Consider the following 136,292-nt stretch of genomic DNA (forward strand, 5'->3'; position numbering starts at 1 on the left):
TTTTCCCTGTTGCACGTATCCACTTTCCTGGGGATCCTGGCTAGCAGCTCTCTGTCTCTCTCTCTCTCTCGTCTCGACCTTCATCAGGTGACAACAAACACCCTTTTTTTTCTTCCGCTACGGCTTTAGACCATCCCGCTTCTATGTAGGCCACCCGGTTAAGGTAATTTTTACTGCTTGAAGGTTGGCACGGTTGGCCATCCGAGGCCTTGGGGAACGTGGACAGCCACAGCACAACAATCGCACAACCGCAAGCTTACGGACAGATTGTTGCTTTATTTATTCGCCTCCCCGTTTTGTCCGGGAGGTTCCAGGTGATTTATTATTATTCCACGTGCGGGCGCTGAAATTCTACTCTCGGTAGCCTCAACCCAGAGCGCTACCGGTGGCTACCGTCCTTGAAGTTCCGTTTTCATTTCCCCATATTAAGAATGACCACATGATAAGGGGGCGCCACCAAGCGGCCCATGTGCAGGACGACATTATAATGGCTCCCCATGGGCGGCCGGGCCGGGATCATCTTGGTGGGCCCGATTCCAGTTTTTAGGTTATGATTAGGCGCAAGAATGGTGGACCGAGAAGTTGGACTCATTGTCTCATCGGTATCATGTGGTTGAAGTACAATAAGAAAATTGCAGCCATCGTGACGTGTGCTTTCGGGAGAATGAATTTTAAGTGCAGCACCATTGTTGGATGTTGGATCGGTCTGCATACTAATGGGCTGGGATTTTGGGGACTTATGTGGTGCTAACATTTGTTCGTTCATTATTCTTCTTCCCCAGCGAATGGCCATAATCCTCTGTCCTGTAGCACTTATCGAAACCACCCATGGACGAACGAGAGAGGCTCATTCAACCGTACTTAAAGGCCACAAACAAACATCCCATGAATGGTGAGGCGAATTGTGATAGTCCTTTCCGGGAAAGCTGCGACCGTAATCTGTCCTTTTGGAAGCACCAGGGGAAAGGCATTCTTGAGGACTGTCCTATTCTGGTCTTATTGAGATTGGATCACATTCCTCACAGTCGTGATGGCAAACAGATTAAGAAAACGCGATGGCGGGGAATAGCAATCGATCACTAATTCTTTGTGCCATATATGAATGGTGACCACGGTGGCAATTGTGACGGAGGAAGTTACCAGTGTCGAACCATTTCGCAATTATTATATTATACTCCGATTATTTTACAGTACCTACCCACCGAACAAAAACTTTGTCTAGAGGCGGCATCAGAAAATATAAAAATAGATATTTCCGGTAGCGCCTCACGCATCTGCACGTGCCTTCGCGTGAGATGCATTATGGCTAAATGTATTACGCCTCTTGTTGGCCCCAAAGTTGGCAACTTTTTCCAAGCTTGCTCAATCCAATTACCATTCCAAGGGGCACCATTTTTTGCATGTGGCACCATTATCGAAAGAGCTCCCGAAAACAAAGTCGCTAAACGAATCAACGAGTTTTTTGTACCGTCGGCAGGATAGAACCGAAATCGCGAATCGCTGTTGTTCTGGTTTTTTCGTACAGCGGGCACACACAAGATGTCCTTTCGTCCTTTGCGAACACAAAAAAATGAAGTGAAGGAAAAACGTGTCACATCGATACGGTCACCTTCAAACAGAGCAACTCCTTAAAGCTCGCGTAGGGAGTGTCTCGTTATCGCTCGTCCTCCCGATGGACGTATCTTCGTCAAAGGCGACAGATAATAAATTTATCGAATTTTTTTTTGGCCCTCCACTCGCTGTGCTCCCTGTACCATCCGTATCGTTTCGGGATAGGTTAGGATGATCCATGCTTCGTTCTTGTCTACCTGCCGATGGGAACGCGATAGGAACACTTCATTTTCACTTTCCGTTGCCGATGAAGTGCTCGCAAAGCAAGGAAATATATTTTTTAAATATGCTTTCCACTTTCCCTTTGGACTCCTCGTCAGCTACCCTCGTCAGTAGGTTGTCCGTTGAACTTGCTACGCACACCTTGGACTTTATGATGACCTTGTACACAGTTGTAGCAATGCAAAAGAGGGCAAAGCGCAGGCAATAAAAGGTGCCAGGTGAAATATTATAAAAACTCCCCAAACCCCCCTCAGAGCTCCCTATTTTTCACAAACAAGCACCCTTTTTCCAGATTCTACTTCACAAGAATTCGAGGCAGTAAAACGATTTAGAATTTAGCGTAAAAGTTCGTCATGGTTCGGTCCTCTGTCCTGTGTCATGGAAAATCGACCCGTTTTCGTATTCAACGCGGGAGAAAAGGTTTACAAAATCGTTATCTCCAATGACGACCTAGGAGCGTGCGCGTGTGTGTGTGTGTGTTTGTCGTTACGTCTTGTGCATTTCTTATCGTCTCAGATCCATTCACACTGGGCTGTGCGGATCGCAATAATTTTATTCTAGCACGCAATCGAATAGGATAATTTGACAATCGTGCGGCATGAGACCGTGGGGGTTATCGAAACGATTGAGGAAAGAATCTGAATACATCAATCATAATTTTCTGGAGGGTTTTCTCCTCGTCGAAGCTTCAAGATGATGCTACAGCATGAAGGACCAGGCGTCTCCATTTGGGACTGTTCGTATGAAACTTCTGTGCCAGGTTGTTGGAATGTTTGTTACAGCTAGAATTTTAATTTTTCTAGCATTCAATCGAGACAAAAAGTGCTTCAAGTGGGAATATGAACACCTTGAAATTGAACATTGTGTTGGCATTGATACTGAACACATGGTGTGATTATTACTCTCCAAATGATCGGCAAAAGTCTATACAACATACATTTAAGGCAATGTTTCTCTTTGGAACAAACAAGTTAAAAAGGTAGATAAACGGAAATTAAGAAAAATTATTGCAAAACAACTAAAAACTGCATTAGAAGTCATGAAGAGCCTAATCATATTTTAACAAATCGTTAAAATAATTAAATTGAGATAGATTAAACCAAAGTTTTTCAACTCTTTTGGCTTGCGAAAAACAGACTTTTTTCTCTAATGCCTTTTTTTCTGTTAATAAAAGGTATGAAAAAGAGGGGCGCCGGGTTACACACGGCAGAACCGGGGTTCAAGTCTCATCTGGGCCGCTCCCCCATACTGAGGACTGACTATCCATCTATGCGTTACCATTAAACCTATTAGGCCAGAAATGGTAGGCATGACCAAAGAGGTCATTAGGCCAAGAAAGAAGAAAAAGATGTGTGAAAATACATTCGCGATTATCCAGCTCTTAGGTTGATCAAATCGTCCTCAAAGTTAGGAAAATGTTCATGCTCAAGGTTTCCGGATCGAGGCACTTTATATATAACGTTTTCGCGAAATTTTCCCCTTACACAACATCCAAATAATGGGAATTTGATTTGAACAAATAATTTAGCATTTTAATTTATATGCGTATACATCAAATATCCGGTCAATTCCTTTCCTTATATTGCTATTTATTACCTTTGCCGTATTGTCTATCCAACAATCTTCCCCTTTTAACGGCAAATCGAGCGGCAATCATTCTTGAGCTCAATTATTGCCATTAAGCACACCTTCACATCTTCCCACCCTCTCATCGTTCAGGTGTCGCCGGTCCATAAAGCCGCTGCCACATGTTGCTTCCCAAAACGCCAGAACATGCCGACACTGTGTTGATCGCGAAAGGCACAAAGAAGATAAATACGTATTTATGTACATCTAATTCTATCAAACGCTTCCTCTTCTTCACACATCTCGCCTGCCTTGATTGCGTGAACCCTGGGTTGGGTGGTGTGTTATCGTCATCGGTAGCTTCTCGACAGTGTGTAGAAGACACACACACACACACCCTCAACAACTCGACTGGGAAAAACAAAAGCAAATGTTCTTCGACCTCTTCGGGTTCGGTACGGTCGTCGACGACGCGAGTGGATGGAGATCCTTCCAAGAATTTCCATTCCCTCCGCGTATCGGATGGCAACGTTTCGCAGGCATCGCTGAGTCTTGGGTACCAAGGATGGGAAGATTGTGGCAGGGCGGGGGAGGGGGGGGGGAGAAATCCTTTAAGGAACCGTTTATAATAACATTACACGCAGATTTACGCATCTACAAAGGAAGAACCAATATCTCCCGGGTGGCCCACACACACGACCCATGAAGGTGTGAAACACCATTAATACACACACACACAGTAAAAAAATGTGAATGTGCCAGAATACTTTTTGGGGAGTGGGTGCCAGTTTTTCCACCTTCTTCGATATTTGTTCGGATCCGATAAACCTAATACAGCCAATGGGGAATAATGCTGGGGAACAAATAAAAGAAAAAAAAAGAACCTTAAAACACTCCACATTTGGGAGGATAGACGAAATACGAACATGAAGAGGCGATGGATTCAAAGAGCGACCGAGGACTGCCTGTTCGTGTGGGATGGCGCTATAAGCTTATTCTCCGTGGGAAGAATTCGCTAGAAAACGACACTGGTCCAAGACACAACAAGGCGCACAGCACAAGCTTCTACTCGGCACACCGTTTTTCTTACCCCGTTTTTCTCCAAACGTTGCTCGCACCATTCATCACCAAAGTACCATAACGAAGGCAAAAGGAAAATATGGTCCCCGTTTGCACCGAACACCGCACAACAGGCACGGAGCATGAGGCAGCGGGACGATTTATCAGGATTTTCGTCAGTTCAACGCGTCAACGAATTTGTTATTCCATTCGTTGGTTTTTTTTGTTTGTCTCGTTCGCTCATTCAAACCGTTTCCATGATGGTGTGTGTGTGTTCCGATGTCACCAACCCGTTACATCGTTTTTTTTGCCCTCCCAAAGTAATAACTTCAGACAAGGATGTTTGCGGCCGCACTTTGCGCTAACATGTTTCTTTTGCATTGGACTCGAGTGGCACTTTTGAACAGGCTCGTCCTACTCCATCTCGGCAAATCATCTGTTATCTGTTTTGGCATGGCATTCCACACCACCGGGAGCGGCTGGAACGCTTCAGTTTCAAACCCTCTCGTGTACCCGACCGGTGGTCTGCGGACGACATAAGGACACCGCACGTTCGCGTGAGCTCCTTTTCATCCAACCGTCTCGCCTTTTTGCAAGGATGTTTGCGTTTGACTCTGTTGCGTTTGATGACATTTCGCGACGACGACGAGTGTCTCGCGCTGTTGATGCCTCGGCGGAAGAAATAGCGGAAAGATATTTATGTTAATCAAATTTGACATACCGATTTCCGGGAAGTAACCACCACGCACTTCCACCACCGTACGCAATCCCGCATGGCAAAAGGGGGGGGGGGGGACACTGACGTTCTTTCCAAAATACTAAATGGGGAGGGGAGGTGATTTTAGTTTGCCCAAGTTGTCGCAAAATATACCTATCCTTCAGATTTCGCGAACCGGAACGATGGGGAAGGGTTTGTTTATGCAAGGAAAGGGCTTGTTTTTCCCCGATGAGCTTCCTGGTGCTGGTTGGAGGACTGTTAAGCTTTGACGGATTATCTGGTCCTTAAATAGTAACAACCCCGGCCGGGTGGCTTTCCTGTCGAGGTAATTATTGCTGGTATCAAAACATTTCAACGGAACAGTCAACGGACACCGGAAAGGATTTACCTCCAGCTAAATTTGAATGGCTTTGAGGTGAAGGTAAACAACTATGCTTTAAATAAAAGTTCTCTTAGAAGGAATTCTGATGCAAAGAGATGGGGGACTGGTTAAAAACAATTGTGAGAAGCTTTTTTAAGTCTCTTCATTCGATTCTGAAAACGAGAAAGTCGGTCGAGACAAATTTTAACCACTCAATAGAGTTTAACGATCCTTCAATTGCAAAAGAAACTGATAAGGAAGATTGTGGCTTTATTGTCGTGTGGCGTTATCGTAATGAAACTTTAGCGATCCGTGATAAATATCCTGGACTAGCAGAGCATAATTGTATATAGTTCGCTGTCCTAGTCTCAAGCAAAAACCAGCTTAAGGACTTTCTTCTTTCTTCTTCCTTGGCACTAAACACCTCCGGAGTCTCGACCTGCCATTTCTGGCTTTCTGTAACTTGATTTCATCCGTAGCAAGGTAGTCACAGTCCTGCGCGCGGGGAGGCGGTTTCTATGGGATTTGCTCCTGCCTTGTGAAGACCGGCGCCGTTACTGTCAATGCCTCCGGACCACCCAGCTTAAAGGTCTTCTTTAGGAAATTATCTTTATGATGGTGAGCGCGTCTTCGGTCGAGAAGACTCTAAACTGACCTCAGAAACGGCTAATACATTGCTTTGGGCGAACCCCTATCGAGGAACCTTATTCTATAGTTACGTGTCCCCGGACGGAACAGGTAGATCCTCTCTAACAGCCAAACAACAACATATGACAGTAGACACTGTTTGACACCTTTTTTTCCTAGCAGAAAACGCCTTGTACAGCGTATGAAAGCAAACAGCAGCATACATACGGTAGAAAAAGGGGCAACAATTGACAAACATTGTTATTAAAGCAGGTTTGCCACCAGACGATAAAGAGTACGGTCAGTGACCGGCGTGGAGCACCAATACACCGTATCCTTAAATGCAATAATATTTCTTCTTCCAACGATAATAGCTGAGAAGTGCATCGAGAGTAAAAAGACACACGAAAGGACAAGCCAGCCACCTACGGGCTTTAATGGTGCTGTATAATGCAATTATGCACTCCGCTCCCGAAGGTTCACCCCGAACTAACCTTACAATACAATGACCAATTTCTAACCATGAGCTGAGCTGGTTGCAGAGATTGCTTGCCCACTTCTTCCCCAAGATTATGGTTGCAACACATTCCTTCCGGTTCAAATTTTCATGTCCCACCCATAACACCGCACATCGGCGATCCTTAACGAGACGATTTGCCAGTGAATAGTGTCATAACCGTTTGCTCATAGCGACACCGTGTTAAAAACTGAAAGTAACTGTCACAAACAAAGCCGTTAAGGATTTTCCCAACCTTATCCTCTCTCTCTCTCTCTCTCTCTCTCTCTCTCTCTCTTCCTGTTCTTTTGTTCTTGTTTTTGATTTGTGGTTGTTTAGTCTGGCATTGAAGTTACCACACGTTAACAAGATCGCTTCAAACTGAAACAAATAACGAATTGTAAAAATATTAATTAGAAAGCTTTAAATGTTAAGTAAAACGTTCATTTAGGATACTGATAAACCACACTGTACACCTCTATGCTATATCGAACAAAGCAAGGAAAGAAAAGTCAATAAAGCAGTAGGCAACTAATACTAATCTTAACAGAATACAGAATTTAAAACCCAAAAAAACGACAACGATTTCTAAAGAAATACGGCCGTGGCGGCTCATTGCAGCTCAGGTTTGGTACCGTCCGAGCCCGAGGAAGCAGTCGAACGTGGAGGTGAAGGCAGAAGGGGGTGAACGCGGCGTTAATTACGGTACATTCTACATTTAGTCAAATTCGTTACATGATTCCAACATAAATGCTGTGCTGAGTAAATAATTAAATACTAAGAGCTAGAGCACCTAGTGAAATACAGCTTACTGTTGTTTGTTGAAAGGTGATATGGTTTTTTTTGTTTTCCCTACTTAATTAACCTAGTCACATAGAACAATGTGCATGAAGCATAGTTAAAACATGCTTGTAAAATTAAAGTAAAACGGTAACCCCATTTACCTACCCCACATTCCCCAAGGTAACGCAAGCTGTCCAAAACAATATGTAAATAGTGAAACAACGGTTAAGGAAGCAAATAGAGAGGAGAGAGAGAAAAAATAAAGTAAATAATAAAGTAACAATGCTAGATGGTACCAAACACACAAAATAAGTACAAATGGACACAAACACTTCGATTGCCAAATTAAGCTGCGTTGATGCGTTAATAGTAAATGTTGAACGGATAGGCATAAAACCACAAGGGACCCTCACAGGCCCGGGGCAATGGTAGTGGAATTGTAGTTCGTAACTGAATGAGTTGATTAATTTTAAGATCGTTACTTGCGTTAGAAACTTGCAACCGCCAACGCTCTGTGCCAACGCTTGAACAAAGAGTGTTAATATCCGAGAGGTTACCAACGCGTGGCAGCAGTGCTTGATGTTGTGTGCGCGCTAAAGCTACATTAAGTAATTCATTTAGGAACTAGAATTTAAGGGAAAAGAAACATCAACCAAAACTGGGGAGAAATAAACCTAGGAGGAAATCTTTCGTTTGTAAATCCACGTCCTTCCAGGAGCAGCTACCTTTTATGCGCTAAAAAACGCACTTATCGAACGGACTAAAAGTGACACCGGAAATTGGAGCATGCGTGGAAGCGTAATGTTTCATCACACACGAGTGTGAGTGCACTGAGACCACTTCCTGCACCGAATGTACTAGTGTAAAAAAAAATAAGACCATTTTCAAGAGAGCCATAAGAAATGTATTGCTAAAAACTAATTATTGCCGTACATATTTGGCCCCAGTTCTGTTAATATTATATTATTGTATATTACGCTTAATTTAGTTATAATGAAAGTAGATTAGATTCACACCCAAATGAAGGTCGGGCTAGTTCAGTAACTCAATTTTGTTCTCATTGGAACAATCTTGCTTAAACAAAACAGCAGCAAGAAACTGGTAGCTAAGAACCCAGTGGCGGAACATGACTTTGGAGGCCCCAAGAGGAATGGCAGTTGAGGCCCCTGCAATTGTAACTCGTTTGTGAGTAAGATCATTATGATTTCCCTAGCGGGCGAGGCCCTCCTTACTGACGAGATCGCGAGCGGCCCTTCCGTTCCTTGGTTGATCCGCCATTGCAAGGGCCTCAATATAGTATCTCACGGACATCTTATAAGACGTTTAGAATTATTTCATTTTTCCAAATTTTCCAACTTCAAAAATAACATAATTTGGTCAGAAGATTTTAAAAGAAATATGGCCTGGTCATAAATATTATTTTTTTCAATAGTTTTGTTGTAGAAAACTGGTCGTTTCACTGCATGAAACAGACCAACAAATGTGAAGAGGCATCATAAAAGGACGGAAGTGTAAATTGTCAGCCAAAGCTGTGCTGGGAAGTGGTCTCAGTGTGTAGTAGTAAGCTTTGTTAAAGCATTACATGTACATTAAGCTATCTGATAAGCAAGTTTGATTCGCTTTTAAATCTGCAACAACACATTGCATCGTAGCTCGTAAGCATTACAACTAGCGTAAGTAACACTAGAATGGGGAATCATGTTTTCGCTCCTTCTTCAAACAGAATAAACTCGTTTTCATCTCCAGTATATCCATCGTCCCGGCACATGTGGACCTGTGGACGCCCTGTCGCAATATCGTTTTCCACACTCACGCTTTCCCTTTCCATTCGTATCCTGCATCGATGTGTGTATGTGTGCCAAATGCATTGTAAAAGTTTAGTTACATCTCCATTCTTACATCTACCAATCCTAGTCGTGTATCTGTGAATGTTTGTAGAACGAAAACTGATCAATATGGGCCACAACCACGTAAGCAAAATTCGTAGATTTCGCCACCGTACAAGTGTGCGCTGTGAAAATAAAATCACATTCCAATGTTAAAGCTTTGTGCTGTGTTTTGGGCGTGAGATGAAAGAAATTTTAAAGGAAGAGAAAGTATTTTTTTAATGACTTTTAATGCGTTTAAGGTGAAACTCGATCGAACATTTGAACAGAATTATTCTTACCAGATCTTATCGTAGCTTTGTATTGAACACACTGATGGAAAGAGAACTTAAAATCTACCTCTTCCTCCTCCTCACTCCTCTCCTCCTTCCAACCCATCCATTTTGAAGCTAATCTTGCGGCATTCCATCGTTCGCAGATTAACGACAGCGATGCTTTGGTTTTCCGAAAACGAAGGCACACATACCAGTCGCGTCTGTTGCCCGTTAGCACCCGTCCACAGCTCCGTACTGAATTCGCCCACATTCCCGGCAAAGTATACGTGCGGACAGTCGCCGATAATGAATGGATCCTGTTGGTAGTACGGATAGCACGGCAACGTATCCGGGGCGGTCGGTACGATGTGGCTCCAGCGTAGCGTTGCTCGCAACGCTTCCAGTGCGTTCGGTATCTTGGAGTAACGCATCACATCCTGCACATTCTGCCCGGACGTTCCGACCACGTACCGATCGGCTAGCTCAAAGGCGTACGGATTGGGTACACCCTTGAACGCACTGAACTGCACCGAACGCGGAAACAGACAGTGGTGCATCGCTTGCTGCGGTAGCATGTGATTGGCCGGATCGAACTCACCTGGCATCAGGTCGACCGGGACCGATTGGGCGAGATTGTGTATCAACGAGTCGACGGATTTTACCGCACCAAGGAGAGCGTCCGTTTCGGTGGTGACCTTCGATTGTAGATGATTTTTCGGTTTCGAGCTCGCCTTCACCGAATTGCCCGCGATGATGATGCGTACGATGCTGGCCGCTTCCCAATCGTGTCCCTCGACGAGACCTTCGAGATTGCCAAAAACCCACTGTTGCAGTAGTTCCAGTGAAGGAGAAAAATCATTGGCAGCAGTCTGGAATCGCAATTGATATAAGCACGAAATATATATGTACAGTAAAAAGTGGTGTAAGTTACCTGATTTAATCCTGACATCAAAACGAGCAACGGAGAGGTTTCCAGAGGCTGTAACTCTTTTTGAGGACCTCCCTCATAGAAAATGTGATCCTCGACGAAAAACCGTCCATCGCTTTCCTCATATCCTGTGGGTGAATTTAAAATAAATATTAGAATACTATAAGAACTACTAAAGCGTGGATAAAATGGCAACCGATTGTTTCACAAACATTATTCTGCGTTAAGGTGAAATAAAAAAAATAACCCATAAAAGTTATAAACAAGTGCACTTAAAGTAATTGCAATATGTACAAACAAATGGGGTGCAAACAAGAGAATAATGCATAAGTAAATGGATAAAGCTGTGCGGGTGATTATAGCCATCGTATTTTAGTTTTATAGCCACAAAAACATGAGGAACACAGTAAAGCTAGACATCATTTCACTTACTGTCTTGGCCTTATTGGTGGCGGATAGATTCAGAGAGGGCATTTGTTTCGATTTCGATTGCATATAACAAATAGAACATGAAATTAGAGTTCGATCCATTCTTTGGTTTCCTTTTTCCTCTTCGATCGTTATTGTTTTCTCCAGAGGTTCATTGGACTACGGCATAACTTACCCATGACGGCACACACCACTCCCGTCACTATCGAGTGTACGTCTATCTTCCCGACCAGCTTGATACGCTGCAGAGCATCTTCCAGTATCAAAATATCATTATCGTTCGTGTAGTGCGAGCGGGGTGGCTGTGGAGCCAGCTGATTTTCCTCCGATATTTCCCGCAAGATGCTCGGTTTCAGTTCCTACCGATACACGAAAGCAAAGCGCTTAACTCATACCATTTTCTTCGCCCTATCATACATTCCTACCTGGTGCTTAAACAGGGTTCCAATAATAACACACTTCTGTGGACAGTCCTCACGCAGATCGGCCAGCCTTTTGATCGGCATTTCGCTGCCCCACTTGCGCTGTACGCTCGCTTCCAACAGCTTCAGCATCTCCTCCAACCGGGACGCATAGATGAAAGCGAACTGTTTGGAGAAATCTTTCTTCACGAAATGGAAACATTCCGATTTGTAGGTGTACGGCACTGTTAGTCGCTCAAGTGCGCCGTCGGCCGAAGGGTTGGAAAAGTTTGTGTCCTCGGGAAACAACATTTTTGGGGACGTGCGTTACTTCGCTAACAACGGGAGGAACTGCGCTACAAAGGAATGCAACGCGAAAATACCAAAACAAAACAATTTTGCCGCCTACTTGTTGACAGTAGCGTTGACAGCTAAACGACAGCACAGGGTGGTTATATTGCGCAAAAGCTGAAAAATACAATAAAAATGCCGTTTTAACGATTTTCGAGGATGAATACCGGTGAATAATTCAATTCTATGCCCCTTTTTCAGTCAATTAATGCTTCATAATGCAATAACACAGATATTTCGTCCCTTTGTTTTACCATTGATGACATCAGAGGAAGCGAATGCGGGTGCGTTCCCATTTTCCCCCCAGCAGTATCAAGACAGCATCCAACGGAGTAATGTCAATCTGCCGGCTGCAAACTCGTGCATCGTCCATTTTTACCACCTCGATCCGGTTGTTTAGTTCCGCTATTGCGAAAAGCATGGAAAAGCACGAAGTGGTCCCCGACGTGGTGCCGGTTGCCCCGACCGAGGTGGCCAAGGTAACGTACCCGAGCGGCGCGGTCGTCAGCGAGGGAAACGTACTCACCCCGACCCAGGTAAAGGACGTACCGAAGGTGGAGTGGAATGCAGAAAGTGGCGCCATGTACACGCTCTGCATGACCGATCCGGATGCACCGAGCCGCAAGGAACCGACGTACCGCGAATGGCATCACTGGCTGGTTGGAAACATTCCCGGAACCGACGTGTCGAAGGGTGAGACGCTGTCGGCGTACGTTGGCTCGGGACCGCCGCAGGGAACCGGTCTCCATCGTTACGTGTTTCTGGTGTACAAACAAGATGGCAAACTAACGTTCGATGAGCCCCGGCTGACGAATACCAGTGCAGACAATCGTGGCGGATTCGCCATCCGTAAGTTTGCCGAGAAGTATAAGCTGGGCAACCCGGTTGCCGGGAACCTGTATCAGGCCGAATGGGACGATTATGTGCCGCTGCTGTACAAGCAGCTGGGAGCATAAGTTGGTACTCCCGCCTGGCTAAATTGGCTTAATTGGTGAGAAGGGTAGGGCAATAGCATCACCCAATGTCGTACTGCACCGTATTGCACTTAACGTCTGTGTCGGGAAAGCAGCCCCGTTCAACGGTAGAAATTGCTAGAAGCACCGACGTCGTTGGAAAAGAAAAAAGACAAAAAGAGTAAAAATAAACACTACTGATAAACCTTCCATGCACGGTGCAAAGCCCCGAACCTGTGTCATAATAGGGAGCTCAATCAGACAAAACGTTTTCTGCTCACCTGCTAAACATGGAAAGAAATACACACCTATTTCGAATAGCGTGAATAGCTGGAATGAAGTATTTATTTGCAACGATTTTCGTTCGGTAATAGAACTCTTGTAGAAAGATGCACATTAAAAATGCATTAAACAATTCTAAGGAGAGAGAGAGAGGAAAAGGAAATACTTTTACCAGGCGCCGCTATCGCTCTTAAAGCTTCAGTCCCTGCATGGACCGTGTCAGCGTATCGATGTCCCAAATGACCAGCTGGCCATCTAGTCCGGACGTGCTGACACGCTGCACATTGCCCTTTTCCCCACTGTACACGCAAACGCTAGTGATCGCATTCTGGTGAATCGATTCCAGGTTCGTGTCGGAGTTTTCCGTGCGCAGATTGCGATCCAACGACTGGAAGATGCGCATTGCCGAAATGCCACTCTGTTCCTTCTTCGTCGATTGATCCAGCTTGGCGGCCAGCACAATCTTACCACTGTCCGCAACCGTGTAAATCAGCGGCACACAGCTATGCCCGGCCACCAGGATCGAGTGGGGCGAGATCCACTCGCAGCACAGGAACGGTAAGTACTCCGTTTTCTGCTTAATGCCCACGTTCCCCCCATTCGCCATGCCGATGTTGATCGCACTATCGTGACCCACCCAGCAGATCCGATTGCCATCGGCCGAGAAGCTTACGCTGTGCACCCAGCCACCACCGCTGCTCGAGTTTTTAAACTCGGCCAGAATCTGCCCGAGCGGTTTCTTCGGTCCCCAGGCCGTCGGTTCCGGGTGCTGCTCGATGTCCTTGATGAAGGCCGAAAATACGCGCACCTTGTAGTCGGTGGAACCAGCCACCAGCAGCATATTGTTCGGGTGCCAGTCGAGTGACGTTACCGTGGAACGGATCGGCTTTTTGATGTGCTTCGACACCCACCAATCGTTCTCGGACTCGAAGTAGCACACCGAGATCAGCCGGGCGCCCGACCCGACAGCGAACTTGTTCTCCAGCGGTGACCAACGCACGCAGGTGGCGGCACGGTTGATGCGCAGCAGCACCAGGGTAGGTTTCCACTTGCCATCGTCACCCTGCGTCCACACGTAAGCATTCCGATCGACGGCACAGGTTACGATGCGGTTGGTGTTCGGTGCCCAATCGATGCCCATCACGCGCAGATCGTGCTGATTCAGCACATCGGTCAACTTCCACTCGGACCCTTCGCGCTTGTAGATATGCACCTCGTTGTTGTTGGGCGAGATAGCAATTTCTGGGAAGGGAAGGGAGATTGCGTTAGCAAGACGAACCGTGACTAATCCAGTACCCCCCGGACAGAGTGGAACCCCAGGGGGAGTAGCGTACTTACGGGAACGATCCTTGTTCCAGGCATGGCAAGTAATGGGGTTTACCGTACCACCAAACGTATGGCGTTCAGTCATGGTTGTTAAATGTTCACTTTCCGGTTGAGATCTTACTTTAAATCACCTCCAAGGGAAGGTAACGAGGAAACGCCCAAACGCAAAACTGGCGTACCACACGGACCTGTTTGTTCTTTTCGTGGAGCCGGAGCAAAAAATGCACTTCAATGAGCACGGCGGAATTGGAGGAATCTGCACAGAGGAGGGAAAAGATGATAAAATTCGCGGACTCTGGTCCGTCTACACGAATTTTATCCGCCAAGACCGGAGGAACGAATCCGAAGGGACAATCGCTGCAAATGCTACACAAGCAAGCAAATGATTCACGGCAAAAAACGCGTATACGAATGTTTTGACAGCTCGTGCTGTGGGTGCTGTCTCAGATGCTGTCAGTTAGCAGTGCTGCCAGCTACGCCCGACCAACGACAACAATTAAATTTCTTGCAGCGCTTTTGGAACTATCAGCACTATACCATCATTGATTGTGGTTTCTACTAGCATTTGTGACCATTTTAAGCCTTCTTTTAAATCCGAACACAAAACCTTTCCATTCGCCAAAAGGATATATCCAAATGCTTCATTTGTTTATTTGTTGTTTTTTTTTTCCTTTTTTCACTGGCAATCAGCTGCCAGCAACATTGTTATTCTTTTGTTAACTGGCACTGTGCTGACAAAGCATAAACCCGTTCGGAATCATCTTCCCTGTTTACGTCCACCGTACACACATACACAGCTGTGTTGGAATTTTTATGCAATTGTCTAGTTTTTAGTTAATCTTTTCACGGTCTTATGTTTTTGGTTAATGCTCCTCCTGTTTCGACTGATAAGATTAGCCGTGGGGTGCCGGTGTATGTGCCTTCCTTTACCTGATGCACTGTTCCCTGTCGGGCGAGTGAAATCATAACGCGAGTGAACTTTGAACCTACACCACCCAAATTCAATTCATCGACATCGATTTGTGGACTGAACGGGCGTTGGACTGTGGTGTTGTGCCTTAGTAGTGTACTTGGAGACATATTTTTACGTTGAATTTACCGAAAACCGACCGACCATCATGTTACGTGTTCCGAAAACGCAATGGGTTGCCAGCTTGGCTAATGCCACCCGGAACCAGTCTACCTCGGCTCGACCAACGACCGGCGATGAGTATCAGTATCTTCAACGTTCAAAGATACCGATGCTCCATTTCCAACCTTCCCTACCGCGATTGCCCATCCCGGAGCTGGAAAAAACCTGTGCCCGCTATCTGGCCGCTCAGCAACCGTTGCTTGCACCGGATGCCTTCGAGCGCACGAAGGAAGCGGTTCAACAGTTTTCCCAAGGCGATGGACCTAAGCTGCAAGCGCTGCTGAAGGAATTCGATGCCAAAAACAAACACACCAGCTACATTTCCGAACCATGGTTCGATATGTACCTGCGGGATCGTTTGCCACTGCCACTGAACTACAATCCGCTGCTGATGATGAATCCGGACCCACGGCCACAGTACAACGAGCCGGTGTTGCGGACGACCAATCTGGTAATTAGCTCGTTACGGTTCATGAAATCGTTGCGGGCCAAAACGCTTGAGCCGGAAGTTTTCCACATGAATCCGGCCAAAAGCGATACGCAGACGTTCCGCACGGTCACTTCGCTAATGCCGTCGATCATCTCCACGTACGTGGCGTACACGTTCAAGGCATTTCCGCTCGACATGAGCCAATATCAGGGCCTCTTCGGTGGCACTCGCATTCCGGAGATTGGCAAGGATCGAATTTATCGTAACGAGTCCTCCCGCCACCTGCTGGTGCTTCGCAAAGGAAACATGTACGCAGTGGATGTGCTAGATGCGGAAGGTGAGAAGAGAAAAGTTTTGATGTCAAAGCGCGATCATATACTTAACCCGAATATGAAACTTCCTTCCAGGGAACATTGAACAACCGGCCACACTGTTTGCAAGGTTTGATCGGCTTTTCAACGACACCAAAACTCCGGCAGCCGATCCGCTAGGACTGTTGACGACCGAAAACCGTGACACGTGGGCAACGGCTCGCACACATCTTACCCAGCTGGGCAGCAACGCCAAATCACTCGAGCTGGTCGATTCGGCACTGTTCTGTCTCTGTCTGGACGAGTCGACGATCAACCCGGACAACCCCATACCTGCCATTCGTGAGTTCCTGTTCGGCGATGGTACAAACCGATGGTTCGACAAATCGTTTTCGCTGATCGTTGCAAAGGATGGGACGGCGGGCATCAATTTCGAACATTCCTGGGGTGACGGTGTTGCCGTGCTGCGCTACTTTCAGGAAATCTTCAAAGAAACCACAACGGCACCGTTCGCCCAGGTCGGACTGCAGGGAGCCGACAACCAGTCGCGGAATGCGATCGTTCCAATCGATTTTACGCTGGACGATCGTGTGCGGGGCGCAATCCGGACGGCTGAAAACAATCACAACGCGATCATCGATTCGCTCGACATGAACTACATGAAGTACGAAGGAATTAACAAGAACGTCTGCAAAAAGCAACGCATCAGCCCCGATTCGGTAATGCAGCTCGGGTTTCAGCTGGCGTACTACAAGCAGCATGGCAAGTTTGTGGCCACCTACGAGTCGTGCAGTACGGCCGCTTTCCGGCACGGCCGTACGGAAACGATGCGACCGTGTACGGTCGCGACGAAAGCGTTTTGCGAGGAAATCGAACGACGCGACGGGGTAAAGAAGAGTGCGGCCGAATTGCGCGAAATGATGAACCAATGCTCTGCCGTACACGGACAGCTAACGAAGGAAGCCGCCATGGGCCAAGGGTTCGATAGGCATCTGTTCGGGTTGAAGCACACGGCACAGAAGCATGGACTACCGCTGCCAGCCATCTACCAAGATCCGGCGTATGCGGCTCTCAATTACAACATTCTGTCGACGAGTACGCTTTCATCGCCGGCCCTGTTAGCCGGTGGGTTTGGGCCGGTCGTAAAGGATGGGTACGGAATCGGGTACAACATACAGGACGGTTATTTGGGCAGTGTCGTTACGAGCTACAAACCGCACCGGAATGGGGGCGAGTTTGTCGACTGTCTGCGGGCGGCATACGAAGACATTGGCAAAGTGCTGGCCGCCACCGCGCCAGCACCCAAAGATAAATGAAGCATGACGGAGTAGGATTAGTAGCAATTGATTGACTGATTGGCACGCTTTTTGTTAGCAAAGTGGTTATGGGAAAAGTGTAATACTTCTGCAGGAAACAAAAATAATAAAGCATATCGTGTAAATTTAATATGAAACGTAATTAAAACAATTTGCTTCCAATTTCTTTGGAGGGGTTAGTAGTAAAAAAGCTTTAAAAAGTTCTCAAAAATCTGTTTAAATTATACAAGCAAAACAATTGCTTTTCGGAATGCCAGACTGCGGCTCGCCACTTCCTATTAAATGGAACAAACGCCACAGCGGCATGTATTTTTTTAATCGTACGCAGATTAGTATATATTATACTATATATACTGTATATTCTTCTCTTTCGGTAATGATTTCATATAACAAATAGATGGATTAATTTATCACCTTCATACGCTCGTACGCTTGCTTGCTTGCTCGGTCTCGATCACAGAGTATATGTTACAACATCATTCCATGCTTTGCCTTGACTGTTCCTACTATTGCTGGACCGGCTGGACCGGACCACCACCGCTAAACATACCCTATCGTAGAGCTCGTGCCGAGGTTGTGAAATGCCAAAATGTAACATAATTTGTATGTACTCAAAAAACGCGCGGCCAAAACCTCTACCGGAAACGGAACAACAGTCAGTGCCTTAATAGTACACGCCCGAGCTCGTAACTGCTGCCCGATCGCTCGCTATCGATTTGATTTGTTTCTTGATCGTTACATGAAATCTCTCATTAACCCAACCCCCATGTATACAAAGCGATTCACTAGTGTTTAATGTGTTTTTTGTTGCTTTCTTTAGCTACTTCCCACAAACACACCGACGGCACAACCATCAAACGGTTGCATTTGAGTGTTTTTTGTTTGTTTGCTTTATTTCTAACCTTTTCTATTCACTCTTTTGTTTGTTTGCTGTTTTACTGTTGCGATTTGCTTTACTTGATACTTTACTGGTTAAATAGTGTTACCTGGCAACGTGTTATTCCCGCGCTCACACCCTGTTATATGAAAAAAATCTAGCACTCTACCTTCCGCAAATTGCTTTCAAGTGGTGAAAGGTGCGTGAATACTCGTCCTAAGCAAAGCGCAGCTAGTGGCCGCATTAGTTCAGAATTCAATTCAAGCAATGATTGTACTATTTACAAAGCACACATCACACGTCCCTCTATCGTTGCAGCAAAAGTGCCTTTACATACCTCAAACAAGTAGCCGGTCATTCCGGTGTGAGTGTGTGAGTTGCGACGGTCATGAACGTAAAATTCGGCCCTAAAATACAACAACGATTAAAATGTATGAACATAACAATATCTCAATTTTGGAAAGTGTTTTTTTTTTTGCGTGTCTAATGTGTCTTACTACCGTTCGATCTTCGTTTTCTTTGGATTCAAAAACACTGAATGGAACAATTTTTCCTAATGTTTCATCTTGGAACTCGTGTAGTTGGTGACGCTCGTAAAGATCTAACCAAAAAAAAAGGTGCACTAAGTGCGCCGTTCTATCTCTCATCTCATCACCTGACTACAATAGACGATTTTCGGTCCAGGAGGAAACGTTCTTACCGTTACCACCCATCCTACCGGAAATGGTAACCCGATGCGCCGAATAGTATGTACCCACCGGATAGAAGGCCGAAGATGAGCAAGCGGAGGAAGTGGACGTGGATTGGCGGCGTGCGAAGGAAGGAACGAACGATGTGAAACGTGGTGCTGTACTACCGCCATCATTATTGCTAGAGGTAGTGGTAATGATATTTTTAGTGCTACTACTACTACTACTACTGTTGCCTCTAGTGTTACTGCGCACCCCAACCGGGGGTCCCGCTCTAGTGCTGCCACCAATGCCGAAAGCACCTAAAACGCCACTAGTGCGCCTTTGATGCACCGGTCGACTACGCTGACGTTCCGGGGAGGACGGGAAGGAACGCAAGCCGTTCCGGTTGGCGAGTGCTATCGCACGCCAACGATGACACTGGCAGCCGGTGGTAGATGCAAGGGAGGAAGATCGCATAGCTTGCGGGTGGTACGGTGCGGCATAAGCAGGACGGTACAGCATTGCATGCGTTGGTACGTTCTGCCGCCACTGCTGGTGGTACTGTGGTTGGCGCTGTGTCCTACTGTGACTGTCGCCGTTGGTAGTTGTGTTAGCAGCAGTGGTAGCGGTACGAGAGATTGAGCCGTGCCGCCGATACTAGGTAGCTGCCATGGGTACAGTGTTGGACGCATTTGCACCGGACGCTCCGCCAGCAGTGGCACTCGAGATTCCAAATACTGGGCTGATACGCAGGAAAACTCGGCGCAATACCGTGCGCAGTTCCGGCTTCAGATCAACGCAGGTCAGATCGCACAGAAACACGTAATAGCTGCCAATGTGGGCCGCAAACTGGAAAGCGAATCAATACAGACAAACATAATTTTAAAATAGCCAGGCAGGGATTCAACAACAAAAAATCAGCTGAGGGAATTCAATTAAGATTTAACCAAGCGTCGTCCGAAGTGTCGTAAAGAGTGATCGTTTAATTACGAAAAGAAAACTCTCTTGAATATAGCACGTAAATAGATTGTAATAAAAAGAACTCACCCTAGCATCGGACATTTTCAGCAACCGCGTCATCACCAGCAGCAGCAACGATGTCCACGCATCCCGATGCGGTTCACTTGGCAGCGAGAGGAAGTAATCCAGCGCCTCCGTACACACACCGATCAGCTGCTGCTCGATGTCCTGCCAGTCCCGTCGCCGGTTCTCATCACTGTACATCTTGAACAGTATGCGCAGCACGCACGCGAGCGATTGCGTTTCCTGCTTCAACAGATTTGGCTTCAGCGAACCCTTGAACCCGGCCTTCCACAACACCGTCCGCTGGTCGTTGTTCGAGTTGAACTGTTTGGCAAACCGATGGCTCTGCAGCAAACAATCGACCAACTGCAGCAGATGCGGTGTGTTCAGATAGCTGTACATGCCCTGCTCCTCGCGCTGACACTCCTCCCCGGAAAGGGACGAAGGGTAGGACGCGGCGTGCTGATTAACGGCGCTCAGTTCGGCCGTTGCTTGGGCGAGCGTTTCCGCATCCTCCTTGCGTGAAGTCGCCGGGAAGAAAACGATATTGTCGATCGTCTGTATCAGCTCCAGCTGTACGACGCATTTAATCAGCAGGTTGGAGAACAGTACGGACGTGTTGGCGGTACCACCGGACGACAGGCTGGTAGCGCTGCCTTGCTCACCCACCGCATGAGCATCCTGCCCGTGCATTGAATGTTGCGATCCGGAGCGCTTCAGGATGCCGTGCCGTGGTACGTCGCCATTCTCGTGCACCCGGGGAACGTTCGCACCGCTGCCCACGATCGACTGTGGCAATGGATCCGGTTTCCACGTGAGCAGCTCATTCGGTAGCGTACTGTTGAAGATGTCCAGCATACACTGACACGTGTTGCTCCACGTGCCTTCGCTAAATTTGAGCCCGTTCGAGATGACCAAGTTTTCCAGACAGTTCGTTCCGGACCGTGCCAGCTGTTCATTGTTTTGCTGTACACACCAGTGAAGCTGACAGTACAGGTCCGCCAACAGCATCGGGCCAAGGATATCGAAATACTGCGTAAAGACGTCGATGATTGCGTACAGCGCGTGATTGCAGGTCGTTGTCATCCATTCGGCTTTTTCCGTTTGGTGCTCGGGTAGCTTCATGTTGTCAAAGATGCGGAACAGCACATTGAACAGATCGCGCCACCAGTTGGCCCGGAACGCATCGCCGTGCGTTTTCACGATCTCGAACAGCACGGTCAGCCCGCGCGTTCGCACGTCCAGCTTGCAGCGATTCACCACACAGGACAGGGAGAACAGCATCGGGAACCAGCCGCGCACCCACACCCGATCCTCCTCCGGTACGGACACATCGTTCTCCATGCCCGCATGCTCGGCAAACAGGTTGGGTGCGTCGTTCACACAGATCGCACACGTCCGCACGAGCCGGATCGCTTCCATGCTCGTGTCCGGGAACCGCGCGTTGCACGCAAACTCCGACAGGCACTTGACGGCGTCCTGGAACGAATCGATCATGATGTGGAACTGGCTCTGGTACAGATCGTTAATGATCTTGCGCGTCGTCTGGAACGCCAAATCCACGATACCCTCGTCATGATCGCCCGCCGCTAGGTGAAACACGGAAAAGATATTCTTCCAGCCCGATTTGATGTTGTGCGCCTGCGAGTTAACCATCTGCGCTACGCACCGCACCACCATATCGCGGATCGCGGGCGAATGGTTTTTCTTCATGATGTGCTCGAACGGTCGCAGGAAGTCTTTCTGGAACCGGAAGTTGGTAAACTCGCCCTTCTCGATAAACTTCATCGACAGCTGGCGCAGTGAGTCCAGCGCGAAGAACGCTATCTCCTCGTTCGTGTTGCAGCCGACCGCATTGAAGTGTTCGCCCAAAATCTGCCAGATGCGCGACCACTGCAACCTGATACGTCCCATGTTGTAGTACGAAATCTCCACAATCTTCTGCAGCGAAAACATCCGCGGCTGCGGGCGCGTCAACTCGTCCAGCGATACCTGACAGAGCGCCTTCACAAAGTCCACTATTGCGTCACCGTCCAGACGGATCGAGCCGGTAAAGATCCGATCGACCGCCACCACAATGCTTTGCGAGCTCGTTTCTCCGATATGTTCCTTCGCGCTTGGGTCCAGCGTGTCCCGGTGCGATGCCGGACCGGACAGGAATTCGGGCCGCACACCGGTACCGATCAGCTGCGCCAGCTCCAGGTGGGAAATGCATTTCACGATGTCCAACCAGCTCGACCCAAGATAGTTACCGTCCGTGTGTGCCACCATGATGAGCGTTTTGATCGTGTCAATGTTTTTAGCCTTCATCTCGTTAATCGGTGAGTTGGCCGTAAGCAGCGTGAATCGAGCCAACGCTTGCACGTACGCGTCACGCTCGAGGCTCATGTGAAAGATGCACGCAATACGTACCGCACACCGTATACCATCCAGACAGAGGGATGCAATTTCCGGATCGTCACAATCCTGCAGCCCGACGGAAAACGCCGCCAGAAAGGAGGTCCACGCCATCTTAAACATCGGCCGCACATGCTCGAGATGCTTTGCCGAGGTAAAGGACGCTTTCACGTGCGACACCGACTCCATCAGATTTTTGGCCGTCGTCGACAGAGCCTCCATCTCCAAGTTCCACAACAGCTTGCGCTTCTTTTCGTTCACAATGATCTGCTTGCCGGCCGGCTTGTTCGCTACGGTGTTCTTCATCTTAATCTCGTGGCCCGCTATCTCGTCGTAAATCTGCGACAGATACTCCTCCGGCAGATCCTTGTTGTCGCTGATGCCCCGGTTCATCTTGATGTACTGCTCCTTCGTCATCTTGTGCTTCACCTGCGGCGAATGCAGATCCGTCGTCAGCATTATCACGGAGAACGCCAGCACGTACACCGTGTCGGCACTGGCGAACAGCGTGTTGTTCGGATTGCAGTCACAGTAGCGCGACGCAAACTTCTCCATCAGTCGGTCAATTTTTTGCGCCTCGCCCGGCAACCGGAAACCCTCCAGAAAGTAGCGCAGCGCAGCGACAATGTCTAGCTCGGCAAAGTTCATCGCATCGATGTACGCGCACATGACCGTTTTGCTGTGCTCGTCGTTCTCCCCCAGGTAGTCTCCGATCTGCGTTTTGTCCAGCCGTTCATCCTCGTGCAGCCACCGTGCCACATCTTCCACCGGCGTACCGAGCAGTCCCCGTTCCTGCAGGAACACGATCCCCTTCTTCGGTTTCCGGTTAAACATGTCGATACCCGTCTCCATGACCTCCTTGCGTTGCTTGCGCTCTTCCAGCTCCTCGGGCAGATCGAGCACTTCCCGGTTGCCTCCCGAAGTGTTGGTGCTGCCGAGTGAATTGATGCTAACGCTCGATCCACCGTGCGATTTCATCGACATTTCGTGCACGGCATCATCCACCGGCGATCCGGCGCTCACATTCAGCGAGCTGGCCGCCTTACGTTCGACCACCGCGCCCCCGGCAACGGACGGCGGATCTCCGAGCGTGGTTTGCGAGTTCGGATTCACGTACAGATCTTTGCTCCACTCAACCATACACTTCAGGATCGACACCAAACATTCCAGCCCACGGATGCGCATCGATTTCTCCTGATTGACCGACGTGCCCAGCTCCAGCGCTTGCCGGCCTTGCCCGATTTTCGACAAATCGTTCACCAGCCGTTCGAACAAATTGGCCGCGGAAAAGTCACAATCATAGTTCACGTAAATGTCCACCACACTTTGCGCATCGGCACAGATTCGTGTCAGCGCCTGAATGACCATCCATTTGTGCTCGAACGACGAGCTGGGCGCTTCGAGAATGTTGAGGAAAATTTCCTTAAAAAACACCTCGATCTGCTTTTTGAGATGAATTTTAAAGTTCGACAGCAGCGCGACGAAGATCGAGAGCGACAGCTCGAACACCTCCGGCACGGCGCTGCCACCGTTCTTCGAGAGAGCCACGCACAGGTACTGCTTGATTGCCATGATGAACATTTCGTTCGAACGGAACACCGGTCCGGCGTTCTGCAGGATCGAGAGCAGTAGATGGAGGGACAGAATTTTCGACCGCAGCTCGTGCGACTTCGGATCCGGGTGACCTTCGGGCAGGGGTTTCATAGACAGTTTGCACAGCGCACGGAACACCAGGAAGGCATCCTTCTGCAGGATGTGAGTAAACTTGGCCGTCACGATGCTATCGTTTTCGCTCGTCACCTCCATACTTTCCTGGGACGGTACGCGTGCGATCGACGTCGAATCGGTACCACCGATCGATATGCCTCCGATGCTGGCCGTTTCGCTCGTTTCGTTCATGCTTATTGCCGGTTCGCTTGCACTCCCCGTCAGTGCGGCTCCCTCGCCGCCTGCCGCAACGCTGGAAGCCGCCTGCGCTATCACATTATCGACGATCTCCTCCACGATCGCCCGGATCTGATCGTAGTCGGGATGTTTCTCTTCGATCGATTTCGGCTGCGTCGGAGATTCATCCGTCGTAAGCCCCGCGACGGAGCTATTGTTCGGTGAGGCGCTCTGTGCCAGAGCCATGCTGTTACCGTTCCCTGCTTGCAGCGCAGCGTTTGCACTCGCAGCAGCGGCAATTGCTTCGAATGCTTGATTTTCCATGCGCGTGAAAATCACATTCAGCATCTGCGTCAGGGTAGCGCGGGCCGTCGTTTGGTTGATAAGGTTTTTGCTCGACAGATAAATGTCGTAACAGGTGCGCACACCCTGCAGCACCGTGCCTTCGTGCACCTCGACGTGCTGGGACGTGACCACCGTTAGCAACGCTTTGATGATCTGCAACTGCACCCCTTCGTCGGTCTGTGGGCCCATGAAGCAGTTGCAGATCGTGGTGACGATTCGATCGATCAGGAATTTGCCCGGATTCGACGAGTCAGGAATGTTACCGGTCAGATGGCCGTAAGCGATCAGCTTCTGCAAGCAATCGAGCGCCGTCACGACGATGCGCGGTGTACGGCTCTGGCAGGCGAGCTCGAACGGAAGGAAGTACTTTTCCGCGTTGATAATGTTGCCCGAATCGTTCTTCGGCAGCGGTAACGCGGCCGATGGTACCGGTGTTTCGCCATTGGTTTCTGTGTGTCCCGCCTGCTTCAACTCTTCCTTGATGTCCTCTAAAAGTATGGAAAGAAACAAACAAAGCATTAGAAGGGTTATTGCAATCGTAAGTTGATTGACGAAAAAACAAATCGCCGGGAAATGACCACCTTTCGCTGCAAACCCCCAGTAATCTTCTATCCGTTTGAATACATTGAGAAAGACTTCATCCATCGCTTTTTTGCCAGTGAAGGGAAAAAAGCGACGAGACCGAATCAAATCGTCGATCCGCTATCAGTGACGATTGAGTGATGACTAAAATACGGCCACTTATCATTCGAACGCGTAAATCGAGCGTAAAAAATAACGAAGCTCGTCCGTCCGTCCGTATACTTGGTAGAATGATGTGTAGGTTGCGGCCCATGTCGACACGAGGCGGCTTCCCTAGGCTTCCCTGCTGTACGGTTTGGAGAGCCTAGTGTAACCACTTCCCCCAGTTGCACAATGCGGCGGCGTACGGGGCGTTATCTGTGCTTAAATAAAACCCTTCTTCACCTGTTTGTGAAGTGTTTAACAATGTTTGTCACCTGGCACGCAGATTATGGTACGGATTCGGTTGCAGGTATTGGTAAATTTTACTACCCACAACGAGGGTTGCCATATTTTTAACAATATTGGATTTTTTTTATGCAACACAAATATATTAAATGCTCAAACTGCTGCTAATTTTTTTTGTTCTACTTGTAAATGTTCCTGCAATGGTAGTAAAATTTTACAAAAATAACTGCCACATTAACAATTGAAGAAAACGGTTTCGAGGTTGATTTCGATATCCATCATGAGGATGGTTGAACTGTTTCCGTCTAATTTTTCAAATTACAGCTGAGGAAATATTTGCTAGGCGATTGACGACCATAAATCGTCTCCTTAAACCTTAAACCCTTAAAAATAGTGTCGTTCTCCAGCAATCTAATTTTCTTAGTACCGAAGCTGCCGGAAAAGTTTTTGTCGTGCCGTGCTTAGAGTTTCGAGAGACTTGATAAACGGTCCTGCAGTGTGAAAAGCCGGCGCATGTTCCTCTAGGCAACTCTGCAAGAATTGCATATTGATACTTTAAATTAAAATTCTTATGAAAAACGGCCCATTATTAGATAACATGTTAAAACTAAGTAAAAGGATCCGTAAAATCGATATACAAAACCAATTATAACACTAAAAATGCAGTCAAATTCGATACATTGCAAAAACGCCTTAAATCATGGGAAAACTTAAAATCTGTTTCCAATCCGTTAGATTTCCTTCAAACATATGTTGGCACAAAAAACTGTGCAATGAGCATATGCTGAACTCGTTTTTGAGATTTACTAAAAAGGTATCTGTTTACTGAATGTATAAACGGTGGTTTAATTTGAATTAACTGAAAAATGTTTCTATTAAAATGCTAATTTCCGACAAACATTGTTTAGCGAAAATTTGCCAACGAATTCTACACGAATAATCAAAAACAAGTGCAAATAGCATCAAAAACGTATCGGTGAGCTTCAATACTGCAACCTAATTAGTTTAATCATCAAATCTATTCAATACGAGCAAGATCACCCCGTACGTAAGGACTGGGGAACCGAGGCGACAATTACGACCCTTGTGTTACATGGGTGCTTCGAGCCAGCCGAACGTCACCATACGCCGTGTACGTAGCCACAAAAGCATTGGTTGGCCCCTTTCAAGTGGCTTACTTAAGTGTTATTGATTTTTTCTCATTTTACACATTTGTTCCATTTTTTTCCTTTAAGGCACACTTTCTTTCAGCGTCTAGCTAGGGTACGGCGCGTACCGTTTGGACAGGGGAGAACGCACTCTTATAAGTGACCTTCGGTCACTTCGATTGCCACACAGCATCGTGAGGAACTATCCTGTCCAACGGTAAATGACCGGAAAGGAACCAATGGAAATGGGACCATCGTATTTGGGACAGTAACGTAACAAAAAAAAAACACACACACACCCCGCGACAGATAATCAATAATAAGCGCCCCAAAAGCGACCTAAAGAGCTCTTCAACCGTTTGAAACATACGTGCCCAGTAGAGGGGGACCAGCCTCTTATCAATGGTAATCGGAACGCGTGCGGAGCGAGTTAACGAGATATGAGTGGAGTTTAACAAAAAAAAAAAAAAGAAAGATTTGGAGAATATTAATCATCAGCTGGCAGAAATTGCTTACCAAGTGCCACATCGCAGGCACGCTTTAGCTGAAGATGATGCGACCGCTTGATGTCTTTATCGCTGAGGATCTTTTCGAGCGCTCGTAGGATAAACATTTCTTTCGTTTTGGTCGTTGCCGTCGTAGATGCGCCGCTATTGCTGGTGGTCGATGTACCCGTCGTCGTCGTAGACCCGCTGGTTCCTTTTGTCGTACTGCTGCTAATGCTTCCGCCGCTGCTTGTATTGCTCGTTTTTCCTACGCTGCCGGCCACAGTTTGCATAGTTTGCTCCGTTTTTTTTTTGGTTCGATTATGTCCTCGCACTCGTTGGCACCGATACTTCAATGCACCGAACGATTCAAAGTTGCATCAGCTCCAAAACCGGATGCAACTGTGCTCTTTCCTCTTGTCTTAGCTGAGCTTTCCACCAAACACTTGTGCAGGTATTGCGCTAACGGTTTATCCTTCACACAATTCCCATCAGTATTCGATGCATTTCGTGGTACTTTTTCGGATGTGAGCGTTCGTCTTAGCAAGTGGCAGGTAGCAACCGGAAACGTATCACACCGTTTGGAACCATTATTGTTGCTTGAAAGTGTTTGATTACATCGCCTTTAACTCCACCAACCGAAGGATGCCCGTACCGTTCGCACCACCAAAGCGTATCGGCACCATACGTAGCGCAAATGTTTTTTGGACGGATGTTTCGTGGCGAACGGCCCAGCTGAATAGGAAATCCGAAACCGAAAGCAGGGCTGCAATTTCGGGTACTGGGCTGCAATGGGGAATATGGGAGTGACCGAGTGCACAACTCAACACGTCTGCATGCTTTGCTGCATACGAAACTTTCACAAACTTGGTACAAACATTCCACTGTCCCGGGTCATACGCAAACGATCAACACTTAATCACAACACACTCGAGCACGCTTTTACCACGTAGCTTTTACAATAAAGTACCGGGAATCATACAATATTTTCGAGACAATTTGCCCAGTCTCGCTCGTATTCGATTACGGTGGCAATTTTTCACAAACTTTTTTCTCATTATTTTTTGATTATTTGGCACGTCATGTTGACAGTGCACGGTTTTAGTACGGAGCTGTTTGTACTAAAATCCAGCCGATGTAGTGATGGGCATGGGTTCGTTGGAAATTGAGCAAATTACATTATTTTCACTGATTTTGCTGCATTTCTCCGGTATTTGAACAATGCAGCTATTTCGCAACTAGTTTTAAACTTTTATTTACGCATTAAATCATGTCGATCGAATATAAAAAGCGATTTTCATCTGTTTTGTTTCCACAACGATTGCACAAGGTGTGTAGAGCATCATCTAGAGCAACCGTGAACGAACGTTCCGCTCCAATATTTGGCAGCACCATCATCATTTCTTTGTAAACACATCCACTCAAAAGCAGTTCGGGGAATTAATATTTTCTGCTGAAAGAAGAAACGATACAAAAGTGGGTTTGTTTTGCCGAAATGGCTACTCAAAAGGTTTCCAACGAGCCGCCGTCGTACGAGCAAGTGATAGCGGAGAATTATGCATCACAATACGGCACTGGTAAATACACATTTGTTGTGACCCGAACACCTTCGTATCAAAAACATTACTCATCCTTGCGCATTGCTTGTTTCTCTCTTGTAGCTGCTAATGGAAATACCACACAAACGCAACCATCCGCCCCCACCATCACGGCATCAGCGTCGACCGTACCGTCGGCCTCCTATCCGAGGCAGGAATACATCCAGCAACAACCAATCGCCACAGCTCACACGTATGTAACTCCCGTTGCTGGGACAGTGCCTTACTACGGGACCATGGGTGCAAACAAGGGAACAGTGCCGATCATTCCGCAGGTAACCATACAAACAGGACAGCCTGCGCGTTCGGAAATAATCAACCAACAGATCATTGTCGTAAACGGGTGCCCGGTATGCCGTATCGGTATGCTGGAAGACGACTATTCCTGTTTGGGAATATTTTGCGCCATCTTCTTCTTCCCGCTCGGCATACTGGCGTGTCTGGCATTGCGCAACCGGCGCTGCACGAACTGTGGCGTACAGTTCTGAAGCAGTTTGCCGGGGTACTGGAAACATTTCAAATCATTTATACCGACATTATACGAAAGTAATGGTACTACCAACGGTATGTGATAAATCGCTAGGAATTAGGATGGTATAATCTCGCATACGCTCGATCAGATTTGAACATAGTTTACAAAGTTTGTGTGTATTGAAAGGCGTTATTCTTGTAATCGGAATTTATTGAATTATTATTGAATGATTGAATACCAAAAATAAACAGACCATATTCTCCCAGTAAATCATCGTTTTGCTCCTTTTACGATAATCTATGTATTTAAGCAAACGGGATAGTTTTAAAGATTTTTAATGTGATGGTCCCGTATATTAACGATCCACTCAATTATCCATTATCGTTTGCTCCATGTTCTTCATTTTTCATGGCTTAATAATTACTTTGGAATAGCTTAAAGTGTGAAGAATCTGCCATTGACAATTTATTCTTATTAGACAATTTTCTGCTAAGCAAAGAAATAGCAATAGTGAGGCACAGTCCTGACCATTGGCTGTAATCGTTTTAGTATAAAAAGAATCTTCTCTCGTCTGGATAAAGTCCATAATCGGCCAACCGTCTCCCCGCAAGCAGAAACAATTATCCAGCAACGGATAAACTGAGTCAGGGTATCCAGTAATGGAAGGCAGTTCAAAACCTCTTAAAGTTGTAGAGCCAAGCTATCAAGAAACCAGAGAACAATAGCCTTTAATTTTTAGCTTCCTTACTTCCTTATGTATCCAACTATTACTCAAATTAAAGGATAAAGACAAAAAAATCATCTTAAATTCCAACTTTGAACTGAAAGCACATCCTTCAGTTCTAAGTCTAGAGAGACTGTTAAATAAAAAGATTTAATGTTGTCTGAGGCTCAAACGGAGCCCCAACTGGGCCTAGACAGCTCAACTCGACAGCTAAATTTTTTTGGAGTATACCTCCCAATAAGTAGACCTCTTCCAATCAATACCAAGCAGGCAAGACGGATGATCGTTAAGGTCCTTTCAAGAGCTGAAAGAAAGCGACCATGTACCATTATTATGTCTGTTGTATCTCTATTTTATTCGTTTCGTGTGATATTATGTTGAAAATGAACGTGACAAGTTGTTAAAAATAGGTATATATTGAAACATGCTTACACTATAGCACAAATAAGTATTCTTTAGTGAACAACATCACACCCAGTGTGGATATCGATGCTATTCCACTTGTACGGATCCACTTTACATTAACACTATCGCCCTCGCCATCTCTTACAGTGGCGCATAAGATGTATTCCTCTTTCATCCTTCCACTTCTGTTGTACGACTGAAAACAAATTCACTGGACACTGGTTGTTTGTTTCGATTCGAGTTTTTTTTTTGTCAATTTAGCTGCTAGTAACGAATGCTTTCAATAAATACATCTGTACGTGATAAAGAAGGAAAATAAGTTAAGCAAATAGGAAACAACAAGGACTGCACTCGCGCGTAGCTGCCGCATCTACAGATCCTTGCCCAATCGCTCAATCTCGTCGATGATGTAGTTCATGTCCGATTTGTCCAGGGACGAGTTTTGCAGCACCAGCCGGAAAAAGTTTGGCTTGTCGTGGATCGGCTGGTACGTGATCATCATTGACCCTTCCTTCATCATGTGCTCCTTCACCTTGGGCGCCACCTTGTGCAACCGTTCGCGGAATTCGGACGAATCGCGCGGTACACTGCGCAGCCCCGGTGGCACATACCAGAAGCACACGTTCGTGCACTCGGGATTCTCGATGACCATCTCGAAGCCAGGCCGGGCCTTAATACTGTTGGTAAAATGTTCCGCATTCTCGAACACCTTGTCGATGTGCTGCTCGAACCCGGCCGTTCCCTTGGCCCGCCACATGAACCAAAACTTGAGCACATCGGCCCGTCGGCCGCACTGGATGTGCTTGTCGCCGGTATCGTACCGTGTGTCGTAGAATTTGTCCTTCTGGAACAGGTACGTGGCATTCGTTGAGTGGCACTCGGATAGGATGTTACGGTGGCGCGTGAGCAGGGTGGAGCACTGCTGTGGAGCGGCGAGCAGCTTGTGTGGGTTCCAGGTAACCGAATCGGACCTGCGAAATGAGCCGGAAATGAATTCGAATTATTGCAAATGAAAACGCGAGCCAACTGCACGGACAATTAGCGACGAAGACGCCGTCTGTCAAAGCATTACTTCTCGCATGCGTTTGAGGTTGTTTCATCTTTTTTTTTTTGGCTTTGCTATTCAACCTAGAAGCCTTAGTAGCTGCTGCTACCTCAAAATGACCGTAGTCGCGTTACGGTTCGGTCGGTTCATCTTTTTTTTTGCTCTACCGGTGCCCAATGTGCCAATGTGCCCAGCAGATCAAGGATCTTACCATTTTCACTGTAGTGCCATTGACATTGACCTTACTGTGCAGCATGGCGCGACATAGCATGGCACGGTCTAGTACAAAGAAATAGTCAACCCAACCTAGGCCTTCCGACCGTTCACTACCGGACGGCTTAGACAGAGCCTATAGCCGGTAGATCTTTTGGGCCAATGTCGTTACGCGGACGGTGGCGTGTGTGCATACACAGGCAGGCCGCCAAAACCGGCCCCCAGTAATGCGAGTCACGGTGCGAATTATTTCCAGTTCGCCGGAAAATTGACCGTTGTGCGAATCAAGCGAAACCGGCCCCTTATGGCCGTTGGCTGTTAATCACTCTCGGACAATAATTGCATGCATTTGTATCGATGGCTTTTTTTTTGTTCCACCGATAGACAAGTGGAACGGAGCGCCTTGTGGAGGACACGGGTCAGATGGTCCGGAAATGTATGTCCAGCCACTCGAGCCAAGAATGTCTCGAATGTACGGCAAGCTGAATTTAATTCACAAGACAGCATTACAAGTCATCCGATTCGATCAACAGATCGCGCCCCCCAAGTATGAAAAAGGGAAACACCTGTTCCTGAGCGATATGAAAGTATAATAATCATGAACGTTAATCGTGTGTGATCGATCATTAGCCATGCCTGGTGGCTGGATCTCGAAAAAAAAACGAAGATAAAAAAGTGTGCCGATCGAATCGATCGCGTCACATTAAAACCAATGCAAAGGTCAGCAAAGGAGCTTGAAGCTTGTGCGGCTACCGTTGGAAAGTAAAGGCCAAAGAAACTTTTATTAGCCGCCGGTTCGCGGGCGAGCATCGGACGGATATGATGCTGCCCGCACTCGAATGCATTGTTACGGCAAGCGTACAGAATTCTGTACAAGGATGAAGGAGAGAACCTTTTTGCTCGCCGCGCAAGGTTACAGGGCATGTGTTCACTTTTGAACGGTGGCGTACGAAGCATTCCAATACGCTACACATTCATTTCCGCAACACGGAAACGCGGGTTGAAATAGACAATGAACCTGCGACTGTCCATCATCATCACCGACGAACCGGTGCCTTCGAAAGTGCTGAACCTTAAGAAGTGCGAATCGTTCTATTCTGGCCAAGTTGGTAACCGGAAACCTGTTCTGGCTCTACATGTCCTACACGAAAAAGGATAATCTGGAGTGACCAAACAAGTACCACTCACCAATCACCCAAAGCTTCAAGCACCTAGCACGCTTCCGGTTCTGGTCCCTGCACATACATAGAAGCTTACCTTTCGATTCCCTTGAGCAGGGTACGATACTTCTTGGACATCAGTGCACCACCACCCCAGGCCGCATCGACGTGCATCCAGAGGTTGTGCTTAGCGCACAGGTCGGCGATCTGCTCCAGTGGATCGAATGCACCAATGACGGTAGTGCCTGCGGTCGCCGACACCATGAACGGCAACGCTCCCTCTGCTTTGGCACGTAAAATTTCACTTTCTGCAGGGAAAAACGAGAGAAAAACCCGAATAAGGGTTGGACATTATTAGGACATTGCTTGCTGGTCGTGGTTCTGGTCCCCATTGCTCTGCTCTGCGCACGTACCCAAATGTTCGATCCGAATTTTGCCAATGCTGTCCGTCTTGATGGCGTAAACATTGTCCGAACCGATACCCATAAACGAGGCCAGCTTCTTGACGGAGTAATGGGCGTCTTCCGATGTGAAGATAACCAGTCGTGGAAGAGCATGCAATCCTTTCGTCTGTAAGGAGGGAGAAAGCGAAACATTTTCGTTGTAGCATTGAAGTCTTTTGTATCCGGTAGTAATCGCATTATAATTGACAATTGGCGATGTTAAAGCACTATCTTATCAGCTTAAGATTGCTTCGTCTGGAAGGTGGCGTCTCGGTAATGCTATAACCTCTACGTCAAGTTTACAACAGTGCATTTCAGTTTCAACCGCTTTCGTAATCTGGTTCCGCTCAATCAATTGTCAATCTAATCCAGATTGCACAATGCGCTAACACCAGCTGAGGATCGGTGCGGCGCGATCAGATCATTCAAGTGCTGAAGATCATTCAAGGCCCTGTCAATTATTATCGCCACCCCGTACTCCATCCAGCCGACCAGTGACGTGCATTGCTAGAATTCCCACCATTACTGATTAATTGCCTGCCTACCCCCGGCAAGATCACAAAAGTGTGCTTCCTTGGGTTGATCATGCTGTCGATACCTGATCGTGGCGTGCGATGTGATCAATTGATCGCAATCACAACCGTGCTGACATGGAAGTAGTAGCAGTAGTAGCAGCACCGGTGATAATTAGCCTACTAATAGCGCGGTAGTCAGTATGTCTAGAAGAAAGATGTCTAGAAGGCACTCTGTACGGAGGGGGAGTTTTAAGGCCTGAGCTCTAAGGTCTTTTTCTTCCCCGGCAGGGTAATTCCGCGGGGTAGGAATTTCCAGCCTCTAGTGAATGGGAAGCTTTAGCAACGGGGCAATATTTAATAGTGCAACTGCTTTAACAATGTTTCTAGCTTTTTGCTGATTTGTTTCCAACGCTTACCATGTAGTTATGAATGATTGTGAGAGCCTAGAAGGGAGATTCCATGGGTCAGTTCAGCGAGGTGCTTTTCCAATATCTCACCCGTAATGGTTATCCTTCAACAGAACATAACAGAAACAAATCACCTTCAACAAAGTAAGTGATCATAGCGGCACCTCGATCAATCGGCCAGGCAGCATTGCCCCCCGGCCGAATATTAAACAACCCCAAAACAAAAAATTCAAAACCCGTTTCGCTCGTTTGTTTGTAAACATATGCGATTTCGATGGTACGTGATACGCGCTCTTTTTGTTGGTCATTAATTTACGAGTCGAGGAAATCGTTCGTACAACCTGCTGAAACCAGTTCGTTCAGACGGAATTGCAAATCGGTGCCTTTGTTTTTTGTTGTTGTTGCTGTTGTTGCGTACACCGCCCCCCGGAAAAGAACGGAAGCAGAGGTCATATGGTGCATCTCAACACCGCTAGCTTTTCAATGTCATACACACCGGTTAGCAAATTGGTACCCCAGTTCACTGATCGATGGAGCTGGCGCGTGTCTCCCGCAACGGACGCGCCGAAGAATCGCGCGTGGCAGGATTTCGTTCGTGACCGGTCCGTTGTCTTGGTTGGGGTTCTGTGTTTGTTCTGCCGTCCTTTTATTTTGCGCGCCCCAAGTCTGCACCGGGCACATTCACGAGCCCGCTCGATCGTCATGTTCAGGGCCAAAGTCATCATGTTGTTGTTACGGGCCAACAGCACCTTTCCGGCCCAAGAGCAACCGAGCAAACGAGCAAAGAAGAAAAAAACATGGCGGTGTGTCATGGTGATCGACGGCCGAAAGGAAGTAACACTTCCCCTTTTTAACGGTTGATTGGGCGGGCAAGCAAGTGGTCAGTCAGCGTCTTTCACGGACGTCCCCGACCGCGGCCGAGAGGAGGCTATATAATTCAATACTGAAAAACCTTATGGCCGACCGCCGACCGATCGATGGTGGAGTGTTCTGTACTGAGCCATGTTCTGCTCCTGCCTCCCGTGGGCCGTGGATATTGCTATTTGGGGATCCATGCACGGGGAGCCTTTTTACAGCTTTTATGATCGATTCCAATTGGCTTGGCACCAATTATAGTACGGCTTCGGGCGAATGCTCTGTACGATGGGGTCTATTTATAGGGCAGCGAAGGTGTCCGTGAAGGATGGTTCTACGTTCCGATCCCTGCACATCGTTCAGTTCCTGTAGTGGATCGCATCGGATTTCCCGCATGTGTGGAACAACCACAAAAATACCCCTTTCACTTTAGCTACGGAGCAGGCTCGTAAAGTGGTCGTAAAGCGGGAATTATTTTTAAAGCATCAGCATGGTCAATTTAGTCGCGAATCAGACAGGTGGTGGCAAAAAATAGATACCCCGTGCCAATGTTGTCTACGCTGTGCAGGGATGATGCCACTCTCCGTGCAGAATCGTCACCGGGAGACATATGGTGACGCTGCCGGTAGCGTTCGATTGGAATATTCTGGGGCACATGTGCTTTCCCTTACAAGCTGTTTTCGTACTTGTGGACACGTGCGAATTTAAAAAAAAACTTTTGCTATTTACCAATAAACGTTAAGTTCTTGTGAACCAATTGGTGCAATAATTGGAGTGATTTAATTACGCCCTTCCCCTCACATATAACTCCACGGAAGGTAAAATGGTTTCTATTTGCTGTAAATTTTCCCATAGACTCACTCAAACACCCAGCACACTCCTTTCTAATGACACCTACCTTAATGTCAGGCATGAACTTGTGGCGAGCGCAGCTAATTGCGTACCCGTTGGCCATCGAACCGCCGGGCGCGAATATTCCGTCACCTTCTCCGTTGGGGTAGCCCACGATCGAACGCATCTCGCGCAGCACAACCTCCTCCATCAGCACAAACACGGGCGACACCTCGAACGTGTACACGCTTGGGTTGAGTGCATCGGTCAGCACCTGACCCGCGAATCCGTACGGATCGACGGACGAGAACAGCTGATTCATGAAGTAAGGATGGCCCGTCTTAACCGAATGCCGAATGGTGGCCCTCGTCAGCTCCAGCAACTTTTCGTGCGTATCCGGTTCGTCCTTGATCGCCAGATCGAGCGTACGCTTTAGCTCCTCCGGATCGACCCAGTTCAGCACTTTGTTCGAACGATCCGTAGCATTGAAGACGGCCGAATTGAGCACCTCCGTTAAGAACTCCGTCAGGAATTGCTGGTGCTGCTCACGGTTCGGCAGACTCGCGTACCGCTTCTCCGCTACCGCCGGTTTGCCATCGTCCCCGTGCTGCGACAGCTTGCCGCGCGCCTCTGTCGACTTCTTGGGCAGGGACGACACACTCGTAACGCGATCGGCACCGTTCACGAACAGCTGCTGCACATCTTCATCCTCCGAGACACCGGCACTGTCCGAGCCGCTGGCATAGGTGGCCGCATTATCCTCGATCACCTCCAACCCGACACTACACACACCGTTGGCAGGCATTCTGCGTGATGTTCCTGATTTTCCTGATCGTGAGATAACGAAACACTGAAGAATCAACGAATCCACCTGGCTGCTGCTGGCACACACTATTCACGAGGGGGAAGGGGCACACGGGAGATTCGGGCTCCAAAAATCACGCCAAACAGTGGTCACCTCGTGGCGATGCAGTGCTTCCTTGCTCTAGAGCTTACGGGGGAAGGCACGAAGCACTTATAGTACCGGGGTAGACCTGCACGCACTGTTTGCTGCGCAACGTTTGAAGCGAGATCAGGCTCACACTAAATTCCTTTGGCCCGTGCCACGCGCTCTTATATATGAACCAGCACACTATAGTGCAATGGCGGCGGACAGCGCACGGCCGGTTCCCCCGGGCGGATCGCCAGCCGAATGCATCGTCCGGCACCGAGAGTCCAACACGATTCGCTCCTCTCTGTATGCGCTCGATGATCGCGCTTCCATTCAAGATCAGCTCCGGCGATCGCGTTCGATTCGGTCGGTTCGCTCGTAGAATGTTCGCAAGAACGAGCGCGCGTGCTCTCGGTCTTTGTGCCTGGCACGCGCCCTACCGTGCTACCGGAACGCGTGTCGCTGTCAGTAGTTTGACGCGGTACAGCACGCCGTACCCGTGTTCACAATTCGGCGAGGTTGCCTGTGCTGACCTGCCAGAGTGCGGAAGAGGGGTGTAATTAAATGGGGAGCGCAAAAAATGAATGAATCAATCAAATATGCGTGCGGCGGTAGCAGAACAATCGATTGATAAAAACGGCCGCTAGTTTGAGGCTAAGATGTGGAGCAAAAAGTTGGTAGAGCCAAAGTCCCGGAGAATCGATTAGAACTAGTGGCAACCATACAATGTTAGCTGTAATGGTAATTACCACCATTTTCAGGGCGGTGTTTAGGTATACAAAACTAAACACTTTAAAGCTTTTCATTGTTATCTGACGTAAAATGGAAACGTTGTTGCATGTGTTGATTATGCAAGCTTTAAATTGTTCCGCTGCTTAGAATTATTGGACCAATTAGAGAGATTTTTTTTGTTTTCAAATCATGCCACCGCGCATCCATCCTCCGGCTGGCATATTATTTGGACACGTCCTTGACAAGACTATTTCCTCGATATGGAAACCGCGCGCGCTTGAGGAGTCGCGTGTGCAAAAAATTATGCTAAATGGCCGCCCTGGCCTGGTATGCACGGTTGGAGCAGAGCGGTTTATCGCTCGCTCAATACTAACCATATTGTTAACAGGTTAAGCGGAACAACAATAAAAAAGCATCATTTACGCATACTAATGCCGTTTTGCACTGCCTTGAACTTTAACACGCCCCCCACCCATTAATTGGGGGAGGTGGCTCTATGCGTGTGTGAATCGGGGGAAAAACATTATTTCCTCTTTATGGCTCAGGTACACTTTTACCTTTGATAGTGATAAAAATGGTTGAAAATTTGATTTTAGGTTTGCCCTACTGCCCCCAGAAGGTTGCGTAAGCCAGAGATCATTCAATGTACCGTCGCAAACTGTCTGTGCAACAGTGTTCACAATTGGTGCATCCTTATTTATATTGCGAATTTGCGAATTTGCGTGGCGATTAACTAATTTGCTGTGCGGAAGATTTGGTTGGCAGAAAAACAATCTGCTTTAAGCAACATTTAATCATTAAATTTAGCTATGATTGCCCGGAAACGATTAAGAGGAATGGAAATTAAAATTCATTATTCCACGATTAAGGAGCATGTGAAACGCGCACGTGAAAGGTTTTGGCAAACGGGGGTGACATGGTATCATGTGTTTATGAGGCACAACAAATCTAGAATGATCGGATGTGCTTGGCTGCCTGTGCCAATGAACTGCGATGTTTTGAAAATATTGAGTTTAATATTTTTTTTTATTCGTAATGCTTAAAGCTAAATTAAAAATAATATTACAATTCACGATGGGTTGGAGACATTTCCTTCTCCAAACCGTGAAAGGGCACCTTATCCCGGGTGAGCTCGGTTGATTGAGTTTGAATTTAATACTAAAAAAAAATAAAACATTTTGGGATACCATCAATCGTTGTGTTTTTGATTTCCTAAACAATACAATTGAAAGATTTACCCCACAGCGAGTACCCCAGAACAAGAACCTCAGTAACTAGTACACGAAGAGGCCCGAGCAACTTCACTGATACCGGATCGTGCCGTGTACCCTACCACTGGCCCTACGCTCTGTCCACACCTTTTTTCGACATCTATTCAAAATTTCCATTTTTCTTCTTTATTCGCTATTACTACTTGTATCGCAAAGCATAAAGGCGCATTAACGATGCATTATTACATTATTTCCTGCGGTAAAAGACTCGAGAAGGCCCCCCTAGAATCTTTTGTGTGCAGCACTGTGGCCTGTCATTTTTGTTGTACAGTGGGATTTCTGTATGGTCAAAACCCATTTGATGTAAACATTGTGCATTGTTCCTTAATACTGTTAATAGACAGCGAGTAGAACTTGATACAATACATTTTAACAAGTGGTTTGAGATTATATTATCCTTATGTTTCCTCCTTTGCTGAATATCAATGCCAGGTAACAAGTATTCATCGAATTACTGTTCTGTTACCGTCCGAGAACGCCGTGCATGTTTTAGGCCCGATTGTTCACCCCTAGTGCGACTGAAAACTAGTACGAAGCCCGCGTAACCCAAAATGAATGGTAGGGTTAGCGGAGAGGGGATTTTAATCAAATAATAACAATATTTTATTCGATTTTCTTCAACCAATTTTGACCACACTGAAAGCACACTGAAAGCTCACTGTGAAGCTCTCGCAACGTGTACTGCGGATTGCATACCTTTAGGCGTAAATCCTACAGCGCCTAACACATTTTGTCAGGGGGGGGCCTTCTCGAGTCTTTTACCTTTCCTGCTATTATTCAAGAAAAAAAGAAGTAGAATATGTTGTCCTTATCTGGGAAATGTTGTATGTTACATTTAAAGTAAGTAATTTTTTACAATTTGCTAAATATTCTCGCTTTTATTATTCTGTATCATATCATGACAGTACAAAAATTATTCCAAATGTTAAAGAATTCGTAAAGCCCACATTACATTCTGTTATTTATCAATATTACATGTAAACGGTACAATAATAGCTGTAACGGTCACTTATCTGACTTTTTTGAATTTGGATAGGATCAAAACATGACGTTCCCCTGTTCCGCTCCAGTAGCGGAGTAATAGTTCCGTCCCGTTTCGGACCATCACTACAAATGTTATTTTCGTAGAAAGGTGATGTGAGTGGTAACAGCTTAAGAAAACTGTTTTATTTCAGTGATATATAGGAGTGAAAACCATCAAAAACGTGTCACAAAAGAAAGATAAAGCTTCAGCCGTTCTAGTTAAGGTAATTGATAGCACTGTAATGTAAAAACCACGTTGAAAAATCGTCATATTGTACAGAGCCATAAACGTTCCCACAGTCGCCATCTTGGATTTTCACTTTTCGCATAAATCTGTACCCCATATTTAGGCAAGCGTACTAGAGCGTTCTTTTGGAAGGTTTTCGAATCATCCTCCTGGCAAACCGGATTAACTCAGGTGGCAACGTGTCGTGTAGCATCGCCGTGCCCGTGCGATGCATGTAGGTGAAACAGCCGTAAGTAGGATTATGAACTCGCAAGATCAATCATTGAGTCAGCAAGCTGCTTGGATGGCAGCTGCTCAAGCAGTCCAGCAGCAGCAGTCCGCTGCAGCTGGGGGATACCCGGGACAGTACGGGATGAATCAGCAACAGCAGCAGCAATATGCACAGTTTTACGCACTGTACCAGCAGCTGCAGTACAACAACTCCGGCGGAGGCCCCATGCAGGGCGCTATGGGATCGGGAGCTTTCGGCGCAGCAAACAGTAACAAGAGCGGTAACAATGTCGGTGGCAACATGAACAATTCTTCGTCCGGATTTGCTTCTGGTCCGATGTCCGATAACAGCAACGCGAGTGGTTTGGGAAATCCTGGCATTGGCATGACGGGCAACAACTTTTTCAGCTCTCCTCAGCAACCAAATCAGCCGCAACAGCAACAATCCGGTAACGATGCGATGGGTTTTAACAAGCAGGCACCGAGTCAGTTTGGGCCGATTCGGTTTAACATAAATAAGCATCCGCAACGGGTGAGCCCGATCGTTGCCAGTAATCCGCTCGCACAGGCCAGCCAAATACACGCGCAACAGCAACAGCAGCACATGCAGCAGCAGCAGCATCAGCAGATGATGGCTGCTTTTCAAAATCAGGCCGGTGGTGCAGGCGGCAAGAAAAAGCGCAAGAAAAACAAAAACAACGGTATGAACAACAGCAACCAGCACGGAAATGGAAATGGTGGTAATATTTTTATGAATGGTGGTGTTGTTGGTTCAACAACGACCAACATTCCCCCGTTAATGCCAGCCGGTTCGCTACCGGTTTCGCCCGGCAACGCAGCGGCCAACTTTCCTACGCCTCCGCCCGATCTAAGCAAACCACCTCCGCCGCTACCCTCTGTGCCATCGCAGATGCCCGGTGGAATCAGCCTGTTGCCGCAACCACAGGCCCCAACGCCACCGGTTGTGGGTAGCGCCAAAAAGCCCGATCCATTTCACAATCCAACCGATGATTGGCCGCAAAGCTTGAACAATTTCGTGGCGAGATGTTACGCGAAATGCAAGACAGATTTTGATAAGGATCAGATCGATATCTGCCTAAAGGGCCGCATTACGGCCGCCGCTAACAAGGGTGAATTGTGGACGAAAGACTGGGATAACGAGCCAGTGCCGAGTGTGCACAGCGAGCGCAACCAGCAGGTACTGTTGCCGAACATGAACTCCAGCGTGCTGGGTATGGCTTCCAACAAGAGTGGCAAGGGAATTGGCAGTATCACTCCATACCAGAGTCCGCTCGGGAATGTTAAGGGCGGTGGTGGCGGCCAACAGCTGCAGCCACCCTTCGGTGGCAAGAAGCAATCGCCGAACGCTGGTCTTTCTCCATCGATCGGTAACAGACTAGGCGTGAAATCGGGCAACTCTTCTTCCGCTGGCAGAAAAATGCGTCCGTCGCGTTCGCGGTCTCGTTCGCCCAGTCGGTACAGTAGCAGTGGCAGTCGTAATCGTCGCAGCCGTTCGTCTAGTGACGATTCACGTTCGCCGCGCCGTAAAAATCGTCGATCGTCGAGCAGTAGCGATAACGACAGCCGTGGCGGTGCCTACTCAAACAAATCTGCTGCCGGCAAGGGTAACAACAAGCAGCAACAGAAGCACAAAAATCAGAAAAATCAGCTAAACAACAAGCAAAATCAACGTAACAACAATAAGTCGCATGGTGGATTCTACTCCGAGCACGGCCAGATCGGTGGTGCGGTGGAGGGTGATTTAGAGCAGCTGAAAAAGCGTGCTGCTCGGTTCAACAGCCAGGGCGGCAAAAAGGTTCCACCGGTTGTTGCGTCGAACATTGTGTCACCGTTCGGTGGCGGTGGTGGTAAGAAGGATCGTCGGCAGACAATGCCAACGGCTTCTCGCATTTTCATGGACGACGCATCGGGCGACCGGTACAACAACGAGGACGATGAGGTAGATCTGTTCGATCTACATATCGTCGGTACGTGTCGCGATTTGGAAAAGAGCTTTTTGCGCTTAACGAAAGCACCGGCCCCGTCCGAGGTGCGCCCGGTGGAGGTGTTGCGCCATTCGCTGCAGAACGTCAAGAAGAGATGGGTCGAAAAACAGGACTATTTCTATGCCTGTGATCAGTTAAAATCCATCAGACAGGATTTGACGGTAAGTTGAGAGATCGCTTCGGGTTGTTTATACAGACTTGTTGATTCACGTCCGGTCTTTCGTACTCATCCACACAGGTACAAGGTATTCGGGATGCATTCACCGTGCAGGTATACGAAACACATGCCCGTATTGCGATGGAAAAGGGTGACCACGAAGAGTTCAACCAGTGCCAGACGCAACTGAAAATGCTGTACACTGATGTGGGTGGAGAAAATGCGCTCGAGTTTACCGCGTACCGAATCCTGTACTATATCTTCACCAAAAACACGCTGGGTGAGTGCAACCGCGTCGTGAAATGTTTCGGCGCCCGGAATACGTTAAGTTACTAATGCTTTTTCTTGTACCATCCATCCCATGCAGATTTGACCACCATTCTCAAGTCTTTGACGGCAGTGGATAAGGAGAGTGACATTGTAGGGTTTGCGCTCCGGCTTCGATCTGCCTGGGCATTGAGTAATTATAGCACTTTCTTCAAGCTCTATCGCGAAGCGCCATTGATGGCAGGTTATTTGATCGATTGGTTCATCGAGCGCGAACGCAAACTAGCACTCAAGTCCATTATCAAAGCGTACGTATGCAAAACACATGCGGGGTGGGATTATTGGTGGGCGTGGGTTGTTGGGAACAGGGAAGCAGGTTTTACAGGTGGTGCGGGCAGAGTTTACGACGGGTACAATTTATTTAGCCTTTGGTGGACGATCTTTCGGGACATCGCCGTGTATGCTTTTAGACTGTTGGTTGTGTTCGTGATTGTCCTGCAGAAGCGCTCTCCTTTCGAGCGTCACAGCATCCAGTGCCATCGTCGCCATCACATTTCTCGTTTTAGCATCATTTTTTCTTACTCTCTCTCACACACTCATTCAAAAGTTTTTAGCCGAATAATCCATTTAACGATTTCGATTGTGTTTAGTTACCGTCCCAATATACCGGTGGAAATGGTCAGCCAAACGCTGGCATTCGACAGCGAGGAGAAGTGTGGCGAGTGGTTAGAGTCGTTAGAAATTATCATGGCTACCGTACCAGTGCCCGCGACCAAACCGACGTCGGCGGACGGATCTGCGGAATCGAGTGCTGCTGCTACTGCTGCTGCTGGTGCTGCTGATGCGGAATGGAAAAGTGTAACAAGTGCTATGAGAAAAGTGATCGACTGCAAGCTATGCATGAACGTGCTGGCCAATTTCTAAGCTCTTTCACTATGCAAGCGGAACCAAAACATGCCTAGCGGAGATGTAGCTATGGTTGCTAAGCAACGGCCGCCTTCGGCACCATGTTGGATCGTCGTATTGCTTTGCACGAGATGTACGAGAAAATCTGTGGCTCAAGGCATGATTGCCTAGCTGCTGCTGGCCTCTTCCCCTCTGTCGTCTGTCTTCCTTCGGTGGCTCTCGCTTTGTTGGCGTCGTGTTCTATCCCTGCAAAGCGCTGCAGATCGCAGAAAGCAGAACAAAACAGAAAAGGGAGAAGAAGAAAAATTCGTTTTAGAATTTTTCTCTTTTCGATAATGCACCACCCAAATGCACATCTCTAACATGTGTTGAAAGGAAGGAAGAACATTGTTGTCGAGAATCCGTCGATCTGATTGCTCCCAAAAGCATTGTCCCCAATCTGCTTTGATTTGGACTTTTGTTCAGTGCATAATATGTGTGTAGTACAACAACAGTGCTGCGGGGGCTCGAAGTGTGAATGAACAACAATATGAAACAGTTAGTGATTGCCGTGAGAACCCGTGAATGAATGGAGCAGAAGAAGGAGTGATGCTTCGAGTGGAAAGTGATTTGCCCGTCATCGGTAGATTATGTGGTGCCTTCAATGCTACGATCATTTTCAAGCATAATAGCATTTGCAGATCTTCAGGCAACATCTCCGAGTGTCCAGTCGATTCGTTCGAACACTCCACCGGAGTGGAAAGAAGCTCAAAATCCACTATAATATGAACCGGACGAGAGCTAACCATCCGAAGCATATGGCCATCTAAATTTCACCAGCATTACATTCCGCCTAAAGCTGTCCACTCTAACGTACCTGTTCAGTTGCGCCTTGGTAAGCTGGCCGATGGGAAAATGCGCCCCGTGAGTTAAAAAGTGTGTCTTCTTAGTGAATAGTGTTTTAATCCCGAGTACGACCGTGTGCGTAAAGAAGGAACTTTTATTGTTTAATTATCTTCCGTTCGAGTTTTGAATGCCACCGTGCTGGATCTGTATAAAGCACGGAAAACAGATACACGGTGCGGTATAAGGGCGTGGATGTGCATAAGCCATGACGAAGTATGGGCTCTTTGTTGAAGCCTGCTGGAACAAGGAACTGCAAACAAAAAGTGGTGACCAACATATCGGAAACACAATTTTCGCTCGTGCGTAATCGTGCAAGAAACAAGGACCTGCAGCAGATACGTATGTGCTTGCCGCGTACTGCGAAACGAAATCACTGCCGCGTACCGAGCGCCGCAAAGCCAGGCAATATTTACAGGTTATATAGCCAATCTGCTAGTCGAAGATTTCAAAGACCCACCACCTCACCCCAATAGGAATGATCGCCAAAATAGCACATCCGAAGATCGGTACAAAAAATTGGAAACCCATTGTGTGAGGCCGAACGGAACAACATACCGGTGGGGGCGCCTGTATGTTGTCTATCCAATTGCTGGGGGAAAATGTCCTATATCCCAACAATCCATCCTGGGTGTATTCCTTGTAACCCTTATTTGTTACTCCTGTCCGGCAACTCTCGAACACATCCCGTCTGTCTCGGCATTGGTCGAGCATATCCTTTCCCAAGATTCATCCCTTCCACACAAGACGAGACGAGTTGACGTTTATGACCGTGCACTATCAGTTGAACGAAACCATCGTTGTACATCACAGGATCATCGCAGGAGCAAGAACGTAGCGAAGAAAAGAGCATACTTGCAAGTTATCGGCATTATCATCGATCGGCGGTAACATTGGCGTCGAAGAAGCACAACCACCACCACCACCACCACCAGCATCGACTCATCCTTCTACCTGTATGTTTCGTAGCAATACTGTTAGACTGTTTTATATTGCCTCCTCTAACTGCGTGCGAACCCCAGGTCTCAACTAATGGTGGCCGTGTTCGTGTTGTTGCTTTGTTGATACGTATGTGTATATATGTATACTATTTAATCTAAAGCTTACTGCTAGATAATATATTTCGCTCCTATGTAAAATGTAAGTTTGCAACCGTGCATTGCGTTGCATTCGGTAGCACCTTGCGGAGGGCAATACGAGATCGAGTTTTATCCCCCGTTTCGTTTCTCAAGATGCCGTTTTTGTTGGTGGACGTGATCCATTCCACCTCATCCAGCTGTACTTGTAAGAATTTAATTAAATAAAAATTTTGGTTCAAATAATTCCTTTCTCTTTTTACGCATATTAGGAGGAGGCGGGTTCCATGATATCACAATAGGTTTGATTGTTTGGTCAGTCCACCAGCACCCTCGTTGTGTAGAGTAATGATACATTCTCTGCGCTGCGAAATTATTACAATATCACCATCCACCATTGTAAAACGTGAACGTCGGCTAGGATTTAGATAGAGCGTAAGTTTGCATGCCATTTTTTGCCAACTATTTGTCTGTAGAACCTTAATTCTTTTGGACGACACGGGCATTTATCATGTTTATCCTGTAACGATCATTAGTTTAAGGATACAAAAGAGTCCTTCTTGCTGGAAAATAATTATACGAGCAGTATGCAAGCTGCATGAAGCGGTTGTTTATAAGCGACTCACTTATATTACTGAGAGACTCTTAATAAGCGGCGGAAGAACAGGTAGGACATAACGGCGAAGGGTTCGTAAATTATCCGTAACTATCCGAATTTCCAAGGCAGCAAATTTCACCTACCTACCGTGTAATAGGCAAGGGCGCAGAGAAAAGCATAAAGTAAGGGTGTGTGTGTGTTGAGAAGTGAGAGCTTGTTTACAAATCGTAGACGCAGTCTGTCAAATGTGGTTGCAGCAACATTGGTTTTGGTGGTCGAAAAGTGCAGCAGAGCAAAGCAAATCGCGTGCGACAATCGCGGCTTCTAAATCAATCCCGGACTGCGTTTCATCGCGCTATTGTGCTAAGAACATCTGTCCGGCCCGATAGGAAGGTTTGGTGGTAATAGATAAAAGAAATTTCATTCACAATGTCACCAGTTGGTAAAGGACTTACGACGCACCAGCAGAACGCTGCTGCTGCTGCTGATCTGTGGTAATGAGGGAAAAAGAAATAACTTCGAGCTGAAAGCTGTCAAAGTTGTTGGAGAACTGAATTTGGTAAACCCAAACTTCTGGTGCAAGACTTAGTAGGGTTCTATCGCTACTGTGCAGTGAATTGTTTGTTGTTTGGAGACAGCAATTTTTGTGTGCAACAGTAATAGTGCGACCCTCTTCTGACGGGGTAATAGAGCGGTAGATCGATGGAGCCCAACAATCGGCCGATCGCTGGCGAAGCGTACGAACGCAGCAACACCACCATCTCGACCAACACATTCCAGATCTGGGAAACGACCGTGCGGTTGGCGCAGATTCAAACGCTCATCGATAAGCTTTGTCTCGCGACCTGTCCGGACGAGGCGATGATATGCTTCCTGCAGGAAACGGACGGCCAGTCGATGCTGGACATAATATCCGACGATGAAGGTTTGTTGTTGTTGTTGATCCTTGCTCGGGCCAGTCTCTGGTGCATAAACGTTATTAACATGCTATCGTTTCCCACACACGCGCGAACACGCAGAGGAGGACGATACGGAACCACAGCTTCGCGGCAAGAGCTATCTCAAGCGCATGATACAGGATATGTACACGCGGCCCCAGATGATCGGCACGGTCAAGATGATCCTGTACCACTGTCTGACGACGATGGCCGAAAAGCTAACGCAGGACATTAAGTTCCGGTCGGAAAATGCGGAATTCTTTGACGATCTGGAGCTGGTGCTCAGCCGCATGACTGACGAGGCGGCCGAAACTACCAAGCGCGAAATCATGCAATACTTGTCGATTGCCAAGAAGCGGCTAGCCAAACGGAAGCGGGTGCGGGATCAGCAGCAACACCAGGAACAACGGCAGCAACATCAAGAACAGCAGCAGCAGCAGCAGCAGCAAGAACCTTCACCATCGTCTTCTTCCTCCTCCTCCTCCGCTTCCCCCTCGTCCTCTTCGTCGTCCACCTCACCGACACCTGAAGCCTGTATAGTGTCCCCACCTTACGGGTCCTAGGGAACCAAGGCTCAGTAGGCGGGGATAGCTGGCAGCAGCAGAGAGAAAAAAAACGGGGGAAATGGGACACAATCCGTTTGTGCTTTCCTTGCTCTGATGCACGACATTGCAGCGTGGAGCCACCGGATGTACTAGTTTAATTTTTATTTATATTTGTGCAACCGTTTTGAATGATCAGGGGGACGTGCACCGCTGCCAATCTTGCTCGTGGTTCGTGGAGTGTGTCCTCCAAATTGTGGAAGTTAATAAAATTATTATTTCGTTTACATGAATAAAATCATATGTAGGTGCATTTTAAGAATAACAGTGCGTCCACCACGCGATCCTTTTAAAACTCTCTCTTCCGAAGAAGCTTTTTGCTGGATGTTGGCTAGGTGGTACGACGGGGTACTAACAATCCCGATCATGTGAATAATCCGTTCAAAAGTTTTGCGAAAATCTTTTTATTATTGGGAGGATGTATGGAAGCATTAGCATCGTTTCGCAAGCGTATGACCGTGCTGGGTCTGTCATTCTCCCCCCAAAACAATGCGTACAATAATATCCTACAGTCTATTTCCAACGGCTGGAAGGCCATTCATATTTTCTGTGAAGAATGGAAATTAAAATTGTGAACGCTGTCTCACCGTAAGGTGCATCCGTATTGTGCATCGGCAGGAGAAAAACATGCATTTGCATCTCTTATGACAAAACATCAAATCTGTCAATACGATTAGGATGCACTGTTTGGTAGTGCGGGTGGCTGCAAGTTCCTCTACAATTAATCTTTGTTGCATTATCACCATGATAACTACCTGACCACGGAAAGACTTCGAAACGTTCGTAGATTTGTAATAACCACAGCACAGCGCTCACATTTCGTTTGGCGCTCTACGTGCAGTCGGCTATCTATGTGCAAGTTCGGTCACCGATATGGCAATAGGACGAGATACGAATCAAGTGTTCCAAGTGAAAATGATTTTTTACAAGCACCAAAGAGGCATAAGTTTTGGCCAGCTGATCCAACACATTTTTTAAAAGAGAGTGGACGGTAAAAGATGTGCAATAATTCCGTTTCTTTCTCAAACTGCTCCCGATACGCGGTGTGACAGCGATCCCATACATTTAGCGGTGCTCACTGACAGCTTCAAATTTCTATAGTGCGAAGTTCATTTCAATTGCCGCTTAGAACGTGAGGTTGAATGGGAACTCACTATGATGAGATGCTGGTGAACGTGAGTTAAATGTGGTATGCCGGGAATGGTAAAAAATCGTGGCCTGCTGCATAAGTTCTCGATCTATTGGATCTCGCACGATGTAGCATCGAATTCGGTAAAATATTAGCGCTGGCCTACCTGGAGGACTCATCAACGCTATCACTTCATTTCAAGTTCAAGGTCTAACGCGTTTTCTTTCCTCTGTCGACGTGAAAAGACTGTATGAGCTAAGTTGTCCGGCTCCGACATGGTACTTCCACGCATTCGAGGTCAAATATCCTTCTGAACCTCTTCCCCCAAGTGCGGCTAAAAGGATTTCGTCACGTTTCAACAAAGTCCATGTCTCAGCAGAGTGTGTGAACACTGGGGTTATTTCTATTTATTTAAACTCTTCTTACTCTGCTTGTTGCAGAAATCCTCAATACTTCTCACTGTCTTATTTCCTCTTCTACCATTCAAACCTCCGACCACTGGATCATCCCGGCTATTCCGGTGGGTCGCATCAATGCCATTACTTCATTTGAACCTAGGTCCTAACACGCTTCCTCTCTCCATGTCTATCTCTCTCTCTCTCTGTTGTCTTAGATTAACTACCTCTTAGGTAATGCCTGCCATTTTTGGGTTGCAAGATTTCATGATACCTCGTAGCTAGACAGTCAGTCTTCACTACTGCGGAACGGTCCGGATGGGATTTGAACCCCGGGCTGGCTGTCTGGACTGACTGAAGAATGGCATCGTTGTCGCTTCTACCACCTGGCCGCCACTCTATCCATGTGGAATGCCCCAAAAGATTCCACATAAGAATTTTTACACTCGTGTTTAACACTAGCAGGATAGACGATCGTCAGGACACGAGACATGTTTTGATCACAATGGAAATCAGGATTAGTAACGTTTACTTAAAAAAAAAAAACACATTAATAAACAATTTCTGTTTCCAGTTCTTCTCCTGTTATTTTTAAGCTCAAAAATTGTACAAAAATGCCTGAAATTTTATCTCACCACTCTATCAGAGTCTAGTTCCAATCTCGCACAATGTTCGTGTGGTGTATCGGACGCATAATTGTTAATTGGGTAGGCGCTTCATCTGGCCACGGCTTCGAAACGTCAAAGCATTCCTGGCTGTTTGTTGTCAACAAACTGGAAGAGCTTTTCGTTTCTCGGAACATTTTTAGTTTCCATAGTTTACCCCCACAATATCAATGATTTTGTAGTGATTCTTTGACCATATGCTACCGGTTAACCCTTCCTGGTACGCACGTGCATCCCGAGAACGAAATTTCATCGCGATGCTCAGCTAGGAGTTCACCAAGCACACGGCGGCGTACGAAGACAATAACAAGAAAACACCGGTACTGGCGTCTTCCGTATTCCGGGATGGAATACAACAATGCCTACAACAAACCGTAGTAAGTAAACTCGCAAGCTTCAGTTTGTAGTGAAATAGTCGCAAGATTTCGGTACTTATTTTCCGCATTAAATTATAGCTGCGGCAACATTACTCAACCCTTGCCAACTCCCGGCAGCGCTGGCTTTTTCCCGGCAAATGACACCACACCAGCGACGTTCCTTAAAGTGCCCAACCCACCGTACATCAAGCAAGAATCGGTTACGGGGGCCGGTGATTCGGTGATCCATGCCGGGACTGTAACACCGCCCGTAAACTACAGCCAGAACCAGCAGCACCAGCACCAGTATGGGGCTGACTACGGTGAATCGAACGAAGCAGAAAAGCCGCTCTTCTACCACCGGAAACCGTTCGAAATGTCGTATCTGTCGAATCCGTACATGCAGCCCCATGCGCAGCAATATCCTCAACATGCTCTTCCGCCGCATTTTCCATCGCAAACGAACCACCCTCACCACGTGTCTCATCTGCAGCAGCAACCGCAACAGCCTCTTCCAGCACCACCTCCGCTCACTGTGCCATCCGATATGCATTCCCCACAGCAGCTGGGTCCGGAGCATATGCAGCGATCGCAACATCCGGCAAACTTTCACGAGTACTACGATCACTCGGATGCTGGCTCCGCGCTGGAACCGTACGCTTACGTGCTGCAAAAGCCGACCGCCGCACCAATGCTAACCCCGGATACGTCCTCACCCCTGGTTCCTACCCCGTTTGTACCGGCCCTCGATCCACCAACAACTCGATCACCGTACGGCGCATCGGGCGAAACGCCGCAACCGATCGCCTTCAAGTGTGAGCTCTGTCCGAAAACGTTCGAAACGAGGCTGAAGCTGGAGAAGCACGGCAAAACGCATCTGGCGAACGGAGGCGCGCCGCAGCAAGACTTCAAGTGCCGTATGTGCGATAAAACGTTTCGCACGAAAAGTACGCTCATCTGCCACGAGAAGGTGCACGGCGAGAACGGGGTGGACAATAGCTTTTCGTGCGTCGAGTGTGGCAAAGTGTTTGCGACCGCCGACAAGCTGCAGGTGCACCGGCGGCTACATACGGGCGAAAAACCGTACCAGTGCAAGGTGTGCCAGAAGTACTTCAACCACCAATCGAACCTGATCGTACACCAGCGCATTCACGATAAGGTAAAGAAGGCGCTCAAATGTGCCCGGTGCAGCAAGGTGCTGGACAATGAGGAACGGTTGGCGATCCACATGCGGCTGCACACCGGCGAAAAGCCGTACAAATGCTCGTACTGCGAGAAGCGCTTCAACCACAAAAGCACGGTCAGTACGCACGAGAAGGCGGCTCACATTGCGGCCAACTCGTACAAATGCGAACGGTGCCATAAGACGTTCAATCAAAAGTGCCAGCTGCAGTACCACGAGAAGCTGCAGGAGGAGCATACGATCGCGTGCGCTCACTGCGAGAAGGTGTTTTGCTACAAGGCCAGCCACAAGGAGCACATGTTTAAGGTGCACTTTCCGCGCCCGAAAAAGGAGCAGAAGAAAGGGCAACCAACGGCGGGCGATGAACAAGAGGGCGGCGAGGGAGCGGATGGCGCAGGAGCAACCCATTCCGGTGGTGGTGGTGGCGGCACCGGGAGTGGCAATCAGGGTAGGAACAAATTCAAATGCAACGTGTGCGATCGTCGCTTTTACTACAAGCGAGCGCTCGAGGTGCATATGGGTGTGCATGACGCTTCGCTGGACGTGAATGTGCTGTACTTTTCGTGCAACTACTGTCCGGAAACGTTTACCGAGGAGGAATCGTTGCAGAAGCACGAGGCCAAACACGAGGCGGACGGGACGACCGATTTTCTGCAAAACATGAAACAGCTGGACCAGTCGGAAAACCCGGCCAATGGGCAGGTTGATGGCGGGTTTCGCTGTCCGTTGTGCTTTAAGCGGTTCGAGAATCAGCGAGCGTTGCGCGACCATCACAAAACGCACCTCTGCTCGAACGCGGACTGTGCCAAGTGCGGGCCGGCGCATAGCGACCGGTTCGAACTGGCGCACAGTACGTACGATGCGAACGATGATCTGCAGCCGACGGTGTGCAACATTTGCCACCGGCAGCTGGCAACGTTCGAGCAGTATCAGAACCACTTCCACTACCACACGTCCCGGGTGCCGTTCTACTGTTACCACTGCCGAGAAGAGTTTAACGATAAGCGGGAGCTGTACAATCACTCGAGGACGCATGTACCGCGCGAGCCGGAATCGTACACGTGCGAGGTGTGCGCGAAGGTATTTTCCACCAAGGGCAATTTCAAGCGGCATTTAAAATCTCACCAAGCGGTCCGGGCGTTCGCGTGTGACCGCTGCTCGAAGCAGTACGACTACAAGAGCGCGCTGGAGGTGCATCTGAAGCGTTCGCACGGCATTGAACTTTAGTTCACGGAGTTCGCATAGCAGAGGGGTCTAACTTTTCCCTAGCTATACGGCAAGCCGGGCAAACGGTGCCGTTCGAATTGTACAACAGCAGAGAAACAGGGGAGAGAGACATATATTTTTCAGCGGATCGATTCCTGTGTTTATTATTATAAGATCGCTAAATAAAAGAGTTCCCGCCGCTCGCGATGATGATGATGATGGGACGGACAATCTTTCAATGTGTCTTTTCGCTCTGCCCTTTGTCTCACTCTGTCCTGTGTTTGCTGTGTGTAAAACTCACCTAACAAATGCTTTAGCTAACTATGTACATTGCACGGCACTTACTATAAATAATAACCTTTCTGGGAGCTTGTAATTACTATTTACACCACGTTTGCCATGGTCCCAATGCCACACCAAACGTGTACTCGCTGACTCGCGATCCTTTAACTCTTAATATTGTTCTCCATTGCGTGTATGATCTGTTCTATGCTGCGGCCCCGTGTTTCCGGTATGAAGATCGCGTTGAAGAGGCCGGCCGAAAGGCAGACGGCACTGAACACCCACATGCAGCCATGCAGCCCGATCAGCTCGACCGCCACCGGGAAGTACTTCACCACCAGGAAGCTGATTGTCCACAGGAATGCCGTGCAGAGGGATCCTCCGAGACCACGAACCTAGTGGGCAGAAAGGAGACATTGGTTTGATTATCCGATCCCGATCCCGATAAACGTTTGTGAAAGCTTTTCCTACTACCTTCGGTGGCAGTATCTCGGACAGAATGACAAAGGTGAGTGGCAGCAGACCGACGGATGCGATGAATATGACGAACGAAAGGCTGGCCACCGGTATCCAGTTGATGGCACTCACGTCCACGTGCTGGCTCTTCAAGTAACCGTGCGTCCCCATCGTAAACAGACCGATCGCAGCGAAGAAACTCGTCGCAATGTACACGTGCTGTAGGGTTGAGACGAAGGTCGTTAGTATCCGGGTCGGTATGGAATTCCCGCGGGCCGCAGTGCGCCGGTAAATTACCTTCCGCTGGCAACGATCAACGATGATGGTCGATCCGTACGAACCGATAATCTGAATAGCGCCTACCACGATGGCGGCCATGTTGGGATCGAGATCGGATCCGGAATCGGCAAAGATTTGTGCGGTGTAGTTGATCAGCGCGAAGCAGCCGGAAAGTTGATTCAGCGACACCAACACCAGCCCGATCAGCAGCGCTTTCCGTGCGGACTGGGGTGCTGTTGGACGGCAGATTGGAGGGAGGTTAGTTGAGCTTGCTTGTCACCGGAGCAAGCTGCTGCACTAGACGTCGCTTACCAAAGTCGGCCAAAGAAATGCTGTGCTGCTCCGTACTGTCCTTCTCGCCGGACACCTGCACCAGCAGAGCGTCCATCTCCGATCGCAACATCTCCAGATGGTCCGGTGTGGACGTGTATCCTCGCAGGTACTTCAGTGAGCTTTCCGCATCCCGGACACGGTTGCTACGGATCAGATATTGTGGTGTTTCCGGGAACTGTACGAAGAGCGCAATAAACACGATCGGTAGCGAGAATAGGATGTAGGCCGTCAGGTGGTAGGACAGGTAGCTGCCCATCACGAACGACAACAGCGTGCCAATGTTGAGGAAGAGAATGAACAGCGACCCGAGCGTTCCGCGTATCCTGTGCAGCAAACGATCAAACGTTTAGAATTAGCATTCACCTTGCATCGCATCGCGACCCCGCCACCACGCGTTACCTATCCTCGGCGATCTCCGTGATGTACATGGGCACCAGTAGAAAGACGCCCGCCGCACCGAGTCCCGCCAATAGCCGCGCCACGTACAGCACCTCCACCGTGGTGCCGAACGCAACGCAACCCCAGAACCCGACCAGCGGTACGGCCGTCGCGAGCAGCGACACCTTCCGGCCAAACTTTTCCGCACTCCAGCCAAACAGGAACGTGCCACCGAAGGCACCGATGCACAGCAGGGACGCGATCCAGGTCGCCTGAATGTCCGTCACCGGGCCCTGCTCGAGCGGCGAGTCGGCCGAGATGAGCAGGGGCAGAAACGGGGACAACCACCCGATCGCCGTACCCAGCGACAGCGAGATGATGTTGGCTGCAACACACGAACAGCGATTAGCGACAGCGACGGTAAATGCATCATCGGCCGGTTAAGATAAGTCGACGTGCGCCGCGGTAAACAACTCGGCGGGTTGTACGCTAGGCGAAGAACCTTCACCGGTGTCACCATCCGAGCGATTATCAAGATACAAGTGAAGCAAGTGACGAAACGATGTTTATCTCCGCCGCTTTCATCCGTGGAAAAAAAGCATCAGCTGCATCACCCTGCCGCCCTTCTGCAGGTTAGTGACGTTTAGGGTGGTGCGAGCTAAGCCGGAGTTCCCTTCTTCCACCGGTTTGTTCGACGTTCTCTTTCCGAAGGTGGCAGTAACCTCCCCGGCACGGGATAGGAATCTAATGGTCCAATTGGTTCCAGCCCGAATCGCAGTAGCTGTGCGGTCAATCACAATCGATGTCAGCTATTGATCGAACAGCCGCCGGTGTTAAGGTCACGAATTATCACCGACGGTCGACCCACCATACCCCACCCCATGTCGTTCCGCATTCGTTTCGGGGCAGGACCGAACCTAGGCTAGCCAGTGGTGAAGTGGCGCTGTACCGCGGCGGCCTTCGATTTGATCTTCAAGATAATTCCCACTCCCACTTGGCCCTCTCGGCCGATATTGGGCCGATTGGGGTAGGATTGCTCGGTAAACAACGGTGTTTAGATTGATAGAGATAGAGGTGGTGGTTGAAGTGCGTGTTTACTATCGCATATTAGGGACTAGTACTGTACTGGCGGGGTCTAGACATAGTTTGGATAATGATGCGGCGATGATCTTAAACCATGTGTGACCATGATGTGAGCATAGGTCCCACGGGACATTAGAATATGAATTGCTAGGGTGTACAGTCTAGAGGTATCCAAAGCCTTTTGGCAATAGGATTATTGTGGGCTCTGGGCCTCGATTTAACTAAGAAGACGCAATTGATCGTCCCATGACTTCCATCAGGGAGAATACCTCAAGAGAGAAAGGTTTGTTCCGATTCGACAACTCAAGTCCTGAGTAAGGGAAGGTGAGGTCTGGATGGAATTTGAACAGTGGAGGATCAATCTGGGAGTGGATGAAGGGGCCGTTCAGGACCTTACTCACATGCGAGTCACAATTAGAGGCCCTTCAAAGACCTTGATCCGCTATCGGCGTCGCAGTCGCCTCGGCTACCGGATCGCCCCCAAAAATTTTATCGCCGGATCCTATTTAAATTTAAAAATTAGGTTTCAACAACCTGGACGGTTAGAGAAATTGTTTGAAAAACACTGCAGATACCTCTGACCGTAAAACAAACCCTATTAGGCATCGACTGACACAGTGATAGCCGGGCAACACTTGTTCGATCACTATCACACTAATGGTTCGGCCAAACGGATACTGTCTTCATACAAGCAAACTGGCCAACAGTCGCTGTTTGTTGTTTAGCCCCTCCACTCCTCCCAAATACACCTCCTCTAACTGTTGTCTCCAATTTGTCAACCAATCGAACATCAAACGGAAGCTTCTCCCACACTCCCCAACAGGCTTGTTAATAGAATTCATTCATTCATTCTACTTGTTTGCGCTGCGTTTTCTCCACTGCATGTACACTGCTGCTGCACTTTTCACCCTGCATTGTTCGTGGCTTTCTTATATCAAAAAGAGTCATTTAGATGTGTCTCAAGTGTTATCACAAATTAAATAGAAACCGGGCGCTGGTCTTTACCCGGGCGCTGGCAAAAAGATGAGCAAATAAACCTTACCGGCACACGCTTTATGCTCTGGTTTGGCGAAAAATCGGTTCCGAAAGCTCGGCAACATGGCACGCATCGTCGGACGGTCGCGAATGTTCGCGAATTTTTGCGTGTAGCTGTCCCCGGTGCCGTAACTATGTGACTTTACACTCTGACCGTCCGCAGGGGGTACACGTCAGTCTGCGTTATCTGTTATCCAGCGTGGTGGACCTGCACCAACTGCAGCAGCTTCCGAGGTGGGTGACTGACTGAACGGTTGCTAGGGTGTTTGGCCATCGTGGAAAAGAACCTGTGCCATGGAGCACCAGCAGCATGTGAGTAAACACAGTGCAGAAGAATGGTAAAGAAAGGGGGATCAGAACCTCACCACCAAACCGCACCCCCTCTCCCACCGCCAGTAACTAAACACAGAGAGTTTACAGCAAACAAAAACAAAATGGACCCCATTGTGATGCATTGGAAAATTTGTCAACCGGTGGTGGTGGTGGTGATGGTGGTACTCCTGTTGCAAGTATTGATTCAATTCCATCACCTGGCACCCGAAGGTGACGCCACTCGAGACACTCCCCCCCGAAAATAGGGGACGACCTTTCACAAGGATGTCCCTTGGCTTGGGTTTGTTTTGGCTGTGACGGGGGATGGAATTTTCCAACCGAAGAAGTAGGTTGTTGCCGTGTTGTTCCGGGGAATTGAGCTAACGAAAGTCAAACAAAACACCTCTCACAGACAGTGCAAACACAGAGTTCGTGCTTAAATCCGTACTACAACCCGGTTCTTCAAACACACCTATCGGCAGATTCATCCTCGGTCCCGGGGGGTTTAGCTCTAAAGCCGTGCGCCGGTGGTGCAGGTGATCGGTTCGGGGTTGTTTTTTTCATTGTCAGCGATACCGCGCGTGAGAGGGAGGATCGCCGATCGGACACCATTGTTGTGAGCAGATCGGGCTGCATTTTCAGGGTGTGAGAAAATGAAAAACGGTGAATGAATGAGTGCGGTGCACGTGGCGCAACTCGTGTGTCTCTCTCGCGGCTCGGCCACACACTATTATTATGGAGGTTTAACCGTCGATTGTATCGGCGCGGCTATGGGCGAGGGCCGCTTGCGAGCGACGGCGAGGTAAGGTGGCGGTGTACTTCAACATTGAACTTGGAACGCACGGTCCGAAATCGATCATCTCCACAACAACACAACACCACAAGGTATGGAAAGCAGGGCCGTCCATTCCCCACTCGCCCCCCGGCCTCCCAACCGTCACGTAAACTCAAATTTGGACCCGGCTAATGGTAAGTGGATGCAGGAATTCGAACGATAATTACCACCGATCGCCGCCAAATACAGCTTCACTATCTTCCGGTCCGGCTTTATCGTGCCGGATCCGACCGCACCAAGCTTTTCGGCCGTCATTACGCTGTGTGTGTGTGTGTGTGTGTGTCCTGGAAGCAAACGGGAAAAGTTTGGACACTGCTATTTTGCTGAAGAAACTGTCTCGTCGCACGTCGGCACTAACGTTGTTGCACTCGTTTTACGACGCCACTTCACCCCGCACGTGACTCGATTCTCACCCTACTACACCGTCGATCGCGATCACCTATCACCGTCGAAGCCGGATGGCAAGAATCACCAAGGGGCAGAGCGCGAGAAAAACTAGGCGTGCAACGGGCGTTGTGGAATGAAGCGCGCCTGGCGGTGGTCGGTTGTTGCTCGTTTGGAGGACCGACGGCGAATGCGATTTGTAGCGGCCGCGCGTCCAGGCTAGTCCATCGCGTCTACATTTGCGTGCGACCACTTCCGTCCGCAACACACCGCCGCTGCGTCGGCCGTCTCTGACTGTTTATATATGTGTGTGTGTGGAACTGTAGCAGTAACTTCCGATTGTTGGCGCTTTATTTGTCCCCGCTGCTAGTGTGGCCACCGCTATCAACACTCATCAATGCACATGTACATACAGCGCTGTGCCTTTGGGGCTGGTTCTGGAGTGTGTGTGAGCGGCAGCCGGCCGTGCTTGGCTTTCGGAAAAGGTTAAGATGAGTTAAGATTGATCTTCCCGGCGTCACACTCTCCCCTATTAGTGATCCTACGTGCACCTGCAGAAGAAAAGTGCGAAACCCGCGATAAAGGGCGAAATGTTTATCTGCCGGCTGCTGAACTCTAGCAAGAAGCTCCCATTGTCGTCCTCATCCTCGCCGGAAGGTTAAAGGGAGCCATTGACTGGGCTTAGAGAGATCTGCCCCCGTGGTGTATCACCAGAAGCCAATGGCCGTGTGTGACCATGTAGAAAGTAGCGCTTGTTTTCTCCAAGTCGAAGAAGCGCGTCACGATGTGATGCGATTGTAAGAATGAGATCTAGATTAAGGCATCTCCTCGGTCCGCGTCATCCGTCGGTCGGAAGGTATGTGACGGTGGTAGACGCTTTGATGCCCCTCACGGAAGCTGATGTGCGCAAATAAAAAATTGGGGGTTCGCATCTCAAGGACACACACACACACACACGTACCCCCCGGACTCGAAGCAATACCTTTAAGTAGTTCCCACCTCCTCTAGCGCTCCACAGTTCGTCAAGGTTATGGTGCCAAAAATCTGATCGCGCGAATCGCTGCAACCACACGCCGAAAAGGGATTGTAACTGGCCCCGGGAATGAGCGGTGGAGGCATTTTAAAACGGCGCGAATCCGCGCTTGACGAGGCGTTAGAGTAGAGGCGAGCTCTGAAAGCTCACATTCATCCATTGCTGCACGACGGTACCGAAATAGTATCCAATTATCGTATTTAGGGAGTAAAAACGCTACCGTCGTGTGCACCAAGGGTTGGGGGCCCAAGAGCGTTAGTTTTTCGACCACGATTGTGACGATTGTCGTGCGGATAGTGGAATTATGTATTGTACTTATTTAGCTGGGTTCGTAGACGGAGTTATTAATTTTAAATCACTGATTATTTGTCGAGTCGAATAGGTGCCGTGATCGAGATCGATTGTGTTGTGATGGAACACGTCCACAAAAGGCACCATTAACACCTATCAATGTGGCGGGTGTTTATGCTATAAGTACTCTATGATAAGTATACGAAAAAAAAAACCTGCTATAATTTAAACGACAGTTATATGCGGAATTTTCCTACATTGTAATTACAATCTGTTTGGCAGCTTTCCTAAATCCCAATACGAACCCACAGTTCAACTGGAATCCCTTATTAAGGTTTGCTTAAGGTATCCGGATCCGGAAAAAGAGCCACGGAACCACTTAAGTACTTGCATGCTTTTAACAGACAATTTTGTGTTTGTGCTGCGTTGTATATGCGCTATACAATTGCGCTATTGTGTTCAGGTTTTAAAACCGAAGTCTGGTTGGCCCTATCAATGATTCGCCTGTGATCGAGTTAAGCTTACTTCTGGGTATTGCTGAACCGCTGAACCACCGCTGAATCAATGGGGAAGCTCTTTTCGTGGGAAAAGGGCATACAGGGTGATTTTGATACTTTTTCCATATTTTTATGATTCTTTTGATGAAACCAAAAATAAATTGAGAGTGTCAAAGGACAGTCAGCTTAAAAAAAGATTCGACTCAGCTTGTGACGCTCTGTCAAGTTAGGAGCCGGATAATTCGCTTCAATGTTTTGTCTGTCCGATAGAATTGATCGGATGATTTTTTGATTAATTCCTCTAGAAGAGAGTATTTTATAATCAACATCATGATTTAAATATCCAAAATATAATGGTTTTATTGTAGAAATTTTGATGTAAAATTTCTTGTACCTTGTGGTACTATTTTTCCCAGCGGAAAGCAGTTTGAGGTGGATCTATACTTGAGGAGCGAATAATTGTGAGTGTATCTCTTAGTATATGTAGCTCCTTGGACGACGAGATCCCTTTGATTACGAAGCCTTTTGGTAGAAGACCCCTATGATACCGAGAACTCTTAGTAGTCCTCCAGTCGAGGAGATGTATTGGAGGGTGAAGCTTGGATCAGTATTCTTGATAGATCAGATCCCTTGGACAACGAGGTCTTTTGATAGATGCAGCTCCTAGGACGACGAGACATCTTTCACTGGTAGAAGGCTCCAGCGACTCCGAGGTCATTTGGTTGATCAAAGACCGTCGGGCAATGAGATCTTTTGGTAGACTAAAGCCTCTCATTCGAGGAGATATATTGGTATTGAAGAAATTTGTATCAGGATTCTTGGTAGAGGAGATTCCTTGAACGACGGGGCCTCTTGATCGATGCAGTTCCTTGACGGATGAAACTGTTATGACTGGTATATGGCTCCTACAACTCCGAGAACTCTTGATAGATTAAAGTCCGTTGGGCAACGTGGGTTCTTGGTACGTACGGACTTGGTACGTATTCTTCGTAGATCAGATCCTTTGAGCGATGAGGCCCCTTGATCGATATACCCCTTTGACTGGTATAAGTCCACTTTAACTCCGAGGTCTTTCGATAGATTAAACTCCGTTGGGTCTTGATATATTCAAGACTCTAGTTCTAGGAGACATCTTGGTGGATCAAATTAGAAATCAGAATTATTAGTAGATCAGATCCTTTGAGCGATGAGACCCCTCGATCGATGCAGTTCCTTGACGGATGAAACTGCTATGATTGGTAAAAGTCCCCTGAAACTCCGAGAACTGTTGATAGATTGAAGTCCGTTGGGGAACGAGATCTCTTGGTACATCGAAGACTCTAGTTCCAGGAGATATCTTGGTGGATGAAACTAGGATCAGAATTCTTAGTAAATCAGATCCTTTGAGCGATGAGACCCCTCGATCGATGCAGTTCCTTGGAGGATTAAACATCTTTGACTGGTATAAGTCCTCTAAAACTTCGAGAACTCTGGATCGATCGATAGTTAGAGGGAATATCTTGGTAAATGAAAATAGGATCAGGATTCTCGGTAGATCAGATCCTTTGGACGATGAGGCACCCCCGATCGATGCAGTTTCTTGGAGGATGAAATATTTAACTACGACTCCGACTCAATGAGGCTTAGACGACATCTTTGACTGGTATAAATCCTCTAAAACTTCGAGAACTCTGGATCGATCGATAGTTAGAGGGAATATCTTGGTAAATGAAAATAGGATCAGGATTCTCGGTAGATCAGATCCTTTGGACGATGAGGCACCCCCGATCGATGCAGTTTCTTGGAGGATGAAATATTTAACTACGACTCCGATTCAATTAGGCTTAGACGACAAGACCTCTAGTAAGACTTGACTCCTGCGAAAGAAAAATTATCCTTTGGTCGAAGAATGCCCTTGGACGAGGTGGCAAAAATCGCCTTGGTAGATAAGGTCCCTTGGATCCACGAGTTCGCTTCTTGGATAATAAGTTCCCATTCCCCTCTGTTAATACCCACCTTCCAGTGTAAATCGGTGTCAAATACTTGTTCAAAGAAGACTCAATCACAATTGAAAATTGTCACCTATCTGGGAATGTAATTGTTGTGCCACTTATAATTGCCAATTACTATTACCATCACCAGCGAGCTCCCCAAGTAGCAGTAGCAGTAGTAGTAGTAGTAGTGGCGAATCGACATCGACAAGATATAGCACCCATAAACAGGTTAGTAGGCCGTGGGTTGGTCCACGGGCCTAAAAACTATACTCCTATACTGCTTAATAGAATCGTGCACCTGCAATCGTTGGCAAGACCTCGACGCAAACCTCTAATTAGCCGCAATCGATAAAAAGAAAACCCCCAAAGCCACTCCACCTTCAACCAGTGGCGGCGCATCATCAGCGCGCGTTGACCGAGACACTGAAATTTCCAACCACCGGCGCAGCGCAAAGTCCTTCGCAGGATTTTGTCACCTAAATTGACCCCTGGCCCGGTGTATTGTATGTTGCGTGCGTTGATTGTGGCCAATGAAGGCAAGATTATCGCCGTCATTCCTTAACGTAACGAGCCGTGCTGCAAATGGCGGTATCCTTCCTCGCCGTAATTGCGCCAGAACGGGCGCGAAAAGAATGGCCAACGAAATGACGCGTTTGGGCGGTTTGTTATTGTGGCCAGTTGGCAATTTAATCAACTGGCGGGCGTTAAAGTGTACCGAATTAAAGGAAGCGTGACGTATTGAGTGCCGCGCTCGGCGGTTGTGACCGATGTAAGCGAGTGAGTACCCCTCCGGGTGCCATAATCGTGACCTTGCACCAAACCAATGCAATCACACAAACCGCTACACCACCGCGATGGCGTCGACTACGCGAGCAAGAACTCTTCCGGCATTGCGGCCAAAAACGGTGTGTCCGCCGAAGAGCGAGGACCGCTATCACCGGCACCCGATCCAGACGTACTCGAACCTAGACCTAATTGGTTATGCTTGGCTTGTTTTGTTTACGCTCTGCGCCGTCCACCATTCATGGAGATGGCAGTACCGTGTACACACCGCGATTCGGAAGTGCGTTACCGCTAGTTGTAGCAGACAGTGTACGCCGTGACAGTCGGCCTGTTGACCTTCCGGCGTGGAGCGAATCACTTTCGGTTGCTTGAACCGGTTCGCGACAACCGGTTCGGTTCGAGTGGCCGTTTCGCGCCTGATTTGCGTTTATGTTGTTTTGATTAGGCTGATTAGGTTCTTTGGGGCCGTAAGGGGGTTAATCGATAGGTGAGAGAATCGGAAGGGTGTGCTTGGAGAATATTGCTGATGTATAATTAATAACAAATCTTGCAAACGCCGTCATGTCCGACGGGTCCGAGCGTGTGATCAGCTGATGGGGCGCGCGTGCTACGGTAAATGTAGCGGAAGAAACATAACTCACTCACACGCGGGGGATATGTGCCATTTGGCCTGTGCACACTCGCCTTGCGTACTGCACTGCACGCATTGAACTTGCATTCCGGTGGCGATCGTTTCGGCTGATGCGCCACTAAGGCACGTCGCTGGGATAGAGATTGTAGGAGGGACCGAGGCTACATTTGCATGCGTCTTGATTCTTGAATTCTCCACCGTTTATCGCTTCCTGTGCGCTAACTTGCCAACTTGCTTTGTCATAATTTAAATGATGGGGCAGCCGGTGACATAAAAACTCCCACTTTTCCTCCACGGCCGGTGGTGTGTGCCATCATCACTACCATCATCCGTAGGTTAGACTACTATTTGTTTTAGTTTCTTCTCCATACGATCAGTTTGAGTTTGTGGCTGGTGTAGGAGTGTGGCAGTTTTTTTACGGTAGCAGGAAGTTTTTATGGTGTTTTAAATTTAGAGCCGAAATTGCTGCCCGTTATCAACTTAATCAAGCTGATAAATTATTACTTGAATTTGCTTGTTTCCATTTTTTTTTAGCTTTTTGAAATTTTCATTGGTTTTTGGCGAACGTTGGGGGTAGTAGGTTAAAAGTTCCACTCGATCGAGCCCCTTTTTATGTAAAAATGCTAAATCGCTCTGCTCAAGGTGTTCAAGTCACTGAATATCTACAGCTTATTGTATGGTTATTAATCCTATCAGCAGGAATACGGAAGCCTCGAGAAGGCCCCTCCCCCTTAAAAAACTTGTTAGGCACTGTAGGATTTATGCCTAAATGTATGCAATCCGCAGTTGTTAAGGCTTTCAGTGTGGTCAAAAATGGTGGAATAAAGTCGAATGAAATAATGCTTATTATTCGATTAAATCCCCCTCCCTCTATCCTGACCATTTATATTGGATTACAGGAGCTACGTCACGCTAGGAGTGACTAATCAGGCTTACAACATACACGGTGTTCCCGGACTGTAACGGAACATTGGTTCGATCGATACTTGTTAACGGGCATAGATATTCGGTGAAGGAGGAAAAATAAGATTAATAACATTTCAAATCACTTCTTACAATGTATATTATCATGCTCTACTCGCTGTCCAGTAACCGTATTAAGGAACAATGCACAATGCATATATGAAACGAGTTATGACCATGCAAAAATCCCATAGTGCTGCACACAAAAGATTCTAGGGGAAGCCTTATCGAGTCTTTTACCTTAAAATGTTTATTTTTTTTATATAAACTTTGAAGCAATTTAAAATAAAAATATATTAGCCATTTTTTCAAACGATAAAATTCTTGTAAATTTAATCATAAATAAGTATATACATACCATAACGATTTGTCCGATACGATCAATCGGAGTACGCTTTTTAATAAGTGTTTGTTGTGACTGGTTGGTAGCAATATGTTAAAATTTTCACACACACAGAGCACCACTAATTTTCATTTGTGGTGTGTTAGTTGATGTCTACAACATTTTGCGTTTAAAATTTATGTTAATACATTTGTTGTATAATTGCGGTACAATTATCATTATGTCCCACATGATCTGCGAAAACTGCCCATGGTGATAAAAGGTGTTCTACAGATTTAGCCAAGACACAAACCACTTACACCGAACTGTCCTACCGGTGAGGGCAACATGAGAACAAATTGCAACGGATGGTTAGAAAATACTATTTAAACATAATTAACTAATAAAATATTACTATTTCGGCTTGCTAAATGAACTCTGGAACGCTTTGCTCGCGTGTGTGTGTGTTCTCCTTCGGTCGACTCATATATATATATATATATATATATATATATATATATTTATATTTGTCGCTAGAATAATAGTTTTATGAATATTTTAATAGCACATATTATCCGGTTCATAATATATCTATATCATGTATGACTTAATATTGATACCAGCTCCCAATCCTTTTGGGATAAAGGATTTTCTGTGACGGTTTGTGTGGTTCACACATCGACGAGAATGTTTCCATTTTTAATGATACTAAATTAAATTGTCTTTTTCTTATGACCTTTCACTTCCTTTGGCGCTGCGGGGTATTGGTTTCATTTTGGTTGAATAACTTTGGAATCGCGTTTACGAGAGTAATATAATAAATTAATTCCCCTAAGCAACAGCAACTAAGAATCGAAATCATTTCTCTTCACTTAATGGCACGCGTTTTTTGCGCTTTATTTCCTTAAATGCTACTACATTCCGAAGACCGAATTTCATCCGAAGGCAAACATTATTAATCGTAATGGAATTAGTGATTCATTCTTGGAATAAATTGGATACCTTATGCAGCAAAAAAACAAGTGATAACTGATCTCATAAATAGATAAACGAACAAAGAGGTAAAGAAAATTCGAAATAAATGTCGTCTGCCGGCGCACAGTGCGTCAAACGTAACAAAAAGATAGAAAACAAATTTAATCAAGTACAAAGCCTGATAGGTTCCTGCCCACAACAGTTCATACATACATACTGCGCTCCAATTGTCCATCGCCTTACCTTATAAAATATTAGCTAAATTGTATACTAACCTCGAAATAAATAGTAATATGGAACGTTGTACGTGGTGAAACTAGCACATGCTTGGTCGCGATAGCATCCATCTTAAAGGCGGTATTCGAAGTATGAAGTTCTTGTAAAATGGTAAAAAATATCATTCTTCTTCAGACAGCAGCGCACGCACGCTTAAACCGTCGAGGTAAGGGTAAGCCCTACCGGTTCCTTGTGTTCATTGGCAGCGGCATGCTGCTTTTTCACCACCTGGGCGTACTCCACCGGAACATCGGCGGCGGCGGCGGCGGCGGCGGCGGCGACGGCGGCGGCGGCAGCGACACTGTTTGCTCTTTTATCTTGCTGCTGCTGCAGCAACATCGTCTCATCGTTCGAAATGGCCGCCAGTTGCGATTCGATCGAAATGCTCTTGGGACAGCTCTGGGTGCGAAACGGTGCGCCCGCGATCGGATCGACCAGCACCATCTGCAGCTCGTTATCGGCGTTCGAAAATCGTAAGGCAATATCTTTGGACTGTTTCTTGTCGACCATGTTGTTGATCTCCAGGTTCGCGTTCAGGTGGTGATTGTTTTTGTTCATGTCCACGTACGACACGACGCGCCGTGGCTGCCGGCTGGGCGAATCGTATTCGGTGGTGGGGCCGGTGCAGCCACAGCTGCTGCTGGTGCTGCTGCTGTTACTGCTGGCCGTATCGCGATGGTCCGACTTGTGTGCAGCGCACGTTATGAAGGACGTTTCCTCGCAGTGATTCCTCAGACAGCGGGGTGGACTAATGGAGGAGGATCGCGTGGCAGTAATGAAACCACCGGAACGAAGGCTTCGATGTGGTGGATCATCGTTCGGGCCTGAGGCGGCAACATTGCTAAGCTTTTTCGGCCTCAGTCGTACGTCGTTTTCGTATCGTAGCTTCTGCTCGATCGTGGCCGTTTCGATGAGTGGACGTGGTGTGTCGTAGCTCTGAAGCAGCAACTGTTTCTTGTCTTCGTTCAGTTCCGAAATTACGGCAGCTACTGCCATGGCCGAAGGTGTTTGATAGCGCCCCGTATGCTCGGCACTCGTGTTGTCCGCCGATTCGTATTGCGGTGCCGTCCAAAGACTTTCCAGCCGGTCCTGTTCCTCCTTGCAAATGGCCATCTTTGCGCAATCGACTTCTGTAGAGTTGAAACAAAATTTAGAGTCTTTTTCCACCGAAAACTATCACCACAACCTACCGTCGACGTTAACACAATAGACCGGGTTGGAAATCGAATTCTGTTCCATATCGATGTACTTCGCACTGCGTCCTAGTAGATGCTCAAACTGACCCGCGAGATGCTTGAAGCTGGGACGCTGCTTGGGATCGTCTGCCCAGCACGAACGTACAATACCGTATCTGTAACAAGAGCACAGTCAATAAGCCATCAATCTTTCCTCTCCACTGCCAGAGAGCTTACATTTCTTCCGAACAATTTTTCGGACACTCCATCCGGTAGCCTTGCTTTAGCAGATTGTAAAGATTCTGGGGCGGAATACCCGGGTAGGGCGATGCACCGAGCGTTATCAGCTCCCAGCACAGCACACCAAACGCCCACACGTCGCTCTTGGTGGTGTAGATATGGTCGGCCAGCGATTCCGGTGCCATCCACTTCACCGGCACCCGATCCTTGCTCTTCTTCAGATACGCATCATCCTCGTATACGTCGCGCGTCAGTCCAAAGTCTGAGATTTTGCACACTTTACCCTCCGCTAGCAGCACATTACGGGCGGCCAGATCACGGTGCACCAGCTTTATATCGGTTAGGTACGCCATTCCTTTGCTGATCTGCCATGCGAACGATAGGATGTCCTTCACCGTGATCGGTTCAACGGAGTTTTCGTAGTCTGCGTTCAGGACCTCCAGTTTGCGGCTTAAACGAAGGTAGTTTCTGGGTAGAAAAAAAGAAAGAGGTTATTAGTTTATCATATGATAACACAAATTCATTTAAACTTACTTCAACGATCCGTACTGACAGTATTCGATGATGAGGAGCGGTGTGTCACCCTTCGTACAAGCGCCCAGCAGCCGGATCACGTTGGGATGGTTCACTTCCTGAAGCAGCTGATACTCGGACAGTAGTGCAAGCAGTTCAACTGAATTTGCTCCCGTTTTCAGCATCTTAACCGCTACGGTAGTGATGCCCGGTTTCTCCGGCAGGTCCGTCGCGAATCCTTTCAGCACTTTCCCAAACTCTCCTTCGCCAAGTGTTGCGTCGAGGATTAGATTTGAGCGTGGAAATTCCCACTTTGAGTCGTACTGGAAGCGAATAGAAGTAATGTTATCAGCATTTATTTATTTATTTTTTATTTTTTTTATTTTTTGAAAAGAAACAATTCGATGGAGGCGCCTGATCTTTGACAAAAATCGAGGAAAGGGAATAAATCCCATAGCCTCATAGTTTACTTACGTCAATTTTAAAGTTGAACTCATTGAAACGCGATGCCAGCGGTAGCTCCACGTTGAAGATTTCCGTATCATTGCTCACAAGGTTCATGCTGATGCTGTTCATTCCACCGCCCGTCCCGTTGGCGCAGCTCCCATCCAACAGCTTATTCTTCACCGTTAGCTTTCTGCTGAAGCAATACAGCACGATCATGATTGCCACCACCATCGGAATCAGCACGATCGCGATCAGATAGATCGAGGCGTGCGGTCCCTTTATAAGCCCCGGCTCGTAAAAGCTTCCATCACGTACCGCGGCGGGCGGTGCATCTTCCGACCGATCACCCGGCTCCCCCCGACGAGTTCCACCACCATTTTCCAGCAATCCTCCTCCTTCAGTTTGATTTTTCCCGCTAATCGAAATCATTTCCACATCACTCCCCGAAACACCCCCAACGCTAACCGGGGTCGTCGTTGTGGTGGTCGAAGTTGAGCTCGATGTTGTGGTGATGGTTTTATTTCGCTTGAACGACGAAGGAATGCGCAACGTATCGATACAGGAACAGTGGCCAGACGCGCGACAGCTGCAATGTCCGGAAGCGGTTTGTATGCCACGTGGCTTGTCCGAATGGTGCACACCGAAGATGTCCTGCTTGAAAACGCAATCCTGCGGACAGATGTGTATCTTCTCCCGGTGACCCATCTCCTCGAGCGGATCACAGATACCGTCCGGACAGTGGGACAAACCGGACGAGCAGGTCGGATAGTCTTCCGTCCATGCAAATATGGAGCTCTCCGAGGCACGGTACTCGCACGGACCCATCAAGCTACCCAAACCGCACGCACTGGCACAGCTGGTACGATTCGGATGGGCCGCACAAAAGTCTTCCGTCGCCGCATGCTGTTCTTCGATCGGTACCGGTGCACAGTGCACGTTCGGGTTCTTCCGAAGGCGAACCAATATGCCGACGGTGTAATTCTTCCACGCCACCGTTATCTCGTGCCGGCTCTCCGGTTTGTTCTGGAATGCGGTTTCGTTCTTCAGGTAAATGATTCCCGCCACCTTCGTTATCCCGAACGCGTTCAGCGGGTTGCTCGTGAGCCGAAAGTTGAGATCGGCACTGTTTTCCTGGACTAGCTGCTTAAACGATTTCGGCTCCGCAATTCGGGCGTACTTCCGTGAGGTGTCATACACAACCGCTTCCTTCGGGTACACAATTTTGGCCGGGTTGGCAGCTTCCTTCTTGCTTTTCTTTCGACCCGTCGCCTTCGGTTCACCGCCGCGGAATCCACCACCGCTCCCTTCGCCGTGGGACGTCGCCTGCACGATGCCGCTGCTCGTTAGGGCTTCTGGCCGTGGCATATCGTACTCGTGGATGCGGTTCAGGTTCGTGGTGAGACAGATGGACGCGTTGGCGAACAGTGCAGCGGCACGGACCGTATCGTACGGGGAAAGTTCCACCGTTTGGTCCACCGCCTGCAGCGTGACACAGTAGGGACTCTTTCGCAGAATACCGGACCGGGCGAACATTAGCTCTAAGAAACGAAAATAACGACCGAGCAACAAGCGGTGAGTGAGCAGCAGTTACTACCGCCAAAGGTTAGCGAAGAATTAGCAATGTACTACTTACTGCATCCGAACACGGTTTGCTTGAGGCCGCCGTCGTGCTCATTTTCGTACATCGCACAATCGGGCCGGAACAGCTCCATAATGTCTCCGTGCAGCTTGTAATGGACGCGAGTGTTCACGGGAATGGAATCGTCATCGGTAAACATGATCCGGAAGTAGCCAACGGTATCACCCTGCAAAAGGCAACGGAAAGATGAATTAATTAAAACAAATAGAATTTTGCAGCACCATCTATCTTTACGATACGAAGAATTGATCTATTTATCCTAATGAATGAATGAATAAATTATTTGCATTGTACGCTCGCTTGACTTGGTTCGATGGGTGAGAGAAAATACCACGAATTAATTTTATTACCGAGTGTCGTCTAACCACGGGCGTTTAGAATCGCGTACCCCGTCAAACTGCCATTAACCGTCAACGACCTACGTCGGTAAGAAACGTCGAACATTGTGCTTAATTCTACGAACGCAAGCTTTCCTTTTTAAACGTCCATCAATGGTAATTCCAGGACGGTTCAGCTTCCCGGAAGATTGAACTTACCTTTAATATTTTTAGTTGTGTATGATAACATAATAACAGGAATGTAAGTTTTTCTTGAGAATAAAGAATTTGTCTAGAGTTCGGGAAAAATACAATTCTTTCAGTATGTTAATGAATGTATTGTATTTACGTGTAAATTCACTAAAATTACTAGAATCTTGTTGGGGAATTTCGAAAAATAGGAATCAGTATAGTCCCTAGCTATCAGTAGGGCGACCCGGTGGTAAATGCGACAACAGCACCGATCTTCATATGACAGGACCAGACTTCCGGTTCCTTCGTAGTAATTGGCACCGGAATTGGCAGGCATCATTTTAAAAGGTCGATAGTGCAAGAAGATTGTTGGCCAAATTTTGATAGTTTTACGCTAAACTAAATGATGAGCTGAACGAACAGCTAGAGGATTCATTAGCTAATGATATAATGCTACTGAGCATTAACTGAGTAATTATGCGTCGACTCAAAAGCTTTTACTGAAGCATGGAATTGTGGAATCGAAGAAGCAAACAAGAAGGAAGCTAGGATTTCTACATTATTAGTAGCAGTTACTAGCTTTCCTGACTGACTCCAGAAACGATCGACATATCCCATTCTTAGAATAGAGTGTTCCGCGAAGATTCCAAGCCAACCAACCAATGAACGGTTCTTCACCATCAAGAAAAGCTTGGAGAAGATGAGCAGCAAGCTTATCAGGCGTGCTAGAATGATTATGGAAAGCTCTAAAGGCTCTTTATCGCCACCAAGGGAGTGCACCTGGGAAAAGCGTCTGAAACTGGACATCCAGCCTTTATCGGTTTTTGGCCGATCTTCTGTGTAGTCGAAACTTATCGAAAGATCGAGCAAGCACCACAAAACATCGACCCTCAAAAAATTGCCAAACAAAAACAATGATTTACACACGAGTGATGAATAGATAGATGATGGCTGCTTATTTTGATAGGTTAAGTCATCCAATTCAGGTTCCTTGTGAGACAGATGGAGGCGTTATATTACAATGGGCAACATCACATGCCAGGTGAAGGTGGATGGAAAACTCTCAGGGCCCTTTGTTACCACCAAGGGCCTGCGCCAGGGAGATGGGCTTGAAAACCTCCTCTTAATCTGGCGCTAGAGAGAGCCATCTGTGATTCGGAGGTGGAAACTTCTATAAGTCAATACAGATTCTAGCATACGCTGATGACATAGACATCATTGGCTTGAAGTTTGCACCCTGATTTACGCAGGGGTGATGTACAGATAGGGGATCGCACTTTTGAAGTTGTCCAAAACGTCATCTATCTAGGGTTAACAGTCTGCCCCCGACAACAACATTTATGTTGAGTTAGGCGCACGGGTGCTGGCTGCCAACCGGTCATATTACAGCCTGAGGAAACTTCTCCACTCTAAATACCTGTCGCGACGGACGAAGCCGTGGGCCTGTGCAGAGCATTTATTGTCCCAGTTCTCACATACGCCTCTGAGACATGGACTCTGGCCAGAATAGACGATACCCTCCTTAGCCACATATGTGGGAAACGGCAATGGAATAGCTTCATTGACGAGCTCTATTAGCTCATCGCACCATCGTGCAGCGAATTAGACTCGCCAGGCTCCGGTGGGTTGGTCACGTCATGAGTATGACAGAGGAGGCGTGGTAGGCCCAAACTGAGATGGAGTGATGGCGTTGACGGGTCCCCCAGAACGGCCGCAACAATCGATTGGCAGACGACGGCGCTGAACCGTGAGCGGTATCTATAAAATAGAAAGTCATCCAATACTTCGACAATCTTGGACCGGTAGATTTCGAAATACACACAAGACTGCTACCAATACGTCAGCCAGACGAAAGCGTTAATGCTTTCATCGAATTGACAGACGACGGAGACGTTAGACCGAGAAAATGGTTTAAAGGACTTCTGCAGCCTTCCCAGACACCACGTGGCGGCTGCGATACAGAATAAGTAACTACCGACCCGTTGTCTAAAATGTTATTATTTTTGCGATATCATCCTAAAAAAAACCCCTATCGTAATTCATTCTAAATTCTCCATAGCAAAAACAAATCGAGACAAATTATGCTTTCAATTCAAAACTCTTCAACTTTTCAGCTTTCAGCTGCCATTGAATGCACCTAAAGAATGGGAGCGTTGCAAACGAATGATACGGATCAGAAAATTCAAAATTCATCGTTTTATTAAATTTAATGGCGTTATATTGAACCACCCCAACACAATGGAGTTACCGCTATTACTACTACTACTACTATGTGTTAAATTGTGCGCGGACGGCGCTGAAACGGCGTTTTAGTACAAAAGATAATGATTGATGCATGAGGTTGTAAAATTAAGGTCCTAATTCGACATTCGGCAGACTGTCGAAAACGTGCAACATCATCGAGGTTTCAGACACACTACCCACCCACCCTTCAACCATACCCCGTCCGTATCCCCTAGAGCTTTACGGGTTACATTTTGCTGTATTCTCGGTCGTCGGTGGAAAAGAAATTAATTTTGCCAATGCTTTTCCCAACAATGTCACTGGAAAGGTTTCCCCTTTTTTGGTGGCTTTTCAAAGGCTCACGGGCCCTCCACCTCCACCCTTGCCCGATCGTTTGTTTGTTGGAAATTTATTTTTCTCAAATTCAACCATGCACACGGCACGTAACACCAGCTTTGGTCCCTGTTGTGATAGACGAAGGTTTAGTACAATGCGTGTGAGCTATTTTTAAACATTTCTAAGTAAGGATTGAGTAACGGAAGAAGCATTTTTCTTAGCATTACACATTATGACACGCGTGACACCACGATCCACCTTTTTGCTAGCAACAATGAGGTGCAAATTTGAATTGAAAGAGACACATACACACAAATTTAACGCCATTCACAAAAATTCACATAAAATCCCTTTGAATGATATTCAGCTGAGCTCAGCTAGCGATTTATGAGGTACAATATGGAGCTTTTCATAGCTTGTTCTGCACATTCTCATGTCTTCACAAGAGATTCTTTTCAGTTTTTTTCAGTATTAAAAAGTCTTCCAGCAGATCACATTTCATTTCTAGTTTTCGCAAGGAAAAACATTGTTTTTATGTCCTAGCCAACTAACTTTGGCCTGCATTGCGGTTGGGAAAACAATTCCCTTACAAGCAAATCAGCGCTCCACTGTGACTCCTAAAACTTGACATCAACAATATCTCGGGGAAAGAGACATCACCAAACAAAAAATCGCATATAATGCTCGTATAACAAATGAGATCACTTTATAACCCAGCCAACTTTCCCTTTAAGCAAACTCGAAGGTTCAAAGATGTTAGTTTTTATGGGTTCTTTGTTCTTAGCGGATGCCCGTCTAGCGACGAGCTCAACCATTTCCTCCCGAATTATCCGTATCCCATTCCGTCCAGCCAGTCTGTCGCGGAAGTGATTTGCATGTGTGGTTGTGCGGGAAATATGCAAATTCATTTGTACTTCAATCCGAATCCGTCGAACAACCGAGACGTACGGGTAATTTCCTGTCCTGGCAATGGTAGCAGACGGAATTGGGCGTTGTGTTGTGAGAAGGTTCTGCATCCGCACGGAAGTTTCGAACCTTCCGAGAGTTACACATGGTCAAGCGTTGCAAGATGTCCCTGAAAAGGGGAAATTTGTTCGGGACCGGGAATATTTTGCATGGCCATTAATGTCTGGACATACGTCGCTCCCTTTCTCGTGTGCTGATGAGAGGACCCCACACCAAAATCACACATGAAGTCATCGAACTTCACCGACGCTGGCGTCCGACGGCTCTCGCTGGCAAATGGTGCTGGCTGTTCGTGATCAGTTTCCCGGGAATTAATCAACAGTACACTTCACATACTGAACCAACTCTCCACACTTGCGTGGAACGAGGAAAAGTAAAGGATTTGTGAATGATTTTTCGGATTCAATCCACCACTCCGACGTGATGGTTGAACTGAGCAAGGACAACGGCACACCACACCTACCCACAACACCTTGTCTGGTAAGGACCGGTACACCGTACGGTCAGTCAATGCCGGCTAGAGCAGCTCGCTTATCCAATGTAAGCAATGGCCGTGCTTCTTTTTCGCTTTTCCACCACTATCTTTGACCGTATAGCGTGATTAGCTTGCATTAATCAGCGTGATGGGTAAACACACAGGCCAGTGAAACGCAATGTCTGTCCGAGCGAATGAACGAGAGAAAGTCCCGCGGAGACAGGGACCCACCATCGAATCCGCCTCCCACACGGTGGTCACGGTACGCGCCCATCGCGTTGTTAGGTGCTGGAGAGATTCCGGTGATTGTTTTTACCATATTCTGCGTATACCAACACACACACACAGACACATACGCTTAAGCTTGAGGGCGACTTGAGGAACACACTTGAGTGGGTTTTCTTCGGCGTATGGGTATCCCCACTCGGAAAAGGATCAGCGTGAAATGGGTAAATCTCGGAGCGAACGAGCGATCGTTCCGGGTGATGGTGGGGTGATGCTCTTTTTTGACTGATGATGACAGTAAGGACGGTGGTGGTGATGATGATGATGATGGTCAGCAGACAAGCGGCTTAAAAGGGTGTAGATGAGTGATTAGTGTTGTTTCACGAGGTTCACGGTCAAAGTCAACCTAATTGACGGGCGCTCTCTCTCTCTGTAGGCACATGGAACATATTGAGACAAATGGGTTTACATAGAGTAGGACTGCATGAAGCATAATGCTGGATATAGAAGCCTATTTCCTTTCAAAGTTCAATCGGATCAACAGTTTGTTCAATGTTTGCTACTGTTACAGATGATGGTAAAATGGTAAAAAAAAGTCTAGTAGAAAAAAAGAGAAAGTTAAGTATAAAAACATATATTATTGATTACTATGACTCTTAAGAGTTTAAGAGAATTTATACTATATTTCATTGGTTAAATGGTTTAGTGGCTAGGAATAAGTGAATGAAAGTATGAGGAGCTGTCTGAGGTGAAACAAATAAGAGAATCAAACGACCTCTTAGGTCATGCCTGCCATTTCTGGCTTACTAGACTTAAAGATACCACGTAGTTGGATAGTCAGTCCCACGCTACGGGGACGGAACGATCCGGATGTGATTTGAACCCCGGTTCTGTCGTATGAGCACCGGCGGTAGAATGGAGCACTGTTAATTTAGCTTAATGCTATCAAAATACCGAAATAAAATATCTCTTTGAACCTAGAGAACCAATCGTTTAACGTAACTTAAATCTATAAGACGGGGCGGTCCGGTGGCCGAGGCGACAGCGGCGCCAGTCTTCACACGACAGGGCCGGGTTCAAATCCCGTCTAGATTGCCTCCTCGTACGTAAGGCTGACTACTTTACTACGGGTAAAATTAAGTCATAGAAAGCCAGAAATGGCAGGCCGAGACCTCTCGAGGTTGTATTGCCAAGGAAAAAGAAATCTATAAGACTTAAATCTATCTATAAATGTTTCAAAACTAATTGCACATTCATTTATATTAGGCTTTTCTGCATGGTCGTTGTCTAGACGCTGAAAGTTAATAAACAAATTTCTATTTCTTGGTTTGTGTAATTCGATTTTGTTTAATTTAAATTCTTCAATATGCAATCCACACGACTAAGTGCACGAAGGACAGCCAGTAAGACAGCCAAGGTTGACTTCTTGATTGCAAATAATATCAAAGAGAACTGAAATCCACAATTTACAGACTTAGAGAGGCCTGATGAATTCCCGGCATTATTCTGATTGCTTTTGTTTCATTAAACTACACTTTAAATATTTTAGATGCATTTTTTCCTAACATAGCGAGAGAAATAATTGTTGTATATCGATTTGATAGTACAAATAACATATTCTTAATGATTTAAGGTACAGACAAAGCTTTACATCCCTGTCAACTGATTTGGAGCTAGCAGTAGTCACAAACAGGCGAACACCATCAGTTGAAGATTTCTTCGCACGACGAGTTTTACACGCCTGTGACAGTGGAAACCACATCTTGACGACCAAGAAACCTCAAGCCTGATTTATGCGAGCTAAATATACATATTAAATCCGTCAAATTTGAATTTAAAACCCCCCCGTTGCTTTTCAGTATCTTCAATTCTTTTGAATACAACACAACGATACACTCTTTTAAACTGCCTGTGTGTGTTCAATGGTCAATTTAGTGCCATTTGGTTACGGTCCTGTGGTTGTAAGCAATTCTGTATGCTAATATTGATACACAACCACCCCGCATAAGGATGATTCTCGGAAACTGAACCGTACCCCTTCTTTACACAATGTTGTTGCGTAGAGACGTCGTCAAAAGGAAGCATGCTCCGAATGTCACATTTTTCATAAAAACCCTTTCACACAAACACCACACCACACCCTCTGCCTGCGACACGGCGCTCTCGGTGCCATTTGTCAACAATTGTCAAACGGCATGCCACCAAGAAGAAATTCAATCCGTATTGCCCCTTCCCACCAAAACCTTCATCGCTATGACCACCGCCTTCTACCTGTGGTTGGTGCGTGCGGGAGTGCGTGTATGGTTTGCAGAGACCGAACCAAACCCAGCCCTTCTATGTTGCGCCGCCGATCGTCGTCCTACTGGTTTGGGAGCTTTTTCCTGGGCATCAGTCACGTCAGTACAAAAAATTGTATCGAGTTACACAGTTCGCGAGGGGGTCGATGAAATCAAGCAAACGGGAAAGAAAATGGGCATTTTAAAATGGGAACCATCAGATTGTAGGTAGGTGGAACGAAGCCGAGAATCCTATCAGCTGTTGTGAGGAGGTTGAGAGAAATATTTCTATCATTGTGATTGTAGGTTTCCACGTGGGTTTCCATTTACGGATGTCACACAGCTTGTTAGCACTTGGAAGGCATACTATTCTCGATAGGCTGATTATTTCTACAATTTGACACAGGTATTTAGATGCGCGGTAGAAAGAAGCATGTGAGTAACGATGTAATGGAGACCTCCTATTCAGAAGCATTACATTCCAAATTGAGCTTGAAAGGAATCAGACAATAATATTGAATAATTCATTCATCCATTTTTTTGTCGTTAACAAGATTGAGTCACTAAGAAGAAAGAAAACTATTCAAACAGGTGTGGTCAATTAACAACCTTCTGATCTGTTCCTTATTGGTCCCGTCCTGTGGAGGAACCCTTCAATAAACCAACAAGCGTAATGTTTACGTTAACCGATGGCATCTTTGTGGCTGTTTATCCAGGGAAGTCGCCACCCTAAAAAGACAAGCTTCATCAGCCGAATGATTCTATCAACACACAAATCCACAGCACCTCCACAACGCTTGACCAGCTTCATCATAAACGGCTAGCAGGATTCCCGCCCGTCATTAGAGTCCTATTTCCGATGTTCCACAAGCAGGACACATCGGTGTATCATCCTTCTCCACCATCATTTGTTTGATGAAGTCATTAAATTTTCATCGTCCTCGAGCGCTAATCACCTCCTCCGGACGGACCCCTACCACGAGCGCGCTCTTTTACCACGATTTCCACGCTCAGCTCGATTGCTCCTATCGCTTCGTCAGTGATACGTACGTCGCGTAACGTAAGAGCATCGCCTTTTTGGGGTCAACTAAACTAATTGAATGCAGTCGGGAAGGCGAGGGCCGTACAACAACACAGCGGGTGAGGGGTTGTGTTTCGTTCCCTTTTGCTGGACACATCGTGGACACAACTGGAACACCCCTCCTGAAGCGGAGCATCGCTCATTACACAGCACCGTTACATTTTCGTTCGTTCGCGCCCCTAGTTTATGATCATTCCGACGTCCTTGTGCGAGCCTTTTGTTTTCTTTCACGGGGCGAAACGGAGAGAATGACAAGAATTCGATACATTCTTAATTATGTTAGCTTGTTGGCGACGTTCCGGTGGGCCGGTTAGAAAACCAACCACGGAGACAACCTTTAAATTTAGTTAATCCTTGAAGCTTAGCGTTAGAGCGGCTTGCAGCCTATTATAATCGTTCTATCACAAGATGGGGTCTTTTATAGCAGCACGCTATTACCGCCCAACGTTTAGAATCGAATTGGCTGTTGTCCTGGCAAATGTAATAAACTAAATCGCATCATTATGATACCTTCACAGCCAGCGGACAGACTCAATTTCAAGGTGAAAGAATTCAATTACTCAGATGGACGACGTTCCAGATTGCACAACAAGAGTACTCTCCTGTTGCTTGGAAACTCCAACGTGAAGCCCACGAGATAAACGTATTCAGTCTACCGTATATGCCCCGTACTTAGATAACAGCAACGTAGGCGTCATTTTGAATGGCGACTTAGAAAATGCTTAAGGAAGGATACATTCGGTAAGGATTTGCGGTTCTATTTCTATAGATTATGTCACAGACAATAAAAAAAGGTGTATCATTTGTTATCCCTTTGTTAGTAATAATAAGGGACAAATATTCAATTAACGTTAGAATAGACTAATTTGCACAATTTTTCATAGGATTGCCCCGTGCTCTACATTGTCCGTCGTCTTTTGTATCGTGTCTTATACAAATTTGAAAATGTACAGCGTTATTAATGAGCAGCTATCGCAAAAACAGTTCAGAAACTGTAATTGAAGATTTGTTCGTACTATGAGTTTTATCCTTGAGGGACGACGTAGGGAGTAGCGATAATCGCTTTGAAATCTACAATAGCTGCTCACATTGAAGGAACAACGAAAGCGTATATAATGGAGCAACAGACCACGAAACGGAGTTGTGTAAACGTAAACCACCGCAGCTGAAACTAACGAGGAAAGCGAAGCTTCCCCGTTGTGGTTATTGGATTCAGCGAGAGTGCGTCATAGTAGCAGTCAGAATATCCGTGATGGACATTGCTCTAAGCAAAACACTGTCCATATCAACAATAAAAGAACGGTGAGCTCCTCATCGATTGAAGAGACCTCTAACTAACCTCGACAGATATCAATAGATTTTTTTTTTTTGGACAAACTTTTATCTATCTCATAAAAACATTCCGTTGCCAATACGAAGTAGTAACTGATAAACGGAGCTCAGAAAGAGTTAAAAAAATAGCAAACATTCCTTTCAATGTCAGTCATGTCTAAGGTCCCAACTGGCAATAGTTTTGAGGAATAGTTATTGTATGTAGAATACGAATGAAACTACACATATCGAACACTCACCTGATTCACATGTGGATCATCCACGTACACCTGGTAGCTGGGTACATCGTCCTGTTCTTCGTGCTGGCCGCTTGTGTCACCCGTTCCATTCAATACCTCCAAACGGGGCAGATTATCGTTCCGATCCAGCACATTCACCGTGATCGTCCGATCGACGGTTTGAGATTCAACTTTGACTGGTTTTCCATCACTCTCCATGGGTACCTGTTGCAACGTGCACCGTACACTTGCTTGCAGCGTTGGTCCTGGTGCATGCGTATCATGATCGAACGATACCTTCGTACGCAACGTACCCTCACTGGGGTGCAGCATCAGATACTCGTTGCTCCTGTTGTTGAGTGACGTTGTTGCACCAGCCAATTCATACTTGGGACGATGCTGTGGACACAGCCGGCGGTAAAACGCAGGCCCCACAGCACCGATCGTCCATCCCAGGGGTCCATTTTCCGCCACTCGGTACTGGGCCGTGTCCCAGAAGCATGCACGCTCCGGATGATGCTCGCAGAAGCTGTCCAGCGTATCTTCAGCCACCGACAGCGGGTCAATCGTGAGCGTCAGCCGGGCCGCTGGCATTACGCCGTGTGCGAACGGTGATGCAACGCTTGAGTTCACCGCAACGATTACAAACTCGGTAACGTTCGTCATGGTGTAGATGTGCGACGTTATCCACAAACCGCCGGTACGCGAGTCCACCTTCAGGTACCCGGTGTCCGGTGGACTTTCAATCGCGTAGCTGAAGTCATCGTCCGGCTCCTGGTCGATGGCGTTCGTTCGCAGTTCGCTACCGGTCGCAAGTAGCCGCAAGCTAACGATCGGTTCGTTGCGTAGGATGATGTAGGACTCCTTCGAGATGGGTAGCGTTACGCGTAGCTTCGAGATGGAAAAATAAACACCGTTCGGTGGGGAAGATGCTGTAACGAAGCGAAAAAGGAAAAAAAAGGACATGAATGAAACGATTCTCGACCCACTCAAGCATGGGACGTTAAACTAAATATTAAATCCACCCAACTAAATACAGAGAGAGAAGAGGACACCGAGTTTACGTCAAAAGCGTTCTCGTAATTTGGGTCCCAATTCCGTTTTCTGTTGAACCTTCGCACACACGCGGCTGCTGCTTGCACGCGCATAGGAGAGCGAGAGAGGATCTATATTTTATTGATTTGCCCTAGTTAGGCGGCCCTCGGATTCGCAATCAAGTGCGAAACCACCTTTAAAGATACGAATGTTTTTGTTTATTTAGGCAATACCTTCAAAACGTCAAGCAATATATTAATTACAAATATTTCTACGGCGTTTTTCCCCACAACGTACAAACGAAAAGCAACTCCCTTCAAACAAACAAAAAAAAGGGTTCCAACTTACAATTAATTGCAAGTGCGACAGACTGTAAACGTTGAAACGAGCAATTAACCTTTACAAAAGTGAGTCCGTTGTTTCGGAACCGTTTGCCTAATTTCTAGCACACTGACTGAAATGTACTTAATTACTTCGCAAAAACTTTTTCCAAACGGGCGTTTAAGAAGTTTGAAATCTGATCACCCAACAGCAAAAGCAGCAGCAGCAGCAGCTGAGTAAGCGTACTCATCAATTAGAGTACCTCATTCTTTAACCGAACTTTACGCTCGTCCAACTCTAGTTACGGTGAAGGATGAAAAGGATTCATTTTCTGCGATATGACATGATAACAAACCTGCCTCTGCTGCTGCTACTACTACTGCTAGAACCATTCCCGGCGGTGTGTCGGAAGAACCCCTTTTGTTCGCTCTAATCTTCATTAACACCTTGATCAACAGCGTCCTCCTCCTCCACGCGCATACACACAGGCTGGGAGGGCGTCAGGGTCGGATTGGGTTGGGAAATTATGCTACCAAGCGTCACGCTAATGACGGGAAGCTGGTTGTCGCCCACAAAAGGTTTACCACCACACGCTGCTCGCTACCCCCGAGGTACGACCCTGATTAGAAACTCATCATATTAGATTAGCCATTTACGAGGTCCGGTAATGAGAGAGTTTGCAGATGATTCCGTGGTTGAGGGTGGTGAGCCTGGTGGTACCACAGTAGCAACAAAACACTGGAAAAAGCTACTCATTGTTTTAGCCACAAATGAACCTTCGAAGGAAGCTAAGGTACACTAAGGATGGAACACTTTGTTTTTTTTTACGCTGCTCGTACTCGCTCCAACGTGAGGTGGGTGAGGAGTTTGATGGAAATATCAATTAGCGTTTTGCTACCCCCGGTAAAAGGCACGCCATGTTCATGCCCATCGCTGGCCTTTTTACCCAACGGCAAACACAATAGGACCAGTCACGTCAAAATGTACCATCGATGGCTCAGACGAGGCCGAGTGTTGCTGGTGATGATGGTGGTGGTATCGTCTAAGATTTCTAACCTTCCGAAGAGGAAAAATGGAGCCCAAAAAAAAAAAAGGAGGAAAGCAAATGCACATCGGTTTCGATTAGCTTTTTTCCAACGAAATCCAATACAGCTCAATGTGATCAGACATCTACCAAGAAGCACAAAGCACCGTATGCCAATATGTAATATCTATGAACGCCGCAATACAAGGTGCAAAAAGCTTATGCGCCACTAGGAAAAAACACTAATCGAAGCAAATAACGAATTAATTCATTCCACGAACAACACGTGCGTCCCCCATCCAGCTACCAATATTTATGGGATTCGAATGAAATTTCCCTACCCCTTTCGTATGACATCGTTGATCGTGAAGTCCTGCTAATGGTTTTATTTTCCGTAAAAAGTTGGTTCGCAATTTGGGAGTTAGATGGAACCGCCACAAACACACATCCTTTGCTTGCCGCCTCCTACTGTTTTTGTTGCTATCCCGCGGGGCTTACGTGAGTTCTCGACGACCACGACAACCGCACCGGACAATCATAAAACCACTCCTCCTTGCATTCGTTCAGCACCGCTACGAGGTGCAAATTTAGTACTTTGCCATTTATTTTTTGTTCGCACCCATCCAACAACACCTGTTGTGAAATGTTTCCACCGGGGAGAGGTGATTAAAAAAGTTGACCCCCTGTGTGTCTCGCTATGCAGAAAATGACAATGGACACATGAGGAGTATGTGTGTTTGTGTGTGTGTGTATTTTTCCGCTGCGCCATAAGTTGTTATTTCCGAGAAGAACTCGGCTTTTACAGAGGGAAAAAGTGTATCGTGGATATCATCCATCTGGGGATTTGTTTGCACCTACCCGCTCCGGATTCCGATTCGATATGAATCAATCACATAACAAGCGACTGATTGAATATGTGCGCCAGTTTAGGTGTGTGGGATGGCGTATCAGTTTTCCAACTTGGCTTTGCCACGCTATGCCTTCATTCCGGATGCATCCAGGTAGCGAAAAAGTGGTTGAACAAAAAAAAACTCCGGAAAAACAGTGCTTATTCAGGAAAATTTTAATTTCATTTCCTGGTTGGTGTACACCAGTTCGCGGAAGCTAACAAAAGGACACGCGTGTGTGGATGGGAAAATGCTGACGACGGGGGTTTTTTTTGCACTTTTGTTTAAAACTTGTCCATTAGTTTGTCGTATTAACTTTTTAATTTTCTCGAGTGTGTTATACCGTTTTAATTTCTGGTTTTCTACTGGAAATGCATACGATCTTTTGTTTCGGATGGTTGGAAGCAGTAGAAGAATGAAAAATGTTTTTAATGATGAACATTTCCACTTCTAGCAGTACGGCTAGATCGTCGATCGACTCCTTCTCGAATAAAACGATATCCACTTCCAGGAATAACCATTATTTTTGATTAAATGCGAGAATTGTGATTTATTATATTACTCCAGTTACAAGAACGGAAAATAGTTGACTTAAGCACTCAATGCTTTGTGCATCACTATCTTGCGGAAAAGTATAATTAAAGAAAAAGGTTTTTTTTGAAAAGTTGAGCAAATAATGAAATGTTATAGTTCCAATCCTGAAAGTCGAGAGAGAAGACCATCGCTCAGATTGAAATGATTTGAAACCCCTTTTGTTATGAATTCGAACTATTAGAGATTGCTCAGCACAAGCTCCAATTAGAGTTATCTTCTAAAATTATTTATTTTGCTTCTAAACCTATTCATATTGGACCAGGATTATTACCATCATCCCACATATTGATGCTGTTGTACCGTGTTTCAATATCTAAATGAATAAATCTTAAAACCATTCTTTAGCTACGTTGTTAACACGTTCAATGGGGATGCCTGGTGGTTGAGTTAAAACCAACGGGAAACGGAGTGCAAAGCTTACCTTCTCTAAGGATGTAGTGCAGAAGAAAAAAAACGAGATAAATAAACGAGAAACCCGATTTTACATAGCATAGGAACCCAGTTACAGGGTTCTGGCGGATTTTTATCGGTTAAAACCACATTAAGGATCTGTATGGCTTTTGAAGTGATGGAATATGCGTAAAGTCAATTAAACGCGTCTTGTCGCATAGTTCGATAGTCAGTCGCCACTATGGGGGAACGGCCCAGATGAGATTTGAATCCTGGTCCTGCCGTGTGAAGACCGGCACCGTTGTCGGATCAAACGTCCTATGAGCCGCCGGTGAGGTTAACATCCTTCCCATCATCATCATCATCATCATCATCATCATCATCATCATCATCATCATCATCATCATCATCATCATCATCATCATCATCATCATCATCATCATCATCATCATCATCATCATCATCATCATCATCATCATCATCATCATCATCATCATCATCATCATCATCATCATCATCATCATCATCATCATCATCATCATCATCATCATCATCATCATCATCATCATCATCATCATCATCATCATCATCATCATCATCATCATCATCATCATCATCATCATCATCATCATCATCATCATCATCATCATCATCATCATCATCATCATCATCATCATCATCATCATCATCATCATCATCATCATCATCATCATCATCATCATCATCATCATCATCATCATCATCATCATCATCATCATCATCTTCTTCTTCTTCTTCTTCTTCTTCTTCTTCTTCTTCTTCTTCTTCTTCTTCTTCTTCTTCTTCTTCTTCTTCTTCTTCTTCTTCTTCTTCTTCTTCTTCTTCTTCTTCTTCTTCTTCTTCTTCTTCTTCTTCTTCTTCTTCTTCTTCTTCTTCTTCTTCTTCTTCTTCTTCTTCTTCTTCTTCTTCTTCTTCTTCTTCTTCTTCTTCTTCTTCTTCTTCTCGAAAGGTTTCGGCTTGCCATTTCTGGCTTTGTGTGACTGATGTGACTTGATTTTCCCCGTAGCATTCTTCATTGAAGAAAGTCCAACCATTGCCCTCTCAAAAGCAACATTTATTAGAAGGTACTGGAGTTCCATTTCTTATGAGCTTCATGACATGTTATAAAACACACCATCAGAAAATTCGGTTCGATTCTTACTTTAATCTGAATCTTCAAAGACCTTACACAAGAACTTCTCAGATATAGGTTCAATACCATTCGATTATCATCCATATAGCCAAAGTACTCGGCATCACAGCTCCACAATTTAAAAAACACAGAAATGAATGAGAAATCGGATATCCTTCAGTAGGGAAAAGTTTTGCCTCTTGAAAATGCATCAAATTTCCGAAGAGTGGGAAGCTCAGACTCAAATAAATATTTCTTAAAATACTCCAACATTTTTAGTGGCGTGTACCTACCCACACAAAACTCAATGCTCAGCTATTTTATTTTAAACTTTATAGAACTTACTAATCGTGTTTGCTACACGCTAAAAGCCTTTAACATCTAACCATCTAACGTTACCCAGTTGCGCTAGAAGCGCGCCTTTGTACGCCCTCCTTTGTCACGGTAATTACCTTACAACTATAAATAGTGCATGTGACATCAATCTTCGCCCCCCACCACGACACGATTGTGTTAAAGGGCAACCCAAAAATGGCACAGGAAGTAACAACCCTGCGTACACAGCATGACGATCACCATCATCATCATCATCATCGTCGTCGAAGCATTACCCATCACCACCACACGATACATGTAGACCACGATTTTCCCGATAAATCTTGTTGAGCAGTACGGAGATACGCACAACAATCGTACCGAGATATGCACACATCAAGTGCAGCATCGATCGATTATCGTTATCGGGGTGGGTGGGCTGGTGGTGTGTACCGATCGGCAATGATAGGAAGGAATAATATATGGCCATCAATCACACTAACGTTCCACTGTTGCTTCTCGGCAGGTTTGTTTGTTTTGGACACGCGTCCGCGGGCAAACTCATCCACCACGGCGACGCGTCGCGTATGGTAATTCGATAATATATTTATTGATGATAACGATAATTGTCTTATCTTTAGAGGTCCAACAAACACACACACACACACACACACGCCGTGTCTCTCGATACTCTAGGGTGATGTTGATGAAGCTGCCGAATGTCTCTTTTTACCCATTTTTTACTGTTGACACGACTCTACACTTTACCCGCCGAACTTGGTACGCGTGTTATCATTTCGTGGGAGTTCCATTTTTTTCTAGGTGCGTTTGCGTCACTACTTTCAATTGCAGCACTCGTTCATGCTCGTGGTAAAGAGACAGGGGCTGGCTGGCTGGCTGTGTCCACATCAGGGCGAGTAGTGAGTGTGGTGGATGATTTTCCGGGAGAAAGAATAAAGTCGAGCGCGCTGAGAAACGCAAACACGAACCAGCTGGAGCAGAATAATGCAAGCACATTCCTTGAAAATGGTCCCCAGAAAACTTTTATTCAGTGGAACAAAAAAATGGTTTTGCACGCGCGGAAGCCGCACTGGATTCTGGAAAACACGCGTTTCAAAGAGTGAGAACGGTTTTTCACAAATGTGTAACCCTACAAAAAAAAAACAAGAATTTATTGTTGAACATAATTCAAGCTAGCCGCACGTTGGAAGTTCATCATAATTTTCAAGTTCTTCAACTTTTTGATTACGAGCATTTACTAAGCAATCATTATGTGTGGTTGCGAACACCCATCGGACAGACATACCACCTGCTACCAGAAGTCAGCAGGTCCTAGACTGCTCGCCCAAAAAAACCCGGGTTTTTAACCGATACACCAGCAGCACGGGAAAAGAAACAAATCGAATATTTTACGGTACATGGTTTACTCTAGAGATGGAAACGGCGAAAAAAAGGAAATCAAAAGAAAACAATTCATTCATAAGCAACCACCAGAGGAACGTGCTCTGTGTGCTGTTGGCGAAGCGCCTTTGAGTGAGGGATTTCGGAAATAGCTTTAAGCTAAACTCGTGCAGCTTTAATGTCGAAAGCACGCGCTCTTTCCCGAGCTCGTCAATTCAAAACACGGCCACAACAAAAAAAAAAGCATAAAATTGGGCAAATTGAATGAAACAAGCTGTAAGTGTTGCGCGGATTAGTGTAATGCTCTCGATTTTCAACGAAAAATTGTTTTCTCATCACAATTTCTTGTGAGTGGGTGGAGCTGGCAGATGAAACACTCCACGCAAAACAACACAGTGCCTTACTTTATCGCGTCAGCAATCAGTCAAGAAGGAGAAAAAACGGCTCTCAAGTGGAAATTAATGTCAAAAAATAATCCTACTTCCACGAACGGAATGGCTCGTGTATATCTGAATACATTTTTTGCTTCATTCTAATCTGGTCGCTATACAGGTAATTGGCCATTTATTAATTTCCAAACGACCGATGGCAAATTGTAATCGCAAAACTTTTTTAAAGCCTTATACATTGATAGTGGCTCGCGCTGAAGCGGGAAACGTCAAACAAATCTTCATCCATCACTTTCGCGCCTAAATTGGAGTACGACAAAAATAGCCATTTAAAGGGAATGGAAAACTCTTTGAAATCTCGTTAACACAAACTTTAGTGATTAAGGTTTTGATTGATTTCAAACATCAAACGTACAACGTACGCGCGCCCTCCCTCTGCTCAATTTATTCCATTTTATCACGTCTGGCAAAAGGCGACATTTAAACGTATATTCGTAAAAAAACGAGTCTTCCAAATTTTCGATGTCATGCAGCCGGGTAAACCTCACTGTTTGCCATTAACTTTTGGTTTGCTTTATGTGGTCGTTCAGACACAATGCGAACCGAAAGCAACAGCTACGCCGTGCGTGGGATTTAAATATTTATTCCAATTTGTGTTTTTTGTGGGCATCGTTTATGACAATTTGGTGAAAAATGCAATATCCCCTTGCTGTAAGGGAGATCAAGTCCTGATCCGAAAAAAAAACAATTCGACTCGTTTGTTATTTAGACAGTCTGATCCGGGGTCGGTGGAGCGATTTGATTGCCCCGCAACTATATGTCTTTGAAGATTTGACCCGGTCACTCTAGTCGGTATATACTAAAACTATAGTATAAAACTATACTAAAACATATAGGAAATAATGATGGCTAATTCTTCATGATGAAGTATTAGTTTCTTGTCCTAACTTGTGGAGGGCTATATTTAAATAAGGAGTATTTCAATGACCAATTTATAAATTTTGAAATATAAATTTTACATGGGTTTATACCAAACTCTAAAGCAAATTATTCTTCATCTTCTTGCCTTAACGACCTGTCAGGATGAGCTGGTCACATAATGACTTGCAAGCAGTGAAGGATCAAGCCACTTGGCAGTCCCGAGCTGCACGAAAGATGGAGGGCTTTTCCACATCGAATCTGCTGACCTTCGTGGCCCTGTAAATATTCGAGTTTTGCAGGACCGCACAGTGGCTTACAGGATAATCTGCTTATGTTAAACCCTTGCAAGTTCGGCGCCCTAAGCATCTGTTTAGTTTGCTTGAATCATGATCTTGTCCTGTTTGCTAGACTTCCATATACCATCACAAATCTTGTTAAATAGTCTTTGTTAGGAGATAGAGTCAAGTCAATTCTAGCGATTGAGAGCAATCAATGGACCACCTCAAAATTATCTTAAATATGTGACAAACAAATTTCATTGAAATGGATTGGATTATACAAATCTAATTGAAAATCGAATTTTCCATTATGGGTATTGTTTGTGACAGAAGTTCTTAATACTGTCTAGGACCGTTGTGTGCTAATGCAGTATCCCGGCCTTACTGACAGACTCATCAACGCCATCACTCCACCTCAATTTGAACCTATGATATCTTCTCTTTCCATGTGGACGATCTAAAGATACTAAACGAGCTGGGTTGTCCTGTGCTATTCTCATGACATGGTCAGCCTACCGAAGTAAGGTGAGTTTTATTTCGCTTCACTAGAGTAAGGTCATTATAGGCTGCTCTGCTTCACTCTTAGGTGCTACCAAACTTATTTCAGGGGATGCTCGTCTAAAACGCGACTGAGAGGTTTTCATCCGTCTCAGAGGCGTATATAAGAACTGAGAGCAAACAATTTTCTACACAGCTTCTCCTTGAATTTAAATTAGGAGTTTTATTTTTTACATTTGTAGTACAAGCAGTGGCGCTGAAATGAACTTAGATGAGCTATTTAATTCGTAGCTTTCGCTCGAAAATGCTCTTGTCTTAAGACCTTGAGTTGAAGCTATAATATGATACTACAAGACACCACATAAGGCAAGACTTGTTGAGGACATCAATCAAAAATCAAATATTTTACGTAGTCTGCAGCAAAAATATAAGACAATATGAACACTAAATAATTTTGATGACCCTGCCTCGTAACATTACCCAAATCTTTAGCTTTAAATTAAAAACACCGTTCGTGTAAGAGAGATAAGCTCAAAATCTACCCAAAGGATAAAAAAAAATCTTTCAGCCAAACATTTGAAGACTTTACAAATCTCTTCACCTAACTGTATCAAACAATACTTTTATGTACCCCGTTTAGACATTCAGCGAATTTGTCAACGGTACATATGTGATCAAATCAGGGTAAACATTTATCAACATTTTAAGTCACCACTCCACCCCAGACGGCGGCAGTCTGAAGTGTACCCGCAACCGCAAGCGAGCAAAACAAAAGAGCAGACATAAATCGTCAAAAACTGCCAACGATGCTAAATCCGCCAATGTTAATGAATTTCAGGGTCGTTCCGCATAAATTGATTGGCTCGGGGAGGGAAGCAAGCAACGACTGCAAATTGATGATTACAACGTTTTTCTTCCCGAACCGATATGAAAAGGAAGAAGGTGCGGATTGTTGTGCCGCCCAAAACCAAAACATTCTTCTTCACATTCATTCTACACATATTTGGGAAACGATTAAAATTTATTTCCATTAATTAGTTCAACAAACGCCATATACTCCAGTGTCTCCTCGCATGCTTCCCGTTTCGTTGTAGGGTGTTTGCGAATGTTTGCCAGCACCGAACCCAAAAACCTCAATTTTGTTTGATTTTGTCACTTGGCGCGTGAAATTGAGACGAAGTCGTTGTCGATGTTAATAATCAATCTCTCTCTCGGCCTCACCCACCAAGTCCCTGCTCGTCTCCTCATGCCCAAAGGGCACTCGCCCGAGAGCAGTATGTAATCGCACAGGATGATCTCCGCGTTGAAAATGCTGAAGTGGTCGTTGGATGATGATTGGTTAGTAACTGGCTCATGTAAACACAACAACCAAGCTGGATTCCCATCCGAGGGAACCCCCTTAAGGGCCAACGAGCAGCCATGGGAGAGAGCGAAAGCTTTCGAGAGGTTCCAACAGCAAGCCGGCAGCAAAACCGAACCACCCACGTCGTCGTCGTCGGCGTCGTCGACGGACCGGTTGAACAACGGGAAGTACTTGACAGCATCGTCCGAACTCCGTTCGCCACCTCCGCCCTACGCGTTCTTCTTTCTTGCCCAAAAAATCACGTCGGCGATCAGAGGAAAAATAACTTCACTTTCAAAAGCGAATTTCCTTTCGAAGGAAGGCATCACACCACCCGACGCACGCTATGGGTGTTCCACCGAAGGTATCGGTGTTCGCACAAACTGGAGTGTGTCCTTCGCGAAAGATACACTGTCCGCAGGCGGCGTTCAGGGTGAGAAAGGACAAACCTCAGCAATCGAACCTGCGGGCGGGGCAAAATTGATGTGATTTATATGCCAAACCGGCCGTTTACCACCATCAGATTTTTGTTTACTCATCATCGAACTTCTCTCATGGGTCTCCTCCCCCGTTTATCGCGCACTCATCACTGCGAGATGATGATGGATTTCGTGGAATTGGTTTGCGCGCTGCTCATGGGCATGCGATTTGTTTGCCATATTTTTTTTTATTGTTTTTTTCGAGCGCCCTTTTTGCCAAACAACCGGGAGCGAGCGCTCACTCTGGGTTGGAGGGCGGCTTTCTTCTTGCCATCCCGATCCCGATTAAGAAAGGCGCACCATTTCGAACCCGAGTGCGGTCGAAACACTTACGCATGGTGATGAAGCAGCTGAGCAGCAAGTGCCGGAGAGAGTGGCCCGCCTTTCGCGTTAGATTGTTTTTCGTCGTCTTTTGGTAACGGCCTGCAGGGAAGGTTTTGAATGCGTGCTAAGCCGTTCTAATCGTTTCAACCAACAGGAAAAAGGAAGTACTGCTACTGATATTAAGGCGAGCGGTTTTTTTTTTTGCGTTGATGTGTTTGATTTGGTGATAATTTATCACTTTTTTTTAAGAAAGTGAAATTGGGCAGTGCAAATGTAAAATTTGTTGAGAATGACGAATTTGTTTTTTGACACGCCAGAAGAAGTTGAGGAACACGCAAGAAGTTGTTAAATGTGTATAAAATTCATTTCAGGGTTAATCATATCATATAAAAAGCGTTTCAATATCTCAAACATTAATATCATATAGCAGGATTTTTTTTAAATAAATTTGAAACGTTATATGCTAAAGAATTACACCTAAAGTCCTCCTGCAGCTGATACGAGATAATGATTGGTCGTCTAGACCTTGCCTGTTGGCGTACCTTTGAGAGAACAAACGTTTCATGAATCTAGCACACAAACCCAGACCGAATCTCGTTGCACAATCCAATGATAGTTTTTAAGACATCAGCCATTTGCAACTAATTGGCATGGATTAATCTGGGACTAAACATAAGCCTATAACAAAAAGTCTTCGTTGGCTCTATAACTTAAAGAGGTCTAGGTCTGCCATTTCCGGTTACGACGTACGGCGAGACGATCCCGACGGGTCTAGATTCAGTAAACCCCCAAAAACTTCCCGGCAGACAATAGTTACAACATTCCATTCCTTTGCCGGTCGGATCAAAAAAACTCGAGGGCCAGCCCGCAAGCTGTATGTTTGACATGTCTGGTCTGAATATTCAAGGAATTTCAGACACTGTACAGTTACCAACATGAACACTGGATGCTGTTTAAAATCCAAAACCAAAGAGAGAGCCAAAACAATACTGTTGAAGTTTAGTAGGCCAGCATGATCTAACCAGTTGTTAACCCGAGAAGAAAACTGTTGAAACTCTTACTTAATTCTGTAACATAAACTTAACAAAATACCTGTTAAATCATCCACATATTTAAAGTCTACAAAGCCCTATCCGTTGTTTATCCCTGGAGATTGATGGTGCCCTACATTGGAAAAGTACTTCCGTTTTCCTAGAAGGTCCTAACCCCATCCAGGCCATCGCCATGAACCAAACAAAAAGGAAGAAAAAGAAACATCCAACACGTCCGGGATTTTATTTTCTTCTGCTTAATAACAGCTAAAAATTGACAACCACAGAATCGAGAAAATAATCAACCGTGGTACACAACCTTGGACGTACATTTGTTGCTGAATGAATCCGGACGGCGGCCCCCTGGTGAAAGGTTTTCCCGTACGCAACTCAAGAAAACAGTGTCCGCCCTGGTTCTGCGTACGGCAAAACATATCAAGCAAAGTTCCGGATCGTTTTTTGTTTGCCATTTTTCTATATACGCGCTGCGTGCAGACGGAGTTCCCCGACGTTCACTGACAAGGGTCATGGTTTTGGGGGTGGAAAACATCCCCGAGAGTAGCATCATCACCATCACACCCACCGGCGGGAACTTTTCTTTGCTCTCATGGGCGAGATGGTTTTTCTTTTGCAACTAATCGAATGAGGCACAATCGAGAATGCTTTAGCGTGTGTGTGTGTGTGTGTATGTGTAACAGATGCCGGACCCGGACCGGACCTAGCGAAAAAGACGCATTTAATCAAAAGTGCTTCTGTGCTTAAAACGCCGAGAGCGAATGGAATATAATCCTTTTGTGGAAGAGCAAAAGAAGGAAAAACAAGGTTAGAAACATCCCGAAAGCTGGCTGGCGGCTGCGTCATCCTTTATCGCGCAACGGCACCACCATCGGCAGGATGCAAACCGTTCTGGACGTGAGCCAAAATGGCTAAGCGTATTTTCCTCCCGTTCTTGCAAGGCGCGTTGCGACAAATCTGACAAAATCTGACTCATCACCGGATGCAGAAGCCGTGAATCTGTGCGATTGTGTATCTTTGCTGTGCACACACACACACACAAAGAAAAACTCTAAGAGGCCAGGTTCAATCAACTCGGGGAAAAAGTAATTTATGCACCTTCGTCTGAACGCAACCAGTGTCCTAAATACACAATAAAGAGCAATGGATAGAAAGAAAAGCCGTGCGAAAGGGAACCGAGCTAAAAGGGTTTTGTAAAGGTAGAATGTAACGTCCACAATTTATAAACCTTACACGCTTGACTTTACGTGGCCAGATTTGATCTGCTCCATTTTTGTTCAGAATAGTTAAAGTAAAGTTAACTAGATATTGAAATAAAATACTTTTAATAGACAAAAAACGACCTTGAAAAGCATAAAAAGGCGAGCCAGAAACCAAATTAAATTGATTTTCTCTTCACATTCAATCAAACACCGAAAACATCAATCATGGATCATCAATCATCAATCATTTTAAACGATTAGAAGTGCCGAGATAAATTCAATGCGCAGTCTAACGAGAAATGACACCATTTACGCGATTTATAGAAAAGGTAATACACATTGGGCTCATACTTAAATTATTTTTTTCTTAAAACCATCAAAGTTACACGCCTTTCTAGTACTTTTAAGTACAGATGCCTTTCACGGCAGCTACAGCCTGATGATGATGACTCAGAGTAAGCAATGGTTTGGGTTGTGATTTGCTATAAACCGTATTTGTTTCCGGACGGCGTTGATAAAAAGTGTTGTAGTACTATCATGCTCCACTTCCTTTGAATGGTAGAAATGTAGATAAAAGGAGTTACATTTGCTTAACTCCCAAACCACTATCCAAAAGCTGGGTAACCCCCGTATCAAACAGTATGGGAATCCCAAGCTGCATGCAAATCTCTATATAACCGGATATGAGTTGTGTGGTAAGTAACAGATAGTAGAAGCTTGATTTCTCAGAATTCTTTAGAAAATAAATTGAAAATTTAATAACCTAGTAGAACTAGTAGAAGCTGCTTATCCGAAGGGACCTAACCTATCCGGAGCCGAACAGACGATCCAACTACGGGTAACTACAGTCATGGAAGCTAGAAAGGGTGGGACAGGACCTTCCTAGGTTTTGTAATGCCAAAGAAGAAGTAAAAGTTAATTATTTACAGAAATTATAGATTGAAATTCAAGACAGAGATTGTCAAAATAAGGAAAAAACTATCAAATATGAATCCAGAACACCTGATAGGTATGTTGTGAAGAAAGTCATATGACCCTTCATTACTTTTTTGTTACTCGTTGTGTTGTGTCTTCCTCTTAATTGTTTTTTGTAGTGCCACGGGTGATCCTTTGACGGAGCAACAGCATCCGGGGCCAAAGTCGACACTGTCGTATTCTTTATCTTTGCCTAGCCTTGATAGAGAGAGTTCGGCCTGGCTGGCGTTGGGTTCGGAGGTGATCGGCGGGTCCAACCTTGTGATGGAATTCGCCGATAATTTCTGAGCTCGGTGCTGGCCTGGTCGAGCTTGGACTATCACTGCTGCACCAAAAATTCAATAGAAAGCAATAGACCCAGACCAAATCATCATCGGACAACTACACTGCAATCGCCACATACCCACAACTGAGCAGGCCCAGGATAAGGCAAAATAACAGGGAGGAAATGCCTTGCTAATTTATATGAACTTATCATCGTCAACACACGCGGTGTTGTCAATACGGCCGTGAAGCTATCTTACTAGAAATATAAATAAAATAAATACTAAGATAAAGCAAAAAGTAATAAAAAGGAAAGAAAAACCTTAACACAAAAAAACGAACACAAAGAGTTGACACTGTTATATGTTGAGAGTTTATAAAGATGGATGGAAAAGAGATGAAAATTGAAGAATAGAATTGAAAAGCAGAGAACTTTTATCTACTGTTCTCCAAAAGGAAAGTAAATCGATTAAACATGAATCTTATACGTATGTTTTTGCAGATCCTGAGAAACAAATTGTTGTACAATTCAATTTATATATAATATAAATAAAAAGACATATAATGAAAGGATAGTGAAAAAGAGATGAGAAACTAACATAAAACAAGTAAACGAACAAAACAAAAAACAAAATGGAATCCTTAATGAAAGTATAGAGGGAAAATATATTTAAACGACTGTCACCAACAATCTTTCAATATTCAATATTAGTTTTCACCGTAATGGTAATGCCCTCTCGTTGAGAAAATGGCGGTCAACACCACCATACCCATCCCCATAGCAAAAGAAAAAAAAATGAAAGAAAGACTCAATATCGAAACGTTTGCTTAAACCCCTTTTTCACCAGAATTTAATCGTTTCCATCGAATGGGTGGGATAATCAAACAGTTGTCAAGTCGATCTCTTCTACTTCACTAGCGTACATCACACCGCCAGGATAAACCATTATTGCAAGTCCAACCCAAAAAGATAAAAAGGCGACTAAGTCGTTGCTGGTGGTGGGTGCTACATTCCTGCACGCTTTACTTCCACATCGAAATTCCTCAAACGAAAAGTCAACGGCGAATCGAAATACCCTACAGCAGCAACTCAATTCAACTTGCTCGAAAAAAAAGCTTGTAAAAAGGACATCCATTTCACACAATGTGCTAAAATGTGTTTGACAGGGTGCACAACAGTCACCCGGCCGGGCGTTGAGGCTACCGCGGTTCGGACGGTCCGGCGGTCGCGGTTGAGCAGAGAAAGTTTTAGCTTTAATTTCACTTTTCGATTCGTTTCGATACGAATTTGATCCGTATTTTCGTCCCTGTCGAGTGCGCCATACAAAAAGCACGGTTCAGACGGACAAAGTTTACAGTTTTCAGCAGCAGCAATAATTGTGTGGAAAGATCTTCTTGCTTTCGAGCAAGGAAGAAGGACATCGCCTGCGATACTTAAAGTGCGAAAAAACTTTCACCAATAAAATTCGTTTCTAATCTTTTGCTTGCAAGTGATACGACGGGGAAAGAAGTAGTTAAAAGAATTATTTCAACAACGGAATCGCATCCGTTTGCCGACGTTTCTAGCCAGTTCTTTTCCTGGTGGATCAATTTACCAGTGGTTCGGTTCGAATATCGCCAAACTGGACGAGAGAAGAAGTCGACCATATACCCGGTGGTAAACAGTTTGGCGAGTTTGGTTTATTGTTACGCATCCGTTTTATTGAATCAGGATCATCTTCGTCATCCATTCAGCGAACCGGCAATAATCAAATCAATCCGTAGCCAAGGGTAGCTCAATCATTCACAGAGAGTATTAGCGTGGAGGGTTAGGGGCTACGGAAGCTGTCAACTTAATTTATGTGGAACATTTTCCACCCAAAAATTCGTTATGATAACGAAGGATCAGTTGTATCATAAAAAATGCACAAATAAAATTATAACTTTCCGGCTAATTTTAAAGCAAGCGAGCGACCGTTTAAACCCACCAGCGAACGACACTTGTGACAACACTTATTGCCGCCGGAAGTTCAACCATCCGCCGAAATAGCAATGGAAAGCACACAGCCGCAAGACTGTTAAAATTCACATCATTACCCCGTGAAACCATCTCTCTCCCTTTCTCTCCCTTTTTCTCCTCACACTAAATTAGCTATTGAAAATTCATAAAGATATGCCCCTTGCTGACTCCACAACCAACGCAAAAAAAGGAAGGACGAATCGTCATTACTCACCTCGTGTCGATGGAAGCGAGCACATGGTACCGCAAAGAGTCGCCGCCAGCAGCACAAACGTAGGCAGTAGCATCTTCGATCGGCGCTGTCTTCGGAATGGCCGCTGAGCTGTCGACAATTGTTTCCGACCGAGCAAACCGTTGCCCTGCTCGCAAGCTTCGCCAAGGATGAAATGTCTTAGCAACGGCATGATACGGTCCCGTCTTCGCGTCTGGTCGGTAGAATTGTTTTCGGACGGATGCGAGATCGACTCTACACCCGAACAGACAGTCACCAACACCACACTCTTCTTCTCCTCGTTTGGTTTTATTTGTGTTCCCTCCTCCTGCTGCCGAGGTACGTGGTAGTCTATATAATTTAACACCGAGTTTGGTATGTGTTCCTATGTTCTAGCAGATGATAATTTTCCTGCGAGGTTCACTTCCAGCTTCCTGCACTGTGCGAACTGGGTTTGTACTGTGCAGCATGACATCGGTGTGGTAAGAATGTCTCATACCGGATGCTCGCTACGGGACGGGAAATCATCAAGCAATTATGGCCGCACACGTCATACTTTTACGATGCATTCGAACTGTGTGTACGAATTGCTGCTGGACTTGGGCCACCACCCACCACCCACGGCGAGATACGTACGCAACCCCGCTTATCAGCCACAACACCGAAGGGATATGGAACTGTCGTACGTTATTAACACACGTTCCGTGTGGACTGGTTGTTGTGTTGGATGTTTCCTGCTTCCTCGCTAATTCGTTTCACACAGCGAAGAAGAAAGGCTATGAACTGGCCGCACTATCTACAAAGATAACGACCCACAGGAAAGCTTCATTCATCCTTTGAGTGCGCTTACACTTCTCGACTTAAATTGCATCCCCCAAATCGATTACTTGCACAATCGGGCAAACGTCGAATGAGCTGATACGATTAAATCTTGGCGGTACGACTTCTTGGCACGAGACACACGTTGATGATGCTGGACTAATGTTTCTTCTTGTCTCTATCGCACCCCCCACGCTCGCACACACACACGATGGTCGGTTTGATTCTGTCCAATTTAAAAACCATTCAAACTGACAGATCTTGTCCTCCTCCTCTAGCGGACGTCGGAGGGATCGCCTGGAACTTTCAATGACTTTGTTCTTCCGCCTGTTGCGCATCCGATTCTTGGCCCTGTTTGTCTTTCCGTTGTCTTTGATGACTACCAGAGCACGGTGTGCTGGGTGAGAGATAATTCACCCAACTGGCGCCTCACCGAGTGTGCTTTCTCCTGTGGTCGATGGTGATGTCGATGATGATGATGATGATGCTGCTGCTGGAGACCACCGTAGGACCTGCAATGATAAGCGGAGATTTGGTATTTGTTAAATTTGTTCGAAGCTATATTTGCACAGTGTGGCAAGAAGTGATGGACGATGATGATAGCCTCTGATGATGTCTTCTTCGATTATTAGTACGGAACCAGAAGGACCAGAAGCAATTTAAAGCACAATGCACAGCGAGCGAGTGAAGATTGTGTGACATTCGCAGCTGAAGAGAGTCAAGTCCATCTTCAATGTCGTAACTTTCCTATCAATTATGATTTCTCGGCTCTTGAACTTGAGATTGGTCGTACCATGGCAGGAGTAATTTATTTTATGATGGTGCCCTAACGCGAGAATCGAATCGTATCGAGACTTCAATGTTCAGCCTAATTAAAAATTATTCGAAGAAATTTGATCGATGTGTGGCTTTTCGCTTGATGTATCATGTCGTACTAGATTTTCTCTGGGACTTTCAAGGAAGAGGATCAATTATTCATGCAATTTTTAATAATTGCAATTCGCCATTTAGAAAAATAATTATTCCAATGAATGTAAAACGTAATTCGGGTTAAGCTGTACAACATAGCATTTTGTATAACAATTCCCGTGTTGTTTAAGATCTTCTTCTACGTATGGACAAATACTCTCTCCTCTCTTAGACAACAGGAAAGCAACCAAAAAGCCACTATAGCCACTTCACTTCAGCTTCTGGTACACTCTTCAGTCTTACAGGCTGTTGGATCGCTTGAACCTAGCCCTCTATTAATTTTCTAGCTTTTTTTCAGTTAGAAGAAGATGTAGCAAACGTCTAATTAAATAGAACTATAATACTGGTCAGGAAGTGCCTCACCATCTACTGCAACTTTACATAGGGAAAGGGCTAATAACAATGTACATAGACATCGTATAATTTTGGATTAACATAAAAAACATTATGGACTACAGCAAAGTCAAACTTCTAGAACCTAAGATCAAATCGATCGTTATGTTAAATCATTCAAGATAATTTCATCTGTTTGATTCTACTCTCTTCCATATTTCGTGTTGTACAATTCTTTTACAATAAAAATAAAAAAAGCTACAATGCGCCATTAAACGGAAGGAATGATAATCTAAGAAGCATGCAACATCTGGAAAATATGTCAGGTGGCGTCCGCAGTTTCGCACTTGACTGGATTAACCTTTATCCCACAGATGTGTTGAAACTTGTTAAATGAAACTGTTGCAGCGCTGAGCTGTATTATTTTCTTTTCATTCTTTCCTTATTTGCGTTTAATCCCACAGTAAGCGGTATCATCTGTTGCTTTCTTCAACTTTTCAACTTTGGAAAGGAGTTTCGTTGCGCGAGCCATGCCAACCTGTTACCATCATTGCCGCTCTGTCGTAGTGTTCCTTACTGTAACGACTCCTACACGACCTGAATACATTTGTGCAAGTGATTTTCTGTGTTGCAATTGTTTCCTTTTTGAAGATTTTTCATATAAAACTGTTCCTTTTAAGGCACATTACTTTGAACATCCATTTGGTCAGGATGTTTCGGTTTTTTTCAGATAATAAAATTTGATGAACAGATTCATTATTAAACTATTAAAATTATTCTGTAACCGAAAGCACAATTGCAATAAAAATATCTCAATAATTGTGCTTTTTGCATACAATGATTCTTGAAAAACTCTTGTGAATGAATCACCCAACATAGGGAGGTTCGCACACGCTTCTCAAGCCCGTACTTTGCACCTGCCGCAAAGTACCGACACTTGTTATCGTGACTCCTACGATGCAAAGAACGCGTCAAAGTGATCTTCGACACCGGCAACAACAATCCAGCCACCTAGTGTTGCTAATGTTGATGGACGTTCCTACCGGAGGTTTGGAAAGTGGGAACATACCCCGATAGGAGGTAAAGATAAGCAACCAGAAAGTATACCGACAAGGACGCTGGCTGTTGGGCACACAGGTGGGCTGATAAGAAACTGGAAGAGATACGATACATCCAGTGGCCCATGGGCTCGACCGGCCCATTCATTCGTGACGTCAGCAACCGTCTGCCGAAAACAAAAGGACGCTGAAGAATATATAAACCGCGTGTTATCTGTTCTTAAGGCACGGCAGCATTCATTCACCCTCTCTGCCAGCGGCCTCATTCAGTTTGAATCGCAATTGCGGGATAGGGAACCCGGGGCTAGATAAGAAAACGACGGGGTAGGTAACGTTAGGTGTCAAATATCAGGTGGTAGTGACCTTTGCCCACAAAACCGTGCTGTGTTACTGAAAGTTAATGCAAAACGTGACGAAAGTGAGCGAGCACCGCGGAACCTTATCGCGCTGGCAATAACCATCCAATGTGGCGTAGGCCGAGATTTCTAGCATTATCTATCAGGGAGTATCAGTGCTACAGATGAAATGCAAAAATTTGGATTTATACTTAGGGAGTTAAAAAAAAAGTTTATCAAATTTCCCGTAAGTGCCACAAGACCATTTAAATTAAATTGATTCCATCGAAATTAGGTTTGAACGGGGGAACTCTAATAAAAATGCTATTTGCAGGACGACTAATAATATTGGAATCAATTTGTGTTAACTAACCTTCTCCACACTTACCAGTTAATTTGATGCTCAAACTCTTATTCTGCCAAATCACTCAATGAAATTGCCCCCACCCTCATCACTTTCCCCACGCTTCCACGTTCTGCTTCCGATTCATTCAAAATCAACTTCAACTAATACTAACGCACAGAGGCTACAGCCACCTCGCCTACAAAGGACATCCGCCTACCGTGCGAGGACGATTCCGAAAACACACATCACACACTTGCGTAGGATACAGACACACATACACACACGCGGATTTCTGCCGATTCTACGTCTTTACCTTACTTGCCTACAAAATACGGTCGAATACACTTGGAGCGCGTCTCCGGGTAGTGGCTTCGCTCGTTTGCAAATTTCGACACAACGCTCGTTTTATTCTTGTTGTTGCTTTTTCTCACTTCTTCCCCTGTTTTCGCCCTCGGTTTGTTATTCAAACTGTCAAAGAAGCACACAAAGCCGAGTGGGGACCGATTTTGACAACAGCTCAGCGCCTACTGGTAGTAACAAAATTCGAATCATAAATTCTATACGCCACGCACCTATCTCGGAGCCGCGGAATGCAATACACTAAATTAAACTTAACCACAAAATAACGCGACGCATCGAGACGCACAACAAAATGGGGAATTCGTTGGGCCTTTCCTTGCTGTGGACGCCACACGCCGTAGTATTTTCGTAACGGATGCGCCTTCTCTTCTATTCAAATTGGTATCATCATCTTCAGAATAAACACAATTTCTTCACTGTTTTACGTAGATCACATGTTCGACAAAGAAAAGAAAAAAAAACCCATAGCACAAAAAAACATTCAGCAAAAACACTTGTTATGATAATTTTGAAATCAGCCGACAGAAGGTTCCTTTCGCAGGTTTGCTATTCCGTGACTGTGTATCACCGTACCGATACGCGTTCACACAACACACTGAGCACGACGACGACGGCAGGATTGTGTTATGTTCAACCATTTGGAAAACGGCTTCAGATATGTGTGGTCGGGTCGCGCGCGAATCCTGGAAAACCGTCGTTCGATGGACACATCCGTACGCTATCACTGATAAAACTATTGTGCTCCGGTACTGTGGTGTGCGTGCAGCGTGAAGCCATCGTCGACGACGAACGAAATTCTCTCGCTCGAATAGCGTCCATTTTCTCTTTCTTACACATGTGCGCAATCTCTCCTCTCGCTCTATCACACACACTCTTTTGGCGATTCTCTCGGCAGGTAATACAAAAGCAGGAGCACAATACGTGTGCGTGCGTGTGAGTTTGTGGGTTTGAGCAGATATGTTGGGTAGCGTTTACGTGGAAAGGGGTGTGAGAGCGGGAGGCATGAAGAGAAAATGCGATCACAACAGAACGCAAAACGAAGCGCAAGCCCTGAATGATGCCGGGTAAGGGAAACAGGGGCGCAAAGAGGTCCATAAGCGAAGTTTGTTAATTTAGTATTAAGCTTTATGTTTTTAAACAAGGATTAAAACGCAAAACAATAGGATAAAGTCTGAATAGCTGGCCCCCCACACTCACGGGCACTCATTTTTACAAGTGAGTTACGCAAAAGTGTAAGTTTTTCAGACTTTTTACTATAATTATTTATTTATTTATTATTTATAATTATTATAAATTATTATTACAACCATTTTTAACACTTTTGCTTAACTTTATACCTTAATTTAATTAATAAAGTTACCTCAGTAGCAAAAAGTGAGCGCCGTGAGTGGGGGGCATCTATTCAGACTTTAGCCAAACAATATAACTTTTGCATGTGATTTAATGGCTGTAAAATGCTTTATTGCTTCCTTTCTCATTGTTTTATTCTTTTTAATCTTCTGTATTAACTTACATTATTGTCCGGCATCCGTTTCTAGGTGTTGAAACTTGGTCCAGGAACACATTCCTCCATCCACGGATTCAACCGATCTTCAACAGGTTCGATTCCATTTTATCCAACCAAAGTGCTCATTGTGTCCGTCAACACTGAATACTGCTGATGGAGCATTGAGCCTGGCGTTCTCAACATGTGCTTTTCAACGATGGTCACCGTCAGAATTAGCAGCTCCTTGTCACCTTCCACATACGCCGAAACAGTCCTTATCACACGCTGCTTTAATTAGGCTAGAGCTTTGGCATCAGCATCGCCATTGGAAGTATGTGGAGCACATAGTAGACAAGCTTCTTCCGATCAATACGCCACTGGATTTCGCTGCTCAGAAAGTGAGAAATAACGATCGTGACAAAGTATTAGGAACTGCTATAACTGCTATAACCGCCATCTTAGGAAATTTAACCGCAATGTAAAGTTGTCATCGATGGCAAAATTTTCCTTCTGATGAACTCTTGGTCTTACGTTTTTATAGAAGGAATCTGTAGCTATCCGTAGTCTTACGTTCTGAGCTGGCTGCATCGACTTCCAAATTAAAGCAAACGTTTTTTTAGATTTTAGAAATTGAGCTCACTAACTTGTTTATGCACGAGGAATATAGGTAGAAGGACAAACAAAAAGTCTTTGACTTCATGACTATCACAGGGAGGATCGAAATCTTAAGTAAGGTCAGGTAAGCTCAGAAGAGTGCCGCCTTACAGCCTGGACCATAAAGACGTCTCGACATTAATCGGTTGTGGCAATTATATCCTTCGCCGACTTCTGGAACTCCGAAAGTCGACATATGCTCATGTGACAGGTCTTAATTCTATAAACCCATTCAATGAAAGAAATCTGCAAGATTGTCCTACGATAAAAAAATGTCAGAATGGTACAGCAACATAGCATTAGTGGCATTCCTGTTACAAATAAAGATTTTAATTTCCCGACAATACTCATTTATAATTTTACAACAGCAGACCTAATTTACATGGATGACAGTGACATTACCCAATTCCGTAGCCCGATATCGCCGACCCTCAGACTGCCCAACACATTGTGTAATGCCGTCGTAGGATGCGTCACAGCAAGAACGTCACACGGCAACACCTCGTTGAAGTCGACGGCTCAATGTCCTCCGGTCTGGCGTGGTCTGACCGCCACCGCAGCACGTCCAGCGCCGATCGCAGCGCGCTCCGACGCGACGTGATCAGGTTGGAATGCTTAATTAAACACACACTACGCACCACCCCATTACCCTAGGGAAGGAGCAGGGCCTCCAATGACGTTCGATGACCGCGATACATGTGTTTGGTTGGGGATGTTCCCTCCCCACGGTGGGGGGTGAGCAATATTTCGGGTCTAAACGTTTTATTTCGTACCGCGGTTAAAATTAATCGAGTATAAATATGGCAATCGCAGCTAGCAAAAGACACAGTTCACATTCAGCAAACGATCAGCATTCACATTTCCAACTTCCCAAACCAAACCCAACCACTCAAAACTTCAAAATGTTCGCCAAAGTGATCATCTTCGTGGCCATCGCCGTTGCCTGCGCCGCCGGTAAGCCCCTAACGGCAGCTGTCGTGGCTGCACCGGCCGTCGTGACCGCCCAGAGCTCGCAGGTTATTGCCAGAAACTACAACGGAGTGGCTGCTGCATACACCGCACCGGCCGTTGTGTCCGCCGCTTACACTGCTCCGGTGGCCGCTGCCTACACCGCTCCAGTTGCTGCCGCCTATACTGCTCCAGTGGCCGCTGCCTACACCGCTGCCTACAGCTCGCCAGTTGCTGCCGCTTACACTACGGCTCCAGTGGCCGCTGCCTACAGCGCTCCGTTTGCCGCTGCCTACACTGCGTCGCCGTACGCTTCCTACTACCCGTACGTGCTGTAAGGCACCAGGATTGGCCACCATCTTCACACAAAACACCCGATCGTTTGTTGTAAATAATTACCATCAAAACCGTTAAGCATTTCAACCAGAGTGTAGTATTACTCCCTTTGCTGGGATAAAAAAAAATGAAAGAACAAAAAATTTTCCGTTGGCTTCTCGGTAGTGGTGATTCATACACATCCGTCTTGTTTGATGTAGCAACGCAACCCTGTCCGATAGAAGATTCTTTTTCTTCCCATTGACCCTCGTGTCCTACTGACATTCAATAATGCTTTGAAATGTCCTCTCTGGAGCGGAAAAAAGGTGGAAAGATGTACGTTTGTTCTTCGTCATTCGTGGAAAAAGGATTCCGGAAGCAAGTACACTCTTAGGAAATGGCAACCGGAAGTAGTAAAGCCTCTTTAAGTATCAAGCAGTAACAATTGCACGAATAAGGGAACGTTCCCCATTTGATGAGCTGCAATGGAGCAGTCGGCAAATTGATCACTTTCAATAGCCATGGTAAGCTGCAGAATTCTTTATGGGTCACGGTAAGATAATGTGTCTTTCCTTTTTCCTTTTTCTGGTTGCTTCTTTATTAGGCTGCTTCTCGAGGAAGTGTCCCGCTTTTATGGCGACAGGCATAAAGTTCCGATTTAGTGAGGACATTACTTGGAAGAAATTTCTACTTTTATCGTGTATTTTCGAACTAAAAGAGTTTTCTGAATTGTTTGATAACTTTAGCTAGTGCGATGACTGAATTTAAATTTAAACATGAAAAAAAATTATTTGTGCAATCAAGCTTATCTGTAACAATCTATACAAATGTATAGTAAATGTGATTTTTCAGTCTGTAAGGCAAAATCGTGGGTTTTTCACGCGGCAGGAAAGGGGTTAGAATCCCATACAGACAACCTCCCCATTCGCAGGACTTACTATTCAGCTACGAGTCATCAAATCGAGTCGCAGAAACCCGGTTCAAGTGCCAAGGAAGAAGGCACAATCTCCAATTCGTTCGGAAAGCTTTAAACAAGCCTGTTCAACTGTCGAAGGTTTAAATATCATAAAAATGTACCTAACGGATCTACAATTAAGAGCTCCACATGTGACAATCCTAAGAACCCTGTAACAAGATATCAGGATAGCTCAATCTCCTGGAATTTTCTCGGTTAATGCAGGAAAAACAATCGATAACTCCACTATTGGGACTGTGCTAATGCGGTGAAGTAATAAACCCGACGCAATACCGACGCACATGCTCGACATAATCGACAGTGAGATTACCTTCATAACGATGCGGGTCACCGGTTAACCGAAGAAAGATTATGCAAATGGTCATATATGGAGGTAAGCCTCCAGATGAAAGATCGGTCATCTGTCATCCATCATTCGGGCGGCGTACAGTGATCGAAATTCTTCGGTGCAGTTATTTCGATATTTTCCCTTCCATCCTTTTGCTCCAAATCAACACACCCGATGGGAGAGCTCTCTTTGGGTTAGCTGAATCGTTTAAAGTGGAAGGCATCGGGCATCTTCTCCACCAGCTTGGATGATGCTCGCTTTGGTGATATTTTCTTATCGCTTGCTTCTATCACTTTCCACGGCAGCCAGCCGGCCAGCTTCGGTGGGTATTTCAGAGAAAAATTCCTGGGCGCTTCTCCGGTTTGCCTGGCTGGTAGGTGCCCAGGTCGTGCGCACACGAAATGGCATTTCCATCGACGCGTGCCTCACAGCCATACGGAGAAGAATATCTCGAGAAATGCCAACAATTCTCATATTTAATATTCATACCGATATAATTATGCACGGTACGTTCCGAGCGGTTAGAACTTGCCACCGGATATTATCTTTCGCCTTGCGTCCTTTCGCAGAAGGTCACCCCACCAACATCCTCGTCGATCGTGTTGCGCAAGAAGCGAGCAAGGTGTTTGAAAGGAAGAATGCGCCATCATTCGGTTGCGGTGAGCTAGGACCGTCCGCTCGATATTCCGCTATCCTTTCATTTTAGCCGTGATGCGAAAACACTATAACAGAGCCATGTCACTGCGAAAGGATAGCGTTAAGTGAACTTCCTCGGTCGGGATTGGCGGCAATAGGTACTTGCCAATGAGCCCTCACAAACAATAGGATGGACGGGATGTGACCTCAATGGCAGGATATCACTTCCACCGCACAAATACTGCGACCGACCAGGTACGCGGCGCGCATTCAAACGACTGGCGGTTTCCATCGCACCAAACCAAAAACCAATATGTCATCCGTTTGTCGATGGACAGTATAGAGAGGTCGGTCCGTCAGCAACAAGCTCGAGGATGCTCAACAAAAAAAAATGGACCGGGAAAATGACCGGGTCCTGAGAAATGGAATGACACCGAGCACAACACTGGCAGGCTGAAGGCTTTAGAACGCTCGTGTGGCATAATTGTGAACGCACGCGGATGTTCTTCCTCTCGGACTGGAATCCACTTATTCGACAGGAGAGCGCGCTGAAAGGATAGAAGCACGTGGTCGTTGGACGTGCATGGCGAGGAAAGTTTTGCGGTGCTTACACGTTCCCCGGGCAGCTTATAATTGCACCCGGCGCTATAGTGGATGAGATACTCATGGAAAGCGTGGCGTGAGACTGGCAAAAAAAAACTGGAAACCATCCCGGGGAAAAACGATTGTCTGTGGTGAGAATGGCAAAATAATGTTGGGACCTGCTTATATTGCTGTGCCTTTGTTCGGCACACGGCACAATAGGTGAGCTTTGGTGGTCAAATTAGTAACTTAAAATTAAGGAAATTAAGAAATATGAGACAAACACTTAATTTAGGTCGATTACATTATCCATATAAAGAGTACCGTGTTTGTCCAAATTTTTAAACCGACGAACGAATTAAATAAATCGGCTAACACATAGCCAAGATGTTCAGCTGTATCTAGATTTCAACAGGTGAGATCTCGCTGCATTTAACTCAGCCCATAGAATACTGCTCAGTAGTAGCTTTACCGTGAAGTTATGGAGCATTCGATTTGGATCTTTTTGAAGTTGATACTAATAAACGAATCAAAGGTTCCATGATGGGAGGGGTCCTTTAAAATCAACACACCTTTGAGACATCTTTGATGAGGACAAGACCCCTTTGACTAGGGCCATTCGAAAAGACCTCTTTGATGAGGTCCCTTCGACGAGGGTCTTCAAATGCAAGCTTTTCTTTAATTTTTGTACCGAAAAAAAAAAACAAATATTTGTTCCTCAAGAGTATATCAAGATAATAAATTTTTTAATGTCTAATGTATTCCTCAAAGTTTTTCAATACATTAGATGACAGGAATGCGGCGGTCCTGTGGCCGTGTCGATAACGGCGCCGGTCTTCACACGGCAGGACCGGGCCAAAATCCTCATCGATCGTGTTGCGCAAGAAGCGAGCAAGGTGTTTGAAAGGAAGAATGCGCCATCATTCGGTTGCGGTGAGTTAGGACCGTCCGCTCGAGTCCCATCCAGACCGTCTCTCCGTACGCAGGGCTGACTACTTTGCTTACGAGTAAAATCAAGTCACAGAAAGCCCGAAAATGGCAGACCTCTCGAGGTTGGTAGTGCCAAGGAAGCACGAAGGGAAAATATCAAATGTGCTTCAAGTTTCAACGTTGCGGCCCCTATAACGTCCATAGATCAACAGGATGCTGTGAAATCAGAGAGAATCGCAAGTTGCACTTGGTTTACCGGTCAAAAGAAGTTGCCAAATGGCAGACAAACGAAAAAAATTTCTAGTAAGTAATTTTAAAGCAGAATGCTCATATTTTTTTCTATCTGATCGAACATTTATACTTATTAATTAAAATCACCAACATTTTTCAGGTCTCAAATGATTTGATAAGGGATATGCTACGAGCTGCCGTAAACTATGGTGGAGTTAGTAAAATTCTAAAGGATTTAACTTGTACACATTCATTACAATGTCCTAGTGGGATGGAATGTATATAAAATTAATATTTACCACTTTAAAATAAATTTTAGAATAATTACTTTTTACCTTTCCTATACAGCGACATTTTCCCACTGTGCTCGTCGCTGCCACTTCCTGGCGAAGTGCATTATCGGGAGCGGGGGACAAAAAGCGCAATGCAACGACGCTAAAAAACTGCCGCCAGGAAAGGAAGTGTACAGAAATTGCGTCCGCTTGGTGGTGCATCATCCATCATCGACGGCCATCGACAGAGGGCCCTGTAGTTCGCGGTCATCCCTTGGCACCTTTGTGCCATTTTCCTTAGCATGAGTTGCCACTTCCCGCCAAGATGATGTCCCCCAACGTCACACATCCTGTCCACATCCTGGGGGAAGGAAAGGCCTCAGCCAGACGCGCGAAATCACAATGAAACAATGAGCAAACACCGTTCAAATGGGCGACCAGCTCAGTACTTATAATGTATCGCTACTTGGTGGTGGTTGGTCGGTCGGTAATCCAGCTCCACTGCAATGCACACAAAAGCGGTCAACGAACCCGGGACAGGCGAGCGTACGTCCCGATTTAGCCATTCATCAGGCAGTCTAGCCCGATAGGACGAAAGGCACTCCAACCGCCCGTCCGTCGTCGGCCCGTTCGTCTTTAGGGACCAGGTCCTTTCCAGGTTGTGGCGAAGGCGTGGACTTAATTGGGGATAGAGAAAATAAAATTAAAGCAGCAATCGTCCGTGAGCGATGGTAGAAATGGGTGGCCTATAGCTTTTTTTCTTCTTTTGCTGCCATCCCACACGTGCCACTTCCAATGGGGGAATCCTCTGGGTGGGATGGATTTTTAATAAATGCTTGCCGCCCTATCTAAATGGCTGGTCGTGGGTGAATCCTGGTTTCTTTGGTTTGTTAAACGCACCCAGACACCAGGCACAATTCCCGGTCGATTGTAATAAATTTACGATTAAATTACAATCGAGATCGAATTACGCTGGAGAGGGAAAAAAAGGGTTCCCGGATCAATCATTCCTGGCTGGGCAGGAAGCGATTCAGCGAATTGATTAAGGACGGCGGGAGTGAGGTGAGTGCTCAAATTCACCCAAAGGACACAAATAAAATACAAACAGAGTGTGGTTAGAAAACTCTCAATTCCCGATGTATTCGCCCGATCCGCATTTGTCAAATTGATGGCCCTCAAAGTGGATGTGGAACGTAAATCCTGTCAGGGAGCGCGTAATGAACTAGATTTTTTTTGGGGTGAAAAAAAACCAGGAAAGCATTCCTGTATTCCACACGCTTTTCCTCTTTCCAGGAGGGTGCGTTTTTCGTTTTTTTTGGATTTGTCCCATGTCTCGTGTTCCATCGAATTAGGTCACACGCCGAAATAGTGTCAGATTTACTCATCGTATAGTGGCTTTTTACACGCCTGTCGGGATTTTTGTTTGTTTGGTTGTTGATTTGGATGCTTGGACAAAAAAAGTGTCCCAACGTGATACGAAAGATCGGCGGGATAAATAGATGGCAGGTAGAAGCTGAGATGATGATTTCATCGGTCATTAGTGAGCGCCTGAATGTATGCTATTTTGCTGCACGTGGCGACACTCTCCAAGCTGAGTTGATAGGGAAACGTAGAACACTATTTAAATTTGAATATACAACAAAAAAAACACGAGCCAACTGATAACGAAAGGGTGTATTAGTTGAAAAATGCTTTTCCTTATCGAGGATAAATCACAGACGTAAAAAAAACGATGGCATATATAGCAGTAAAGACAGTACGAAAGATCCTTTACCGTGTGTCCAATGTGTGTGTGTGAGAGAGAGCGACAAACATTATTAAGGCTGAGCCACACGCTTTTAGGACAATTATGACGTAATTCCGGAGGAAGGCATGTGGGCCCCTGTGTGCGTTTATTGCACCCACCACCCTAACGAAACCGGGTGCGCCCGGCCCTACGCCCGGAGAGTTCACATTTTATGCCCATGTCTGGGAAATTTACATTTCCAAGGGAGGTGCCATCCGTCAATTTAATCACATACGAGGAGTTTGGGTGACCATTTTTTGTGTGTGTTATTAAATTACGCCAGCCGAAAACGGACAGCCCAGGCAGAGACATGCAAGAACGTGTTGCATTGAGAGGATCTCGAGATAGGGAGGACTCTATTTCCAGTTCGGCTGAATGTGTGGCTGTTTTGAAAATGGATTTCAAAGGACTCCTCACAATTCATGAGAGAAAGACCGTGAAAGTGATCGAAACAGTTGACATAATTGCTTTCTAATATTTACGTGTCCGTACGTCCTTTCAGCCATCCTTCGCTTAATAAATCGATTTTACTGTGAAGTGTAATCCGACTCCGTGCCGACGTGTGGTCAAAACCTTTGCCGTAATGCCAGCTCGTGACCACCACCACGAGATGATGAATTCTCGGTCACGTTTAGCCACCAATAAAGCTGATGGGTCGGGGTCTCTCTCCCTCTGTGCCTGTGTTTGTACATTGTTGAAGGAACTCTTGCACGTGCCAAGTGTGTCGTCGAGTACCGGAGTACAGCAGGAGCGATTTTTCTCATCATGCCGCAACAAAATCACCCTTGCTGAGCTGAAAATTGTGTGCGTATTTACCCAAAACCCGAGGGTTGCAAGTTCCCAAACGCGCGCCTCTATCATAACGTGACACTGTTGGTCGATTACTTAATTTGTTTTACATCGACAAAGTTGATGAAAATGGGCCATTTCGTGTGTCTCGTGGCGTGTCGGCTGGTGTGGTAGAGATTTACAATTAATCAGCATAGACCGTGCGAGCGCGCGCGAGCTTTGGGATTACCAATTCGGCTTCAAATAGCTAAATAATAAGTATGCGAAAGGCATCTTTCAGCCAACAACACACTTCATCCATTTAGTTTATTACAACAATTCCGAGAAAGTTTGGGGCACATTTATCAGAATCGTTATGCTGGCGCAACTGGGACGTTTCCTGGTGCGTGGAGAATGTGTTAACCTACTCGGAGAAGAAAAAGAATCGATCGAGCATAGTCACCGGGCTATTGTGTGGGGGAAGGACGAAGTATAGACGGCCAAGTTACCGGAGGGAGACGGACCCGGCAAATAGTAAGCTGGCATTATTTAAATACCATCACATACTTGACATAATTTCCTCACATGCTCAAATGGCCCGACCGAAGGATAAGCGGACCGGAAAAGAAGTTCTAAGGACAGCATGCATGCATGGTCGGACGTCCATCTAACTGACGGCTTCGCGTAGAAAATGTAAGACGAGTGGGTCTGTAGTTGTATCTCTCCCCTTGAAGAAAGGAGATGTTTTCGCATTCTATCTAGCGTTATCCCTTGATGCGTTTCGGTACACAGATACCGATGCATTTGCTCTAGATGGCAACGCCAAGGATAGGAAACAATGGGGATATTGCTGCGCAAATGCATATCTGGCAGTAGTGCTGTACAAGGACTCCATATCGTTACCAGTTTATTGCGGTTTGCGGAATAAAAATGTTCACCTTCATTAAAAATTACGCTGCAAACAAGTTCGTATGTGACGCAGTTCTAGGCTGAATTTCAAATAAAATATAAGCTACTTAAACCATTTTGGAAAAGCCGTTGGAAACAAAACTACTCCGCGGGTGGTATCATTAGGGGGTTAATTTGGCTAGCTCTTTAATTAACTCCATGACATTCAAACATTCGGCAAAAAAAAAAAAACAGGGAGCAACAATTACCTCACTATAATGACGGGTTGAAAGATGTTATCAAATGTCCAGTGCGAAATGTCCTTCGGACTTCGTTTCGGAAATCCCATGAGGGAGAAGCTGTCGCCGCGGTTTTGTTTTTTCGGCAGTAATTAATTCAAGCCAGCGGAGTTCGGCGTGTAGCCAGCTACCGTTACCGGAATGATAATGAATGGTGAAGGTGAAAATAAACTCAACGTGTTGCGTATTGTGCCAGGCAGAAGGATGTATGCAATTTGAAAAGAATAAATAGTTTTTTGTTCTTAAAAAGGCAAACAATTTGCACAAACTTGCGAAATTCATGATCTTATGATCGCATTGTCAGTATCTGATTGAGCTTCAAACTTGAACTAGGGATTTCCAAACTTTTTCGAGCAAGCATTGATGCTGATATTGTAGTAAGGTTTGCTTAAAAAAGAACGTCGTAATCAATAATTTTGCTACAAAAAATGCTCAAAAAATCCGCATCACGAAGAGAGTAGAGTGCCATAATAAAAAAGGAAAAATAAATATTACGATAAGTTCAGACGATGGATAATTATCAATAAATAAGGTTCATTTCGTAAATAAATAAAAAACATGTAACCAAATAAATAAATCTGTATACAAAAAGATAAACCGATGAATTAATAGAGGAAAACAGAAAAATGGTGTAAATATATGAACAAGTAAATCCATATTGAATAGAAACAATTACTGACGAAATGCACCAGCTCATCACGAGAATCTGGGAACAGGAAGAATTACCGCAGCAGTGGAAGCTGGGCGTCATTCACTCAGTCTACAAGAATGCTCGAACTATTGTGCTATTTCAGTCCTCAATGCCGCCTATAAGATCCTGTCCCAGATCTTGTTCTGCAGACTTGCCCCCCTTGCTACGGATTTCGTCGGAAGCTACCAAGCTGGGTATGTTGGAGGCAAATCCACCATCGTCCAAATCTTTACTCTTTGGCAGATCCTCCAGAAGTGCCGAGAGCGCCAGATGCCTACGTATCACCTCTTTATCGACTTCAAGGCGGTCCACGATACCATAGATTTGAAACTCACAAGGGTCTGAGGCAAGGGGACGGTCTCTCCTGTCTTCTGTTCAATATAGTCTTGGAAGGTGTCATACGGGGCGCGGGGCTACACAACGACATCCGTGGCACGATTCTCTATCGGTCTCTCCAATTTCTTGGCTTCGCGGACGACATAGAACGCGGGGTTGGCAAGACGACAGCGACGGTGTGTGAGACGCACACCCGACTGAAACGTAAAGCAGCAAGAATTGGACTGATGATCAATGCGACGAAGACGAAATACCTGCTTGCCGGAGGCTCTGATCGTGATAGAGCCCGAGTGGGAAGCAGCGTGTTAGTCGACAGCGACAACCTCGAGGTGGTAGAGGAGTTCTGCTATCTTGGGACTGTCGTTACTTCGGATAACGATGTCAGCAGCTGGGGAATCGTGCCTACTATGGCCTTCACCGTCTGCTGAGATCCAGAAGACTTCGAACGAAATGTGAGATCTATCGCACACTGATTCGCCCGGTGGTCCTATATGGCCGCGAGTCTTGGACCATCCGAGCCGCAGGATGCAAACGTTCTGGGCGTGTGGGAGTGTGGAGGAGAAGGATGAACCACGAGCTTGCTGAGCTATACGGCGAACCGGACATCCTGACGGTGGCGAAGACCGGCAGGATACGAAGGCTGGGGCATGTTATGAGGATGCCAGACTCATGCCCCGCCAAGAAGGTTTTCGTCAGCGACTCTCAGTTTGGCACGAGGCGTCGGGGAGCACAGCGAGTTCGTTGGCTGGTGACCTGTCGGAGATCGGGTTCCTACAAGAATGGGAAGCTGCAGCCAAGGATCGAGTTTCCTGGAAATCTATAGTTGACCGGGCCATGTCACGACGACGTGCTCATTACAAGAGTAGGCCAACTTGATGATGATGATGAGAAACAAATAAATAAATAAACAAAAAGGATAATTTTGTTCAAATATAAATAAAAATAAATAAAATAAACAAAAAGGATAATTTGGACGGAGGACGGACCAAAATAGATTATTTGCTCGTCGTTTGGGATGTTTCTTTCGTTGCACAAAGTAATGCAATCGTAGACAGTCACATCATGCTGAATCATTACCGGATGGTGATATGTGAATTAAAATCGCTAATTTATTCTAAACCGTCCGAAAGCACCTCTAACATCCCACCACCACCATCGTCAACGGATACCGGGCAGACACATGGGGATATAATACTCAAACCAAAGGTTTTAGAGTTGCAAATGCACCAACAATAAAAACAAATACATTAAGTACCCGCGTGCCGGATTCACGATGCTGATCGAGCGATCGGTTTGTTAGTGTTTCTTCAGCTGCTCGATCGCTTTCTTATGCCGAGCGATGGCTTCCTCGTGATGTTTAATCGATTCCGAGTGGAAATCTTCCTGGTTGATGGCTTGCTTCTTCAACTTAGCCAGCTGCTCTTGACGCTAAAGGGTTGGAAATGAGGAAAAGAAATTAACATTCGACGTTAATAATTAATGCATCACGCAACCATTCGCATTCCGCCTATACCTGTTTGTAGAAATACTCTTCCTCGTGAGCAACCTCCATTTTGCCGAAGGAACCGCCGGCTTCACGGATCGATCCACCGCCACCGCCACCCTTGCCGGCACCGCTTCCCATCTCGCCGGCGCTCATGCGAGCGATTCTGAAAGGTAATCAGGTTGATGCGTTACAAAAAAGCAACATAGATCCCACTTTTTATCGATATTTATGCCCCGAAATGATAAGCATGAACGGTTCAGCTCAACACTCCGCTGTTGGGACTTTCGGTCCGATAAGAACCGTTTGGATTGAAGATGCTATAGCGGTACCACCATGCAGAGTGCACCGGTTGTTAAACCCACAGCAATTGAATCGAATGCGTAGATTTCTTCAACCAACCGATTCGAACTGTAAATGTGCCACTCGGCCAGCTAACTTTGATGCAAATGCTTACCTCATTCCGCTGGGAATCATCCAGGTTGTAGTTTTACGAAGAGATTGCATTTTTAAGTGCACTTTTCGGGTAAGTTTTTAACCGACGAAATGACCTTCTGCCACAAGAAACAACACAAAAATGGAGGCTAACTGCGTACACACACTTGGACGCACACCAGCGCAATACATTCACGCGAGGTAGGCTTTGACGTTTCTGACAGATTGATGAAGGTGCACTGCCACAGGTAGGTGCAATTTTTATCTACACCTCGACCAAAAAAATGCTCTGTGAACTTGGTAAATTCACTTTTTATTTAATTAACATTTAATTATAATTATAAGCTTAAGACCAAGGCCGTTCTTTATGAATAAAAAAAATTATAAGCTTACTTATCATGATCTACTTCAGAAGTTCCCGATACACGGTCCAGGTCTAGCGCAGTCCACCACGTCTCCGCTGCTGGGCTTCCTTACTTATCAGGCGCTACAACCTGAGGCGGTCTTGGCCTGCTGCAACAATCCTCGCTCACGGCTTAGCCCCTTCGTCTGCCAATCGATTATCCCGGCCGTTCTGGCGGACGCATCAACGCCAACAACAGTCCATCTCAATTTGGGCCTACCACGCCTCCTCTGTCCTCCTCTGATGACCTAAAACAACTTTATGGGCTGGATCGTCCGGTGTCATTTTCATGGCGTGATCAGCTCACCGGAGCCTGGCGAGTCTAATTCGCTGCACGATGGTGATGATCATCGTACACAGCTATGTCGGGCTCCTCCATTGTCCTTCCACACATACAGGACCACATCCCTTATGAGGATTGTTATCTAGAACACTTGTTGATGGATTAAATTGTAGATGGTGCGAAGATTCAATATCCGAGGTATATTAGACAGACATACCCATCACCTTGGCAAGCGCCCTCTCATCTATCAAGCGGTGACTGGAAAGGACGTATCAACACATTTTGGGATACACAAATCCAACAGGGAAGACTGGGTTAGGGTGAATTCCGAAACTTGCCTGGCCTGTGGGACACCCCCCACTATTGGAAACTTCGTCAAATGCGAATCAAGCGAATGAGCATCTCAAGACTACGTAGACTTTTTACTGCTTTATTAAATTTTAATTGAATCATTACGAAAAGAAACCTGCCAGGCTGCGGTGCCTTTTTCACGCTGTAAAAGAAACAAAACTAGCATAACCCAAACTCATCTGCAGCACTACAATCGGAACTGCAAGGATCTGTACGCACCAGCCTACCGGAAAGAGTCATACACTATTTCAGAACAGAAAACATGTACCTATGTACCTACACATTAACAAACTGTTAATGGTCCAGTAACTGTTGTGGTCCAGTGTTATAAAGACAGTTGCGCTCTACATGACCAATAGATCGAAATACGTTATTCTACGCGTACCAATATTCGGCATGATTCATCTTATCCTCTACGATATTTATACATAAAACAGAAGCATATGTTTTGTAAAACGGAAAACAGCGGGGCCTAAGATGCTTACTTCATAATTGTGAGAAAGCGTCCGACCACCACTTATTCGTCGCTGCTGCTCTCATCATCCTCCTCCCTATTGTTTGCCCCGTTTTGGGGCTTGGCTGAAGCAGCAGCTGCATCATCCTCATCCTCACTACTGCAGCTGCTAGTTTGAGGTTCCTGCTTCGGTGTACCTTTAGCCAGAGATGATACATGCCCGTCGTCTTCATCTTCGGAGGACGATTCTGCACCTCTGTTACAGGCGCGTTCGGCCTGCTTCAGTTTCTGTAGGTAGAGCTCAATATTTTTCTGCGGCACCGATTTGAGGAACTTTTGCAGCTGTTTGAAGTACTTCCTGTGAGCCACACTCATTTCGCGCTTTATCGATGCTCGCCGGGCGGCTGAGAGTTTTTTGAACGACGCTTCACAGGTTTCCGGTTTGCCGAGGAAATATTTTTCTCTGTAAAACTCGAGAGTGTTTCTGGAATGCAGAGAGAGAGAGAGAGATGCGGTGGTTTATGCTGCCTGATGATGGCCAACAACGGAAAATATCGTTACTTACGTAGGCGGCCGTACCGGTTCATCGGGCAACGGTTTGGTGCCATTTGCTTTTCCATCGGATTTCGTTTTACCAGTCTCCTCATTGTTCAGCAGGGTGACGATTGATAGCTTGCTCCTCTTTTCCGCCGTGCTACTGCTAAAAGAGATAAAGAAAACAGAAACGTTATTACGTTGTCCACCGTACAGTGCGTACAAAAAGCCATTCATCAGGCTGCATGTCTTTGTCTCTGAGGACCTTATCCCTCAAAAAAGGACCTTGTCCTTGGTGTTAAGTCTTAGCTGTTGATTCTAGCATGCCTCCCAAAGGACCTTTGGGTCTCTTCCTCAATTCGTCCTCAGTCCATCCTACAATCTTATCTAATGTTTAACGAACCATCTGGCCCTAAAGTCCTTCTCTGTTTGGTGTCGGTACAAGGACCTTAATCTTTGTCCACGTGATAAGGGTTGTGTGACTTCTTCTAAACCTAAACCTAGTAAGACCTGGATGTGCCGTGATTACATAGCCGGCAGGAGTGACGTTGGAGGCCTTTAAGCCCACAAAAGGAAGCCCTCCGGAAGGGGAGCGAATACTTCAAGAACACATTCGGTGTCTGAAGAACACTTACCTGTCCGAGTCATGGCCGCTTAAGGAGTGTTTGCGTTTCTTGTTCGGTGAGCTCGTCGTCGTGCCCGGTACGACAAATTCCTGTGCCACAGCAGCTTTTGGCACCGCCGTCATCGGACTTTTAAGAATCGATTTGAGTGGTTGTGATTTGAGCGGACTTGCGACGGCAGCAGGTTCCGGTTTCGGTTTGATGCTGTTCGCCAACGCCTTGTCCTTTGCTTTGCCGCGTTTCGGCGCCAAAGTAGTCGATTCGGCGATCGGTAAGTCTACCATCTCGTTTTCAACCCGTGACACCTCCATCATCGACATCAACGGTCGATTGTCGCACTGCACCCGATCGTGCTTATCCATTTTCGTTGCGATGAACGACCGCAAAAGTTCGATCTCAGCCTGACGTGCCTGTTCGTCCGCTAAGCCCTCGATGTACGCTTCGTACTTGTTGACGTACTCCTGCTTCGCCTGGCGGTACTCTATTTCCAGCTCCAACTTTCGCAACTTGGACAGATTTTTGTACTCGACCATCTTCTGCTTGCGCCACGCGGTCAATGTCAGCGTCGTGTCGTTTTCGGCATAATGCTTGAGATAGTACTCACTCGTCGATCGGGGGAACGATCCAGGCTTTCCCTTGGCTTGCTCGAGCAATTGCTGCTCCCCCTTGGTAAGCTTTAAGGCGTTGGCAGTGTTTTCTGACTGGGTCCTGAATGCTTGCTGAATGTATTTCAACTTCCGCTTCAGGTCCAGCTCGCTCCACTGGTTGCGCAGTTCTCTGGTAGTTGTTTGTGCATTCTCTGCTTTCTTGTCCAGCTTGAACAATGCAAATGGTGTGATCGTCTTTGGCTTTTCGGCCGTAGCTTTCCTTTGTTTTGTAGTTTTTTGTGATGTCGACTTTTTTTGTTGCGCCGCTTCCGGGTGATCTTTGCTAATGGAACGAAATGAAATAATCAAATTAGCAATCAATGCTTGATGGTAGGGCAATAGGTTCTACACAGTGCGGTGCACCGTATACTAACTAGTATTGTTCCATCTGCAGCTTATGTTCTTCCTTCGCTTTAGCAGCCAACGTCTCGTACTTTTGTTTCTTTCTCTCGGACAAACTGGAAAACTCTTTGCTTAACAATTTGAACACCTCAACCTGCAATATTAAATGTATCCAAAATTTAACCAACGACCGGAAGAGTAAGTGGACAGATAATGCTTACGGTGCTCAAACCGGCGTGTTTGTTCTTGTAGATGGTAAACTTTTCCTTGATGAAGAAATTGTACGCCGAGAGAGGGTTTTTCGGTTTCTCCGTTGCTAGTATTTTGTCCACCTGCTGTGGTACATCCTCGAGCATTTCGCCAAGCGTACGATGTTTGCGTATTTTGCTGATGATTTCGTGCGTAACCGCTCTCGTCTCTTCTGGCGAATGGTCGTCAAATGCTACCCGATCCCATTCGATTTTGTTCAGCATTACCTTCGATTTTCTCTGGTCCTTTCGCGGCAGTACCGCTCGCAGCTGCGTGACCAGCTTCCTGTAATCGTCCGCAGTCCAGTTGGATGCGGTATCGGTGGCTTCCACCTCCTCATTTTCTTCCTCGGAATCGCTATCATTCTCGTGGTCGGATGGCACTGTAAACAAAGGGAATCCGGTTTAGCAAATGTAAGTGCGGTTAAAAGTGTTCCAGTAATGGAAAAAAAACCCTCAATCAACAGTACCTCCTTCAAACCTTTTCGATATTTGTTCCACCCTTGGAGCACGTTCGTAAGCGACAGAAAGCGAACGTTTCCTCATCGTGAAGTCTAGGCCGGAGATGAGGGAAGATGTTCCGGTTTCACCGACAGTTCGTGATGCAAACTTAGGTTATGGGTACGGGCAGGCTGCTCCCTCCAAAAATGGGGGATTGCGTCCGTTTGTTACGAATTCTACGAAACTAACAACACACGACAGGAATTCAAAAGAAAAACGTGTAGCTATTGTACGCTTTATCATAAAACCAACCACTCCACAGACGCGCGTGCTATTTGGCAACAAACGCGTCGGCTTTTTTCTAACATGAAATGCTTTCCGTTGAAGCAGCGAGGTAGGTTTGGAAAACAATGTGGATTGCTGCATGTGACGTTTGACAGGTAAACGATAAAAATTGTTCCGCGCTGAAGGTATGGCTAGACGGCTGCAATATGCAGTAGCTAGGGAGAAAGAGAAAAGGTTAAATTATCAAACTTCAAAGACTTAAGCCAAATTATCAAACAATTAATCGACCGGTCCTGCCGTGTGAAGACCGGTGACGTTATCGTCTCTGCCACCGGACCATCCCTGACTTTAGAGATGATTGTAAAAAATCAATTTGTTTTCTCAAATCTGCTAATTATATTTACATTACATAATTTATGTAGTATATTCCAAATTATTAACTGTCTGCATGTTGCAAATTTGCTTTCATTTTAAAACTCAATTTGCAAATAATGAAAATAATCGAAATCGAACTCCACACAATTTCTATGCTAGTTCAATTTGACATGTGTAGACACACTTGCAAGCAAGGTTGGAGTGTACACGCGGCCTCACCGAAACACTGATCGTTTAACTGTCAAAACCGACTGCCAGTTCAAAGCAACGGCAGAAAAAGAAGAGGGAAGATAGCAGCAAATCGTACTTTTGCTACTACCCTGACGCGAACGTGAAGAAGTGGGTGATAAAAACTTGAACCTTTTCTCCTCCCCAGTACAATAGTGCAAAACTGCGTGCAAACACAACAGTGAAATTCCGACGGTGCGAAAACGTCCGCACAGTGTACGTGCGAGTGATAGTCGAGAACGAGTATTGGTCGAGGAAATAAGCGTAGCACTCTCCCCTCGCAGAAATACGATGGAAGCCCTCATTCCGGTGGTTAATAAGCTGCAGGATGTTTTCAACACCGTAGGCTCTGATGCCATCCAGCTGCCACAGATAGTCGTCCTTGGCAGCCAGGTAAGCGGGGGAACGCCTACCACCGATTGTGGGAAAGCGACTGGTTTTCTGTATGCACATTATCATTTGGCGGCTTCCGGCTGAGGGTCCTTTTTTATCGGCATTGATTGGAGAAATTATGTAACGTGCGAAATTTGGAAGACCATTTTTTGGTGTTGTTTCACACGCTGCCATCGCTATTATTGGATGATGAAGCGCTTGCGATGATGTAAAGCAAACACTGACAACATGTTTTGCGCGTGTGTGTGTTTTCCTTTCTGTTATTCCACCCAACAGAGTTCTGGCAAAAGTTCGGTGATAGAAAGTCTGGTCGGTCGAACGTTTCTTCCGCGTGGAACCGGCATCGTAACGCGTCGCCCACTGGTCCTGCAGCTCGTCTACACTCCGCTCGATGACCGTGAGCACCGTTCGGCGGAACATGGCACGGTCGCTGTGGAGGAGTGGGGCCGGTTCCTGCACATCAAAAACAAAGTGTTTACCGACTTCAACGACATTCGCGAGGAGATTGAAAATGAAACGGACCGGATGGCGGGTGCCAACAAGGGCATCTGTCCGGAGCCGATCAATCTGAAGATTTACTCGACAAAGGTGGTGAATCTGACGCTGGTCGATTTGCCCGGCATTACCAAGGTGCCGGTCGGCGATCAGCCGGAAGATATTGAAGCGCAGATAAAGGATCTGGTGCTGAAATACATCGAGAACCCGAACTCGATCATACTGGCTGTGACGGCGGCAAACACCGATATGGCAACGAGTGAGGCGCTCAAGATGGCTAAGGACGTCGATCCGGACGGTCGCCGTACGTTGGCGGTGCTGACAAAGCTCGATCTGATGGACGCCGGCACGGATGCGATCGACATTCTGTGCGGACGCGTGATCCCGGTCAAGCTGGGCATCATCGGTGTGATGAACCGCTCGCAGCAAGATATATTGGACAAGAAGGCGATCGAAGATCAGCTGCGGGATGAGGCGGCATATCTGCAGCGCAAGTATCCGACGCTGGCCACGCGCAACGGTACACCGTACCTGGCGAAAACGCTGAACCGTTTGCTGATGCACCACATCCGCGACTGTCTGCCCGATCTCAAGACGCGCGTTAATGTGATGGCATCCCAGTTTCAGTCGTTGCTGAACTCGTACGGCGAGGATGTTACCGATAAGAGCCAGTGCCTGCTGCAGATCATTACGAAGTTTGCGTCGGCCTACTGCTCCACGATCGAGGGCACATCGCGCAACATTGAAACGACCGAGCTGTGTGGTGGTGCCAGGATTTGTTACATTTTCCACGAAACGTTCGGCAAAACGCTGGACTCCATTCACCCACTGACCGGGCTGACCAAGATGGACATTTTGACCGCGATCCGGAATGCGACCGGTCCACGGCCGGCCCTGTTCGTGCCCGAGGTAAGCTTCGAGCTGTTGGTGAAGCGTCAAATACGTCGTCTCGAAGATCCGTCCCTACGGTGCGTGGAGCTGATCCACGAGGAGATGCAGCGCATCATTCAGCACTGCGGCACGGAGGTGCAGCAGGAGATGCTGCGGTTCCCGAAGCTGCATGAAAAGATTGTCGATGTGGTGACGCAGCTGTTGCGCCGCCGGTTGCCCACCACCAACTGCATGGTGGAGAATCTGGTGCAGATCGAGCTGGCGTACATCAACACCAAGCATCCGGACTTTCACAAGGATGCGGCCCTGGTACCGAGCCTGATCAAAACCGACTCGCAGGATCAGTGGGCCGGACACCAGCCGGGCAATCCGCCGAGTCGGCGACCGGGCTCGAACAGACAGCTCGCGTTGGTGGATAAGACGGGCATGCTGAACTTAAATCATGATGCAAACCAGCAGCAGCAGCAGCAGCAGCAACAACAGCAGCAGCATCACCAAAACCATGGGGGCGAGCAGCCGGGTGGATGGTTGGGAAGCATTTTGCCACCGAACATGGAAGCCATGATTGGGGCCGGGGTTGGCGGACCGGGCAGTGAAAGTGGCAACAGTACGGCCAGCAACACACCGACACACGGTGTGCTTAGCCCATCCAAACCGGTCAATCTGCTGCCGGACGTCCCCATGAACCATTCGTCCCGCAAGCTGACCGACAAGGAGCAGAAGGATTGTGATGTTATCGGTAAGTGCTTGTATTTTCTGGTAACTGCATTTGTGGTTTGTAGGCAACGGGTTGGAAAAAGAGCGAATTTTCGTATCTTTCGTCTTGTTTTTCTTTTATGGTCCAGTGCGTGCGTGTGCTTACGCGTACGTACGGATGTGATCTCATACAGTGACCGACAAAACATAAGCGCCTTCTTGACTTTTACAATAAATTAATTTAATTTATTTATTTAACGATTGCTGTCATACTGGACCAGTTCAGATGTAATTTGTCTACTTAACATAGTCAGGTTTCTAGGAAAATTTAGTCAAAGCAAAGTGTCAGATCTTGAGGCTTTGTGCTGAGAGCGAATATTTCAACGTGTTTGTTCGAAAATTGCGGAAAAATGCTTTGGTTTTCCATTTCATTAATAGTCTTGTCTTAGCCTTTCCGCTTCCCGTTTAGACATTTCGTACCTAGATTCATCCGTTCAATGAGCTTTTCTCCGAAAGTCGAGAGATTTATCAACATGTGATTTAGCGTCTATTAGCTAGTGTTGGGTTGGGTAGTGAGCTCTCGGGAGCTATCGGGAGTCCTCCCCTGTCACATGTTAGTGAGCTGGTGCCCTCTCCGCTTTAAAAAGAGCTACTTGACTCAACACTACTATTAGCCAATTAGGCATTTTTTATCTTACTGATGCGTCACCGAATAGTTCGATTGATAATTTCTAACTGAACTGATGATCTTAACGTATTCGTTTATCTGGAAGATAGGTGAAAAGGTGCTTTAAAAAATAGATGAATAAACGAATTACAGTAAGTTAGTTTAATTGTGCAGCTAAAAAATAAGTGAAATAAGTGGGCACTTTATTTTGCCGGTCACTGTAGCAGTTTCACGTGCATGATGTAGGTTTCAATGTTCGAAAACGGAATTAGAAAGTGAATGATTGCAATGTACCGCGCGTATCTGTAAAAGAAACAATACTTGCTCTTAAAAAAAAAACACGCCCAAGCAAACACATCATTATGGCCTGCCGATTAACTGTTTCGCCTTTCTGTCCTCCGGGCTTCATTTCAGAACGCTTGATCAAATCGTACTTCTACATCGTGCGGAAATCGATTCAAGATTCCGTACCGAAGGCCATTATGCATTTCTTAGTCAACTTCGTCAAGGACAACCTGCAGTCGGAGCTGGTGACGCATCTGTACAAATCCGACTCGGCCAACGAGCTGCTGAACGAGTCGGATCACATCTCGATCCGGCGCAAGGAAGCGAGCGATATGTTGAAGGTAACGTCGCGTCAACCCCCTCTGTTAGTCGCGTCACCTGTATCATCGTGAGAACTGATCGATTTGCTTCTTGTTACAGGCACTGACCCGCGCCAATCACATCATAAGCGAAATCCGAGAGACACACATGTGGTAAGCGTCGCCAATCAATGCTATTTATTCTCGCACACCAAATACACAACGGGGCCCCCATAGATGGATGGACCATCACGATGATGTTGGTCGCGTTTCCGGTGCTGGAAAATAGGAGTGTGATACCGTTAAATTACCTTTAGAGCCATGCTTGGTCGTGTTGCTCGCAAGGAGCGGGCGCGCAGTACATTTCTAACAATGGCAGTTGTTCAGCATCGTGCATCGTCGTTGTACTTCGAACCGTTTCGTTTCCTTCAGTCGCATAACATCTTTTCACGCATGGCCATACAATGAATGTCGAACGGATCAATCCACTTCATCTCGAGTCGGCAAAACGAGATTCGACGACAAAAACAAAACAAATCATTCTTCACGAGAAATGTTAAACTATTCACTACTTTTTGCTAAACAAATAATTATTATACCAAACGTGTCGTGTGCGCGAACGATCCCTAAATTAGAGGTGAGCAAATGAAAGAAGATAAGGGTAATATTAAACACACACACATACTTACGCATACATATGCATTCGATTTGGGAGGATGACACCGTTCTGTTGACAAATTCGCGGTGCGAGCGTTAGAGCGAAATGAAGAAATAACCACCTCCCCCCCCCACATGCACTTTTTTATCCGCTGTTCCTTATCGGGCTTTCGCCTATCCCCTCTATCCCTCCCTTCCATGTTTTGTGCGATGCAACAGTGTAGAGGAATGGCAAGCGAACACAAACCAAAATGTGGTGCAGTTTTGCGAAAAAATGACGGAAATGCTTTTACTAGTCCAGACACACCATCCGGATGCTTTTCTTAGTGTTATGTAGGTAGGTGTGCGTGCGAAGGCCACACGAGGGTGCAGCGAAATAGAATCCATTCCTACCCAGCTCGAAACCGCCCCATTAGGAGAGGGAGGGGCCCATTCCCTGCTTCGGTTTCTGCTCCGAAAGCATCGCTCTCTCGAGATTAGGACCCGCGTTTTGTTTCCCGCTCAAAATCTCACTTGCGCCCGGAAGCTTTCTGTGGCAGTTCAGCACAAGTTTGAAAAATTCTAGTTAGCAAATACGTTGTGACGGTGCGTGCATAGAGAACCCCCTATGCCCCATAGCCCCAAAACCGGGTGGGCTAAAATTGCATTTGTTTCGTATGAATATAGTGTTTGTTTTTCGCCTAGAAACTGTGGCTGTAGTTGTAGCCTTTTTCATTGTGATTGTGGAGGTTCGGTTCGTTTGCTTAACCGCTGATGGAGGAAAACACATCAAAAGACAGTTTGCTGGTTTTGTGAGACGTGTTTGTACTGTAAAACAAGTGCTAAAACCGAACAGAATAATACAAAACCCACTATTGTATCTTTTTCTACCCCCTTATCAGTTTGTTATCTCGAATGGGAAGGAAAGAAAAAAATATTAAACAAAATGAAACGGTTAATCAATCCGAAATAATTTAACAAGTAGAAAGGAATTTCGAATGAAAAGTTGCATATTGAAGGATGAAATAATTATACTGAAATAAAGTAATTAGCTGACTTAGGCTGACAGTCTTAGAAAGAGGAGTACAGAATAGACACACGCTTCCGGGATGCTGTTAGTATATCACCTATTTATTTAACAAATTCAAAAATAAATTTCAACCACGCGCACCGGTAGATTGAGTGAAGAATGTACTGAAAAAGGTTCGCCACGTGCACAGCGACAGGACTAATAACTAAATCTGTGCTATCTAAAGGAAGCAGGCATACGCTTGAAACGATGAAAAATGACTTGCTCTCATGGGTTGGTACGAACGGGGGGGGGGGGGGGGGGGGGGGGATTGAATTTAGGCCCGGGCACTGTCCGATAGCACCCGCACGATACTGCCTACACCACCCTTGGCGAACACCTTTTCGTGCCAGGTAAGCAGATGGCCGCTCGAACCTTCCGAGGGAATTTCGAACCCGCGATAGATGTACTTCATCAGCACGTCGCACAGTTCCGGATCATCCAGCGATTCGATGGCGGCATCGATCTTGGACGATTTGATCGACAGCAGTACGCGCAACGTGAGCCCGAGCGCGTTATCCTTGACCTGCTGGTTTTTGCACATTAGCGGTGCATTCTGGAGGACGGTTTTCAGTGCATCGATATTGCGACCCGTGCGGAAGAGAGATGAAAAAAAAGGTGCGAGTTAAGGAAAAACAAGAGGTGAAAGAAGAAAGGTGTTATGCTTGGCATCGAACGGGTTGCTCCAGCCGAAGCGATGCTGGAAAGGTATAATTTGAAAAGGATATTGATTGAGCAGTGAATTGATTTCTGCCTCATCCGGCACAATCATTCCGCTGGAGGCCTGATCCGCGTCATCCTCCTTAAAGTTGTCCTCATTGTACTGGTCGACATCGATCTTTCGGAACGCCGAGCTGGACGTATTTTTGGCCATTGTGATGTTTGCACCCTGAAACGTCCAGTAAGGTCCAGTAAGTACATCTACTGCTCGCACTATTTTCAAATGTAAATTACATACACTAAACAAGCTAAAACCGTTCACACACACCCAAAATATGATGAATCAAGCAGGAGTTTTCCCTGGTGGGGGGGTGGGATAAAACGTCAACACAACGGTGACAGTCAACAGAACCCATGTGGCAAATGTGAGATTAAGGTGCATTTACACGGTGCGAGTCTGAAGGCGAGATATGCGAGAGGGTTTTTAAAAAAAAATTAATTTTAAAATCTGTAGTGTATAGTAAATGATTTAATCAATGTTTATAGTACAGACAAATAATAAATGGATATTGTTTGTATAGGTTCTCTGCTCCTTTTTTGTCACTGTAATGGCGTTGAATGGCTTAAGCATGCCACATCTTGCTTCCATTGACTTGATTTTACACCTAGCTGTGCAGTCAGTCCTGAGTATGGGGAGGCGATTCAGGCCGAGAGAAGAACACAGCCGCTACCGCAGTAATCATCGGACTCCGTTTGCACCGCTGTTATGTTACCTATTCTTCTTCTTCTTCTTCTTCTTCTTCTTCTTTGCCACAACAACCTCGAAAGGTGTCGGCCTGCCATTTCTGGCTTTCTGTGACTTAATTTTACCCGTAATAAAGTAGTCAGCTACACGTACGGGGTGACGGTCTGGATGAGATTTGAGCCCCGGTCCTGCCGTGTGAAGACCGGCGCCGCTGTCGCCTCGGCCAGCGGGCCGTCTCTATTCTTCTACTTATTATTATCATCAGCCAAAGCCACGTTTTTATTTTAGTTTTAGGAAAATTGGTTCCAAGGTTGCGTTAAGCGGCGGTGACACACTTGCTACCATCCTGCTATATACGGGTTACACTGCTGGGACGCGAGAACATAAAAAAATCGGTGGTTGTCAAATGTCCCATGGGATTTGAAGCTAGCGTGTACGCGTTACAGCAGCAATCGATCTCCGCTCCATTTCACCTCACCTAGTAAACGAGCATGATATGAAACTTCTGCTTCTTTTTTCTTCTTGACAACGACCTGTGCGATCATACAATGGCCTAAAAGGCTTAATGCTATCACGTAGAATTAGTATATCATGTCTCAAAAACTCAAAAAATCCAGAACGTTGGAGAGAAGCGCCTTAAGTGAAAGTCAATTAACTAAATCACCACGTGGCTAGTAAAGTAAGATTTTTTTGGACACATTTAACCACTTAAGGAAAACTATTTTAAACATTAAAATGGCTTTGGTTTGGTTTGGTTCAGAAATACTACCGACACGGTGTTGAATGTCAAGTACCATCACAAGTGTTGCCTTAAAGTAAACAGTTTTTCAGATGAACAACCGTCGGTATTGTTGCTCTTGTGTAAGTTATTAAGGCCGAATGGATAAAATCATTACCGCGATATGTGGTTGATCATTCGCTCTTTTTTGGCCGTTCAGGACATTTACGCTGAGTATAGTGGCGCCATCTATTGGAGGCTAGCAGAAGTTCGAAGTTGGACGCCTTCATTACCTTCAGTTAACGCCTTCATTACCACAATGTTGAAATAATTGAAGCTGTAAAATATATGTGAAGCGCACGTTTCATATTCAGCTTAGGTATCAAAAGATATTTCAAAATACCAGGACATAGCGTGAGGAAGTTGCTCGTTGAAAATCCCAATCAAGTAATACTTCATCTTACGCGCTGCGCGATCTGCGATCATAATCAACACTCGATCTAACTCGATGAACCATAACGCCTCTAGGCGATTTCGTCTCACTAATCAAACGTGTAGTGCCTCCAGTGCGTGTTAGTCTTCCGGACCCGGCCGTTTTATGCCACACTAACCCGGTATGTATGACAACTTTCATCTAACTATCACCCGGGCGGAGAGTGCTGGTGCCGTACGCGTGCGTAACGTAAAATTAGCATTGTACCAGATGAATTAATTTATTACGGCCACTTACGAAGCACGTTTGGGCGACAATAAACTGTCCCTGTCTCGATCGACAGTCGAGACCATGGCACGGCATCGGCGGGATCCTGTTCCAGGTCATGTCACGCTTATCAGTTATGTAACGCAAAGCCAGGTCCGGGTCTGGCAGGGATAATGATTCAAATCATAACAAATTAGCGTCCCATAATGTACCTTCGTGTTGTGGTTTGAACGCAAGAGAAAGATAGACTTATATTTTAATGGTTTAGTTTAATGGGAAAATATGTTTTTTTCCAAATGTCAAATATTGCACATACTTCCTGATGCTGAGCTGGCGACTGATGCAAACAGTCGGGAATTTATGCAAGACCAGCCAGAGCATTACTCACCAGCCGGTTAGTCGGATGGCCTAGTCTGGATTACATCCACGCCCTGCAGACACGATCGCGCCCGTCAGACCCTAGGGGCTGTCACTAGGAATCCCCAAGCAATCAGTCAACTATGATGGCGCGTATTTCACCTGCTTTTGCAGGTTTAGTAGGTAAATAGTGCGTACCCGCAAACAGGCTCCATTAATCGTAGCCGGCAAAGAGTAAACCCATTGGTTGAAAAGGGACAACCGATCGAAAGTGCAAGTGATCGGACCCTCCTTCTGGGGTGGTATCGTTTGTCTGCAGATCTGCTAGACATTCCCCCGTTCCCACTCGTCTGGCCATCTGCCTGCGCATGCCACCTAGAGGCCATTTGACAGACACGCACGGGCTTTTCTCTGTCGTCCACAGCCGAAGCGAGCGTCCGGAGTTGGATGTTTATGTTGGGTCGATTAAAGCCGATGCAATTATATGCAAATCTGTCAAAACTCGTCGTCACATGAGGCCTTCCTTGGTGTACTGCTACGGCCAAGGGGTTTGGGTTAGATGCAGCCGCTGCAGAAAGGCCGGATAGTGTGGCGACAGCTTTGCTGACGGGATGCTGACGGGTGGCATCGGGCCGTGGAATGTATAAAGTGAGCGATCCTCCAACGATTGGCCATCAGTTTGTCTTAAGCCAGTGATAAGAGCGCAGTGAGCAGCAGCTAGCTTGTGTGTTTGGGGATTCAGTTTTGTGCAACATGGTCGAAATGAGCTTCCTGAGGGTAATCGAACGAGTCGTTCTTGCCGCGTGATCAGTGACGTGGAGTCTGACGGAGTTCTTTTCTAATCGTAGATATTTCTGGCCCTGTTCGTCTTTGGCTGCATTACCACCGTGATCGATGGTGAGGAGGTTGCCGGTGGCCAGACGGGTGCGATAGAATCGGGCGGATCCACACCGATCGAGCCGGGCGCTTCGTCACCATCGGATGGAGTTGCCGTGGGTGTGCAGGGTGGCGACAAGAAGAATGCTAAGCGTCATCTTTCGTTCGGCTTTGGACATGGGTACGGTGGAAGCGTAGGATTTTCGGCCGGTGTCGGTGGATACGGATCGGGCGTTGGAGTAGGCTATGGCTCGGGCGTTGGAGTGGGTTATGGATCGAGCATCGGCTACGACGGATATGGTACCGGGTACGGCAGCTACGGGTACGGTGCAGGCTACGGTGGTCGATTCCGTGGCTATGGAGGTTACGGTGGGTACGGTGCGAGCTATGGTCTCGGTTACGGTGGGTACGGAGCGGACGGGTTCCATTCCGGGTTCCATGCACACTACACGAAACCGATCGTAACGGCCACCATCAAGGAACACATCCCGATCGCCGTTCCGAAACCGTATCCAGTGTTTGTGAAGAAAACGGTCCCGGTACCGGTACCGATCCACAAGCCCGTACCATATCCGGTGTACGTGAAGAAAACGGTTCCGGTTCCGATCGTTGTATCGCACCCGGTTCCGGTACCGATCACGAAGCACGTGCCCGTACCCGTCCCCCAGCCTTATCCGGTGTCCGTTCCGCATCCCGTGCCGGTGAAGGTACCGACGCCCGTGGTCGTAACTAAGCCGGTGGTCGCTTACTCACCCGCCATCGTCAGCACACCGATCGTCAGCACACCGATCATCAGCACACCGATCGTTACCAGTGCCGGGCACATTTCCGTCAGCGATCATGGCTTACATCAGACGCACCACTCGCACAGTCACTATGGTGGTGGAGCGTACAAGGCGTACAGTTCCGGTACGGCCGGTCTGTACACGGGCAGCACCGGTGGGCATTACGGATCCAGCGGCCACTTCGGAGGACATCAGTACGGAAGTGTCGGTTCGTCCGGAGCACACTATGGAGGGCTGTACGGTGCGCACTATGGAGCCGGCGGTAGCCAATATTCGGGCCAGCTAAGCGCCGGAGTCCTTTGCGATCACTAGGGCAATCATCAGTAGCATCCTAAGGCGGGAGCATTTCGCATGGCACAGAGTAGTTGTAGTTTGCGTAGTGGTCTAAGTAAGTTTAAGAAGCTCCGAAGCTTAGCTCAGCTTCGAACGTTTCGAACTCGCACAAGCATCCGAACCTGAAGCTTGCTTATCATCATCATCGTTAGCAGTCAATATGTAGAACAGAGTTTTTAAAAAATACATACAATTCGTTACCACTGTTGCTCTTGTTACCTTAAACCTGGTGTCGGTTTCTTTCTTTGCTGAGCTAACAATTCAAACCCATCGCTTGTTAGCAATCTGTCATCGTTGTACAGGCAAAAGAAGGAAAGAAACGGCTGCGAACTATGTTGTACAAAGCTTACACATTTATTCAGATGGTACAGCGCCCGATTTAGTGAACAACCTGGCGCGTGCAAAACCCTTGTTACTAAAGGTATAAACGTAGCGCAAAAAACGCGAACTAGTGAAGTGGAAGCTCGCAGGCGTTGCCAGTCCAACCCACAAGCTGTTGCGAACGTACATTCTTAAACCACTAATCAACAACACCAAACACGGTACACGACACGCACACTCGGGGTAACACACGCGGTAACGGGTTCAGTTTTACAGCGAGGGGAGATTTACAACAAGAAAACAACAAAAAACAAAAATTGGTAACAAAACACGATCAAGTTGAGGAAACACAACGTCAAACGTTTTATAATTCCCCTGCAAACATGGCCGATCGAATGGGGAGCAGCACTTTTTTTTGGCGGTCTTTGCTTACCTAATGCCCTAACGAACGCGAGTGCTTGGGGTGCCCGTTTCCTGTACAGGGCCGGAAGAAACTATCCGGTAGATGGCAGCACCGTTGTGGTTAGCTGGACAGGACGAGGAAGCGTGGAATTGCGAAAATTTAAAACATGCATACGCAATCACGCGTCACTAAGTGTATAGGTTGGTAGGAACTAGCGAGCGAGTGATAGTACACCCAGTGTACGTCATCAACAATCAAATCTTTACCGGATATGCCGAGCGAGGAAGAAATAATAAATAACTTCAAGGAATTCGAATGTCCAAACTAACCGGAAGTCTAAAAGCCTCTCCATTCGATCGATCAATGCCTCCGAAAGGGGATTCAATCGATCATTTGCGCGTTGCCGAGATCATTGCGTGTGTCCGTACGACGAGGACTCTTCCTCGTACGGTGCCCGATGCTGTTCCTGCACGGTAGAAGCACCGGCAAACATGTCCCCCGTGCCGTCGTCGTGGAAGTGGAAGGTGTTGCCGCTGGCAGGTGGATCGTACGACGTTACGACGCTTCCGTCCGGTCCGGCAACACCACCGTACTCGGTGTGGACGGCGTACTGCTCGCTGGCAGCTGACTCGTGGTGGTCTGGTCCGCTTCCGGCCCCGCCTCCGACCGGGTGGACGTTGTGGAAGTGGTAGTGGAACTTGCCGGCGTGGTTGTCGGCGGCGGTTGCGTCGCTTCCGTGGTGGTGGTGATCGTGGTGCTGGTTGTAGCCAGGGTAGAGGTGAGCGTCACTGGGGACACTGAGGACGGTGGGCTTGACCGTGCGGGCTCCGTAGCTTCCCTTGTGCTTCTGGCGATCGTGCTGCTGGCCGTTGAGGTAGTGATGGTGGTGGTGGTAGTTGTGGTGCTCGGTGTAGGTGTTGTAGCCACCCGCGGCATTATGCCGGAACCCGGATAACCCGGTTTGCGCGGCGGAACCGCCCGTCTGGGACTCCGCGTGTTCGCCGTACTGTTGCTGTAGCTGATAGGATGGTCCGCCGGCAGCAGCGTCTGCGTGATGCGGTTTGAGGGCAGACCGAGCAAGGTGGGGATCGTGTTTGGTGGCGTGGTAGAAAGGAAATCGCTGCTCCCCGGTGGCGTCGGCTTGATGACGTAGATCTTTATGCGCTTCCCCCGGTACGTTCGCTGGATATGGATGCGAATGATGGTAGCCCGCGGTGGATACCGACGGGTAAACGGACCGTTCCCCCGATACCGAGTAACCGTGTGTTGTGGCGGTGGTGGGTAGAATTCCGGCGGAGGATGCGGCTGCTGCAGCAGCAGGTCGGTGCGACTTGGCGAAAGCTGGGTGATCGTAGCCCTCGGTGAGGACGCTGCCGGTGCTACTTCCACCTCGGACAACACTTTGCTGCGGATGATCGGCAGCATGGTGGTCGTGACTGGGGTGATGGTGGTGGTGGTGGTGATCACCGGACTCTGCGCGGTAGCGATCAAAATCGGGCTTTTCATAGCGCGGGTACGATTCGCGAACAGTTTGGAACGGGCGTGGAGTGAGATCGCTGACTTCTTTGCCTTTGGTGCCGGTTCCGTGACGGTGCGCACCTTTTTCGGCAGCTTGCTCCGCTTGGAGTCCCGCTTCGAGTCCTGCTTGGAGTCCCGCTTCGAGTCCCGCTTGGTGTGTCGCTTGTAGCCCTTCTTGGAACCCCGCTTCGAATCCAGCCTGGAGTCGCGTTTCGCCTTCACTTTGGAATCGCGATACCTCGGCCGCTTGGTGGTCCGCTTGGGCGTAGTCCGCTGCTTCGCTGAACCTGACGTACGAGTGCGCACCGGTTTCCGTATCACCTCCTCCGATTCCTCCGATCTCTCCTCCGACGATTCTTCCTCCGCTCGATTCTCCAGCTCCTCCTCGTCCAGCTCCTCGAGCGTCTCCTCCGGTTCCTCCTCGACCGAATTGCTCTGTCTCGAAGTGAGATTCTCCGTGCTGTCCTCGCTGGAACTGCTGCTGCTGCTGCTGCTCGCTGGCAAAGCGGTAGTCTTCGCCGATGGCCGACGATGCAGACGGTGCAGATTTGCCTCCGGCGAGGCCTGACGCAGCGGAATAGGTCGAATCCGTGGCACTGGTGAACGAGGCCGTGTGGAATTGGTTGGCGGCGTCCCCGAAGTCATACGATTCGGACGCCGATTGGAGCGCATGAGACTCAGGTCGGAACTTTGCAGCCGAATGCGCACCGGCTTGAACTTGAGCACCACCGACATAGTACTGTCGTTGGGCGCTGGCCCCATGTCCCCCGTAGTACTGTTCCGCGCTCGAATGCGATCCCGTTTGCGCTGGGCTTTGATGTTGATGATGCTTCGACTGTGGCGAATGCTGTTGGGCATGGTGGCGCTGGTGGTGCTGGTGGTGATATTCTTCCAGCTGTTGAAGTGAAGAAGGACTTGGTTTACTGAACGTGCTCTCAGTAGGGGATGCAGTGTGTTCCGCTAGTGCGAGACGGTTTCCTTCCATGGGATTGTAATCGTCGCCAGCGTCGTATACAGAGTGTATTGGAAACGATTGTACGTACTCTTGGACCTGCACCGTGCTAGCGTGCGCCTGTGACGACGCTGGGTCAGCATCCGCGACGGTCGCCGGCGACGGACTTGGGCCACCCGCGCTGGTGCTACCGGCCACAGTCACTGCCGGCACGGTCGCTACAGTACTCTCGACCGGTATGGCGACCAGCGTCGGGACCGGCACCGGGACGGGTTTGCTCACCGGCACCGGGACCGGCACCGGTTCCGGTACCTTGACCGGGAACGGTACGGGCACCTTCACTGCCACCGTGTTGGTGATCTTGACCGTCTTCGGTGGCAGCTTGTGCTTGCCGACGTAGAAACCCAGATCGATCAGCTTTTCGCTCGCCTTCTCCAGCTCGGTAAAGTTTTGATTCATCTCATTGATCAGTTTGTGCTGCTCCCGCACGACATCCTTGTAGTAGTTGCCGAGCGCCGCCTCACCAAGCGCCCCGCCAACCAGCAGCGCACACAGTACCACGAACACCTGAGCCACAGCCATGGTGCGACAGACAGGTGAGCAAAAGTCGTGGCATAAGGACAATTTGCAAAAGAGCGAGGGATAGAAGAGGAGAGTGGAAGGGGGAGAGAGAGAGAGAGGGAGAAAGAATTAGTAAAACTCACTGGTTAAAAACACCTGATCAGGGAGTGTGTTTTCGTTTGTCACAAATGTCAACGACAGCACTTAAGTACACGATCATCACACTACCACGGCGAAGCGCCCAAGACGAAGCAACTTACAAACTTATGCATTGTGTGTTTAGCGGTTCTGTCGTGGAACTGCTTGTTGAAAACAAAACTCGCCCAAAACCACGTCACCGAGATGGAGATCGGGCTGGCTGCTTGCTGTTCTGGGCTGAAGCCGGCGTCTTCGGTCAGTTCATGGATCTACTAACGCAATGTCCCGTACAGTTCTTAGCGCAATGAGAGAAATGCTGTCACTTTCACTTTCCCGGAAGCAGTCACTTTTGGTCACGAAACACAATATCTGCTGAGCACTGTCAGCTTCAGTCAGTTGCACCCAGTAATCACGGCACTGGTCGAGCTTCGGTCGAGACAATAGGACCTGCCCGAACGGATATCGCACTGCACACTGTCTAATGGCCGGCTGGCGCTACTTTCTTTTATACTATTTGCGCAACACTCCAACGATGGGCGCAAAAGGGTTGGGCTCGTCCCTGCCGCCGCAGTAACAAAGTTAGCGAACGAACGCACACAAAAAACAGAACAACTGTTTAGCGACGAAACAGGGACAGGAAGCGCAAGCGTAGAGCGCATCGCGTTCGCGCCATACCCCTTCAAACACGCTAGGCCCTCCGGTGGCGGTAACGCAAAGGAAGCAAGAATGCAACGGAAGCCTCCCGGGCGGTGAACACACGCCACTGAACGGCAAGCGTAGGGGTTTGCGCGAAAATGCACCACCAAACTGTAGCACGCTGCCACCACGTCCCAGAAATCGAAAGCAAAACCTCCGCAGCGAAAGGCCAACGGACAAAGGGCCAACGGGGGGGGGGGGGGGGGGGGGGGGAAAAGCGTACCGAAGGGAATAGAAAATTGTCCGAATTACGCAATGGGCCGTTGGTTTTTACGCGGAACCGTGGTCCTGTGGATGGGCCGTGCATGCGCATCGATCGATCGAGGCACCCAAAACACGGACAAACAGCGATCGTCGCCGTCGGCTGTGGCCAGTTGATAGCAGCTTTGATTTCCACCCACAAATTGCCCGAGCAGTCGAAGCGAATCGCAAAATGGCTGTACGTTTTTGGGATTGTTCTCTCGGATAGGGGTTTATGTTTACACGGAGCGCGCTTTCAAACGTGATAGAAAGTTCTTGTTGTCGTTTGAATTTGCGGGATTCTTTAATCGATGAAACAAATTTGGAAAGGGGCGGTTTATTCGTTGGTTAAAGGTGTTCGGATGGTTCGTTGTGCTGTTCAAGGGGGGACGTCTGCTCTGGTCGAATGAGTTTTGGGTTCTATCTATATTTACAATATTTCTTAATCCTATCCTATCTTATGCCTACACTAATACTGTTACAACCGTTCACAAACACGTATTATGGCATGCAACAAAATCGCATGCATTTAGGCGTAAACATGCCGACCACCTAAAATTCATTAATTTTACCTCGCATGCTTGTAATCCTTTTCGTGAAATAATTGCTAGCTTCATGCGTTTATTCCTAACCTTAGAACATGCTATGTACAAACTTTAATCTAACTTCCATCGTGTGCCATTTGTCGTTCTTGATTCGGTATAATACAGATTCTCACAGTTGGTCCTTTAATCTCATTGCCTTGAGCCGTACGTACCTTTACCACTCTTACTATGCCGTCACTACCAGGGTAAACCTCTGTTATTATCGCCAATGGCCATTTCATAGGTGCTACATTATCCTCTCTTAACAATACTACTGTTCCTGGCA

At 46.6% G+C, this 136,292-nt stretch overlaps 20 protein-coding genes across 32 annotated transcripts; 10 read left to right on the plus strand and 10 right to left on the minus strand.

Annotated features, from left to right (window-relative positions):
- Nucleotides 1-8,324: 8,324 nt before the first annotated feature.
- LOC118509849 (DNA polymerase delta subunit 2-like) lies at nt 8,325-11,809 on the minus strand. Its single transcript, XM_036051050.1, has 4 exons — nt 11,366-11,809; nt 11,116-11,299; nt 10,515-10,639; nt 8,325-10,452 (listed from the first exon to the last, which is right to left on the minus strand). Exons 1-4 carry the CDS (start codon nt 11,651-11,653, stop codon nt 9,682-9,684), a joined length of 1,368 nt encoding a protein of 455 aa, XP_035906943.1. The 5' UTR covers nt 11,654-11,809; the 3' UTR covers nt 8,325-9,681.
- Nucleotides 11,810-11,983: 174 nt separating this feature from the next.
- On the plus strand, nt 11,984-12,905 carry LOC118509851 (protein D2-like). Its single transcript, XM_036051052.1, has one exon. The coding sequence runs from the start codon at nt 12,028-12,030 to the stop codon at nt 12,646-12,648; it is 621 nt and encodes a 206-aa protein (XP_035906945.1). The 5' UTR covers nt 11,984-12,027; the 3' UTR covers nt 12,649-12,905.
- A 51-nt stretch (nt 12,906-12,956) lies between these two features.
- LOC118509850 (actin-related protein 2/3 complex subunit 1A-B) lies at nt 12,957-14,693 on the minus strand. The gene is made up of 2 exons (XM_036051051.1): nt 14,266-14,693; nt 12,957-14,169 (listed from the first exon to the last, which is right to left on the minus strand). Exons 1-2 carry the CDS (start codon nt 14,336-14,338, stop codon nt 13,118-13,120), a joined length of 1,125 nt encoding a protein of 374 aa, XP_035906944.1. The 5' UTR covers nt 14,339-14,693; the 3' UTR covers nt 12,957-13,117.
- A 95-nt stretch (nt 14,694-14,788) lies between these two features.
- LOC118509846 (carnitine O-palmitoyltransferase 2, mitochondrial) lies at nt 14,789-17,584 on the plus strand. Its single transcript, XM_036051044.1, has 2 exons — nt 14,789-16,152; nt 16,223-17,584. Exons 1-2 carry the CDS (start codon nt 15,372-15,374, stop codon nt 17,440-17,442), a joined length of 2,001 nt encoding a protein of 666 aa, XP_035906937.1. The 5' UTR covers nt 14,789-15,371; the 3' UTR covers nt 17,443-17,584.
- Nucleotides 17,585-17,775: 191 nt separating this feature from the next.
- Nucleotides 17,776-28,311, minus strand: LOC118509843 (brefeldin A-inhibited guanine nucleotide-exchange protein 2). 3 transcript variants are annotated; one of them, XM_036051037.1, is made up of 4 exons: nt 28,120-28,311; nt 27,273-28,027; nt 20,038-25,127; nt 17,776-19,839 (listed from the first exon to the last, which is right to left on the minus strand). In XM_036051037.1, the coding sequence occupies exons 2-4, from the start codon at nt 27,532-27,534 to the stop codon at nt 19,648-19,650; spliced, it is 5,544 nt and encodes a 1,847-aa protein (XP_035906930.1). In that variant the 5' UTR covers nt 27,535-28,027; nt 28,120-28,311; the 3' UTR covers nt 17,776-19,647. The 3 variants fall into 3 exon arrangements, with proteins under 3 accessions (XP_035906930.1, XP_035906929.1, XP_035906931.1); XM_036051036.1 differs by having other exon boundaries at nt 27,273-28,311; XM_036051038.1 differs by lacking the exons at nt 27,273-28,027; nt 28,120-28,311 and adding an exon at nt 25,221-25,517.
- A 312-nt stretch (nt 28,312-28,623) lies between these two features.
- LOC118513505 lies at nt 28,624-29,581 on the plus strand. The gene is made up of 2 exons (XM_036059354.1): nt 28,624-28,818; nt 28,903-29,581. The coding sequence occupies exons 1-2, from the start codon at nt 28,737-28,739 to the stop codon at nt 29,325-29,327; spliced, it is 507 nt and encodes a 168-aa protein (XP_035915247.1). The 5' UTR covers nt 28,624-28,736; the 3' UTR covers nt 29,328-29,581.
- Nucleotides 29,582-30,432: 851 nt separating this feature from the next.
- Nucleotides 30,433-37,130, minus strand: LOC118513504 (cysteine sulfinic acid decarboxylase). Its single transcript, XM_036059353.1, has 4 exons — nt 35,977-37,130; nt 33,272-33,428; nt 32,956-33,166; nt 30,433-31,411 (listed from the first exon to the last, which is right to left on the minus strand). The coding sequence occupies exons 1-4, from the start codon at nt 36,712-36,714 to the stop codon at nt 30,811-30,813; spliced, it is 1,707 nt and encodes a 568-aa protein (XP_035915246.1). The 5' UTR covers nt 36,715-37,130; the 3' UTR covers nt 30,433-30,810.
- A 2,803-nt stretch (nt 37,131-39,933) lies between these two features.
- Nucleotides 39,934-45,863, plus strand: LOC118513506 (leukocyte receptor cluster member 8). 2 transcript variants are annotated; one of them, XM_036059356.1, is made up of 5 exons: nt 39,934-40,090; nt 40,217-42,490; nt 42,568-42,766; nt 42,854-43,061; nt 43,404-45,863. In XM_036059356.1, exons 2-5 carry the CDS (start codon nt 40,322-40,324, stop codon nt 43,675-43,677), a joined length of 2,850 nt encoding a protein of 949 aa, XP_035915249.1. In that variant the 5' UTR covers nt 39,934-40,090; nt 40,217-40,321; the 3' UTR covers nt 43,678-45,863. The 2 variants fall into 2 exon arrangements, with proteins under 2 accessions (XP_035915249.1, XP_035915248.1); XM_036059355.1 differs by having other exon boundaries at nt 42,854-45,863.
- An 84-nt stretch (nt 45,864-45,947) lies between these two features.
- LOC118513510 (transcriptional repressor OPI1-like) lies at nt 45,948-48,020 on the plus strand. The gene is made up of 2 exons (XM_036059363.1): nt 45,948-47,140; nt 47,235-48,020. Exons 1-2 carry the CDS (start codon nt 46,918-46,920, stop codon nt 47,714-47,716), a joined length of 705 nt encoding a protein of 234 aa, XP_035915256.1. The 5' UTR covers nt 45,948-46,917; the 3' UTR covers nt 47,717-48,020.
- A 1,101-nt stretch (nt 48,021-49,121) lies between these two features.
- On the plus strand, nt 49,122-52,928 carry LOC118513507 (zinc finger protein 813-like). Its single transcript, XM_036059357.1, has 2 exons — nt 49,122-50,321; nt 50,400-52,928. The coding sequence occupies exons 1-2, from the start codon at nt 50,290-50,292 to the stop codon at nt 52,708-52,710; spliced, it is 2,343 nt and encodes a 780-aa protein (XP_035915250.1). The 5' UTR covers nt 49,122-50,289; the 3' UTR covers nt 52,711-52,928.
- On the minus strand, nt 52,826-58,341 carry LOC118513508 (facilitated trehalose transporter Tret1-like). Of its 5 annotated transcripts, none has more exons than XM_036059361.1 (7): nt 58,096-58,341; nt 57,850-57,966; nt 54,439-54,802; nt 54,019-54,362; nt 53,725-53,939; nt 53,446-53,646; nt 52,826-53,366 (listed from the first exon to the last, which is right to left on the minus strand). In XM_036059361.1, the coding sequence occupies exons 2-7, from the start codon at nt 57,935-57,937 to the stop codon at nt 53,136-53,138; spliced, it is 1,443 nt and encodes a 480-aa protein (XP_035915254.1). In that variant the 5' UTR covers nt 57,938-57,966; nt 58,096-58,341; the 3' UTR covers nt 52,826-53,135. The 5 variants fall into 5 exon arrangements, with proteins under 5 accessions (XP_035915254.1, XP_035915253.1, XP_035915252.1 ...); XM_036059360.1 differs by having other exon boundaries at nt 58,041-58,341; XM_036059359.1 differs by having other exon boundaries at nt 57,850-57,961; nt 58,040-58,340.
- Nucleotides 58,342-65,420: 7,079 nt separating this feature from the next.
- On the minus strand, nt 65,421-101,466 carry LOC118513511. Of its 3 annotated transcripts, none has more exons than XM_036059367.1 (10): nt 101,304-101,466; nt 100,413-100,897; nt 96,514-97,841; nt 79,487-80,397; nt 69,819-69,990; nt 68,213-69,723; nt 67,760-68,061; nt 67,223-67,693; nt 67,001-67,161; nt 65,421-66,940 (listed from the first exon to the last, which is right to left on the minus strand). In XM_036059367.1, the coding sequence occupies exons 3-10, from the start codon at nt 96,701-96,703 to the stop codon at nt 65,964-65,966; spliced, it is 4,695 nt and encodes a 1,564-aa protein (XP_035915260.1). In that variant the 5' UTR covers nt 96,704-97,841; nt 100,413-100,897; nt 101,304-101,466; the 3' UTR covers nt 65,421-65,963. The 3 variants fall into 3 exon arrangements, with proteins under 3 accessions (XP_035915260.1, XP_035915258.1, XP_035915259.1); XM_036059365.1 differs by having other exon boundaries at nt 100,413-101,146; XM_036059366.1 differs by having other exon boundaries at nt 100,398-101,466.
- Nucleotides 101,467-103,711: 2,245 nt separating this feature from the next.
- Nucleotides 103,712-104,241, plus strand: LOC118513512 (larval cuticle protein F1-like). The gene has a single exon (XM_036059368.1). The coding sequence runs from the start codon at nt 103,773-103,775 to the stop codon at nt 104,154-104,156; it is 384 nt and encodes a 127-aa protein (XP_035915261.1). The 5' UTR covers nt 103,712-103,772; the 3' UTR covers nt 104,157-104,241.
- Nucleotides 104,242-112,512: 8,271 nt separating this feature from the next.
- On the plus strand, nt 112,513-113,284 carry LOC118510005. The gene is made up of 2 exons (XM_036051390.1): nt 112,513-112,714; nt 112,764-113,284. Exons 1-2 carry the CDS (start codon nt 112,513-112,515, stop codon nt 113,282-113,284), a joined length of 723 nt encoding a protein of 240 aa, XP_035907283.1.
- A 632-nt stretch (nt 113,285-113,916) lies between these two features.
- Nucleotides 113,917-114,972, minus strand: LOC118513513 (ATPase inhibitor mai-2, mitochondrial-like). Its single transcript, XM_036059370.1, has 3 exons — nt 114,797-114,972; nt 114,370-114,505; nt 113,917-114,284 (listed from the first exon to the last, which is right to left on the minus strand). Exons 1-3 carry the CDS (start codon nt 114,844-114,846, stop codon nt 114,153-114,155), a joined length of 318 nt encoding a protein of 105 aa, XP_035915263.1. The 5' UTR covers nt 114,847-114,972; the 3' UTR covers nt 113,917-114,152.
- Nucleotides 114,973-115,870: 898 nt separating this feature from the next.
- LOC118513514 (nucleolar transcription factor 1-like) lies at nt 115,871-119,520 on the minus strand. 2 transcript variants are annotated; one of them, XM_036059372.1, is made up of 6 exons: nt 119,130-119,520; nt 118,633-119,042; nt 118,444-118,565; nt 117,435-118,352; nt 116,831-116,962; nt 115,871-116,749 (listed from the first exon to the last, which is right to left on the minus strand). In XM_036059372.1, exons 1-6 carry the CDS (start codon nt 119,203-119,205, stop codon nt 116,329-116,331), a joined length of 2,079 nt encoding a protein of 692 aa, XP_035915265.1. In that variant the 5' UTR covers nt 119,206-119,520; the 3' UTR covers nt 115,871-116,328. The 2 variants fall into 2 exon arrangements, with proteins under 2 accessions (XP_035915265.1, XP_035915264.1); XM_036059371.1 differs by having other exon boundaries at nt 116,831-116,965.
- A 488-nt stretch (nt 119,521-120,008) lies between these two features.
- Nucleotides 120,009-125,248, plus strand: LOC118513515 (dynamin-1-like protein). The gene is made up of 4 exons (XM_036059374.1): nt 120,009-120,381; nt 120,658-122,506; nt 123,545-123,756; nt 123,836-125,248. Exons 1-4 carry the CDS (start codon nt 120,280-120,282, stop codon nt 123,890-123,892), a joined length of 2,220 nt encoding a protein of 739 aa, XP_035915267.1. The 5' UTR covers nt 120,009-120,279; the 3' UTR covers nt 123,893-125,248.
- Nucleotides 125,249-125,460: 212 nt separating this feature from the next.
- On the minus strand, nt 125,461-126,497 carry LOC118513516 (actin-related protein 2/3 complex subunit 5-C). 2 transcript variants are annotated; one of them, XM_036059375.1, is made up of 3 exons: nt 126,378-126,497; nt 126,148-126,308; nt 125,461-126,012 (listed from the first exon to the last, which is right to left on the minus strand). In XM_036059375.1, the coding sequence occupies exons 2-3, from the start codon at nt 126,291-126,293 to the stop codon at nt 125,697-125,699; spliced, it is 462 nt and encodes a 153-aa protein (XP_035915268.1). In that variant the 5' UTR covers nt 126,294-126,308; nt 126,378-126,497; the 3' UTR covers nt 125,461-125,696. The 2 variants fall into 2 exon arrangements, with proteins under 2 accessions (XP_035915268.1, XP_035915269.1); XM_036059376.1 differs by having other exon boundaries at nt 126,408-126,481.
- Nucleotides 126,498-129,246: 2,749 nt separating this feature from the next.
- On the plus strand, nt 129,247-130,811 carry LOC118513517 (chorion protein S38-like). The gene is made up of 2 exons (XM_036059377.1): nt 129,247-129,376; nt 129,448-130,811. Exons 1-2 carry the CDS (start codon nt 129,353-129,355, stop codon nt 130,570-130,572), a joined length of 1,149 nt encoding a protein of 382 aa, XP_035915270.1. The 5' UTR covers nt 129,247-129,352; the 3' UTR covers nt 130,573-130,811.
- A 114-nt stretch (nt 130,812-130,925) lies between these two features.
- Nucleotides 130,926-134,948, minus strand: LOC118513518 (mucin-5AC-like). Of its 2 annotated transcripts, XM_036059379.1 has the most exons (3): nt 134,609-134,948; nt 133,879-134,354; nt 131,776-133,730 (listed from the first exon to the last, which is right to left on the minus strand). In XM_036059379.1, the coding sequence occupies exons 1-3, from the start codon at nt 134,618-134,620 to the stop codon at nt 131,873-131,875; spliced, it is 2,346 nt and encodes a 781-aa protein (XP_035915272.1). In that variant the 5' UTR covers nt 134,621-134,948; the 3' UTR covers nt 131,776-131,872. The 2 variants fall into 2 exon arrangements, with proteins under 2 accessions (XP_035915271.1, XP_035915272.1); XM_036059378.1 differs by having other exon boundaries at nt 130,926-134,354.
- Between the last annotated feature and the right edge of the window lie 1,344 nt (nt 134,949-136,292).

This window comes from Anopheles stephensi, chromosome 3 (assembly GCF_013141755.1).
Source record: "Anopheles stephensi strain Indian chromosome 3, UCI_ANSTEP_V1.0, whole genome shotgun sequence".
Taxonomy (NCBI): Eukaryota; Metazoa; Arthropoda; class Insecta; order Diptera; family Culicidae; genus Anopheles; species Anopheles stephensi.

Excerpts from the sequence above, each read along its gene's own strand:
- LOC118513507 (XM_036059357.1), top strand. The coding sequence starts at position 50,290 with ATGGAATACAACAATGCCTACAACAAACCGTA. Across the intron at positions 50,322-50,399 it reads AATGCCTACAACAAACCGTA|CTGCGGCAACATTACTCAAC; the intron begins GTAAGTAAACTC and ends ATTAAATTATAG.
- LOC118513511 (XM_036059367.1), bottom strand. The coding sequence starts at position 96,703 with ATGCCGTTGCTAAGACATTTCATCCTTGGCGAAGCTTGCGAGCAGGGC. Across the intron at positions 69,724-69,818 it reads GCAAACCGTGTTCGGATGCA|AGCTAATGTTCGCCCGGTCC; the intron begins GTAAGTAGTACA and ends TTCGTTTCTTAG. Across the intron at positions 66,941-67,000 it reads CTATTGTGTTAACGTCGACG|AAGTCGATTGCGCAAAGATG; the intron begins GTAGGTTGTGGT and ends TCAACTCTACAG.
- LOC118513504 (XM_036059353.1), bottom strand. The coding sequence starts at position 36,714 with ATGCCTGCCAACGGTGTGTGTAGTGTCGGGTTGGAGGTGATCGAGGAT. Across the intron at positions 33,429-35,976 it reads AGTTCATGCCTGACATTAAG|ACGAAAGGATTGCATGCTCT; the intron begins GTAGGTGTCATT and ends CCCTCCTTACAG. Across the intron at positions 31,412-32,955 it reads CTGCTCAAGGGAATCGAAAG|GTCCGATTCGGTTACCTGGA; the intron begins GTAAGCTTCTAT and ends CTCATTTCGCAG.
- LOC118513517 (XM_036059377.1), top strand. The coding sequence starts at position 129,353 with ATGGTCGAAATGAGCTTCCTGAGG. Across the intron at positions 129,377-129,447 it reads TCGAAATGAGCTTCCTGAGG|ATATTTCTGGCCCTGTTCGT; the intron begins GTAATCGAACGA and ends TTCTAATCGTAG.
- LOC118513516 (XM_036059375.1), bottom strand. The coding sequence starts at position 126,293 with ATGGCCAAAAATACGTCCAGCTCGGCGTTCCGAAAGATCGATGTCGAC. Across the intron at positions 126,013-126,147 it reads ATCAATTCACTGCTCAATCA|GGGTCGCAATATCGATGCAC; the intron begins ATATCCTTTTCA and ends TCTCTTCCGCAC.
- LOC118513515 (XM_036059374.1), top strand. The coding sequence starts at position 120,280 with ATGGAAGCCCTCATTCCGGTGGTTAATAAGCTGCAGGATGTTTTCAAC. Across the intron at positions 122,507-123,544 it reads GAAGGATTGTGATGTTATCG|AACGCTTGATCAAATCGTAC; the intron begins GTAAGTGCTTGT and ends GCTTCATTTCAG. Across the intron at positions 123,757-123,835 it reads AAGCGAGCGATATGTTGAAG|GCACTGACCCGCGCCAATCA; the intron begins GTAACGTCGCGT and ends TTCTTGTTACAG.
- LOC118513508 (XM_036059361.1), bottom strand. The coding sequence starts at position 57,937 with ATGACGGCCGAAAAGCTTGGTGCGGTCGGATCCGGCACGATAAAGCCG. Across the intron at positions 54,803-57,849 it reads GTATTTGGCGGCGATCGGTG|CCAACATCATCTCGCTGTCG; the intron begins GTAATTATCGTT and ends CGTGTGTTGCAG. Across the intron at positions 53,940-54,018 it reads CATTTCTTTGGCCGACTTTG|CACCCCAGTCCGCACGGAAA; the intron begins GTAAGCGACGTC and ends GCCGTCCAACAG.
- LOC118513505 (XM_036059354.1), top strand. The coding sequence starts at position 28,737 with ATGGCTACTCAAAAGGTTTCCAACGAGCCGCCGTCGTACGAGCAAGTG. Across the intron at positions 28,819-28,902 it reads TGCATCACAATACGGCACTG|CTGCTAATGGAAATACCACA; the intron begins GTAAATACACAT and ends TCTCTCTTGTAG.
- LOC118513514 (XM_036059371.1), bottom strand. The coding sequence starts at position 119,205 with ATGAGGAAACGTTCGCTTTCTGTCGCTTACGAACGTGCTCCAAGGGTG. Across the intron at positions 116,966-117,434 it reads AGCGGCCATGACTCGGACAG|CAGTAGCACGGCGGAAAAGA; the intron begins GTAAGTGTTCTT and ends TATCTCTTTTAG. Across the intron at positions 116,750-116,830 it reads GAACCGGTACGGCCGCCTAC|AAACACTCTCGAGTTTTACA; the intron begins GTAAGTAACGAT and ends TCTGCATTCCAG.
- LOC118513512 (XM_036059368.1), top strand. The coding sequence starts at position 103,773 with ATGTTCGCCAAAGTGATCATCTTCGTGGCCATCGCCGTTGCCTGCGCC.
- LOC118509849 (XM_036051050.1), bottom strand. The coding sequence starts at position 11,653 with ATGTTGTTTCCCGAGGACACAAACTTTTCCAACCCTTCGGCCGACGGC. Across the intron at positions 11,300-11,365 it reads GAACCCTGTTTAAGCACCAG|GAACTGAAACCGAGCATCTT; the intron begins GTAGGAATGTAT and ends GTGTATCGGTAG. Across the intron at positions 10,453-10,514 it reads TGATGTCAGGATTAAATCAG|ACTGCTGCCAATGATTTTTC; the intron begins GTAACTTACACC and ends TTGCGATTCCAG.
- LOC118510005 (XM_036051390.1), top strand. The coding sequence starts at position 112,513 with ATGCACCAGCTCATCACGAGAATCTGGGAACAGGAAGAATTACCGCAG. Across the intron at positions 112,715-112,763 it reads GTCGGAAGCTACCAAGCTGG|ATCCTCCAGAAGTGCCGAGA; the intron begins GTATGTTGGAGG and ends ACTCTTTGGCAG.
- LOC118513513 (XM_036059370.1), bottom strand. The coding sequence starts at position 114,846 with ATGCAATCTCTTCGTAAAACTACAACCTGGATGATTCCCAGCGGAATG. Across the intron at positions 114,506-114,796 it reads ATGATTCCCAGCGGAATGAG|AATCGCTCGCATGAGCGCCG; the intron begins GTAAGCATTTGC and ends ATTACCTTTCAG. Across the intron at positions 114,285-114,369 it reads AAGAGTATTTCTACAAACAG|CGTCAAGAGCAGCTGGCTAA; the intron begins GTATAGGCGGAA and ends CCAACCCTTTAG.
- LOC118509843 (XM_036051037.1), bottom strand. The coding sequence starts at position 27,534 with ATGCAAACTGTGGCCGGCAGCGTAGGAAAAACGAGCAATACAAGCAGC. Across the intron at positions 25,128-27,272 it reads TGCCTGCGATGTGGCACTTG|AGGACATCAAGGAAGAGTTG; the intron begins GTAAGCAATTTC and ends CCATACTTTTAG. Across the intron at positions 19,840-20,037 it reads TGAAAATGTCCGATGCTAGG|TTTGCGGCCCACATTGGCAG; the intron begins GTGAGTTCTTTT and ends TTCGCTTTCCAG.
- LOC118509851 (XM_036051052.1), top strand. The coding sequence starts at position 12,028 with ATGTCAATCTGCCGGCTGCAAACTCGTGCATCGTCCATTTTTACCACC.
- LOC118509846 (XM_036051044.1), top strand. The coding sequence starts at position 15,372 with ATGTTACGTGTTCCGAAAACGCAATGGGTTGCCAGCTTGGCTAATGCC. Across the intron at positions 16,153-16,222 it reads GGATGTGCTAGATGCGGAAG|GGAACATTGAACAACCGGCC; the intron begins GTGAGAAGAGAA and ends ACTTCCTTCCAG.
- LOC118509850 (XM_036051051.1), bottom strand. The coding sequence starts at position 14,338 with ATGACTGAACGCCATACGTTTGGTGGTACGGTAAACCCCATTACTTGC. Across the intron at positions 14,170-14,265 it reads CTGGAACAAGGATCGTTCCC|AAATTGCTATCTCGCCCAAC; the intron begins GTAAGTACGCTA and ends TTCCCTTCCCAG.
- LOC118513510 (XM_036059363.1), top strand. The coding sequence starts at position 46,918 with ATGGAGCCCAACAATCGGCCGATCGCTGGCGAAGCGTACGAACGCAGC. Across the intron at positions 47,141-47,234 it reads CATAATATCCGACGATGAAG|AGGAGGACGATACGGAACCA; the intron begins GTTTGTTGTTGT and ends GCGAACACGCAG.
- LOC118513506 (XM_036059355.1), top strand. The coding sequence starts at position 40,322 with ATGCATGTAGGTGAAACAGCCGTAAGTAGGATTATGAACTCGCAAGAT. Across the intron at positions 42,491-42,567 it reads CCATCAGACAGGATTTGACG|GTACAAGGTATTCGGGATGC; the intron begins GTAAGTTGAGAG and ends TCATCCACACAG. Across the intron at positions 42,767-42,853 it reads CTTCACCAAAAACACGCTGG|ATTTGACCACCATTCTCAAG; the intron begins GTGAGTGCAACC and ends CATCCCATGCAG.